This window comes from Lepisosteus oculatus, chromosome 2, assembly GCF_040954835.1.
Source record: "Lepisosteus oculatus isolate fLepOcu1 chromosome 2, fLepOcu1.hap2, whole genome shotgun sequence".
Classification (NCBI taxonomy): domain Eukaryota; kingdom Metazoa; phylum Chordata; class Actinopteri; order Semionotiformes; family Lepisosteidae; genus Lepisosteus; species Lepisosteus oculatus.
The window spans coordinates 16,552,042-16,696,220 of record NC_090697.1 but is presented as its reverse complement, the minus strand read 5'-3'; the positions used below and the strand labels follow the sequence as shown (position 1 = coordinate 16,696,220).

The following is a 144,179-nucleotide window of genomic DNA, read 5'->3' as shown; positions in this document are numbered from 1 at the left end:
ATTTTCATTGAAGTGAAAAATGCTGTCAAATGGTACATACATCGGCATGCTTTTAATACCTGGCTAGGGTTAGGGTTAAAAGAACCATAGAATTGTGCCCAAAGTTACGCTTCTCGCTGCACATTAAAGGACAGAATGAAAAGAGTTCACCCCTTAGAACAGGTATTCTTCACACTTTTCATCTGGCTCACTTTTGGGATCAAATCAATGAATGGGGCAATATACTGAAAGGTGGCCAAAAGTGTCCGAAAACTAAAAGTGCAGATAGGAGTAAATTATCACTCATCCTAAAGATAACTGGGGGCCCCGAATGCAGCACTGACAGTAAAAAACTTCTACGTAGTGTGGGATCGCTAACCCTAACCCTAGCTAGGGTTGAAAAGTGTACGTTCCTGCAGGGTGTCTCAGAAGCCGTCCAAACATGAGATTTGAATTTTTTCCTCAAACCCAACAATTTAAGTCACAAACTGCCCAAACGCTTTTCCAAACCTCTTGGAAATGTATCTTCTTTAATAATCTGTCTTCTTTAGGCACATTTTCATTGAGGTGAAAAATGCTGTCAAATGGTACATACATCGGCATGCTTTTAATGCCTGGCTAGGGTTAGGGTTAAAAGAACCATAGAATTTTGCCCGAAGTTACGCTTCTCGCCGCACTTTAAAGGACAAAATGAAGAGAGTTTACCCCTTAGAACAGGTATTCTTCACACTTTTCATCTGGCTCACTTTTGGGATCAAATCAATGAATGGGGCAATATACTGAAAGGTGGCCAAAAGTGTCCAAAATCTAAAAGTGCAGACAGGAGCAAATTATCACTCATCCTAAAGATAACTGGGGGCCCCGAATGCAGCACTGACAGTAAAAAACTTCTACGTAGTGTGGGATCGCTAACCCTAACCCTAGCTAGGGTTGAAAAGTGTACATTCCTGCAGGGTGTCTCAGAAGCCGTCTAAACATGAGATTTGAATTTTTTCCTCAAACCCAAAAATATAAGCCTCAAACAGCCCAAACGCTTTTCCAAACCTCTTGGAAATGTATCTTCTTTAATAATCTGTCTTCTTTAGGCACATTTTCATTGAAGTGAAAAATGCTGTCAAATGGTACATACATCGGCAGGCTTTTAATGCCTGGATAGGGTTAGGGTTAAAAGAACCATAGAATTTTGCCCGAAGTTACGCTTCTCGCCGAGCATTAAAGGACAAAATGAAGAGAGTTTACCCCTTAGAACAGGTATTCTTCACACTTTTCATCTGGCTCACTTTTGGGACCAAATCAATGAATGGGGCAATATACTGAAAGGTGGCCAAAAGTGTCCGAAAAACAAAAGTGCAGATAGGAGTAAATTATCACTCATCCTAAAGATAACTGGGGGCCCCAAATGCAGCACTGACAGTAAAAAACTTCTACGTAGTGTGGGATCGCTAACCCTAACCCTAGCTCGGGTTGAAAAGTGTACATTCCTGCAGGGTGTCTCAGAAGCCCTCCAATCATGAGATTTGAATTTTTTCCTCAAACCCAAAAATATAAGCCTCAAACAGCCCAAACGCTTTTCCAAACCTCTTGGAAATGTATCTTCTTTAATAATCTGTCTTCATTAGGCACATTTTCATTGAAGTGAAAAATGCTGTCAAATGGTACATACATCGGCATGCTTTTAATGCCTGGCTAGGGTTAGGGTTAAAAGAACCAGAGAATTTTGCCCGAAGTTACGCTTCTCGCTGCACTTTAAAGGACAAAATGAAGAGAGTTTACCCCTTAGAACAGGTATTCTTCACACTTTTCATCCGGCTCACTTTTGGGATCAAATCACTGAATGGGGCAATATACTGAACGGTGGCCAAAAGTGTCCGAAAACGAAAAGTGCAGATAGGAGCAAATTATCACTCATCCTAAAGATAACTGGGGGCCTAAAATGCAGCACTAACAGTAAAAAACTTCTACGTAGTGTGGGATCGCTAACCCTAACCCTAGCTAGGGTTGAAAAGTGGACAGTCCTGCAGGGTGTCTCAGAAGCCCTCCAATCATGAGATTTGAAATTTTTCCTCAAACCCAAAAATATAAGTCTCAAACAGCCCAAACGCTTTTCAAAACCTCTTGGAAATGTATCTTCTTTAATAGTCTGTCTTCTTTGGGCACATTTTCATTGAGGTGAAAAATGCTGTCAAATGGTACATACATCGGCATGCTTTTGATGCCTGGCTAGGGTTAGGCTTGAAAGAACCATAGAATTTTGCCCGAAGTCCCGCTTCTCGCTGCACTTTAAAGGACAAAATAAAGAGAGTTTACCCCTTAGAACAGGTATTCTTCACACTTTTCATCCGGCTCACTTTTGGGATCAAATCACTGAATGGGGCAATATACTGAACGGTGGCCAAAAGTGTCCGAAAACTAAAAGTGCAGATAGGAGTAAATTATCACTCATCTTAAGGATAACTGGGGACAACGAATGCAGCACTGACAGTAAAAAACTTCTACGTAGTGTGGGATCGCTAACCCTAACCCTAGCTAGGGTTGAAAAGTGGACATTCCTGCAGGGTGTCTCAGAAGCCCTCCAATCATGAGATTTGAAATTTTTCCTCAAACCAAAAAATATAAGTCTCAAAAAGCCCAAACGCTTTTCCAAACCTCTTGGAAATGTATCTTCTTTAATAATCTGTCTTCTTTAGGCACATTTTCATTGAGGTGAAAAATGCTGTCAAATGGTACATACATCGGCATGCTTTTGATGCCTGGCTAGGGTTAGGGTTGAAAGAACCATAGAATTTTGCACGAAGTTACGCTTCTCGCTGCACTTTAAAGGACAAAATGAGGAGAGTTCACCCCTTAGAACAGGTATTCTTCACACTTTTCATCCGGCTCACTTTTGGGATCAAATCACTGAATGGGGCAATATACTGAACGGTGACCAAAAGTATCCGAAAACTAAAAGTGCAGATAGGAGTAAATTATCACTCATCCTAAAGATAACTGGGGGCCCCGAATGCAGCACTGACAGTAAAAAACTTCTACGTAGTGTGGGATCGCTAACCCTAACCCTAGCTCGGGTTTAAAAGTGTACGTTCCTGCAGGGTGTCTCAGAAGCCCTCAAATCATGAGATTTGAATTTTTTCCTCAAACCCAAAAATATAAGTCACAAACTGCCCAAACACTTTTCCAAACCTCTTGGAAATGTATCTTCTTTAATAATCTGTCTTCTTTAGGCACATTTTCATTGAGGTGAAAAATGCTGTCAAATGGTACATACATCGGCATGCTTTTAATGCCTGGCTAGGGTTAGGGTTAAAAGAACCATAGAATTTTGCCTTAAGTTATGCTTCTCGCTGTACTTTAAAGGACAAAATGAACAGAGTTTACCCCTTAGATAAGGCATTCTTCACACTTTTCATCTGGCTCACTTTTGGGATCAAATCAATGAATGGGGCAATATACGGAAAGGTGGCCAAAAGGGTCCGAAACCTAAAAGTGCAGATAGGAGCAAATTATCACTCATCCTAAAGATAACTGGGGGCCCCGAATGCAGCACTGACAGTAAAAAACTTCTACGTAGTGTGGGATCGCTAACCCTAACCCTAGCTAGGGTTGAAAAGTGTACATTCCTGCAAGGTGTCTCAGACGCCCTCCAATCATGAGATTTGAATTTTTTCCTCAAACCCAAAAATACAAGCCTCAAACAGCCCAAACGCTTTTCCAAACCTCTTGGAAATGTATCTTCTTTAATAATCTGTCTTCTTTAGGCACATTTTCCTTGAAGTGAAAAATGCTGTCAAATGGTACATACGTCGGCATGCTTTTAATGCCTGGCTAGGGTTAGGGTTAAAAGAACCATATAATTTTGCCCAAAGTTACGCTTCTCGCTGCACTTTAAAGGACAAAATGAACAGAGTTTACCCCTTAGAACATTTATTCTTCACACTTTTCATCTGGCTCACTTTTGGGATCAAATCAATGAATGGGGCAATATACTGAAAGGTGGCCAAAAGTGTCCGAAAAACAAAAGTGCAGATAGGAGTAAATTATCACTCATCCTAAAGATAACTGGGGGCCCCAAATGCAGCACTGACAGTAAAAAACTTCTACGTAGTGTGGGATCGCTAACCCTAACCCTAGCTCGGGTTGAAAAGTGTACATTCCTGCAGGGTGTCTCAGAAGCCCTCCAATCATGAGATTTGAATTTTTTCCTCAAACCCAAAAACATAAGCCTCAAACAGCCCAAGCGCTTTTCCAAACCTCTTGGAAATGTATCTTCTTTAATAATCTGTCTTCATTAGGCACATTTTCATTGAAGTGAAAAATGCTGTCAAATGGTACATACATCGGCATGCTTTTAATGCCTGGCTAGGGTTAGGGTTAAAAGAACCATAGAATTGTGCCCAAAGTTACGCTTCTCGCTGCACTTTAAAGGACAAAATGAAGAGAGTTTACCCCTTAGAACATTTATTCTTCACACTTTTCATCTGGCTCACTTTTGGGATCAAATCAATGAATGGGGCAATATACGGAAAGGTGGCCAAAAGTGTCCGAAAACTAAAAGTGCAGATAGGAGCAAATTATCACTCATCCTAAAGATAACTGGGGGCCCCGAATGCAGCACTGACAGTAAAAAACTTCTACGTAGTGTGGGATCGCTAACCCTAACCCTAGCTAGGGTTGAAAAGTGTACATTCCTGCAGGGTGTCTCAGGAGCCCTCCAATCATGAGATTTGAATTTTTTCCTCAAACCCAAAAATATAAGTCTCAAACAGTCCAAACGCTTTTCCAAACCTCTTGGAAATGTATCTTCTTTATTAATCTGTCTTCTTTAGGCACATTTTCATTGAGGTGAAAAATGCTGTCAAATGGTACATACATCGGCATGCTTTTAATGCCTGGCTAGGGTTAGGGTTAAAAGAACCATAGAATTGTGCCCAAAGTTACGCTTCTCGCTGCACATTAAAGGACAAAATGAAGAGAGTTCACCCCTTAGAAAAGGTATTCTTCACACTTTTCATCTGGCTCACTTTTGGGATCAAATCAATGAATGGGGCAATATACTGAAAGGTGGCCAAAAGTGTCCGAAAACTAAAAGTGCAGATAGGAGTAAATTATCACTCATCCTAAAGATAACTGGGGGCCCCGAATGCAGCACTGACAGTAAAAAACTTCTACGTAGTGTGGGATCGCTAACCCTAACCCTAGCTAGGGTTGAAAAGTGTACATTCCTGCAGGGTGTCTCAGAAGCCCTCCAATTATGAGATTTGAATTTTTTCCTCAAACCCAAAAATAAAAGTCTCAATCAACCGAAAGGCTTTTCCAAACCTCTTGGAAATGTATCTACTTTAATAATCTGTCTTCTTTAGGCACATTTTCATTGAAGTGAAAAATGCTGTCAAATGGTACATACATCGGCATGCTTTTAATGCCTGGCTAGGGTTAGGGTTAAAAGAACCATAGAATTGTGCCCAAAGTTACGCTTCTCGCTGCACATTAAAGGACAAAATGAAGAGAGTTCACCCCTTAGAACAGGTATTCTTCACACTTTTCATCTGGCTGACTTTTGGGATCAAATCAATGAATGGGGCAATATACTGAAAGGTGGCCAAAAGTGTCCGAAAACTAAAAGTGCAGATAGGAATCAATTATCACTCTTCCTAAAGATAAATGGGGGCCCCGAATGCAGCACTGACAGTAAAAAACGTCTACGTAGTGTGGGATCGCTAACCCTAACCCTAGCTAGGGTTGAAAAGTGTACATTCCTGCAGGGTGTCTCAGAAGCCCTCCAATCATGAGATTTGAATTTTTTCCTCAAACCCAAAAATATAAGCCTCAAACAGCCCAAACGCTTTTCCAAACCTCTTGGAAATGTATCTTATTTAATAATCTGTCTTCTTTAGGCACATTTTCATTGAAGTGAAAAATGCTGTCAAATGGTACATACATCGGCAGGCTTTTAATGCCTGGATAGGGTTAGGGTTAAAAGAACCATAGAATTTTGCCCGAAGTTACGCTTCTCGCCGCACATTAAAGGACAAAATGAAGAGAGTTTACCCCTTAGAACAGGTATTCTTCACACTTTCCATCTGGCTCACTTTTGGGATCAAATCAATGAATGGGGCAATATACTGAAAGGTGGCCAAAAGTGTCCGAAAACTAAAAGTGCAGATAGGAGTAAATTATCACTCATCCTAAAGATAACTGGGGGCCCCGAATGCAGCACTGACAGTAAAAAACTTCTACGTAGTGTGGGATCGCTAACCCTAACCCTAGATAGGGTTGAAAAGTGTACGTTCCTGCAGGGTGTCTCAGAAGCCCTCCAATTATGAGATTTGAATTTTTTCCTCAAACCCAAAAATAAAAGTCTCAATCAACCGAAGGGCTTTTCCAAACCTCTTGGAAATGTATCTACTTTAATAATCTGTCTTCTTTAGGCACATTTTCATTGAAGTGAAAAATGCTGTCAAATGGTACATACATCGGCATGCTTTTAATGCCTGGCTAGGGTTAGGGTTAAAAGAACCATAGAATTTTGCCTTAAGTTATGCTTCTCGCTGCACCTTAAAGGACAAAATGAAGAGAGTTTACCCCTTAGAACAGGTATTCTTCACACTTTTCATCCGGCTCACTTTTCAGATCAAATCAATGAATGGGGCAATAAATATACTGAAAGGTAGCCAAAAGTGTCCGAAAACTAAAAGTGCAGATAGGAGTAAGTTATCACTCATCCTAAAGATAACTGGGGGCCCCGAATGCAGCACTGACAGTAAAAAACTTCTACGTAGTGTGGGATCGCTAACCCTAACCCTAGCTAGGGTTGAAAAGTGTACATTCCTGCAGGGTGTCTCAGAAGCCCTCCAATCATGAGATTTGAATTTTTTCCTCAAACCCAAAAATATAAGCCTCAAACAGCCCAAACGCTTTTCCAAACCTCTTGGAAATGTATCTTCTTTAATAATCTGTCTTCTTTAGGCACATTTTCATTGAAGTGAAAAATGCTGTCAAATGGTACATACATCGGAAGGCTTTTAATGCCTGGCTAGGGTTAGGGTTAAAAGAACCATAGAATTTTGCCTTAAGTTATGCTTCTCGCTGCACTTTAAAGGACAAAATGAACAGAGTTTACCCCTTAGATAAGGCATTCTTCACACTTTTCATCTGGCTCACTTTTGGGATCAAATCAATGAATGGGGCAATATACGGAAAGGTGGCCAAAAGGGTCCGAAACCTAAAAGTGCAGATAGGAGCAAATTATCACTCATCCTAAAGATAACTGGGGGCCCCGAATGCAGCACTGACAGTAAAAAACTTCTACGTAGTGTGGGATCGCTAACCCTAACCCTAGCTAGGGTTGAAAAGTGTACATTCCTGCAGGGTGTCTCAGGAGCCCTCCAATCATGAGATTTGAATTTTTTCCTCAAACCCAAAAATATAAGTCTCAAACAGTCCAAACGCTTTTCCAAACCTCTTGGAAATGTATCTTCTTTATTAATCTGTCTACTTTAGATACATTTTCATTGAGGTGAAAAATGCTGTCAAATGGTACATACATCGGCATGCTTTTAATGCCTGGCTAGGGTTAGGGTTAAAAGAACCATAGAATTGTGCCCAAAGTTACGCTTCTCGCTGCACATTAAAGGACAAAATGAAGAGAGTTCACCCCTTAGAAAAGGTATTCTTCACACTTTTCATCTGGCTCACTTTTGGGATCAAATCAATGAATGGGGCAATATACTGAAAGGTGGCCAAAAGTGTCCGAAAACTAAAAGTGCAGATAGGAGTAAATTATCACTCATCCTAAAGATAACTGGGGGCCCCGAATGCAGCACTGACAGTAAAAAACTTCTACGTAGTGTGGGATCGCTAACCCTAACCTTAGCTAGGGTTTAAAAGTGTACGTTCCTGCAGGGTGTCTCAGAAGCCCTCAAATCATGAGATTTGAATTTTTTCCTCAAACCCAAAAATATAAGCCTCAAACAGCCCAAACGCTTTTCCAAACCTCTTGGAAATGTATCTTCTTTAATAATCTGTCTTCTTTAGGCACATTTTCATTGAAGTGAAAAATGCTGTCAAATGGTACATACATCGGAAGGCTTTTAATGCCTGGCTAGGGTTAGGGTTAAAAGAACCATAGAATTTTGCCTTAAGTTATGCTTCTCGCTGCACTTTAAAGGACAAAATGAACAGAGTTTACCCCTTAGATAAGGCATTCTTCACACTTTTCATCTGGCTCACTTTTGGGATCAAATCAATGAAAGGGGGAATATACGGAAAGGTGGCCAAAAGGGTCCGAAACCTTAAAGTGCAGATAGGAGCAAATTATCACTCATCCTAAAGATAACTGGGGGCCCCAAATGCAGCACTGACAGTAAAAAACTTCTACGTAGTGTGGGATCGCTAACCCTAACCCTAGCGAGGGTTGAAAAGTGTACATTCCTGCAGGGTGTCTCAGAAGCCCTCCAATCATGAGATTTGAATTTTTTCCTCAAACCCAAAAATATAAGTCTCAAACAGCCCAAACGCTTTTCCAAACCTCTTGGAAATGTACCTACTTTAATAATCTGTCTTCTTTAGGCACATTTTCATTGAAGTGAAAAATGCTGTCAAATGGTACATACATCGGCAGGCTTTTAATGCCTGGCTAGGGTTAGGGTTAAAAGAACCATAGAATTTTGCCTTAAGTTATGCTTCTCGCTGTACTTTAAAGGACAAAATGAACAGAGTTTACCCCTTAGATAAGGCATTCTTCACACTTTTCATCTGGCTCACTTTTGGGATCAAATCAATGAATGGGGCAATATACGGAAAGGTGGCCAAAAGGGTCCGAAACCTAAAAGTGCAGATAGGAGCAAATTATCACTCATCCTAAAGATAACTGGGGGCCCCGAATGCAGCACTGACAGTAAAAAACTTCTACGTAGTGTGGGATCGCTAACCCTAACCCTAGCTAGGGTTGAAAAGTGTACATTCCTGCAAGGTGTCTCAGACGCCCTCCAATCATGAGATTTGAATTTTTTCCTCAAACCCAAAAATACAAGCCTCAAACAGCCCAAACGCTTTTCCAAACCTCTTGGAAATGTATCTTCTTTAATAATCTGTCTTCTTTAGGCACATTTTCCTTGAAGTGAAAAATGCTGTCAAATGGTACATACATCGGCATGCTTTTAATGCCTGGCTAGGGTTAGGGTTAAAAGAACCATATAATTTTGCCCGAAGTTACGCTTCTCGCAGCACATTAAAGGACAAAATGAAGAGAGTTTACCCCTTAGAACAGGAATTCTTCACACTTTTCATCTGGCTCACTTTTGGGATCAAATCAATGAATGGGGCAATATACTGAAAGGTGGCCAAAAGTGTCCGAAAACTAAAAGTGCAGATAGGAGTAAATTATCACTCATCCTAAGGATAACTGGGGGCCCCGAATGCAGCACTGACAGTAAAAAACTTATACGTAGTGTGGGATCGCTAACCCTAACCCTAGCTAGGGTTGAAAAGTGTACATTCCTGCAGGGTGTCTCAGAAGCCCTCCAATCATGAGATTTGAATTTTTTCCTCAAACCCAAAAATATAAGCCTCAAACAGCCCAAACGCTTTTCCAAACCTCTTGGAAATGTATCTTCTTTAATAATCTGTCTTCATTAGGCACATTCTCATTGAAGTGAAAAATGCTGTCAAATGGTACATACATCGGCATGCTTTTAATGCCTGGCTAGGGTTAGGGTTAAAAGAACCATAGAATTTTGCCCGAAGTTACGCTTCTCGCCGCACATTAAAGGACAAAATGAAGAGAGTTTACCCCTTAGAACAGGTATTCTTCACACTTTTCATCTGGCTCACTTTTGGGATCAAATCAATGAATGGGGCAATATACTGAAAGGTGGCCAAAAGTGTCCGAAAACTAAAAGTGCAGATAGGAATCAATTATCACTCTTCCTAAAGATAACTGGGGGCCCCGAATGCAGCACTGACAGTAAAAAACGTCTACGTAGTGTGGGATCGCTAACCCTAACCCTAGCTAGGGTTGAAAAGTGTACATTCCTGCAGGGTGTCTCAGAAGCCCTCCAATCATGAGATTTGAATTTTTTCCTCAAACCCAAAAATATAAGCCTCAAACAGCCCAAACGCTTTTCCAAACCTCTTGGAAATGTATCTTCTTTATTAATCTGTCTTCTTTAGGCACATTTTCATTGAAGTGAAAAATGCTGTCAAATGGTACATACATCGGAAGGCTTTTAATGCCTGGCTAGGGTTAGGGTTAAAAGAACCATAGAATTTTGCCCGAAGTTACGCTTCTCGCTGCACTTTAAAGGACAAAATGAAGAGAGTTTACCCCTTAGATAAGGCATTCTTCACACTTTTCATCTGGCTCACTTTTGGGATCAAATCAATGAATGGGGCAATATTCTGAAAGGTGGCCAAAAGTGTCCGAAAACTAAAAGTGCAGATAGGAGTAAATTATCACTCATCCTAAAGATAACTGGGGGCCCGGAATGCAGCACTGACAGTAAAAAACTTCTACGTAGTGTGGGATCGCTAATCCTAACCCTAGCTAGGGTTGAAAAGTGTACATTCCTGCAGGGTGTCTCAGAAGCCGTCCAAACATGAGATTTGAATTTTTTCCTCAAACCCAAAAATAAAAGTCTCAATCAACCGAAGGGCTTTTCCAAACCTCTTGGAAATGTATCTACTTTAATAATCTGTCTTCTTTAGGCACATTTTCCTTGAAGTGAAAAATGCTGTCAAATGGTACATACATCGGCATGCTTTTAATGCCTGGCTAGGGTTAGGGTTAAAAGAACCATATAATTTTGCCCGAAGTTACGCTTCTCGCAGCACATTAAAGGACAAAATGAAGAGAGTTTACCCCTTAGAACAGGAATTCTTCACACTTTTCATCTGGCTCACTTTTGGGATCAAATCAATGAATGGGGCAATATACTGAAAGGTGGCCAAAAGTGTCCGAAAACTAAAAGTGCAGATAGGAGTAAATTATCACTCATCCTAAGGATAACTGGGGGCCCCGAATGCAGCACTGACAGTAAAAAACTTATACGTAGTGTGGGATCGCTAACCCTAACCCTAGCTAGGGTTGAAAAGTGTACATTCCTGCAGGGTGTCTCAGAAGCCCTCCAATCATGAGATTTGAATTTTTTCCTCAAACCCAAAAATATAAGCCTCAAATAGCCCAAACGCTTTTCCAAACCTCTTGGAAATGTATCTTCTTTAATAATCTGTCTTCATTAGGCACATTCTCATTGAAGTGAAAAATGCTGTCAAATGGTACATACATCGGCATGCTTTTAATGCCTGGCTAGGGTTAGGGTTAAAAGAACCATAGAATTTTGCCCGAAGTTACGCTTCTCGCCGCACATTAAAGGACAAAATGAAGAGAGTTTACCCCTTAGAACAGGTATTCTTCACACTTTTCATCTGGCTCACTTTTGGGATCAAATCAATGAATGGGGCAATATACTGAAAGGTGGCCAAAAGTGTCCGAAAACTAAAAGTGCAGATAGGAATCAATTATCACTCTTCCTAAAGATAACTGGGGGCCCCGAATGCAGCACTGACAGTAAAAAACGTCTACGTAGTGTGGGATCGCTAACCCTAACCCTAGCTAGGGTTGAAAAGTGTACATTCCTGCAGGGTGTCTCAGAAGCCCTCCAATCATGAGATTTGAATTTTTTCCTCAAACCCAAAAATATAAGCCTCAAACAGCCCAAACGCTTTTCCAAACCTCTTGGAAATGTATCTTCTTTATTAATCTGTCTTCTTTAGGCACATTTTCATTGAAGTGAAAAATGCTGTCAAATGGTACATACATCGGAAGGCTTTTAATGCCTGGCTAGGGTTAGGGTTAAAAGAACCATAGAATTTTGCCCGAAGTTACGCTTCTCGCTGCACTTTAAAGGACAAAATGAAGAGAGTTTACCCCTTAGATAAGGCATTCTTCACACTTTTCATCTGGCTCACTTTTGGGATCAAATCAATGAATGGGGCAATATTCTGAAAGGTGGCCAAAAGTGTCCGAAAACTAAAAGTGCAGATAGGAGTAAATTATCACTCATCCTAAAGATAACTGGGGGCCCGGAATGCAGCACTGACAGTAAAAAACTTCTACGTAGTGTGGGATCGCTAATCCTAACCCTAGCTAGGGTTGAAAAGTGTACATTCCTGCAGGGTGTCTCAGAAGCCCTCCAATTATGAGATTTGAATTTTTTCCTCAAACCCAAAAATAAAAGTCTCAATCAACCGAAGGGCTTTTCCAAACCTCTTGGAAATGTATCTACTTTAATAATCTGTCTTCTTTAGGCACATTTTCATTGAAGTGAAAAATGCTGTCAAATGGTACATACATCGGCATGCTTTTAATGCCTGGCTAGGGTTAGGGTTAAAAGAACCATAGAATTTTGCCTTAAGTTATGCTTCTCGCTGCACCTTAAAGGACAAAATGAAGAGAGTTTACCCCTTAGAACAGGTATTCTTCACACTTTTCATCCGGCTCACTTTTCAGATCAAATCAATGAATGGGGCAATAAATATACTGAAAGGTAGCCAAAAGTGTCCGAAAACTAAAAGTGCAGATAGGAGTAAGTTATCACTCATCCTAAGGATAACTGGGGGCCCCGAATGCAGCACTGACAGTAAAAAACTTCTACGTAGTGTGGGATCGCTAACCCTAACCCTAGCTAGGGTTGAAAAGTGTACATTCCTGCAGGGTGTCTCAGAAGCCCTCCAATCATGAGATTTGAATTTTTTCCTCAAACCCAAAAATATAAGCCTCAAACAGCCCAAACGCTTTTCCAAACCTCTTGGAAATGTATCTTCTTTAATAATCTGTCTTCTTTAGGCACATTTTCATTGAAGTGAAAAATGCTGTCAAATGGTACATACATCGGAAGGCTTTTAATGCCTGGCTAGGGTTAGGGTTAAAAGAACCATAGAATTTTGCCTTAAGTTATGCTTCTCGCTGCACTTTAAAGGACAAAATGAACAGAGTTTACCCCTTAGATAAGGCATTCTTCACACTTTTCATCTGGCTCACTTTTGGGATCAAATCAATGAATGGGGCAATATACGGAAAGGTGGCCAAAAGGGTCCGAAACCTAAAAGTGCAGATAGGAGCAAATTATCACTCATCCTAAAGATAACTGGGGGCCCCGAATGCAGCACTGACAGTAAAAAACTTCTACGTAGTGTGGGATCGCTAACCCTAACCCTAGCTAGGGTTGAAAAGTGTACATTCCTGCAGGGTGTCTCAGGAGCCCTCCAATCATGAGATTTGAATTTTTTCCTCAAACCCAAAAATATAAGTCTCAAACAGTCCAAACGCTTTTCCAAACCTCTTGGAAATGTATCTTCTTTATTAATCTGTCTACTTTAGATACATTTTCATTGAGGTGAAAAATGCTGTCAAATGGTACATACATCGGCATGCTTTTAATGCCTGGCTAGGGTTAGGGTTAAAAGAACCATAGAATTGTGCCCAAAGTTACGCTTCTCGCTGCACATTAAAGGACAAAATGAAGAGAGTTCACCCCTTAGAAAAGGTATTCTTCACACTTTTCATCTGGCTCACTTTTGGGATCAAATCAATGAATGGGGCAATATACTGAAAGGTGGCCAAAAGTGTCCGAAAACTAAAAGTGCAGATAGGAGTAAATTATCACTCATCCTAAAGATAACTGGGGGCCCCGAATGCAGCACTGACAGTAAAAAACTTCTACGTAGTGTGGGATCGCTAACCCTAACCTTAGCTAGGGTTTAAAAGTGTACGTTCCTGCAGGGTGTCTCAGAAGCCCTCAAATCATGAGATTTGAATTTTTTCCTCAAACCCAAAAATATAAGCCTCAAACAGCCCAAACGCTTTTCCAAACCTCTTGGAAATGTATCTTCTTTAATAATCTGTCTTCTTTAGGCACATTTTCATTGAAGTGAAAAATGCTGTCAAATGGTACATACATCGGAAGGCTTTTAATGCCTGGCTAGGGTTAGGGTTAAAAGAACCATAGAATTTTGCCTTAAGTTATGCTTCTCGCTGCACTTTAAAGGACAAAATGAACAGAGTTTACCCCTTAGATAAGGCATTCTTCACACTTTTCATCTGGCTCACTTTTGGGATCAAATCAATGAAAGGGGGAATATACGGAAAGGTGGCCAAAAGGGTCCGAAACCTTAAAGTGCAGATAGGAGCAAATTATCACTCATCCTAAAGATAACTGGGGGCCCCAAATGCAGCACTGACAGTAAAAAACTTCTACGTAGTGTGGGATCGCTAACCCTAACCCTAGCGAGGGTTGAAAAGTGTACATTCCTGCAGGGTGTCTCAGAAGCCCTCCAATCATGAGATTTGAATTTTTTCCTCAAACCCAAAAATATAAGTCTCAAACAGCCCAAACGCTTTTCCAAACCTCTTGGAAATGTACCTACTTTAATAATCTGTCTTCTTTAGGCACATTTTCATTGAAGTGAAAAATGCTGTCAAATGGTACATACATCGGCAGGCTTTTAATGCCTGGCTAGGGTTAGGGTTAAAAGAACCATAGAATTTTGCCTTAAGTTATGCTTCTCGCTGTACTTTAAAGGACAAAATGAACAGAGTTTACCCCTTAGATAAGGCATTCTTCACACTTTTCATCTGGCTCACTTTTGGGATCAAATCAATGAATGGGGCAATATACGGAAAGGTGGCCAAAAGGGTCCGAAACCTAAAAGTGCAGATAGGAGCAAATTATCACTCATCCTAAAGATAACTGGGGGCCCCGAATGCAGCACTGACAGTAAAAAACTTCTACGTAGTGTGGGATCGCTAACCCTAACCCTAGCTAGGGTTGAAAAGTGTACATTCCTGCAAGGTGTCTCAGACGCCCTCCAATCATGAGATTTGAATTTTTTCCTCAAACCCAAAAATACAAGCCTCAAACAGCCCAAACGCTTTTCCAAACCTCTTGGAAATGTATCTTCTTTAATAATCTGTCTTCTTTAGGCACATTTTCCTTGAAGTGAAAAATGCTGTCAAATGGTACATACATCGGCATGCTTTTAATGCCTGGCTAGGGTTAGGGTTAAAAGAACCATATAATTTTGCCCGAAGTTACGCTTCTCGCAGCACATTAAAGGACAAAATGAAGAGAGTTTACCCCTTAGAACAGGAATTCTTCACACTTTTCATCTGGCTCACTTTTGGGATCAAATCAATGAATGGGGCAATATACTGAAAGGTGGCCAAAAGTGTCCGAAAACTAAAAGTGCAGATAGGAGTAAATTATCACTCATCCTAAGGATAACTGGGGGCCCCGAATGCAGCACTGACAGTAAAAAACTTATACGTAGTGTGGGATCGCTAACCCTAACCCTAGCTAGGGTTGAAAAGTGTACATTCCTGCAGGGTGTCTCAGAAGCCCTCCAATCATGAGATTTGAATTTTTTCCTCAAACCCAAAAATATAAGCCTCAAACAGCCCAAACGCTTTTCCAAACCTCTTGGAAATGTATCTTCTTTAATAATCTGTCTTCATTAGGCACATTCTCATTGAAGTGAAAAATGCTGTCAAATGGTACATACATCGGCATGCTTTTAATGCCTGGCTAGGGTTAGGGTTAAAAGAACCATAGAATTTTGCCCGAAGTTACGCTTCTCGCCGCACATTAAAGGACAAAATGAAGAGAGTTTACCCCTTAGAACAGGTATTCTTCACACTTTTCATCTGGCTCACTTTTGGGATCAAATCAATGAATGGGGCAATATACTGAAAGGTGGCCAAAAGTGTCCGAAAACTAAAAGTGCAGATAGGAATCAATTATCACTCTTCCTAAAGATAACTGGGGGCCCCGAATGCAGCACTGACAGTAAAAAACGTCTACGTAGTGTGGGATCGCTAACCCTAACCCTAGCTAGGGTTGAAAAGTGTACATTCCTGCAGGGTGTCTCAGAAGCCCTCCAATCATGAGATTTGAATTTTTTCCTCAAACCCAAAAATATAAGCCTCAAACAGCCCAAACGCTTTTCCAAACCTCTTGGAAATGTATCTTCTTTATTAATCTGTCTTCTTTAGGCACATTTTCATTGAAGTGAAAAATGCTGTCAAATGGTACATACATCGGAAGGCTTTTAATGCCTGGCTAGGGTTAGGGTTAAAAGAACCATAGAATTTTGCCCGAAGTTACGCTTCTCGCTGCACTTTAAAGGACAAAATGAAGAGAGTTTACCCCTTAGATAAGGCATTCTTCACACTTTTCATCTGGCTCACTTTTGGGATCAAATCAATGAATGGGGCAATATTCTGAAAGGTGGCCAAAAGTGTCCGAAAACTAAAAGTGCAGATAGGAGTAAATTATCACTCATCCTAAAGATAACTGGGGGCCCGGAATGCAGCACTGACAGTAAAAAACTTCTACGTAGTGTGGGATCGCTAATCCTAACCCTAGCTAGGGTTGAAAAGTGTACATTCCTGCAGGGTGTCTCAGAAGCCGTCCAAACATGAGATTTGAATTTTTTCCTCAAACCCAAAAACAAAAGTCTCAATCAACCGAAGGGCTTTTCCAAACCTCTTGGAAATGTATCTACTTTAATAATCTGTCTTCTTTAGGCACATTTTCATTGAAGTGAAAAATGCTGTCAAATGGTACATACATCGGCATGCTTTTAATGCCTGGCTAGGGTTAGGGTTAAAAAAACCATAGAATTTTGCCTTAAGTTATGCTTCTCGCTGCACTTTAAAGGACAAAATGAAGAGAGTTTACCCCTTAGAACAGGTATTCTTCACACTTTTCATCCGGCTCACTGTTCGGATCAAATCAATGAATGGGGCAATATACTAAAAGGTAGCCAAAAGTGTCCGAAAACTAAAAGTGCAGATAGGAGTAAGTTATCACTCATCCTAAAGATAACTGAGGGCCCCGAATGCAGCACTGACAGTAACAAACTTCTACGTATTGTGGGATCGCTAACCCTAACCCTAGCTAGGGTTGAAAAGTGTACATTCCTGCAGGGTGTCTCAGAAGCCCTCCAATCATGAGATTTGAATTTTTTCCTCAAACCCAAAAATATAAGCCTCAAACAGCCCAAACGATTTTCCAAACCTCTTGGAAATGTATCTTCTTTAATAATCTGTTTTCTTTAGGCACATTTTCATTGAAGTGAAAAATGCTGTCAAATGGTACATACATCGGAAGGCTTTTAATGCCTGGCTAGGGTTAGGGTTAAAAGAACCATAGAATTTTGCCTTAAGTTATGCTTCTCGCTGCACTTTAAAGGACAAAATGAACAGAGTTTACCCCTTAGATAAGGCATTCTTCACACTTTTCATCTGGCTCACTTTTGGGATCAAATCAATGACTGGGGCAATATACGGAAAGGTGGCCAAAAGGGTCCGAAACCTAAAAGTGCAGATAGGAGCAAATTATCACTCATCCTAAAGATAACTGGGGGCCCCGAATGCAGCACTGACAGTAAAAAACTTCTACGTAGTGTGGGATCGCTAACCCTAACCCTAGCTAGGGTTGAAAAGTGTACATTCCTGCAAGGTGTCTCAGACGCCCTCCAATCATGAGATTTGAATTTTTTCCTCAAACCCAAAAATACAAGCCTCAAACAGCCCAAACGCTTTTCCAAACCTCTTGGAAATGTATCTTCTTTAATAATCTGTCTTCTTTAGGCACATTTTCCTTGAAGTGAAAAATGCTGTCAAATAGTACATACATCGGCATGCTTTTAATGCCTGGCTAGGGTTAGGGTTAAAAGAACCATATAATTTTGCCCGAAGTAACGCTTCTCGCAGCACATTAAAGGACAAAATGAAGAGAGTTTACCCCTTAGAACAGGAATTCTTCACACTTTTCATCTGGCTCACTTTTGGGATCAAATCAATGAATGGGGCAATATACTGAAAGGTGGCCAAAAGTGTCCGAAAACTAAAAGTGCAGATAGGAGTAAATTATCACTCATCCTAAGGATAACTGGGGGCCCCGAATGCAGCACTGACAGTAAAAAACTTCTACGTAGTGTGGGATCGCTAACCCTAACCCTAGCTAGGGTTGAAAAGTGTACATTCCTGCAGGGTGTCTCAGAAGCCCTCCAATCATGAGATTTGAATTTTTTCCTCAAACCCAAAAATATAAGCCTCAAACAGCCCAAACGCTTTTCCAAACCTCTTGGAAATGTATCTTCTTTAATAATCTGTCTTCATTAGGCACATTTTCATTGAAGTGAAAAATGCTGTCAAATGGTACATACATCGGCATGCTTTTAATGCCTGGCTAGGGTTAGGGTTAAAAGAACCATAGAATTTTGCCCGAAGTTACGCTTCTCGCCGCACATTAAAGGACAAAATGAAGAGAGTTTACCCCTTAGAACAGTTATTCTTCACACTTTTCATCTGGCTCACTTTTGGGATCAAATCAATGAATGGGGCAATATACTGAAAGGTGGCCAAAAGTGTCCGAAAACTAAAAGTGCAGATAGGAATCAATTATCACTCTTCCTAAAGATAACTGGGGGCCCCGAATGCAGCACTGACAGTAAAAAACGTCTACGTAGTGTGGGATCGCTAACCCTAACCCTAGCTAGGGTTGAAAAGTGTACATTCCTGCAGGGTGTCTCAGAAGCCCTCCAATCATGAGATTTGAATTTTTTCCTCAAACCCAAAAATATAAGCCTCAAACAGCCCAAACGCTTTTCCAAACCTCTTGGAAATGTATCTTCTTTATTAATCTGTCTTCTTTAGGCACATTTTCATTGAAGTGAAAAATGCTGTCAAATGGTACATACATCGGCAGGCTTTTAATGCCTGGCTAGGGTTAGGGTTAAAAGAACCATAGAATTTTGCCCGAAGTTACGCTTCTCGCTGCACTTTAAAGGACAAAATGAAGAGAGTTTACCCCTTAGATAAGGCATTCTTCACACTTTTCATCTGGCTCACTTTTGGGATCAAATCAATGAATGGGGCAATATTCTGAAAGGTGGCCAAAAGTGTCCGAAAACTAAAAGTGCAGATAGGAGTAAATTATCACTCATCCTAAAGATAACTGGGGGCCCGGAATGCAGCACTGACAGTAAAAAACTTCTACGTAGTGTGGGATCGCTAACCCTAACCCTAGCTAGGGTTGAAAAGTGTACATTCCTGCAGGGTGTCTCAGAAGCCGTCCAAACATGAGATTTGAATTTTTTCCTCAAACCCAAAAATAAAAGTCTCAATCAACTGAAGGGCTTTTCCAAACCTCTTGGAAATGTATCTACTTTAATAATCTGTCTTCTTTAGGCACATTTTCATTGAAGTGAAAAATGCTGTCAAATGGTACATACATCGGCATGCTTTTAATGCCTGGCTAGGGTTAGGGTTAAAAAAACCATAGAATTTTGCCTTAAGTTATGCTTCTCGCTGCACTTTAAAGGACAAAATGAAGAGAGTTTACCCCTTAGAACAGGTATTCTTCACACTTTTCATCCGGCTCACTTTTGGGATCAAATCACTGAATGGGGCAATATACTGAACTGTGGCCAAAAGTGTCCGAAAACTAAAAGTGCAGATAGGAGTAAGTTATCACTCATCCTAAAGATAACTGGGGGCCCCGAATGCAGCACTGACAGTAATAAACTTCTACGTAGTGTGGCATCGCTAACCCTAACCCTAGCTAGGGTTGAAAAGTGTACATTCCTGCAGGGTGTCTCAGAAGCCCTAAAATCATGAGATTTGAATTTTTTCCTCTAACCCTAAAATATAAGTCTCAAACAGCCCAAACACTTTTCCAAACCTCTTGGAAATGTATCTTCTTTAATAATCTGTCTTCTTTAGTCAAATTTTCATTGAGGTGAAAAATGCTGTCAAATGGTACATACATCGGCATGCTTTTGATGCCTGTCTAGGGTTAGGGTTGAAAGAACCATAGAATTTTGCCCGAAGTTACGCTTCTCGCTGCACTTTAAAGGACAAAATGAAGAGAGTTTACCCCTTAGAACAGGTATTCTTCACACTTTTCATCCGGCTCACTTTTGGGATCAAATCACTGAATGGGGCAATATACTGAACGGTGGCCAAAAGTGTCCGAAAACTAAAAGTGCAGATAGGAGGAAATTATCACTCATCCTAAAGATAACTGGGGGCCCCGAATGCAGCACTGACAGTAAAAAACGTCTACGTAGTGTGGGATCACTAACCCTAACCCTAGCTAGGGTTGAAAAGTGTACATTCCTGCAGGGTGTCTCAGAAGCCCTAAAATCATGAGATTTGAATTTTTTCCTCTAACCCTAAAATATAAGTCTCAAACAGCCCAAACACTTTTCCAAACCTCTTGGAAATGTATCTTCTTTAATAATCTGTCTTCTTTAGTCAAATTTTCATTGAGGTGAAAAATGCTGTCAAATGGTACATACATCGGCATGCTTTTGATGCCTGTCTAGGGTTAGGGTTGAAAGAACCATAGAATTTTGCCCGAAGTTACGCTTCTCGCTGCACTTTAAAGGACAAAATGAAGAGAGTTTACCCCTTAGAACAGGTATTCTTCACACTTTTCATCCGGCTCACTTTTGGGATCAAATCACTGAATGGGGCAATATACTGAACGGTGGCCAAAAGTGTCCGAAAACTAAAAGTGCAGATAGGAGGAAATTATCACTCATCCTAAAGATAACTGGGGGCCCCGAATGCAGCACTGACAGTAAAAAACGTCTACGTAGTGTGGGATCACTAACCCTAACCCTAGCTAGGGTTGAAAAGTGTACATTCCTGCAGGGTGTCTCAGAAGCCCTAAAATCATGAGATTTGAATTTTTTCCTCTAACCCTAAAATATAAGTCTCAAACAGCCCAAACACTTTTCCAAACCTCTTGGAAATGTATCTTCTTTAATAATCTGTCTTCTTTAGTCAAATTTTCATTGAGGTGAAAAATGCTGTCAAATGGTACATACATCGGCATGCTTTTGATGCCTGTCTAGGGTTAGGGTTGAAAGAACCATAGAATTTTGCCCGAAGTTACGCTTCTCGCTGCACTTTAAAGGACAAAATGAAGAGAGTTTACCCCTTAGAACAGGTATTCTTCACACTTTTCATCCGGCTCACTTTTGGGATCAAATCACTGTAAAGGGCAATATACTGAACGGTGGCCAAAAGTGTCCGAAAACTAAAAGTGCAGATAGGAATAAATTATCACTCATCCTAAAGATAACTGGGGGCCCCGAGTGCAGTACTGACAATAAAAACTTCTACGTAGTGTGGGAACGCTAACCCTAACCCTAGCTAGGGTTGAAAAGTGGACATTCCTGCAGGATGTCTCAGAAGCCCTCCAATCATGAGATTTGAAATTTTTCCTCAAACCCAAAAATATAAGTCTCAAACAGCCCAAACGCTTTTCCAAACCTCTTGGAAATGTATCTTCTTTAATAATCTGTCTTCTTTAGGCACATTTTCATTGAGGTGAAAAACGCTGTGAAATGGTACATACATCGGCATGCTTTTAATGCCTGGCTAGGGTTAGGGTTAAAAGAACCATAGAATTTTGCCCAAAGTTACGCTTCTCGCTGCACTTTAAAGGACAAAATGAAGAGAGTTTACCCCTTAGAACATTTATTCTTCACACTTTTCATCTGGTTCACTTTTGGGATCAAATCAATGAATGGGGCAAAATACTGAAAGGTGGCCAAAAGTGTCCGAAAAACAAAAGTGCAGATAGGAGTAAATTATCACTCATCCTAAAGATAACTGGGGGCCCCGAATGCAGCACTGACAGTAAAAAACTTCTACGTAGTGTGGGATCGCTAACCCTAACCCTAGCTCGGGTTTAAAAGTGTACGTTCCTGCAGGGTGTCTCAGAAGCCCTCAAATCATGAGATTTGAATTTTTTCCTCAAACCCAAAAATATAAGTCACAAACTGCCCAAACACTTTTCCAAACGTCTTGGAAATGTATCTTCTTTAATAATCTGTCTTCTTTAGGCACATTTTCATTGAGGTGAAAAATGCTGTGAAATGGTACATACATCGGCATGCTTTTAATGCCTGGCTAGGGTTAGGGTTAAAAGAACCATAGAATTTTGCCTTAAGTTATGCTTCTCGCTGCACTTTAAAGGACAAAATGAACAGAGTTTACCCCTTAGATAAGGCATTCTTCACACTTTTCATCTGGCTCACTTTTGGGATCAAATCAATGAATGGGGCAATATACGGAAAGGTGGCCAAAAGTGTCCGAAACTTAAAAGTGCAGATAGGAGCAAATTATCACTCATCCTAAAGATAACTGGGGGCCCCGAATGCAGCACTGACAGTAAAAAACTTCTACGTAGTGTGGGATCGCTAACCCTAACCCTAGCTAGGGTTGAAAAGTGTACATTCCTGCAGGGTGTCTCAGGAGCCCTCCAATCATGAGATTTGAATTTTTTCCTCAAACCCAAAAATATAAGTCACAAACTGCCCAAACACTTTTCCAAACCTCTTGGAAATGTATTTTCTTTAATAATCTGTCTTCTTTAGGCACATTTTCATTGAGGTGAAAAATGCTGTCAAATGGTACATACATCGGCATGCTTTTAATGCCTGGCTAGGGTTAGGGTTAAAAGAACCACAGAATTTTGCCTTAAGTTATGCTTCTCGCTGCACTTTAAAGGACAAAATGAACAGAGTTTACCCCTTAGATAAGGCATTCTTCACACTTTTCATCTGGCTCACTTTTGGGATCAAATCAATGAATGGGGCAATATACTGAAAGGTGGCCAAAAGTGTCCGAAAACTAAAAGTGCAGATAGGAGCAAATTATCACTCATCCTAAAGATAACTGGGGGCCCCGAATGCAGCACCTACAGTAAAAAACTTCTACGTAGTGTGGGATCGCTAACCCTAACCCTCGCTAGGATTGAAAAGTGTACATTCCTGCAGGGTGTCTCAGAAGCCCTCCAATTATGAGATTTGAATTTTTTCCTCAAACCCAAAAATAAAAGTCTCAATCAACCGAAAGGCTTTTCCAAACCTCTTGGAAATGTATCTACTTTAATAATCTGTCTTCTTTAGGCACATTTTCATTGAACTGAAAAATGCTGTCAAATGGTAAATACATCGGCATGCTTTTAATGCATGGCTAGGGTTAGGGTTAAAAGAACCATAGAATTTTGCCTTAAGTTATGCTTCTCGCTACACTTTAAATGACAAAATGAAGAGAGTTTACCCCTTAGAACAGGTATTCTTCACACTTTTCATCTGGCTCACTTTTGGGATCAAATCAATGAATGGGGCAATATACTGAAAGGTGGCCAAAAGTGTCCGAAAACTAAAAGTGCAGATAGGAATCAATTATCACTCTTCCTAAAGATAACTGGGGGCCCCGAATGCAGCACTGACAGTAAAAAACGTCTACGTAGTGTGGGATCGCTAACCCTAACCCTAGCTAGGGTTGAAAAGTGTACATTCCTGCAGGGTGTCTCAGAAGCCCTCCAATCATGAGATTTGAATTTTTTCCTCAAACCCAAAAATATAAGCCTCAAACAGCCCAAACGCTTTTCCAAACCTCTTGGAAATGTATCTTCCTTAATAATCTGTCTTCTTTAGGCACATTTTCATTGAAGTGAAAAATGCTGTCAAATGGTACATACATCGGAAGGCTTTTAATGCCTGGCTAGGGTTAGGGTTAAAAGAACCATAGAATTTTGCCTTAAATTATGCTTCTCGCTAAACTTTAAAGGACAAAATGAACAGAGTTTACCCCTTAGATAAGGCATTCTTCACACTTTTCATCTGGCTCACTTTTGGGATCAAATCAATGAATGGGGCAATATACGGAAAGGTGGCCAAAAGGGTCCGAAACTTAAAAGTGCAGATAGGAGCAAATTATCACTCATCCTAAAGATAACTGGGGGCCCCGAATGCAGCACTGACAGTAAAAAACTTCTACGTAGTGTGGGATCGCTAACCCTAACCCTAGCTAGGGTTGAAAAGTGTACATTCCTGCAGGGTGTCTCAGGAGCCCTGCAATCATGAGATTTGAATTTTTTCCTCAAACCCAAAAATATAAGTCTCAAACAGCCCAAACGCTTTTCCAAACCTCTTGGAAATGTATCTTCTTTATTAATCTGTCTTCTTTAGATACATTTTCATTGAGGTGAAAAATGCTGTCAAATGGTACATACATCGGCATGCTTTTAATGCCTGGCTAGGGTTAGGGTTAAAAGAACCATAGAATTGTACCCAAAGTTACGCTTCTCGCTGCACATTAAAGGACAAAATGAAGAGAGTTCACCCCTTAGAACAGGTATTCTTCACACTTTTCATCTGGCTCACTTTTGGGATCAAATCAATGAATGGGGCAATATGCTGAAAGGTGGCCAAAAGTGTCCGAAAACTAAAAGTGCAGATAGGAGTAAATTATCACTCATCCTAAAGATAACTGGGGGCCCCGAATGCAGCACTGACAGTAAAAAACTTCTACGTAGTGTGGGATCGCTAACCCTAACCCTAGCTAGGGTTGAAAAGTGTACATTCCTGCAGGGTGTCTCAGAAGCCCTCCAATTATGAGATTTGAATTTTTTCCTCAAACCCAAAAATACAAGCCTCAAACAGCCCAAACGCTTTTCCAAACCTCTTGGAAATGTATCTTCTTTAATAATCTGTCTTCTTTAGGCACATTTTCCTTGAAGTGAAAAATGCTGTCAAATGGTACATACATCGGCATGCTTTTAATGCCTGGCTAGGGTTAGGGTTAAAAGAACCATAGAATTTTGCCTTAAGTTATGCTTCTCGCTGCACTTTAAAGGACAAAATGAAGAGAGTTTACCCCTTAGAACAGGTATTCTTCACACTTTTCATCCGGCTCACTTTTCGGATCAAATCAATGAATGGGGCAATATACTGAAAGGTAGCCAACAGTGTCCGAAAACTAAAAGTGCAGATAGGAGTAAGTTATCACTCATCCTAAAGCTAACTGGGGGCCCCGAATGCAGCACTGACAGTAAAAAACTTCTACGTAGTGTGGGATCGCTAACCCTAACCCTAGCTAGGGTTGAAAAGTGTACATTCCTGCAGGGTGTCTCAGAAGCCCTCCAATCATGAGATTTGAATTTTTTCCTCAAACCCAAAAATATAAGCCTCAAACAGCCCAAACGATTTTCCAAACCTCTTGGAAATGTATCTTCTTTAATAATCTGTCTTCTTTAGGCACATTTTCATTGAAGTGAAAAATGCTGTCAAATGGTACATACATCGGCATGCTTTTAATGCCTGGCTAGGGTTAGGGTTAAAAGAACCATAGAATTTTGCCTTAAGTTATGCTTCTCGCTGCACTTTAAAGGACAAAATGAACAGAGTTTACCCCTTAGATAAGGCATTCTTCACACTTTTCATCTGGCTCACTTTTGGGATCAAATCAATGAATGGGGCAATATACGGAAAGGTGGCCAAAAGGGTCCGAAACCTAAAAGTGCAGATAGGAGCAAATTATCACTCATCCTAAAGATAACTGGGGGCCCCGAATGCAGCACTGACAGTAAAAAACTTCTACGTAGTGTGGGATCGCTAACCCTAACCCTAGCTAGGGTTGAAAAGTGTACATTCCTGCAGGGTGTCTCAGAAGCCCTCCAATCATGAGATTTGAATTTTTTCCTCAAACCCAAAAATATAAGTCTCAAACAGCCCAAACGCTTTTCCAAACCTCTTGGAAATGTATCTTCTTTATTAATCTGTCTTCTTTAGGCACATTTTCATTGAGGTGAAAAATGCTGTCAAATGGTACATACATCGGCATGCTTTTAATGCCTGGCTAGGGTTTGGGTTAAAAGAACTATAGAATTTTGCCCTAAGTTACGCTTCTCGCTGCACTTTAAAGGACTAAATGAAGAGAGTTTACCCCTTAGAACAGGTATTCTTCACACTTTTCATCCGGCTCACTTTTGGGATCAAATCAATGAATGGGGCAATATACTGAAAGGTGGCCAAAAGTGTCCGAAAACTAAAAGTGCAGATAGGAGTAAGTTATCACTCATCCTAAAGATAACTGGGGGCCCCGAATGCAGCACTGACAGTAATAAACTTCTACGTAGTGTGGGATCGCTAACCCTAACCCTAGCTAGGGTTGAAAAGTGTACGTTCCTGCAGGGTGTCTCAGAAGCCCTCCAATCATGAGATTTGAATTTTTTCCACAAACCCAAAAGCTTTTCTAAACCTCTTGGAAATGTATCTTCTTTAATAATTTGTCTTCTTTAGGCACATTTTCATTCAAGTGAAAAATGCTTTCAAATGGTACATACATCGGCATGCTTTTAATGCCTGGCTAGGGTTAGGGTTAAAAGAACCATAGAATTTTGCCCGAAGTTACGCTTCTCGCTGCACTTTAAAGGACAAAATGAAGAGAGTTTACCCCTTAGAACAGGTATTCTTCACACTTTTCATCCGGCTCACTTTTGGGATCAAATCACTGAATGGGGCAATATACTGAACGGTGGCCAAAAGTGTCCGAAAACTAAAAGTGCAGATAGGAGGAAATTATCACTCATCCTAAAGATAACTGGGGGCCCCGAATTCAGCACTGACAGTAAAAAACGTCTACGTAGTGTGGGATCGCTAACCCTAACCCTAGCTAGGGTTGAAAAGTGTACATTCCTGCAGGGTGTCTCAGAAGCCCTAAAATCATGAGATTTGAATTTTTTCCTCTAACCCTAAAATATAAGTCTCAAACAGCCCAAACACTTTTCCAAACCTCTTGGAAATGTATCTTCTTTAATAATCTGTCTTCTTTAGTCAAATTTTCATTGAGGTGAAAAATGCTGTCAAATGGTACATACATCGGCATGCTTTTGATGCCTGGCTAGGGTTAGGGTTGAAAGAACCATAGAATTTTGCCCGAAGTTACGCTTCTCGCTGCACTTTAAAGGACAAAATGAAGAGAGTTTACCCCTTAGAACAGGTATTCTTCACACTTTTCATCCGGCTCACTTTTGGGATCAAATCACTGTATGGGGCAATATACTGAACGGTGGCCAAAAGTGTCCGAAAACTAAAAGTGCAGATAGGAATAAATTATCACTCATCCTAAAGATAACTGGGGGCCCCGAGTGCAGTACTGACAATAAAATCTTCTACGTAGTGTGGGATCGCTAACCCTAACCCTAGCTAGGGTGGAAAAGTGTACGTTCCTACAGGGTGTCTCAGAAGCCCTCCAATCATGAGATTTGAATTTTTTAATCAAACCCAAAAATATAAGTCTCAAACAGCCCAAACGCTTTTCCAAACCTCTTAGAAATGTATCTTCTTTAATAATCTGTCTTCTTTAGGCACATTTTCATTCAAGTGAAAAATGCTGTCAAATGGTACATACATCGGCATGCTTTTAATGCCTGGCTAGGGTTAGGGTTAAAAGAACCATAGGATTTTGCCCGAAGTTACGCTTCTCGCTGCACTTTAAAGGACAAAATGAAGAGAGTTTACCCCTTAGAACAGGTATTCTTCACACTTTTCATCCGGCTCACTTTTGGGATCAAATCACTGAATTGGGCAATATACTGAACGGTGGCCAAAAGTGTCCGAAAACTAAAAGTGCAGATAGGAGGAAATTATCACTCATCCTAAAGATAACTGGGGGCCCCGAATGCAGCACTGACAGTAAAAAACGTCTACGTAGTGTGGGATCACTAACCCTAACCCTAGCTAGGGTTGAAAAGTGTACATTCCTGCAGGGTGTCTCAGAAGCCCTAAAATCATGAGATTTGAATTTTTTCCTCTAACCCTAAAATATAAGTCTCAAACAGCCCAAACACTTTTCCAAACCTCTTGGAAATGTATCTTCTTTAATAATCTGTCTTCTTTAGTCAAATTTTCATTGAGGTGAAAAATGCTGTCAAATGGTACATACATCGGCATGCTTTTGATGCCTGGCTAGGGTTAGGGTTGAAAGAACCATAGAATTTTGCCCGAAGTTACGCTTCTCGCTGCACTTTAAAGGACAAAATGAAGAGAGTTTACCCCTTAGAACAGGTTTTCTTCACACTTTTCATCCGGCTCACTTTTGGGATCAAATCACTGAATGGGGCAATATACTGAACGGTGGCCAAAAGTGTCCGAAAAACTAAAAGTGCAGATAGGAGTAAATTATCACTCATCCTAAAGATAACTGGGGGCCCCGAGTGCAGCACTGACAATAAAAAACTTCTACATAGTGTGGGATCGCTAACCCTAACCCTAGCTAGGGTTGAAAAGTGTACGTTCCTACAGGGTGTCTCAGAAGCCCTCCAATCATGAGATTTGAATTTTTTAATCAAACCCGAAAATATAAGTCTCAAACAGCCCAAACGCTTTTCCAAACCTCTTGGAAATGTATCTTCTTAAATAATCTGTCTTCTTTAGGCACATTTTCATTGAGGTGAAAAATGCTGTCAAATGGAACATACATCGGCATGCTTTTAATGCCTGGCTAGGGTTAGGGTTAAAAGAACAATAGAATTTTCCTCGAAGTTACGCTTCTCGCTGCACTTTAAAGGACAAAATGAAGAGAGTTTACCCCTTAGAACAGGTATTCTTCACACTTTTCATCCGGCTCACTTTTGGGATCAAATCACTGAATGGGGCAATATACTGAACGGTGGCCAAAAGTGTCCGAAAACTAAAAGTGCAGATAGGAGTAAATTATCACTCATCCTAAAGATAACTGGGGGCCCCGAATGCAGCACTGACAGTAAAAAACTTCTACGTAGTGTGGGATCGCTAACCCTAACCCTAGCTAGGGTTGAAAAGTGTACGTTCCTGCAGGGTGTCTCAGAAGCCCTCCAATCATGAGATTTGAATTTTTTCCTCAAACCCAAAAATATAATCTCAAACAACCCAAAGGCTTTTCCAAACCTCTTGAAAATGTATCTTCTTTAATAATCTGTCTTCTTCAGGCACATTTTCATTGAAGTGAAAAATGCTGTCAAATGGCACATACATCGGTATGCTTTTAATGCCTGGCTAGGGTTAGGGTTAAAAGAACGATAGAATTTTGCCAGAAGTTAAACTTCTCGCTGCACTTTAAAGGACAAAATGAAGAGAGTTTACCTCTTCGAACAGGTATTCTTCTCACTTTTCATCCGGCTCACTTTTGGGATCAAATCAATGAATGGGGCAATATACTGAAAGGTGGCCAAAAGTGTCCGAAAACTAAAAGTGCAGATAGGAGTAAATTATCACTCATCCTAAAGATAACTGGGGGCCCCGAATGCAGCACTGACAGTAAAAAACTTCTACGTAGTGTGGGATCGCTAACCCTAACCCTAGCTAGGGTTGAAAAGTGTACTATCCTGCAGGGTGTCACAGAAGCCCTTAAATCATGAGATTTGAATTTTTTCCTCAAACCCTAAAATATAAGTCTCAAACAGCCCAAACGCTTTTCCAAACTTCTTGGAAATGTATCTTCTTTAATAATCTGTCTTCTTTAGTCAAATTTTCATTGAAGTGAAAAATGCTGTCAAATGGTACATACATCGGCATGCTTTTAATGCCTGACTTATGGTGCTGTATATACTGTACAGTATGTTCTATTTTATGTTTCACTAATTTAGTTCAAATACTGATTTTGATTCAATTATTTCAATTCTTTCAAAAAATAAAATTGTACATATTTTTATAAAGTGATGTCAATATCCATATGAAAAGCTGTTCTGAAAAGACTATTTGGAGCTTTTCACTCCAATGCACAGTCACAGATGATCATTTTCATCATCTTGCAAGACTGTGGAATGCATGCCTCCTAATTAAAGCATTATTTTTAGAGCTGGATTTTGCAAATCCAATTTTCTCTATTTTGAAGTTGTTTAATTCCATAATTAGGCTTTATCTACCAAGAATGTGTTTATTCCTGTGTATCATATTGTGGAAATGATTTTAAATTATCATTTAAACTGAAACTATTTATTTTTCTACCAAACAGATTGTGTCTCTGGAAAAATGTGACTGAGAATTTTAGACATGTTTCTTTTTTAACAGAATTTATTTAGTATTTAGTACACTGTTGTCTTTATTAATAACATGCAACAGAATTATTCAGAATGCAGGTGGTTTAAAATACATTCTATCATACAGGCTGTGTGAAAACTATGAATTAATGACTCAGTGATTAGCAATTTCATTTCATTCCATGATATCTCCATGATTCAATTCAACCAATATTTTGCTGACAATGGGCACAGAGATAGCCCTTTGATAAGTCAGTGAGACTTTACTTAGAAATCAATTTAAAAGGAGAACATGAAAATTTCCAGGAACCTTTTGCATAAGAAAAAACGGAAGTTGTAACTGCGAGATCACTGTTTCCCGCTGTGCTTGTTTGCAGCCTGTACTGATTATTTGAAGATCATTTTAATTTGTTCAGATTCTTCAACTAATGTGTACAGTGAATTGTTCAGTGCATCTCCTGCCTTCTGCCATCTGTACTGAGACTGTCAAATTTCCACATATCCTCTGAGGTCATTCTCTGTGTTGACCTTAAACTGCAATGGTTAAATTGACCTTCCAGACCTTCCAATAATTTCAAAACGCAGGTAATGAGTCAAATTAAAGAGCTGGTTGTACACAAACCCAGTACTTCCCAGAGTCACAAATCCATTTTCAAGAGGATCTGGTCTCTTCTGGAGAACCTTATCTTTTCAATAGGCAAATAATTACTCTACTGTATTTATTTTCTGAGTTACACATACAGTATACTGGATTTTTATCAAGGTCTTCTACAGTCAATTGTTTAAAACATTCATTTCATTCCAGGTACTGTAGAGTTCCATTTAAAACATCTGGTTAGAACCATTATTGCACAATTTAACAATTAGACCGATGGAACTAAAAGCTTAGGTAAAACAACAACCAGAAAACACTAGATCTTTCAGGACATAAGTTTGAACATTCTGTGTTAAGCGTTATTATGAATAATTTAAATTTAAATGATCAAAATCTTGGATAGTTAGATTAAAGAGGCTTCCCCGTGTTTCTTTGTGTTTTGGGACCATTCTGGGGCACTTTACAATGTTATAACCATGTCAAATACAGTTCATTAAAGGTGGCTGAACTAAGCAGCGTAAAACAGTCACGGTTAAAAAGCCTTACTTTTCAGTGTGGAATGCTGCATGGTGACACAGCTCTGTCGTCAAAGAGTTTCAGTATTACCTAATAATTTTGATTTCAGTATTTTTTATTCTTTGTTTGACATTTGTTTAATACAGATGTCCTGTGAAACCATTGAGATAGAGATAGGGTTGGTGGGTTTAGGTGAGAAATGAAACATTTATTAACCCAATGTAGGAGACAACTGAGGTTGAGTCTTGCCAAATGTCCCTTGAGATATTAATTGTCCACAGTGTGTCAATTGAAAAACAGCTTGTTCTGCATCCCAGAGATACCATACAGCCTGGCCTGTACTCCTGTTAATATTGTAAATATTTTTAGCAGAAATAATTTCTTTACAAACACCATGTTTCTCGTAATGGTCTCCCTGAGGCTTTTTCCTTCTCCCAGAATAAAACTATTATTAAAATTTCATAAACAAAAGGTAATGAAGTGATTCCAAAATGTAATTTGAGAATCGTTGAACTTACATAAACAGTACATCTTAAAATAGCAGATTTAATGATTGCTTAACTCAGTTGTTAGAAGTGCATTACATATACTATATCTACCTTGAGGATCAATATATTTTGAAAAGTATCACAGAACATTTAATTCTGAAATGTACAAAGTAAATGAAACACTGAACTTATATAATTTATAGAATTTGATTTCCACACATTTTCCACATTTTGTAACTCAGTTGGAATATTTATAACAACACTCTAACATTGTATGGACTCAGTATTGACAATACAAATATCATAAGCTCTTTTAGTGTCTTTTAAATAAAATTAACTTGTCATACAGTTTGTGGTTACCATGTGAGAATTTGTTTCACATCTGGCAAGAATTTAAAATATGCATACAACATCTAGATGAAAATGACAATATTTCTCACACTTTCAAAGACCTTCAAAGACCTCTTTGCATTAAAATAATATTTTGATTTAATATTTAATAGAATATCCAAACTATTCTGTGCAGTATAAAGGTAATATTCCTAAAAAAGAATAACCCTGAGAAAATGTACACTACATGTACAGTACTTTCTAAGTTCTAAAAGTTCTCTAATATTGGAGCTTTCCAAGAAATCTCAACTAATTCAAAGTTAAAAAATCTTTCTTAACTCTTGTGCCCTCTAGCTGCTTAGAGCAACAAATACTGGATGCATATTTTAATACTATTTTTCAACTATTTATTTTTATGAATTCACACTGTTGTCTAAAGTTTGGGTAATTAAATAAGGGAGCATTTCCTTTGCATTACCTTAACATCATTTACTGTATACATCCAATAAAATAGGAACTGCAACACAAGAGACTATAAAGGGTATTTCTACTACTTAAATACGCAGAATTACTGATTTCTAAATACTGTATGGGCTTGTGACAGACCTGAGATCATACAGATTTGGAGATTTAAAGACACACTATTGCCGTTTATTGTTTGTTTAATATTGTCGTGGGTTTGTTTTGTTTTCAGAAAAAACTTAGATATTGCAGTGCTTATTTTTTAGGAAGAGTATTTGGTATGTCAATTTATCATCATGGCTCCTCAAACTTTATTCGAAAACAGTAATGAGGCAGCATGACAACTGTATAAGCAAGTGACTTATTCTGTTGATAATACTGTAATCAAAGTAAGGCAAATCAGAGACTCCTCCCAGCAGAGACTTCCAAAAATCTTACCAACTTTTTTCTACCATATTAACTCGTGTTCGTGACATGGCCAGTTTAGGTACGTCATTCATGCATGTTACTCACAACAACCACTTTTGCTACTGCCTTATCTGACCTATATAAGGTCATAAAAGGATCCTTTATGGTAGCAGTTACAGGGTAATCATTGATGATTCATGATCAGAGCGTACTGAAGCACAGCCCAAAATAAACTCCAATCTTTTGTTAAAAATGTCTAATACTCATATTTTTATGAAACATTAACACTGAATTTAAGCTCTCTCTTTCCACCTCAGAAACCATCCACTAAAACACAAACACCAGCAGCTCTTGCAAACACAGTATCTTATTCAAACTAAAATTTATCATATTCTATTTACTATTACATGAAATTTAATTTTTTGTCTTATTAGTAAAATGGCGGAATAAGATAAGATAAAGATTTGTATTGTCCCCTGAGGGATTTTATTTTATGGACACCCAGCACTCATGTACATTTAAACTGATTAAAAAAGAGAAGAAAAGAAAAACATTGCACATTATTCTATTGCACATGCACAGCATAACACATAACATCATGTAACATTTATAACATAAGACAAAACATACAGTATTGCACTCAAGTGGGTTGTAAGAGTCAAAACTGTGTTCATTCTTGACATTTGCGTTGACAGCTTTAATGGATAGTGGAACAGAGGAGCGTTTGTATCTGTTTGACTTACATTTGGGAACCCTAAAACGTTTGCCAGAAGTTGATATTCAGAGTTAAGGATGTGAGAAGGATCTGACAGAATTTTTCCTGCCTGTTTGATTGTTAATTTTTCCATGTTTGTCTGCAGGGAGAGGTGCTGTTTCACTCCCATGACCTTCAAAACTGTCTGGATGAAGCAGGTAACTTGCGATTCAAAAAGAACTGATAGATTACCAAACCACACTGAAATACCATATCTGACAATGCTCTCGATTACAGCACGGTAAAAGAGTAGCATTACTTCCTGTCGAACCCCAAACACTCTTAGTCTTAAATATACTTGCTGAACTTTAGAGCAAACACTCTCAACATGAGTAGACCAGCACAGGTTACAGTCTATGTGTACACCTAAGTACTTACACATGTATGAATCAACCTGAGTATTAAGTTCGTTGTGCATTACTACCTGTGAGTGATCACCAACTGCTCTGGGATCTAAAATTTCTTTTGTTTTTTTTGCATACAAAATTAGGCTATTGTTGTCACACCATTGCACAAACCTTTGGATTTCTGACATGTATACAGATGAGCTGCTACCTCTATGCATTAAGCCAAGAACAGCTGTATAATCTGAGAATTTGAAAATGAAGTTGCTTTGATCATTGCTATCCCTCAGGGGCACCTGTGCTAATGGATCGTGACTCAGAAAGAGTCCCTGACATACTGTGTGCGATTTGATAAAAATTAATAGTACCATCTTATAATGTTATGGTAGCGTTTATGGTACTGTATATAGAACTTGAATAATTCAAGCAAACCAAACTGATAATGCATGTGTATGTTTATAGGCATGTGTATGTTGAATGTAGAGAAAGTAAGCATTTTTATGAAAAAATGTGTATCAACATTTACTGTATCTGAAGGCGCTGGAATATCAGGTAACTTTAAAAATCACACAATAATAAACAGGTCTTTCAGCAACAATGACACAATAATATGATTTTTGTGAGAAGGTAACTTTGATACAATTACCTATTTTGGTGTTTACGTTGCAAACTTGGTTAAATGCATTTCCATTGCTACAAATGTAAACAACATGTTTTTAGCTATTATAAACTGCAATTACTGTATGACAGGCCAAAAATTATACATGCATTCTGTTACAAAGTCTTTTACGTATCAGGAGTGAAGAAATTCTATTCTCCTGGAAGTGTTGCTGTTCCAAAGGTTTCACAAAGCTCTACTTTGCTTTTATGACTCACACTCTTTCAACTTAAGGCCTAAACCAAAGCTATACTGTGCGTGTATAAGTACCACTACTACTCAAAACTTACTACTACGATTTAACATGAGTACAACAACACTTTTTTTTGTTTCTCTTTCAAGTCTGATACGTGAAACAATATTTTGCTTGACTTGCGAAGCTTATTTCACTGTCAATTTGTCTTTAAAAAGAGTGTGGCACTCCATCTAGCGGCCATGCGCTGGTGATTTATTCAAAAATTTCAGAATGTATGCGTCTTTTAAGAGTTATGTAAAAGATGTAACCGATTAAAAAATCGGTTTTTAGAAAATATGTTCTTTTGTATTTCTTCTCAGCACTGTTTACATTATGACTATTGTGGGAAAATAACATATTCTCTGCCAAATTCAATATTTACAAACAATTATTGGCATTCAATTGGTTTTAACACGTTCAATTTTGGAAGAAATTTTACTTTGGCTCTAATGCAAACAAAATATGCCGAAGGGCTAAATACACTATATTTATTACAATCACGAAATGTGTTTGTGTATTTGAACGGCGCAGCCGGGGAGGTTAGGGGTAGAGTCGGTGTTCGGTTCCTCCTGTTTCTGACATCACGTGTCTAGTGAATATCCACGAGTTAAAGGCAGCCCATGATAGTGAATGAAGCACTGTCAGTATGTTGTACTGGGAGCGCTTCAACTGATGTAGGAGTATTTGAATCAACTCCCAGAAAGACCGCACAAAACTTCAACCTTCAACAAATTCACCTTGTTAAAGAAAATAAACAAAAACTTTAGCCTATACCCATTACTCTTTCAGCTTTACCTTCTTTGTGGACTGTTTCGTACTAGATTGAGAAAATAAATTGCTACAGTACATCGTTTGAACTACACCGATCCGTTAAGTACTGACTGTATAGGAGGGAGCAATTTCGCATACGTGGATTTTAAACGGTCTTTTGAACATGTACTGTAGATGAATGACTGGTTTAATCCAGTAGAGGACTTTGAACATTAGACTATTGATGAACTGTAGCCTTATCACGGAAAATATTTAAATACTACATCGTTTCACACATAAGGTAAGATTAAACGTGAGTTTCCGCTTTCTAGCTATTTTTTAGTTTGAGAAAATGTCATTTAAGTTTAGAGCATGGCCATTTAGAAGCACAGTGTTTAATCTGATATCTTCAAGTAGACGGTTTTATATTTTTCTACTTTTTAATTTCACTGTGAAGGCGATTTACCTTTTAATACCTAGAACGGTATCTCAAATATTTACTATTAAGACGTTCGATTATTATATTTTCCCATAATACATTGGAAGTACAGTGTTAACACAATTTTCACATATGTAATGCTTTTAAATGTAATTAAATACAAATATGTCGCGACTTCCAAGACGATTCATGAATGTGAAGTAACCACTCCAACTCTTTGTGGTCCGTGTACATTAATTTGTAGAAATACTGTATATACAGTAAAAACCCTGCTTGATGTGATTTCAGAGGTACTGCAGCTAGCCAACGTGCTCACATAGCATTTTTTTTCTTGTCCATGGTAGCAATGAGCTGTTCCTGGACAAGGAGTAAACCTTGACTTCGGAAATAACATTTCCAATGTTACAGATATCCAATTTAACTGACCATAGTGATGACTATGCAATGCAAAGCCTCAACGTAAAAACGTATTATTAAAATACCATTTTAATACATATTGTAATTACCAGATATTGTGAAATGTTCATATGTATACAGTATTTATTTATTTTTATTTAAAAGAACTACAGTAGTTCTGCTACTTCTCCAAATTGTGAAATCGAAAAATAAATATTTATTTTGGGGTTTTATGAAGACCTTTCGCTTAATATTGCGTTTATGTGCAAGGGCAAAATGTTTCAGCTAACTAAAATCTTGGATATTTTATTTCTTCCCTAAGGAGAGTCTTCTGTTACTGGAGGTTTCTGATTATAATGTTTTTATAAAACTCTTAAAGATAGAGACCCTTTCCTGTCCTTAAATGCCTTTCATCCCCAGCAAATTCAGGACAACAATTTGAATATGAAGTCATGTGATGTGCAATTCACTCTAACATTATCGGCGCGAACTTCTTAGTAATATTATTCACATACCTGTAGGCTGTTTAGCTTCTCCGTCACAAGCCTTCTTTGAAATGCAATTTTAGAGACACAGTACAATTGTATAATTGCACTTGTCCTGAAGGGATGTTCCCTGTAGAATTTCGAAACGTGCTGACTGGCCCTGGTAATGTCGTGTAAATAAGTACAGTTTTACATTTTTTTATTCATGCCAGAACTGATGGATTGATTCCCCCCTTGAAATAATGGGACCTGAGACTACCCGAGAGATCGATCTGGCTAAACTGGCTAGTGTTCTGCTGATTTGCTAACAGCTACAGACTTCGAACAACTTTTCCAAACAACATCTCGGGTGTTTAGTTTAATACGCCAGGAAGCCTTATCTCCGCGCTGTCTGCATCACCAGCCTTATGTCAGAGAGGATCAGCACCTCGGAATGAACAGTTCTTTTTTGCTGGGAATTAGTCGTTCGCGCAAGGTTTTAAAAACTAAAACTCTCACGGTTTAAGTTGAGTGTTATACCACCACTAGTTCCTAAAACTGAAAGATTTATGTCTCTTGATTATTCTGGCAGATCTTAATGTCGCCGGATCATAACCTGTAATAGAGAAAAGGGTAAACTGAAATTGGATTGGTGTCAAATCGTTCTCGCAATGAGTAGGAAAGAAGAGGTTCACTCTTGCACCGAGGTCCAGAAGAATGATTTTCCAGAAAACACGATTTCCAGATAACCGTACCACAGCAGATATGGCATAACTTTAGAAAAAATACCTTCGATTTTCAACTGAGGAAGACGCTGAAATTTCTTTGCATTCGGGAAAAATGGAAAGCAATTTCAAGAAAATGTTCTCCGTGAGGACCACGCTGTTCTGTTGTTTCATCTTATGTAAGTCATGTAAGTGAATATTTCTAATCACTAACATCTTCATTTTTCTGCATGTTCGATGCACAATGATACATTATGACTGGTTACTTGGCTGCAAACAATCACATACTGTATACAGTAGAATGGAAAGTTGTGTTTTTAATTCCTGCCGTTTAAGTCGCCATATTCTGTTTAGTCCTCAAATTCCTATCAGCGTTGTACTGAAAGAGTTTAAAGATTAACAACTGTTGCTTTTTGTTTTAATGTTTTGGCACATCTGTAAAGTTAACAGTAATTTAATTTCTACTGCGATTTTTTAACAATAGTTTACATATAATTAGAAAGAACCCAATTGCAGTGTCTAGTTTGGGGTACAGGGTAGCAAAGCTAGCAGTGCTTCCCAGGACTTTAGCTGAAGTATAACCCAGAGAGAAAATAAATAATTCAGGTAGCAGTCACGGCATTTGAACACAGGAGCACAGATTCAGAATCCTACTCCCACAAGAGAGCTCATGCAGGAGATCTCCATTTTAAAACCTCCCTAGTGCTGGAAGAAGATGATGGAGTTTTTTCTTGTGGGAGCCACTTGCCAAAACCCAAACCACAAGAGATTTTGCCTTTACGTTCATAAGGATGTACTCTCACACCATCAAGTGCAGTTTGTGACCCACACGCTGTAACACCCCTAGACCTAGAATTTCAGTGCCTCAAATGTGCAGACCTGAGTACATGATTACTACAAACTGTTAAAGCCACAGCACTGTAGGTGTATTAATTTCTACAAAACTAAAAAATAACAAAGAAAACTCTACGTCAGCATAAGTCATATTTATCTTCTAACAAAAGTATTTTAAATAATCCTTAATAATTGAACACTACTTGCAAGGTTGAATTTGGTGCTGCTCTTACATACTGTATGGAAGAATAGAAAAATTGAAATAAACTAAACTTTCTCAGTAATTCAGATAACTGAACAGTAAACCTAAAAATGTAGGATCCTGGTAATTAGTGGACGAACTTGGGTTGATTCATTTTGAGTACCGTGCTCAGAAATGTTGCTCAGCTACTTTTGCATAACCAGTAAGTTAGGTCACATTGGTTCATTTTCATACAACATGCTGACAGAGTTTCCTTTTTAGTCAGAAATTGTAATGCAAAGATCAGTCCCAAAATACCTCACAAGCGCAAGAAAGCTTTTAGCTGAAGTACGATCCAGAGCTTTCACCTGTCCAGAAACACAACAGATTTATGCTGCACTGTATTTAATTCCTGAGCCACACATATGCTAAGAATCAATAAAGAGACTTTGGATCTAAGGGTTTCAGACATCCTTGCTTCATTAGCTATCAAAAATAAAATACTAATGCTCCTTTATAAGTATCTAAATCACTGTGGGTTTTAATTTTAATCCTTATTTTTTTATAATATGGCAATATTTTTATACAATATTTGATATAATTATAAATTGTATATACAGTCATTTTTATAAAAATGGTGTTTTGCATATGCAGTACATTCAGTAATACTATATTTATGAAGCTAGCAGTTTACTAGATTGTGCCTCTCTAGCTTTAAACAAGTAATATTTTTGTAGAGTAGATGTACTGTAGAGTGAACCGAGTGTGGCAGAAATTGCACCCCCTGCCTTCTGCAGTGGGGTAGATTACTAGGCTCATTTTGGCTGCAATGGGAGGTAATCCTACATCCTAATTCTGTGGGAATATACTGTAGGAGCAAAAGCGCACAGTACATTACTACCATTGCCTCTATCAGTGGCTGGTGCTTATGCTGCTCACATATTTTCATGGATGGCTTCTGAATGGTGTTAAAACCCAATGCAGCCTCTAAGACGTTTTCATTTTCTGTTTCATCGTGTTTGTGTCCAAGATGGACAGGTTTAAATTCTTTTTAAATTTAGGTTTAAATTCAGTTCTTTTTCAATTCAGGTTTAAATGCGCAAGTTTAAATTCTTCTAAGGGTCACATCAGCAGCAGCAGTAGTAACCTCCTGTCTTTGTTCGTTGATTGAAATGCGCCGTCCATTGAGATGGCAGTTTATCTCACTCTGCATTTTCATTAGTGGCCGAGAAGTCCTGTTTTTTTGAGTGATAGAGCCCATTGCGCATGCTGCATACATAAACTGATACTGTATGTTTGCTCTGCTAATGCACACCAACCCAGAGGATTGGGAGTCCTGCTAGTCTCTTGAATTCAGTTGCTTCCCCATATACTGTAGCATGTCATTGGAGAAAAATCCATTCTGTACATTATGCACATACTCTAACTTGTGGATTAGAGAATCACAGAGAATCAATTAGATTCTAGGTAATCGACAACATGGGTTTAGAAAAGGTGGGTCTTTTCTAATTAGCTTTGTGCTTTGAACAAGAAATAACAGTAATAGATATAGATAGAGCATATGATATGATGTATTTTGATTTTCAGATGGCTTTTGATTTGATTACTCAAAATACAGGGGGTAAGCGTTCAGGGAACTGTACAGTATGTGTTTGGATTGGGAATTGGATAATGAATAGAAAAGGGTACAAATAAGCAAATAATGCTCAAAATGGGGGGATACCTTTATTGGAGTACCACAGGGATCTGCATTAGGACCATTAGTCTTCCTTATTAATATCAATGATTTAGATTTTGTTATGCTTCGTTAACTAGTTAGAGTTGCTGATGAAATAAAAAAAAAGAAGCAGCAAATAACATTTTAAAAGATTTAGATAAAATTAAAAGCTAAGTAAACACCAAACAGAATACATTTAATGTGCTTTAGAGAAGTGCAGGGTTATACATGCACACAGCTAACAATATCAACTTTAAACACAAATGGAAACTAGAAGACACTACTTATAAAAAGTCTTGGACATTTATGTTGACTCATAATTTTTTTAACAAGAAAAGGATTAAGAAATATATTTTTTATTACAAAGAATTATAATGTAATAAAAAATCACAAAAGTCAAGTGTTGATTGCCCCATTGGGTTTGCTGGAGGAGTACTTATGCTTATTGATGCATAATACAGGAACTGTAGTGGTAAATTGTATTAACTAGAAATCAGCAGTTGGTTGTGCATAAAATAAAAACTAAACATTTCTAAAAGACAACATTCTTCATTGGGGTGTCAAGAATTATGTATATACTGTATGAAAAAAATGTGAAGTATTTATTTCGTATTTACTGTATATTACATAGTATTTTGAGAAAGAATTCAGTATTTTGTACGGAACATGTGATGAATCTCCTGGCTAGTAATAATAATGTGAGCTTTATTATTATATAAAAAATACTAATTGTCTTCAACCAATGTGAATACTATACTTTTACATGCATTTTATATCAAGGTGGTGTGGTTATAATGCAATCAGTCTTTTTAATTTTATCCTGGCCGTATATCCCACATGTATTTGTACTTGTAGGCAATCATGGGCAAACTTTGGGGTCCTTTAAGAATGCATTTATATGGGGGATGTTTGTTTGGAAAAACTTTTTAAAAAGCAGATTTACCAAAGAGAATGTTTATTATTTTCTAAAATAAACACATAAAAGCATGTACAAAAATGATATAGTAATCAGGTTAAAGGCTTCAAGTCTCACTCACCTTTTTCCATTAACTATGCTAAACTAGACATCATTAAAGAGGTTTTTCATTGATTTTCTTTCACCATCTTCTCAGGGTCTCAGAACCACTTAAACTGAAAATTCTGTTTTGCTGAGTGTGCCTGTGTGCCACTCTTTTTCTGTGCTCATAATATACCTTTGATTAAATACTTGTGTTCTTATCATGCCTATTGTGTCAGTTACCATCTGTTAATTCTATCCCAATACATTCCATCCTCATAAGGAAATGCATAACTATGACATGTACAGAGAAATTGGAGTGATGCATTTTTTTTCCATTCCGTCTGCAGTGTTCTGCCATGAGAATACTCACTCCCATGCTGAAGAAGATCTCTTCAAAAAACTGTTTATTGGCTACAACAGGTGGTCTAGGCCAGTGCCAAATATTTCTGACGTTGTCATTGTCAAGTTCGGTCTCTCCATTGCACAGCTGATTGATGTGGTGAGTGTATCCAGAATAGATCTACTGTTCTAATGCCAGCATGTTTTACAAGGCAACATGAAGGTCTGTGTAATAAATGAATAAATGTCACCCTTCAGAGTCAAGTCAACTATACAAGTTTGAGTTTCTAAAACCTGGCTCCAAACTACAATCGTTTTTTACAATCATTCTAAAAAGTTTTTAAAAAAAAGGTTGATCTAGAGGCTTGCTCTAAAATGAAGAAGTGATGACTCATGCAGAATTAGCTTGCTGCTTCTTAACAACCTACGACATAACAAGAACTGATATTACAAAAATACAGGGAAAAGGGATGACACAAATTACCAAAAAATACTGAGACAATTTTCAATACATTATCCACGATCAATCATTTCCTACAGCATGTTTCTGATTTGGTTACATAAAGTTTGCAGTAAAGAAAAATAATATATTTAGTTAATAAAGAACTTTTCCTAAGATATTGTGTGGTTCTGAGAGAAACTAAACACCCTGCCACAAGAAGCTACAGTATGCTGTGTTTTTGATGTGCTGACAAGCACCATAATTTACAGTAATGTCTAAAACATCTCATATACTGTAATCTTAATCTAACACAGCATTCAATACAAGCAGAGAATATGCAAGGAAGAATCCTGGAAAACAAAACATAGTCCTGGCAGGCAAACTCAAACCTGGACCGATACAGAATTTTGTAATTAACCCCATGGCCTGGCAATTGGGAAATTAGAGTTTAGATTTTCCTGGCTGCTTTGTATAGCTGACATACAGTTGGTCTTTTCCATCTACAGTACATTATGTCCACAATTGGTCTAATTAGCCAAACAAAAACAGCAGCTCAAGTCTCTTCCCATTTTTCAACAGGACGAGAAGAATCAGATGATGACAACAAATGTTTGGCTCAAACAGGTAACGTGTCAGGATTTTTCTCGTTCATTTTACTTCTCGGTAACAAAAGGCTTGAGGTGCTTTTAAAAGTCATCTCTCAAAATGATTTGGAGCTAGTCAGCATTGATGTACAGTACAACGGACATATTTCATAACCTTCCGTACAAAAACCTGTTATTTACCCACAAGGTAATATTTAATGTATAATTAATATGTCTATTAACTCAAACATGGAGCATTTCCTATGCTTACATTTGCAAAAGGTGAAGTACAGTATATATTACAACAGCTACTGTACTGCTGTAAGGACCTGACTATTACAGTATGTTAAACGTATAATGGCTTTATACTTTATATTCTCCCATTTCACTAAAAACCCTGCAAGCAGATACTGTGGACACTGGTTCTGTAAAGGGAACTATTAAAACTCACAAGTCTAGCAAGGAGAAAGTATAGACTTTGAGACAGTTATTGAAACAAAATAGTGTGATAAATGTAGTAAAGGTAACGCAACAAATTAGTTAATAAAAATAAAACATAAAGCAAATGAAGATACTTAAAATTACTGTAATTCCCAGGCTGTGACATATACCATTCTTTCATATCCGATGGTTTTGAGTCTATGTTTTTTTTAACTAAATGCAGATTTAACGATTTAGATTGTTTTATGTGATCATTATTGGGTGGCACTGTTGAAAATTGGTTAGCATTGCTGCCTTGCAGTGCTGAAGCCCTGAGTTTAATTTGGGACCTGCGCTGCTATCTGCATGGAGTTTGTATGATCATATGAGTTTCCTTTGGTTTCCACCCGGAGTCCAAAGACATACTCTGTTACGCTTTTCTCAAGAATTCCCAGTAAAGTGGGCAGAAACGCTTTGTGATTATTACACTTTTTCTCTTGACGTGAAATGTTGAAATGTTGTGGCAAAAAGTCTTACCTCTCAGTCTCATGTTGTAATCACTCCTAGGAGTGGAATGACTACAAGCTACGATGGAAACCTTCTGATTACGACAACGTCACATCAATTCGAGTCCCATCTGAAATGATCTGGGTTCCGGACATCGTGCTGTATAACAAGTAAGTGGCAGGTGTTCCTGAAATAAATGGATCTGATAAGTGTCTAAGGGTTGTAAAATCTGGAATAGGAAGAACACATAGATAACAGGTGTTCCGTGGAGACAGTACCAAAGTAAGCAGTCACTGTCTACACTTCTTCAAGTATATCATTACTGTTTGTAAACTGAAATGCAGTGCATACTGGTTGAGAAACATGAAACTTCAGAGCTAGATACAGTAGTTTGCTCCACAGTGCTGAGTAAAGGTTAACTGTATAAATGTACTTTGCTCCATATTCTTGTATATTTTAGACCTAAAATATGTTTAGATCTTAATAAAAGATTAAGATTCCCTGATTAAATGTATAATGCCGAGGATAAGTTGGGTTATTTAACAAAGTAATCCATCACTTCATATCCTTGTGTGAATAGGTTAACCCTTAGCTTCAGTACCTCCTTGAAAAGCAATTACTTTAATTAGATGCTTCTTATAACATCAGTATTTGTCAATCTTGACACATTTTTCCTTACTGAACCGCTTCTTGTCTGTGATTTTTGATGACTTACAGTACTTGTATGAACAGCTCGCTTTAGGTCATACCTTAACATTTCAGTTAGGTTTAGACCTTGAGTTTAATTTGGGCAATCCAGAAGGTTCAGTTTCTTCTTCAGCCATTCCTTTGTAGATCTGCTTGTATGTTTAGCATCATTGTTTTTCTGCATAATCCACCTTTAGCTCAACTCCAGCCGATAAATGCATGGCCTGATGCAATGCCAAATTCATGGTTCTGCCAGAGGTGACAAGCCACCCAGGCTCTGAGGCAGCAAAACAGTCCCTAGCTGGCATGAAGGTCTTCTGTTGGAAGCTGGTGTTTGGAATTTGCTACGCTAATTATTTCTCATTGTGGCTGAAAATGTCAGCTTTTGACTTACCTGTCCAAAGAACATTCTTTTAGTGGTTTAGAGGATTGTACAAGTGCTCCTTTGTGAACTTGAGGCGGGAGGCAATGTTCCTTTTAGAGAGCGGTGATTACATCATGGCTGTTCTCCAGGAAAACCATTCTAATTGGGTCTTTTCCTGATGACTTAGGCATAATCCCTGACATTAGCCACAGTGAGAAAGACCTGCAGATCCTTCAGTGTTACTCAGAGTGTTCCTGGATGGTTTTCTGATTTGTACTTCAGGAGATATTGGCAGGATGACTGATCCTGGGTGAAGTCACAAAAGTCCTGAATAGTTTTTATTAGTAGCCCACAATATTTAGAAATGGTTTTGAATCCCTCTCCATACTAATAAGCATCAAATAGTATTTCACTGAGGTCCTCTGAAATCTCCTTTGCTCATGGGATGACGTGTTTCCCCCAAACCAAAGTTTTTGACCTTTATATAGGTCATTGTTTATCCAGTTGTTTAATCACTAGATTCGGATCCAACCATGGAATTGTTCTAAGAAAGAAGTAAAGTAAGAGCGCACTTATTATTTTACATACTGATTCTTATTCATTTTTGTCTACTTCATATACCATTGTATCTCAAAACAAATTACATTTTGGCAAATATAAATAATTTTGGTTATATAAGAAAAGAACTGATTCAATTAGGGTATCAAGGTAAGAAATTTAATATTTCCCATATTATATTTGGGGTTTGCTAACCTTCTGTGATGTATATTATAGCACTCTCAGCTTTTTGAAAAGCAGCTTTTGAATGATTATTCTACTGTTGAAAATCTTATGGCAATAATGTTCACATTTTGTTGAAAGAAAATAGTCATAGAGAAGTAATTTAATGGCTAGTTTTTATACAAGTAAAGAAAATCTGTTTAAACTCAATTTCAAAGAATCCTTTCTTTCCTGTGGCACAGCAACTTGCTTGTTTCATTTTGTCCCATTTACATGGCAGTGACATGATCAGCTGATATCCCCATTTCCTCAGAACTCGGAAGCAAAGGTTCTGTTCAATACTGGGATGGAAAACATGCAGGTTCCAGCTGTGAAAGATATTGCTTGGCCACTAGGAGGCAGTCCACCCCTGGACCACATTTACATAAACTGGGGATAATGTACTGTAAGAGTAACACTCCATTGGAGAATTAACATTAAACTCATACCTTGGCTACTAGCTCATTAAAGATTCCACGGTACTTCTTTACAAAGAAAATGGAGACTAACTCCACTGTACTTACTAAATTCCACTTTTAGCTTGCAGTATTTGGCCCATCTAAGTTTCCTCTTAACTCAACTCTCCACCTGAACTCCTGATTAATGTAGCACCTTCAGCCAAGTGGATATTGTATTCTGGGATACTGGTAAAGAATAATTATTGCCTTCACCATCTACAAAGAGTTTAGAAGTTTGCATATTCAATTTATGGCTATGTTATATTGTGGTTACAATATTAGAATTTGCAAAACAGTATAGCACTTATGAAAAAAACTATAAGAGCTGCATATGTGATGAAGGCATCTTCATCACAATATCACTGTCTGAGTCAGATGCATTGTCATACTAACATTTCTTTGCATTGTTTTTAAAGTATGGTATTCTTTTGTCTCTCTGAATATTACAGTATATCAGTGTGCCACCTAGTGCTCCTGGATTGGAGTGCAACACTGTGTTAAATTGGTATTACTGTGTGATGAATGCAAATGCAGCTGTTGAGTATTAAAATATATTTATTTAGGACTATTTTGTCTTTTTAATTGGACATTGATTTTGAGGGTTACATACAAAAAAGAACATTTTAAATTGCTGGATTAAGGGGATTGATTCAACTGTCTCAGGCACATTTATTTTATATGTTATATGCTCTATCTCCATAAGAAAATATATCACACCATTTCAAGTGTGAATTAAATTGCAAATTCACTTTCTACAATCATCTAGCTTGTTTGGTTACTCTCCTGTGTTGTCCAGATTTCAAACAGTAACCTTCAAAACAAGTAAATACTGTTCAGGGACTATTTGTTTCATCTAATTACTGAGCTGTTTTCAAATTTCAGATTTCTAGTACCACTAATTAACAGTCAGGTATCTAAACTAAAGTGCAATTGAATGATAAAGGCTTAATAAAAGCCTCACCTGTACAACACAATATTTTCTTCAAATCTTTTCTTGCTTCCATTCTGTTTTCAAACGACTGCACATTATCGATAAATATGTCGTATTCTGAAGTAGAACAAATTTAATGTTGCTCCTTATGGAAAGGAGATATAAATCACAATTGTTGCTTGATCTGGGTCATGACAGTAGTGTTTTGGTAATCGTTTTTTAAATAAAAATTCTGAATGTTAGATTTTGTTGGTGCTGTTGTCTAACACTGCTGCTATCTCTCCGGGTCTGCACAGTGCGGACGGGGAATTTGCAGTGACCCATATGACCAAGGCCCACCTGTTCTACAATGGCATGGTGCAGTGGGTGCCCCCAGCCATCTACAAGAGCTCCTGCAGCATTGACGTCACCTTCTTCCCATTTGACCAGCAAAACTGCAAGATGAAGTTTGGTTCATGGACATACGACAAGGCCAAGATTGACCTGGAGCGCATCGAAAACACTGTAGACCTCAAGGACTACTGGGAGAGTGGGGAATGGGCCATCATCAATGCAGTGGGCACATACAACACGAAAAAGTATGACTGTTGCCATGAGATCTATCCTGATATCACCTACTTCTTCATCATCCGCAGGCTGCCCCTCTTTTATACCATCAACCTTATCATCCCCTGCCTGCTCATTTCCTGCCTGACAGTGTTGGTCTTCTATCTGCCTTCGGACTGCGGTGAAAAGATCACCTTGTGCATTTCTGTGCTGCTCTCCCTCACTGTCTTCCTGCTGCTGATCACTGAGATCATCCCCTCCACCTCCCTAGTCATACCCCTCATCGGAGAGTACCTCCTCTTCACCATGATCTTTGTCACCCTCTCCATCGTCATCACCGTCTTCGTGCTCAATGTCCACCACCGCTCACCCAGCACCCACAAGATGCCGCGCTGGGTGAGAACTGTCTTCCTGGAGTTCATCCCCCGCTGGCTGTTCATGAAGCGCCCCACCCTAGACGAGAAACGCCAACGTCTCCTGCAGCAGCAGAACCATAGTGAGGCCAAGCTCAGCACTTCCAGGTACTGGCTTGAGACTGATGTGGACCTCAAGTGTGACGACGCCGAGCTGGGCCTTCCCTCTTTCTCCTTCTCCTCTGCTAGTGCTGCTTCCCCTCGCCTCATACCCGCCCACACCCCACTCCCTCAAAAACACAACCTCCACCACCGCCTAGAGGGCATGGCCCGCCAGCTTGGCGGCCGGGTCAATCCCACCCACCGCCCTGCTAAAATAGACAACCTGGTGTCCGACTCGAACTTCCCCTTTTCCCCCAGCATCCTGCGTGCCCTGGAAGGTGTACACTACATCGCAGACCACCTCCGGGCCGAAGATGCAGACTTCTCTGTAAGTGGTGTCTTTGTATTAATAAAGTTAGTCTGCAGTAGGAAGCGACAGCTTTGTTTGCAGCAAACGTGGTATTAGAATCTGTGAGTTTCTTCTCTTATCTGCGCTTATCTGGGAAAAACAGTTTCTATTTGTTGCACTAAGAAAAGGGACAAAAGGGAGTTGTCAGTTGCCCTTCTACCAACTAAGATTTTATTAAATTTCTCTCATAATCAAGTGCTTTCAGAAACGACAGTATACCATTAATAATCAGACCATAAACCACTGAGAAACACATGGTCAGATAATTCAAAGGCAAAATATTTTTCAATCAACGGCTTTAAATGTGATAGATGCAGATTTTGTCTGTATGTGGAATTGACTTTTCATCTAAAGGGGTCATGAGGCCAAACCTTTGTTGGGTCATTAATTACAGTACCAATTTGATTCTTTTATTTAGTAAACCATTTTCAAATTGTTTTTATAAACTTTAATGATCTTCCATTAACAGTGTATTTAAAATTCAAATGACATCTGACTAGTAGCATTCTGGGATAGTGGCGAGTGCCGTTTCTTCACAGATCTCGGTTCCCGGGGAGATGTGTGTGCAGAGTTTGCATGTTCACTCCCTATTCACATGGGTTTACACTGGGTGCTGTGATTTTCATCCCCAGTCCAAAGACACGCTGTCTAGATTAGTTTGCATGTCGAAATAGCCACCTGTCCTGTGTATGCGTGCCCTGTGATGGACTGGTGTCCTGTCCAAACGATTTTGCACCCTTGTATCCATTGACTGCTGGCTGGGGCTCCGGTTCACCCAGACCCTGCATTGGATTCATAAATATTGAAGGTGTTTAGACAGATTTAGAGAGTTATTTCCCTTTTCTTATTTTTTCAGGTGAAAGAGGACTGGAAATACGTTGCCATGGTAATTGATCGCATCTTCCTCTGGATGTTCATCATTGTGTGTTTACTGGGCACGATTGGGCTGTTCCTTCCACCCTGGCTTTCTGGGATGATTTAGGCCTCACTATTTACAGGATGATGGTTGGTTGATCTGCTGTTAAAGACTTGAACACCGAAGGGGCATGCGTGACTGACCAAAGCCTGTGCTACCTGGACGCACTGGAGAAAAGGTCCAATGATGTCTCTTTATTATCAGGCAGAGACCAGAAACAGTGGAGTGCAGAGCTGTTTTCTCAGGGTGAAAAAGGCATGTCTCTTACAGTCTTTTTTTTTTAACAAAAGCACCCTAGCTCCTTCAAGAAACAAAAACCACAGAGACCCCTTGTTTCTCTGGATGAGTTCACTCCCTGCTACTGCTGCCACTGAAATAGTTTTATTATATTTTTAAATGCAACATTGTACCATAAAATAAAAAAGTACGGTTGCCCAGTTGACTGCTAACTTTCATGTAGTCATGTAGAAATATTTCTTTTGGATGCAGAGAACTATATTGGACCCTATTAAAATATACCTTGTACCTGAATGGTAAAATGGATGGAGGCTCATTATTGATTATTAAGAATATATCATACTACTGTATGCAGAGAATCTGGTAACCACTGAAATAACTTGTACAATTTGCAAGACATAGACAAAGCATAATTCAGTCTTGTTTTATTTGTACATGAAATGTACATGTCATATCTAGTACACTGGAATCTGTTCATACATGTACAGTTAAACTTTCCTTTTTCCACAGTCACTGCTTGTTTCAATATTTATGTAGGATGTACCATATATATAACAGGCAGTGAATTTCTAAAATCTAACATATACAGTACAAGAGACAATTCCAATAGAAGCAAAAATTATACTTTTATATAATCACCCAACACAAGTTTAATAGTTCTTGCCCAGCATAGATTATAAATGAACAATATACTTTGTTATGTTCTGCACAAACACAATTTTGTCATTGTATACATCATCTATAAATGATGCAAATATTATTGCTAGTGGCAGGTATAAATTATTGAGTTAATTTGTAATACTATGTATGTTCATTGTAAATGATTAGATGGAGCTAATTATTTTACAAAATTCAAAGTGCTGTTCCTCAGTTACTTTCATATCTCATATTTCACTATATCAAACAAATGAATTAACACATACTGCACCAGTAGGCATTTGAGCAGACACTTTTGTTGTGTTGCAGTGCTTTTTTAGACTGCTTAAATGAAAACATCTATTGTTGTGGCAACAGGCTGATACTATAAACTGTAATTTTTCAAACAAACTCTTCAGGGACTAGCTCCTGGTCTTATTGGGAAAATCAAAACTGAACATCTTTCTGAAAAGAAAACTACAGCTATCATATTTGTGTTTGAATACATACAGTATCCAGTTTGCATGTATATCCCAGAAAAAAGGAGTGATCTAGCTACAACATCTGTAAATGAGATGTAAGCAACAGGTACTGTATACAAATATCAGACTATTTAACTGTAGCCACTAATTGCAGGATGCTACAGGTTTCCACGCTAGGAGCATATAATTATAAGGGTCAGTAATCCCATCAGTGGTATGCAAAACTCCACATGGCTCTTCTCAACACATGTGGGTATTTATAGTCCATTGTTTAACACATCCATTTGCATTAAAATCTGCCTTCTGGACCCAGAGGAAACAATGGCAGATCATTGTTATCTTCACCCAGGAAAAATGCCAAACAGATATGCAAATCTAGAATTACCTTGTGAAAAGCTCAAACAGACTTCAACATAAAGGGCTCTGCTGGTTCACTAAACCCATTGTCCATGTTTTAAGACACTTTTATTTTATGCACAACTCATGGTCTTTAGATTTAAATTATGGAACATTTTATCTGAAATCGGAAACTGTTAAAATAAAGCCTATTGTGCGGCCCATCAATGATGGAAAGCATTGCTCTTAAGAATGAAAGTGAAATGAGCACATTTTAATCAAAACCAAAGGACAAAACAACAGGAAAAAGGTCTGTTTGTAACTTTTATATGTCTATCATAATCAAAATATGCCTCTTTTTCGTTTTCACATGAATGAGATCATGAAAAATATACAGTTGCTGAAATCCATGTAAGATTCCCAATGTTAGGAACTCTCATCCCTCTTCAAATGTTTTTGGGAACACTAATCTCCCCACAAAAGTATCTCCTTCTAAATAAACTTTAGGCTGCGAATTGTGGAAGGTCATTATAAACAGAACTGACAAAGCTAGAGTAGCTTTGGCTATACCAAACATGAGAAAAATGGTCCATTATCATCTGGGGTTTTCTCACATCCATGTTTCTATTTTTTAAATATCTATAAGCGCACAACAAATATCACAGACATTTTCTGCACAGCCCATAGGCTTTCACTTGAGCTGCAACTTAGTCTGCACTCCTAATCTCCAAAACTGTTGTCCAGTGATGTTTTACTATTTGCATTGCACACTAGTGTCTATGTGGCTGTAATGGGGCTTGTTTCACAGACTATCAGTGCTACCTTGTCAGCAAATGAGCGTTCTTAATTTGTGTGCTATTTGGCCTTGGCCAAGTGTCATGGGGTCTTAATTTAATAGTAAATTTCCATTATGGATTTCATGTGCCACTTAATGCAGAAGATTGTAAAGAACATAAAGAGAGGTTACAAACAAGAGAAGGCCATTCTGCCCATCTGGTCTTTTTGGTTGTTGGTACTGATCAAAGGATCGCAACCTGCAATTTCTTGAAGGAAACCAGGAGATCAGCTTCAACAACATGACTGGGTAGCTTGTTCCATACTCCAACAACACTTTGAGTAGAGTTCCCCTATTATTACTTTTAAATGCACATCCAAGTAGTTTCCGCTTATGTAATTTGGTTTGTGTTTCACCATTCATTTTGAAGAAGTCCACTAGGCTCAATACCTTTGAGGGTTTTGAATACGTGGATGAAGTCACCTCAGACTTCATTAAAAGGGGCATTTACCAACTACAGCAAGCAGTCTTAGATATTCATAAATCTGACATATGAGGTCAAGGATAATTCCTGAAACATGAACTAAGTACAAACATCAATACAGCTTTCTTTGCAGAACTATTAGCAACAGGCAAAGTGAAATTCCATATTTAATGTTATGTTTGTATTAGAAATGTCTATGTACAGTATTACAATGAAGACCTGTAAAAACACATTCTATCACTTCCCATTAATAGTTTCCATTTGTTCATTTTTAACTTTTCATTTATTTTGTTAGTGAAAATGTCTCAATTACTATTATGGCATTACCAGACATGAAGTGTTAGAGAAACAAATGCTGTGTGCTTGAGTACCTTCGATATAATGGTTTCAGTATTATTAATCAGGAAAATACCTTCGATATAATGGTTTCAATATTATTAATCAGGAAAATGCCAGAATAAATTATTCCTGCACAGCATTCATTGGTTATTGATTATTCATAAGATGGTGGCAAGAAATAATTTCACATTTGTGTTTAATATTAAAGTTCTACCCTTTCGAACAAAGAAAAAATACTTTAAATGAAAGATTTACAGAGCAAAGAATCAAAGATAGACATTAAAAACAAAGCAAAATGTTTTTTAACATCTCTATATAGTTATAGATTTATGTTGGATAATGGTACTGTCAAATTTGGCTGGACAATGAACAATTACTATTACTGTATTGCATATTTTACACAACATCTAAAGTTTTTAGATACAGTATTCACAATATAATTAATAAAATAGGCTTGCTAACCTAAGAACAACAACATAAATTAATTAGGTAGAGAGATATTGTATCAGTCTCTAAATACTGATGCTGTTTTGTAGTACTCTTAGTACTGGGAAAAGCAGAAATGTGAAACAGTATGAATTTCAGTGCAATTATTAGTTGTCAATAGTTTCCATACAATCTCATTTTTTCCAACCTGGCAAACCACGGGCAAGTGTGATTTCGCAGTCAAGTATTCTTATTTTCTTCATGACACAAATCTTTTCATTCATGTCTGTGTGCAGGTGCAACAGCAGGGTGTCTGTAACGCACTGTATCACTCTGAGTGTTTTGAATAATTCCACGACTTAGTGAAGGCAAGTATGGTTTCCATAGAAACCCAATAAAAATGAACTGCCAATGTCTTCTCATATGATATTTCCAATGCAGTCAACATATTGTGAGTTGCATGTGCAGTAGAGTCCAGTAGCTACATACTGTACAGTATGTGGCAAGATCAAAACATGCACGAAGTTCAGGATAACTCTGCACTCTCTGCGACTGTGAAACAGCAGTTTGCTGCTGACCTGCTCCTTTCACAGGCAGGATGCCCTTCTCCAATAGTGAGTGACAGAAGGAGAATTCCACTTTTAATTACCAGAAAACCCCAGAGCAAGTGTTCCACCTGAACATCCTGATAAGTTAAGGATATAATTTAAAATAAAAACTTTGTCATGACAAACAGAATATGCACCTTGATGAGTACTGTACGTAGTCACAGTCTGTGATTTTTATAATTTACGATTCATGAGCTTTCCAATGGCCTGCAAAGGGTAACCAAAGGCTTTTAATTTTGCATCACGAAATGATTCCCCAGCATAGCATAACGGTGATGTGATGGCACCCCTAGACCTACCTCTGTTGCTGTGGTCACCTAACATTTACAGAAAAATACACTTGTTTTATCATGTGTACTAGAAAAAAAAATAAACCATTTATTTTTTTCCTTTTTAATTCAAATAGTAATACATAATAAATCCCTTCCAATCTACAAAACATGCACAGTTCTCATGTGCCACTTTTTAAAAAAAATATTCTGCTTCTGGAATAAAATTACCACAAGTACTGTACCTTATCACAAGTCTTTACATGCCAGCATTGTATGTCTTACTTCTCACAGTCACGTTGAATTATTACGATTCAACACTGGCTTTTCCACAATTAAATCAGATGGGAGGTATTGTATTAAGCCAGGAATTCAGTCAAGCCACACAGGGTAAAAACACCTAAAGCAACAGAACTATGAGTTGCAGCTTGTAAAATTATACACGATAAAATAGTTACAGTCGTGTTATTTGGGGATGCAGGTAACATGCCTAACCAAACAAAGGTCTTGTTTTTTGCCAAAGTACCATATACTTCCACTGTAATATTTATCTGCCAGCACTGTAAGATGAAATTACTTATTATTGCACACATAACTTCTGCAACTCTCCAGGGTTGCCCCCAGTTCCTCACAAGCTGTCAGCAAAGCCCGTGCTCTGGTTAGGAGGCTGATGGCTTGGCTGTGTTGGCACGGACACGGGCTTGGTCTACTGCATCCAGGAGGTTTTTGGAGTCCATGGCCAGCGTGTGAGCAGCTGCCAGCATTTGCCTCTTGCACTCTTCGCTGAGGGAGGTGATCGCATTCTGCTGCGCCAGCTTCATCTTGCTGATCAGTTCCGCCATGTCCTTGTTCAGCAACTTCTGAGTGCCTTCGATCTGCAGGGACAAACTCGGCAGCTGATTCATGCCCGCAACCGGCATGCCATACTGCAACTCCACGTGAAGAAGACGACAAGGATGATGGTGGAGCCCTTGCCAACAACCGACATTCAGGTTTATGATTTAGCAGGTGGTGGTTACCTACTGTAATGATGTAACCACATAAATTGGGAGCAGAAGAAGAGCAACTTGAATTTGAAACCATATTTCAGAGAACCCAAAGACAAAAAACTCCTATATCTTCCATTTCAGCACCAAACAGGTTTTAAATTATAGATGGAAGAGTGGGGTGCAGTTTTGGCAGGAATCATACTACTGCTACTACATGCTACTGATGGTAGTGCAGACAGGGAAATTGCCACAATTGTAACACAGTCATTTTAAATAATGGAACAAGTAATAGGTTTATTCCATGCTGAAAAAAAGAAGAAAGAGAACACAACGTTTCGGCTGTGGAGCCTTCTTCAGGTGTCCTGAAGACACCTGACACCTGAAGAAGGCTCCACGGCCGAAACGTTGTGTTCTCTTTCTCTTTTTTTCAGCATGGAATAAACCTTTTACTTGTTCCTTTGCAGCCTACGCATGCTGACGCAGCTACCCACCTGAACTACATTTTAAATAATTCTGGGTTGATTAACGCACACAGGAGCACTCATCTGTTTTGCATACAAATCATTAAGGGCAGGGCAGTCTACATAGACCCTGAAGAACTCTTACCTCTGTCCGTTTGGATGCGTGCAATGTGGGCAGAACTTCATCCACGCTGCGGATCAGATCGCGCAGAGTCAACCCCACTGACTGCAAGACGAGAGAGGGAGAAGTCACTGGTGCTGCAACGAATGATTCCACTGATAATGCACACTGTAGGAGCAAGACCTGAATTTCTGAGGTACCAGCCTAGGTAGGCTTGAGAGACAAACTAGAAAAGTCTTGTAAAGTGACAGCTGCAGCTGTATCATTAGGTTGTGAAATGCAAGCACATGGATAGAGGCCCAATAGAGGCTGTCACACTGACAAAGACATGGTGATCTAAGGTACGGTAGCATCTAGTAGCAAAAGACAAAATTAATGGAAAGTGACAACCTAGAATGGTTATACCTGCCCAATAGTAAAAGGTCAGTCTGTCTGTCAGTCTTTCAGACTGTTTTTTTATTGGCCAGGGAAGTTATTTCTTCCTTAAATCAGTCTTTCAGAAAGCACTCAAACCTCAGCCACCTTAATTTTAACAAAGATGCTGAATTCCTATTCTAAATTCCTATTTATGCTTATTGTGCTGTTCTGAAAAAAAAACATATAGTCTCTAAACACCTTGTATTACAGATCAAGGCAATTCCCATTACCTGTTTCCAAAATTAAGTGCAAAACCAGATTTCCTACAGTAAAGTGAGAGTTACATCTGCATCAATACTGTAAGGGGTCTTGAAAATGAAAACTTGAAATGCCTATCATATTCATTTAGACAACATGCCTGAGAAAATGCAATGATACCTTTCAGTACAGAAATCAAGCACAACCATTCTTGCCACTGGAGGAAATGGGCTCAATAAGATGAGAACGTTGCCAAGGCAGTTTCCAAAACTATTGGAAGTGACTGCAAATTATTTGCAAGAGACAGCAGCAATAATGGTCACATTCGACTTAGTTGTTACATGAAATGACTCAGAAAAAAACACTATCAGTAGTTATTAATTTTGTGCCCATTTCAGACAACAGGTACTTGAATGGGTGAAAGGAAGTCTCTGAAGCCTACAGTGAAAGCCTTCTCCATTTCTCTGCTGAATAATCCCTCCTATTCATTCTGCAACACTGCTGGGATAAGCTGTAATCACTGCCCTTTGCAGACCTAACCTGAATTTAACTCAAGAGTGACATTCTTCTCCAGCTTCCAGCATACAGTACATTAAGTACTGTATTAATATTTAGTACAGTACATTGGTGTTTTTCAAACTACATATACTGTATGTGCCACTGAAAGAAATCAGAGTAATTGCTAACCTAAGTCTTAAATGCAAAAAATAGAAAGGTATACAAGTTGACACAAGAATCCACAATCAGGAAATGTATAATGTCAATCCAATTATGACATCTTCAGCAATGAAACAAGGATCCAAAGGCACTAGTGAAAATAAAAGAACAGAAAAAAGCCATGGGTGTCTCTTTATTCACATAACTAAACTTAATTCACTTTGGAACATTCCAAGAAAATATTCAAACAAGAAAACTAGCCTTTGAAACACTAACACTGAACTTCAATTTCATTCCCTCCTCCCTCACCCCATAATCGTACTACTATATTGCCAGCAGAACTACCACCAACCAACCCAAAATTGTTTCAGAAAGGATTCACTTATTCCATAAGCCAACCTGAGCATTCTCCTGCTGCTCTCGTATGCCGTTATTATCTCCACAGAAAGCAACCTACCTTAACAACATTGACGTACTCAGAAGCCGGCAGCACATTGACATCATTCTTCAGCTGGACCACCACCTTCACCAGCTCCATGACGAAGTGGTAAACCTTGTCCTCAGAGCGGTCCATCTCCGCAGTTGGGGCAGGCTGCTCAACAAAGATCAAGAGATCACCGCATACAGTATATCACAGAGCTCTTCAACCCCTCCCACTTCTAAAGTAATTAATTGCTTAAGCTTATATAGTGCTTTTCTGGACACTCCACTCAAAGCGCTTTACAGGTAATGGGGACTCCCCTCCACCACCACCAATGTGCAGCCCCACCTGGATGATGCGACGGCGGCCATAGTGCGCCAGAACGCTCACCACACATCAGCTATCAGTGGGGAGGAGAACATAGTGATGAAGCCAGTTCAGAGATGGGGATTATTAGGAGGCCATGATACGTAAAGGCCAATGGGAAATTTGACCAGGACGCTGGAGTTACACCCCTACTCTTTTAAAAAAATGCCCTGGGATTTCTTAATGACACAGAGAGTCAGGACCTCGGTTTTACATCTCATCCTAAGGAAGGCGCCCCTTTACAGTATAATGTCCCCATCACAATACTGGGGCATTAGGACCCACACAGTCCACAGGGTGAGTGTCCCCACTGTCCCCAGTAACAACAGGTCCAGCAGCAACCTTCGTTTTTCCCAGGAGGTCTCCAATCCAGGAACTGACCAGGCTCACACCTGCTGAGCTTCAGTAGGTAGCCAGTTTTGAGTTGCAGGGTGATATGGCTGCTGGCAAAAGTACTTGATCTGACCACCCCAGTGTGTGTGTCCATTTTGTGTTTTTTACATAAAAACATTTCCTTGAATACACTGATCATTAGCTGTCTGGAGCCCATACAAACAGCATAACAAACATTGTTTTCATAAAATGAAAACAAGTTCTGAATACAAATCTTAGAACTCTATTGAAGCAAAGTTCTACAGTTTACATAATCAAGGGGATTCTCCTAAATCTTAATATTGAATTAAACAAAGGTATAAAAAAGCATATGGTATTTTTTGCCCTTAAGTCCCAAGTTCTGTGTACTTCAAATCAAAGATTCATTATTTTGTGTAATTATTTTGATTAAGATGAAATAAATACAGTTTGTATAGAATATGATTAATGTAATGCCCTCTAAAGTGCTGGCAAAATGAAAACTTCTTGCTGTCAAGACATTACTATTAAATGAATATGATATATTTAACAATTTTGAAAATCAAATATTTAATTTTTTATTCTCTAAGAATGCAAGAGGTGTGCATTTGGGATTATTTGAAGATGTATCCATTAAGGAATGATTTAATTTAAAAAATATAGATTTTACATTTCAAAGACATTTGTTCATTCAGGTTGATGTATTGCCAAGTTACAGACTGGCAAAACTTTGCCGAAACTGACTCATTGTTGATATTGCCAGCTGGTAAGCAAGACTTTTTAAGGAAATTACTTTTTGGACAATTGTCTTAAATGGCAGAAATGCATACCTAGCAATCTCCACTAGAATTTCAATTTCCAGGAAGATTTTGCTTTAATTAAGTAATATGTGTAAATGTACTGTAATCACTGATGCAGACTTGGCTGATTACCTGAGCCGTCAGTCTTGGAGGTTTTTCTGGGGGACCTGTGAATTGAGCTTGAAGAAAAGCAAGCAGCAGAAGTACAGAAGAAAAAGGAAGGCAGTTCAAGAAAATGGTGAAGTGAAACCGTACACACCACAATGATTGTATACGCACAAGAAACTTGGTTCACAAGTGGATCTGAGCTTAAAAAAAGATACAGGACAGAGTGATGTCATGATGAGATTTTCAAATGTAAAAACAATTATAAGCAGAGCCCCTTATTTCACCATGGGAAAATCAGTGAGGCAAAAAGATTGTCAATCTTAAAAAACACAGTACCCATAGAAAGTCTCCACCCCCCTTGGACTTTGTCACGGTCTCGTGTTATAGCACTGAATCAAGATGCGTTTAACTGAGAATTTTTGCCACTCATCAACACCAAGTACTCTATAATGTCAAAGTGAAAAAAAAAATCCAGACATTTTACTAAATTAATTAAAAATAAAAAACAGAAAATAATTGGATACAGAAGTATTCATATCCTCTCCCCCCAGAGTTAATACTTGTTAAGACGACCTTTGGCAGCAATTACAGCTGTGAGTCTCTTTGGGTAAGTCTCTATCAGCGTTGCACATCTTGACACTGGAATTTTTGCCCATTCCTGTTAGCAAAATTGCTCAAGCTCCATCAAGATGGATGGGGACTGTTTGTGATCAGCAATTTTTAAATCACTCTACAGATGTTCAATTGGATTGGGTTCTGGGCTTCAACTGGGCCGCTCCAGGACATTAACCTTTTTGGTTTTAAGCCACTCCAGTGTGGCTTTTTTTGTACAGTATGTTTCGGGTCATTGTCCTGTTGGAAGATGAATCGTCTTCCAAGTCACAGTGCTCTTACGGATTGCGGCCCGTTTTCCTCCAGGATTTTTCTGTAATTAGCTCCATCCAATTTTCCTTCTATCATTATGGGCTTTCCATAATGCGGCTTTCCCTGCTGCAGAGAAGCATCCCCAAAGCATGATGCTTCCACCACCATGCTTCACTGTAGGGATGGTGTTCTCAGTGTGATTTGCTGTGTTAGGTTTGTGCCAAACATAAAGTTCAAATTTGTTCTCATCAGACCATAGAATCTTCCTCCTTATTGTTGAGTCTCTCACATGCCTTTGGGCAAACTCCAGCCAAGATGTGATATGAGTTTTTTTTCAACAAAGGCTTTCTTCTTGCTACCCTTCCGTACAAGCCAGAAACCAAAAAGAAAACACGGGGAAAAAAGACTAGGATAGGGGCTGGAAGAAGAACAGGGGGTGTGTCCAAGGTGCGCTGGTGTTCGGGGGGGAGTTTTCCAAGGCAAATTAGTCCAAGGGAGTCCACGAGAATATCCAGAGCAAGCCAAAGTCCAAAGCCAGGTGATCCATCCTGACAGACAAGACAAGAGTTAAAGGCCAGAGCGGGATCCGGCGAAAGGTCGGGGGAATAAAAGAGAGTAACGGGGCCAGGCGTTCCCAGTCCCGGACCCAGATGGTCAGGACGCCCTTGTGAAGCCTATGCCGTCAAGCTGCTCCTGGACTCGCGGGTAGGCGGGCTTCCGGGCGTCCATGTTCCAAAGCTGAGCCCAGATTGGCAGGAACATCTGGCTTTTATAGGACCGGGGCAGGAACCAGAGGAAGGTGCAGGAGATAGAGAATAAACGAGGAAAGGCTGGAGGGTCCTTAAGGGGAGGGGTTTACAATCGAGACAGGAGGACTGTAACTCAGTTTTGGAGGATGGCCAGTTCTGGTCAGATTCACAGTTGTTCCATATTTTCTCACCTTTTTAATGATGGACTTTACTGTGCTTCGAGGTATATTCAATGCCTTGGAAATTTTCTTGTACCCTTGCCGCGACTGGTATTTTTCAAGAACCCTGTCTCTGACCTGTGGGAATGTCCCTTGGTCTTTGTGGTGTAGTGTTTCTTTGGAAATGCACTAAGTGGGGAAGAAATCATGTGAAACACCTCAACTGCACACAGGTGGACTCCAGTCGAGTAATTATGTGACTTGGAGAAGAGAGTTGGTTACGTCAGAGGTAATTTAAGTGCGTCAAAGCAAGAGGGTGAATACTTATTATTCAATAATTTTCAGGTGTTTATTTTTAATTAATTTAGTAAAAGGTCTGGATTTTTGTTTTTACTTTGACATTATAGAGTAATTTGTGTTGATGAGTGGCAAAAATTCTCAGTTAAATACAATAACAGTTACACAATAAAATGTGAAAAAGTCCAAGGGTGGTGTAGACATTCCATAGGCAATGTATGTATTTTACAGCTAATAGAATGTCTGTATTTTTATGGAAAATCTAATAAAACCACTGTATGCTGTATATAGCGCTAACATTCTTCCTTAAATACCATACAGAGATTATTTCAGATATATATAATATACACTAGGTATATTCTCTGTACTTACACTTACTCTTACTTACTCTGCAGTCTTTTCAATGATACAAAAAACATCACTGCATGTTTAAGCCTTGGGCCCCTGAGGGCCAAACCATAAGAATAGATTTCAGAACCTCCAGAATCTGGGAACAGTGAGCCAATGACTTTTGATTGCTACTCTAGGATGAGACAACAGTACAGCAGAGACACTAAATGACTAAGCGCCAGTCATGGTCCAAAGCAATGCTCATACCAGCAAGTAGTGACTGTGAATATTATACACAAATGTTTCTTCTTCCATGCTCAGTTTGATTAATCTGTGATCTTTTTAAAGACCTATGGTCAAACTTTCAAAGCAGGCCGTCTTAGCTGGTACTCTAAAACAATCCAAGAAACCTCTCCCTAAATTCTCTCTAGTCTTAGAGAAGGAACCCCATCATTTCCTACTTTTTTACATTCTAATTCCTCTATCCCTCTTTAGCAATGGCTAAGGAGATGTAAAAGGCCAAATGTTGCATATGAAAATTCTCCTGGTTCATGTTTGAATGAATCCCCATGACCTAATGGAGTTTAAATAAGACAAATTAACAAAACAGCTTTAATCTTCTCTAATTGCTTTACGGTTTGGATGCAGATGTTACTGCAACAATTTTAATAGTTTCTGTTCAACAAGAATGAATCTTGTAAGATGCAATCTGAATAACATTACTGTCCCAGGGTGTTCTAAAAGGGTTTTTATTTTATTTTACACTGTTTATAGTGTCAGAGTAAAAATAAAAACCTTTTGTAAATGAAATTCTGCCAAGCAGTACTCACCATATCCAGATTCCTTTTCAGGCACCTTTAATGTAAAGGAAATAGCTTAAATCACCAAATTTAGTTTTGCTTCAATTAAACTGAAAAGATTACCAAGTTTCAGATTTAATTTGGATTTGAAATGTCCTGAACACACAAGAAATTGAAATCTTCTGAAACCAGCTCCATTATATACAAGTATTATAAGCAATATTTATATATGCATTACTTTTTTGAACAACATATAGCAAATGGTATAAGCTAAAGACACTTATATTTAAAATAATAATTTACTGTAAGTACTGTATGGTCTATGCACTATATACAGTACTTTACATACAGTATAGTATATCTATGAAGTATGTGGAAAGACTACCAAAACCGTAGACTGTTTCAAACAGTCTAAAAAAATTAGGTTTTCGAAGTACAGTATATTGGATTCATTATTTCTGTTATAGTAGACAGAGAACAAACCTCTGATGTTTTACTGCCTTCTTGTATCATAGGATCCTGCAGAAAACAAAACAGAAAAAACAGAAGAATGAAACAATATTACAGGTTACTAACGAAAAATCAATATCACAAAATAAGAAAACAATTTTAGCATTCTATGATTTCCAAACTGTACTTTGATAAAAGATATTGTATGACAGCAACCTACTACCAATACAACCTACATTTTTAAGAATATTCAGTAATTGCAGAATGAATGACAAACTATTCCAAAATGTCCTGAGAGGTGATCAGACAAGCTCTGTGTCTTACTAGCAGTTTCTCTTCCTTCTCCAGCCATTTGTTGTCTTCTATCATCTCCTGCTTCTGTCTCTTCAGGGTCTCCTGCATGCGAGCCTTTTCAATTTCCCACAGCCGCTGAGCATCCTCCTTGCTGACAGGTTCCACGATGAAGTCACCCTCCTTTCCAACAGACATGGGGATAACTTAAAGATCACTTTATTGGCCGTATACAATTTCTTGCAATAGGAATTTGTCTTTTCGCATACCCTAGCTTGCTCTCCATGAGACACACAGACAGGGAGAGAAGCTTGGGGTCAGAGTGCAGGGTCAGCCATTTATACAGCACCCCTGGAGCAGTTGGGGTTAAGGGCCTTGCTCAAGAGCCCAACGGAGTAGGATTCCTCTGCCGGCCGCGGGATTTGAACCGACAACCTTCCAGCCACAGGCGCAAATGGTAATCAGTGGTAATCAAGCCTGACATTTACATTCCACTGCAAATATTTTCTCCAGATAATCCTTAATTACAGAAAATTATCTTCAGCACCTGGGTTGTTGAAGCTATTCGGAAACTATTTCATTTTGAACCAATGTTCAGAGGCATTTAAATGCATGGAATGGAAAAGCCAATGTTGACTACTACTCGGCTAGATTCTTTATTAATGTTTCCTCTCCTTTGTGGCTGGTTCTTTCTATGCTAGTGAAAAATGCCAAATAGAACTGATAACTAAAACAAAACCTATAAGATGGAAATTAATGTGGAACACATCTCTTAATGACTTTAGGGGCAACAGTGAAAAACTCTGCAGTGTCCCAAAATATTGTAAATATTGTAAACATTTTAAAAGCCAGATCTTGAATTGTCTGCATAGTCATACACACTGATTGGATGTTTAAACATCATGTAGATATTTCTTTTTTTTTCAAAGCAAACTTTAAGAAAGTTATCTCATAATTACGAGATAAGTAATAATTGTGTACTTTATGTGATCATGAGATAGCACAATTGTCAAGTAGGTAGCTACGTCAGCATGCACAGCCAAAACATTGTGTTCCTTTTCTTCTCTTTTCAGCATGGAACGAACCTTTAACTTATTCCTTTAATATATATATTGTTATATATCGCGATATATATCGCTATGTGTGGAATTACAGTTTTAAGCAGCGCAAGTGATTGCATGTAAAACTGTTCCTAACGGAACCATCATTGCTTTGATCTCTAAATCCCACAAAACTGGTCCTCATGCTTGTAACGATTCTGTTCATATTTGCTCCAAATTGCAAGATTTCATTATGACTAAACCCCAGTTGAAAGTAAATCTGTACAAATTCTGCAGAGCTGGGCATTGACACAATCATTAAACTGAAAGTGCCAGCAAAGTTCACAGTAGTTACTATATGTGTTCAGTGCACGACATAACAGATTGTACAGTACATACACTTACGTAAGCATTGCTATCTCGTAATTACGAGATAAGGGGGCGAATATTTTTTTTCCCTTGGTGGCAGCAATGCGCTTCCGTAATTTTGACTATTAGTTCATGTTAAATTGAATTTATGTTTATGGAAATGTATTGCTATGTCCTTAAGACTACAGACAAAAGAAAGAGTGATTTATCCCAAAGGCTCCAGTATTTCACTTGAGCTAATTTTTACCAAGTTACACCATTCACACATAACAGTCGTTGTCGTGTAACTATACTAAACCCTCTCTAACAATGTGCCAAGGCAATAAGTACTGTAGACTTGTTTGAGGGAGACAATTTGTTAAGCATTGCTGTACCTAAAGACTTAGTATGTTATAAGAGTTATAATGAAGGATATGAACAGTATTGGTCCTTTTTAATTTTTAGGTTTTTTAATTTCCTGCATATAAATGTAAAATGCCACAGTAAAACTGTCCAAAACATGAGAGCGATGAGCAATAATTTCTTTAGATTTTTAAACTAATAACCACATTGCATCACGACTTGTAAAAGTTAAGATTTTCAGAGAATGTACGGTATGTACCCCACCCCTCTTTATTTTTCAAAGATGTCACTGTGAGTAAATCGATGCTGACATTTTAGGATAAACAAAACAATAAAGAGCTAATTAACTGACTTTTATCTCTTTAGATTGAAAAACTGCCCAAGCTTTTATCGGACCAAGAAATCAATTAGCAGGTGGCAGTGCTGGCTGGCAAAGTTTTTCAATTAGTTTTTTTTCATGTTCAGAGTTTAATTACAGTATGCCATGCATTGCAAAAACATAAATGAAAAGGGCCTAAAGAACATGAATTAAATGAAAACCTTACTTTGCATTATTGTTGTTTTTCCATTATTTTCTATTATTATTTCCATTATTCCATAATAAATGTAAATACTGTATGTTGAAAACAAGAAAAAGTATATAATTTTCATATTTGTTCCCCAATTGCAAAAACAGTTACTAAATGTTACTAAAAATGGTATAGAAATGTCTGTGGATTATGTGTTAACAAGAGTTCACGTTTATAATAAAGAGACAATTCAAATAAATGAATGCAGAGCTGTACAAATTAAGCTCTAACTTAAATAAATAAAATCTGTCTACTCATGTATATTTAAATTTTATTTGTCATGTCTCCCGAGCTACTTTCTACTCAGAATTTGTACAAATTTCAAATTATTTCAGGAAAAAAATGAAAGTACGTGTTATAAAGTACATACTGTAGATAATGTTAATACTCATTCTGGACCCGAAGAACTGTATTATAATGGCTCTGCACTGTAATTTACAGGTAATGAGAAAATGATAAGTAAACAGACAACAGGAGAAATTCAACCTAATTTCAAGATAGATGGACAAATGGATGGATAGTAAAATCATCACACAGACAGGCATGCAAGCAGGCCGGCAGACCATCCTTCCTTGGTGGTAGATTCATCTTTTCGATGGGGTTCTCGCCACCTCTCTTCAAGAGGGGGAGACTGCCCCTTTGCCCTTGCTCGTGCGCCCATCTCCGCACGACAGGCAGCGCCAGAGAGCCACTCTTACCCCCATACTCCGGCGTCTGGGGACCTGGCGCGGCAGGAGCAGCCTGTTGTTGGAGTCAACGGGTGTCTGGTAGTCAGGCGGGCTAGCAATGGCAGGCGAGCTGGCGCACAGAGACTCTGGCAGCTGGGAAGCAGGTGGCAAAAGTTGGGGCAGAAGGCAAATGGGACAGAACACACACACAGAGGCGGTCAGCATGAACGCGACGCGAAAGCACGGGAATGCCAACACACTGAAAGCCATAGAAGAAACACAGGATTTCGTTTATCTTCATGGGCTATTTGCTCAACCAAGAAAGGGCTATACTCGAAACAACTACAGTATATACAAGAGGAATGTGGACTTCCCACAGCACTGTTGTTTCATCTAGCACTGACTTGCAACAGCGCATCCTCTTCCTTACAATATACGAGTAGATAAGTAGACTGGGAATCTAAAAAATCATTAAATGTTGTGTCTTGCTTATTGTCAGTTTCATGAACTATACAATATATTAAAACCACATCAGTTTTTGCACTGGATTATATTCTATGCTCTACAACATGCAAAGAATTTGCATATGTTGACATTTCTTGTTTATCATTCAGAGATTCTCCCTTACAATAAGAGTTTGCCTAAGCCTTCAATACTCAATACTGTTACTTACCAAAATATAATCAGAAAATCACCATACTTCATAAGAATAACTCCAATTAATATTGCCAAAGGCCGTACAAATTTCACGTGTACATTTTTATTTAAATTTTTATCAGCAACTTCAAGACCCCACTGAAATTGATCTGAACACTAACTTAAAAATAACATACTATACTTGTTTTAGTTTTTGGCCGCTAGTTTAAACCCTAATATACTGATGCCATAAGCATGGATATCCAGCACACTGATTTTATAAATCAATGCCTATGATGTTGTAGACATTCATAAAAAACTTTTGATGAAGTTATTCTATAGATTTCACAAAAGTACTGTTATAAAATTAACAATACACTGTGTAGAACTGTGTAGGATTTGTGCTAAGCCACTCTTAGTTTTAATTTTTTAGTTGTATATTATTATATTTCCACTGCCTAGAAACACAGATAAATTTTAAAAAATAAAACAAGCAAATAAAAATAATAAAAACAATCCCAGTGCCATTATTAAAATCCATTTCAAAATTACTGAAATATTCTGCTCAAGTTATGCTGAGGACGTTCGCACAGGATGTGCTGAAGAGATCCATAGCCCCCTACCACACCCTATTAACAGTAAGGGGTTTTTGGGAGGTTTTGTTTCCCTGTTCACTATTTTACAAAGCAAATTAGCAAACACAGCAATATCTCTCAAGTCCAGAACTTTTTCAAGCTCCTTTCTTTCTTTCCTACTTCTATTAATAAGAAGTATTAGGCCACTCATATTAAATTTGGGGTTGTCATATTAGGCTAAAAACTAGACAATTGGCATTAACATTTACAGAACCTTAACATCTGAAATGACTACAACTGTTCTCCTTCATCAGGTGATGTATAAGTAAACAGTAGGTGGTGCATTAGTAACTTTTATTGTTCATATCAGTTTCATTGCTTAGGCCTGGTTGAGATCCAGAGACTATCAAACAAACATCAGAGTAGCTGGGCATTCAGGTTTGCACAATGGTCATTGCTGAAACCTAAGAGAAACCTAAGAGACGAGTTGTTTTTTCCTGGCAATGCAAACAGTAAAAGAACACGACAGAGGACAGAAAACGTACAGTACCTGAATTTGTAAACCAACATTGAGGGTACTTCCAAAACGAGAGGATTTCATTCTCGACGGCTGCAAAAAAAGAGAAAGTTACAAGCTGTTTATACTGTAATGCATTTCTCTTAGTTAAGTGTCAATGACTCCCAGGTGAGACTCAAACCAAAAAACCCACACACTGTTCTAGGAAAAGACATGCTGTGATTCTTCTAGAAACATGCCAAACGAGTGGACCCACAATCCAAATCCACATCCAAAGCATCATTAGCCCACACATATGCCAACAGAGTTAACCAACTATTAATAATACATTTAATTTACATAGCACATTTCATTAAAATGAATATCACATAAAATAAAAGGCTAAAAAAGAAGGTCAAGGAATTTAACAATAAGAAGGAAAAAGACAGGTACTAGAAGTTGATAGGCTTGTTGATAGGCCTTGTAGAGAAAGGTTTTAAGATCTCTTTTAAAGGGCTCAGTTGAAACTGCTTGTCTGAGATGATCAGGGAGGCTGTTCCACAAGTGAGGAGCAGAGATAGAGAAGCACAGTCACCCAGAGTATGGCATTTGGTTAGGGGACCTATAGCACATTAAATTGACCTGATCATAAAGACTGGAGTGAAGTTTGAAAAATAAGGTCTGTGAGTTAGGCGGGATCTTTGCCTTACAGAAACCAGGAGCAACCACAACACACTAGGACGGGTTCAATGAGATGGTACTACCTTTGGTGGAGGCTCACTGACAGTGATAATAGGATCAAAGAATTTTGTGGCACGGGATCGATTCTTTGACTGCTGTAGCGTCTCCTGTTCCTTCTCCATCTTGAACATGTCACTAGAGGGATGCAGACACAGCACACACAAAAAAATATCTGTAGTGCACTTTACGTGACCAAATGGCATATGTTTTCTGGATACCTTGTTTTTGGAATTGTAGTGAAACAAAAGAAAAATAAAAAAAAGAAATTATAAATGGAAAAACCCCATTACAAATAATATATACAGTATATAATCTACTTTACTGTATATAGAATATAGACCTACGACTGTACATATATACAGTAGTTATTAAAAATGTGAATACGGCAAAAGACAGCTGTCCATATTCTGTCCATATTCTTCTAGATTTTTTATCACAAAACAAAGTGGGTATTCTTCCATATTTGGGTGTCTATCCAGTTATGTAAAAACCAACATGCACCGGTCTGCTATTTTACATAATAAAAGATCTGACGAAGAGCTAACAGGTCAAAATGTCATGTCTTGACTTCTTTCATGGAAACAATCAACATGTTTCCACAGTTGGAGAGAACGCAGTCAACAGCTTGGCGGGAGGGTACCTGAGCTTGCAGACCAGCTCTGTAAACTTCGGCCTTTCCTGAGGGTCGTATGTCCAGCAGCGCGTCATCAGGGTGTATAGGGTGGGAGGGCAGATATCCGGTTTGGGCAGTCGAACCCCTTGCTCCAGCTGGTTGATCACATCTTTGTTCTCCAGCCAGAAGAAGGGCTGCTGGCCCATGCTCATTATCTCCCACATGCAAACCGCTGTAGCACACAAAAAACACACGACAGTCATGCCCGGGACACCTCCTCGAACAACGCACACACGTCAGAACTCAAAACCCTACTGGAAAACTGGAAATAATACGGAAACAATGGACTGTCTTGAAAACTGTAGAACAGCCTATTTGAAGTGTTTTTTAACAATATTTTCTTACACTTATACAGTGCTTTTCTGGACACTCCATTCAAAGGGCTTTACAGGTAGTGTGGACTCCCCTCCACCACCCCCAATGTGCAGAATCCACCACTGCTCAATGAAAGAGTGGGAATGTGCTCTAGGAATGCTAAACTGTAATGGTACAATTGTTGCATTGTAAATTTGCTACACACAGTAGGGCAATTAAGTTTCATCCACCCAAGATCTCTAAATGGGGACGACCTTAGTGACTGCTTCTGCACAGCAACAACATCAACTGTTTACCGTAAACAGGGTTGCTGCTACAATAAGACTCGGCACGTGACAATTTGTACGTACATAAAACCTCCCATAGGAGCCATAATACAAATGTCCAGTTAAGGAAACTTTATACTAGATATGTAAAGGACTAGTAGTGTGGTGCATTCTTTCTGAGGATGAATAACACGGAGATAGAGTACTGCGGTCAGGATCAGGGCTCCATTTTATATAATCTCTCCCAATTCCCTCTTTCGCAAGTTTTGCCGATTATTACTGATTGTATAAATGTTAAATGTATACAGTATGCCGTTTTGTTAAATGTATATGGTATTACGTTATTCTAATTATAGGGCTTCAAATGTTTTTCTCCATTAAACACAATGCTATTTATAACTATCATAAATGGTCATTCTCTATACAGTACAGTATGTACTCAAGTAATGGCCAAGAAAGGATCATTTCTGATTTATCTGAAGCTTGGATTTCATAAAGAATTGCCAAATGGGACCTTTATGAACCCTAGGGAGTGGTTATAATACTGTACACAAGCCTGCAGATTTGTTGGCGAAAAAAAGCATAGAATTCAGTCAAGTCTGCAGAATATGTAAACATAGGAAGATTTATTCAATCTATTTTACACAATGTGCAAAATACAATATTGGACAGGGTCATACTACACCATTATAAAACCATTAACATTGACAAAACATCAACCAAAATCAGTGAAGCTCCATGTACCTATAGGCAAAACAATATGGGTATGCATGGATCTACGTAATCGCACTGTATTTCTCACTGGTTGTATCTTCAGTTAGGCCCCACAAGGTGTAACTAAACTGAGGACCAATTTACAATCAGGAGTACACTAAATTCCACTTCTGTCTGCTATTAGTCCTGTGGTCCTTTTTCCCCTTGAAAACCAGCCCAACGTGATACTGATCATTTTGAATAGAGAGCAGATGCAGTGAATGGTAACAAAAACAGGCTGAACTACTGAAATCAAACAAAATGTCAGGCACAGGCAGGACACACTTTTATTGTTCTTGTTACTGCTTCCATTATACACTGCATATGTACTATATATATCTGTCTACAGCCATGGTAAATTATACTACCTTGAGAAAGAATCAATCGTCCATTATTTGGTGTATAACTGTCTCCAATTATTAAAGGATGTTGAGAATTGAAAGTATTGTGTACATGGGATAAATGCTCAAATTACAATAGTAATCTACTTTTTAAAAAGAATGGAATGTACAGAATGGGTTCTCTTGTAGAAACAAAATACCAGTCACTATATTATTTATCTTCAGACAGCATTCAAGAACTATCTAATATGTTTCTTAGTGCTGGTATTTTATTTATAAATACATTTCCTTCTACAATTTCTAAATGAATACTGAATGATTTTAATGAGTTTAAGGAAATTAATAAGAAAGTTACTATTGTTAATATTTCTTCAAAATAACTGAGGAGAGAAATTAAGATCTTTCAATGTTTCAATTCTTCAATATATAGTTTGTTACAGGGAGTTCAGTAAATGGCAAAATGTGTAGTTCAAGTTTTAAACTATTTTTATTAAAAATATGTTAGTTTCCGCATGCATTATTTTTCTAGAAAATATGTTCTATAAAACATTCTGTTACATTATAGTTAGGGATGGACCCTTTGCGGATCCAGGGAACGCAAAAAGAGTGCCAACAGCATCAAACGGGAATCGAAGTCCAAAAACACTACATCAAAAAACCAGAAGGTTCTAAAGCAAAGGGAACCGAGGGAGAATCCAAAAAAGTCATGGTCGCAGAACAGGGCTGAAGTCTATAGGCCATAAAGGGGGATGCAGACTGATTCGTGGCAAGTGGAGGAAGTGGAGCTCTCTGATGAAAACCTAATACTGAGCAGAGATGAACCAGAGAGCTGGGGAAGGGGGGTGTGGTGATGAAGAAGTGCTGGGATTGGTTAAGGAGGTCTAGGTAGTATAAGTCTTCCCTGAGTAGTTCAGGTGGGTAGCTGCGTCAAGCATGTGTAGGCTGCAAAGGAACAAGTAACAGGTTTATTCCATGCTGAAAAGAGAAGAAAGAAAACACAACATTTCGGCCATGGAGCCTTCTTCAGGGGACGACAAAGTTTTGCCGAAACGTTGTGTTTTCCTTATTCTCTTTTCAGCATGGAATAAACATATTACTTGTTCCTTTAAGTCTTCCCTGAGTAGCTTAGGTAGATGCCTGTGTGGTAGGAGCCCCCAGGTGGTGGGATGGTGGTACCATAACATGTTACACAGAATTTGGGCCTTTATCCCTCAACCAAGAACATTTTGACAGGTAGAAAGTTTTAATTTTACCAACATTATGAGACTTGTTGTTCCCCAACTATTGTTTGTAGTAATAGTAACTATAGTAACTATATAGATAGGTGTACCCAGTCCATAACATGTCATACACAGGGGCTATTAATGGACACTAATTAATCTAGCCAGCATGAGAGGAAATCAGAGCACCTGCAGAAAAACCTATGCAGATGTGAAACTCCACACAGATGTCTGTCAGGTTGTGCTCCAGCTCATCACAACCCTGTAGTAATACTAAGTGGTTCTTGAAGATGAATAGATACACTGTATACCCTTATACAGAACATTATATAAATATTTTAAAATAAACATTTAAAAATGTAATAAAGTCATCCTAAAGTTACTTAACTTAAAACATAGCAGCAAAAGCCTGAGTGCTATTTCAGAGGAGAAAACAAAAGACAGGGGCAGACTTCTTCAATAGGCACCCTGCTGCCAGAGGACATATAAACATGTCATTGGAGGAAATTGGATTTATAAGTAATAAAAATAAATTAGGTACTCTAGAAACTATTCCCACTGCCATTTTGTACATTTTATTATTTCATAAATTTTGCATTGAACATTTTAATAATCCATTGCAATTTTATTAACTTTAAATATTTGTGTCCATCGATTTATTGTTCAATATGTGAGCCCTAAACACAATCTCAAGGTGAAAGGGGTAAATAGTGATCTTGTGACAATGTTCTGCAAGGCAAAATCTGGCACAAAGCATATTTTGTAGCTTTCTTATAAACAGAAAGAAATGTTATTTATAGTTGTACACCATATGGGGACAAATAAGGGTTTTATGGACTCAAGCAGGTTGTGGGTTCAAGACCCCACTGGAGACACTACTTCTGTACCCCTGAGTGAGATATTTTAGTCCTGGTTTCTCCACTCCACCCAGCTGCATAAGAGGGGACTAGCATTCTTGGGGGGGGGTAATCCTTGTAATCAGACTGGTGTCCCACCTGGAGGGGAGGAGAGAGGAATCATAGCCCTAGAAACTAGGGCCCTGGTGAGCTGCAGGGGGATGTATGAACAACCAGGTAGTGGACTCCTAGCAAGTCCAATACAAGCTGGAAGAGCAATCCAAGCACTGCACCAGGCAATATGAAATTGCAAATCTAAGACAGTTTACAGACAGGCACTCCACATCTGCAGTGAGCATGCCAGCCTCAGAATCAAGGATGCTCTGAGGAATGCAACTGAGAGAAAATAGCTGCCATCTACACTTGAGGAGAGGCAGAAAAGTGATCAGGATTAAGCAATCCTGACTCCTGAGGAAAGCTGCTTGCACCGCAGAGGAGCAAGGGTACAGAGTGCCTGGGCTCTGGAAGAGGGGGAAAGCAGAGTGAGAGGAGGAACACAGAGAGAGGGGATATAGGGGAAGATATGTGTCTGAGCATGTAGGAAGAGTGGTCAAGGAGCAGCAGGCAAGGACTAGGACAGGGGTTGGCAATTATGGCACGCATACCATTACTGGCATATAAAGGATGAATGAAGTGAAACTGGTACAGGAAGCCATGAAGAAACTAAGTTTAAAAAGTATAAAAACTATGCTTGGCTGTTCTGTAATTCTCTACAACATGCTTCCCATGCCCTTTAGTGTAGCAAGAAGTTGGTTTACTTTACTTTATTTACTGCATTATGTTCAGCAGGGCTAGCCTATTGTTTTCGCAATATAGCTTACAAGCTGTGCCATTTTGCACAATGGATTGTAGAATAAATGTGTTCAACATAAAGACTGTGCTGTTTGTCCTCTGTGCGGGACCTTGAACTGCATGATGAAAAATGGGTTGTAAAACGAATGCTTTTAGCCGCCATCACCGTGCAGATGATTGAACTCAACCTCCATTTGCAGGGTGCAGATCAAACTGTTATGGGGCTTCTCGAAACATGGAAGGCATTTCAGCATCTTTAAGAACTGTCAAATAATTGCACAATCCCTTTTGCAGAGTTTGGGGTGGACATGCAAGAACTGGCATAGGAATGTTCTATCAGATTTCAGGATTTTCAGGTTTTGGCCCAATGTTCTCTTTTCAGATTAAAACCAGCAATATGGATTTTTCAGAAAAGATCACACTAATGGTAAGACATGCATATTAATTACATTTTAGGTATTATTATATTTTAATATTTCATTTTTATTAATGAAAATGTAAGATAGGGCTTATTATTAGTGTTACAAAATGGCATGCAAAACCAAGTGTTTGAGTTAACTCTTGACACAGCCCTTCTGGAAGGTTGCTGACCCCTGAACTAGGACTTTGAATCAGGCCTGTGCAGTGCCAGTGGAGCGACATCTAAAGTTACACTTGATAGACGTGTTTGCACATCTGCTGGTTTCATTACTCCATTACTCCTATTGAGAAGTGTAAGCCATGTTAACACGTTATTGTGATATTCTGTCCAGAACTAAAACTAGCTGTTCAGGCATCAAAAGTTACAGATTCTTCTCAGCAAGACAACCAGCCCCTGAGTCATTAAAATGCAAATGGATTCCTCGAGCTTCTCTAAGTGTAAAGGCTGCATTTATTACAAGAAGCAGCAGTCATACAAGCTATTCCAAGAAAGGCTAGAAGAAGAACCACAGTAAGGCTTACAGAGAGAAAATCTATCAAAACAGGCTGACAGGTATGTGTTCAGCAGAAGATGAAATAATAAGACATTTCTCTCTCCGTAGGCAAGACAACTCAGATTTACAGTACACAAAGTGCAAAGCACTTTCTATGAATTTAGCGATGGGATTATTTTTTCAAAATGCTACCCATGCTATCTGCAGTCAATTCAATTAACAATGTATTACTTGTACGCAGTGTCTATGAAATTATAATTTCACTCAGATAAAGCTTCAGACTGTATAATTTACAGGCAAACTCCGAAGTGACATGTCATGTCGTCGCTCGCCACAGGAAGCTGTCCAATAGCCGTTTTATTTCAACTGTTTTTATTATTATCACTCACGCGTGCTGAAAATAAGAACTTGTATATAAATAGACTTTAAATCTTTTAAAACACTTCAAATATCCACAGAAGTTTTCTAGAAGCCCCCCCAAAAAGAAAACATATAAAAGAAAACGGCCACGGAAAACTTAACTGAAAGAAGTCATGATAAGGACAAGAAAGGCTGCAGAAGTTTGATGAAGGAAAACATGAGTGCAAATATTTTCTTGTGTATCAACATCAAAGAGCCAGTGATACCAAACAGTGATGCATGACACAGCACAGGCTTAACTTGAATAATGGAAAACAAGGCCACCACTTAAAGCTAACGCCAGCATTTCAATAACCTGTACTGAAATGCGTAGGAATATAAGAAAAGCTAATGACAAGAACAAGCAATTCAGCCCACTTGTGCTCATCATTTTTCTGAATGCTCAGTAATCCTATTACAGCATCAAACCCGGATTTCAAAGTTTCCTGTGTCTCTGTCTAAACAACACGCCCTAGTAATTCTTTCTAAACACTGATAACAATGTAGAAAAGTTATTTCTATTATTCCTGTGAAATTGTCTTCTAAGACTTGTCCAGTTATGTCCTAAAGTTCTGTGCACCACTATTTTAAATGAGTAAACATTTTATATCAAGGTTCTTGGCTGCTCTTAGAGGAAGACCTCAGGTACTGTAAATCTCATCTAAATTTTTTTTTACTGGGATAGCCTCATAAATACAGTTTATGACTGTTTAGAATTACAAAAAATATCCTATTAGTTTAGCTTTATTTAAAAACACATAAAAAGGAATTTATGTAAGACACTTTAATTAACATCAATGAATCTCAAATTGCATACAGTACATTCAAATATTATCACAGGAATCTGTATTAGGACCACTTTTCTTCTTAACGTATATTCATGATCTATATTCTAGTATAGTCAGAAAATTAGTCAAGTTCACAGATAGTGTCAAACTAGGACAACTAGAATACACGGTAGAAGTTGCAAAAGAAATCCAAAACAACAGAGACAAAATACAGGACTGTGCTAACACTTAGTTGATGCTATTTGATTCAGAACAGGACAGGCAGTTATACAGGTAGCACAGATCAGCTATAAATGTAAAATTGGAAACACTGATTTTGAGGAGGCCACTTGGAACAGAGATCTACTGAAGGTGGTGTTTATGTACAGCAGACACATCAAATCCATATTCTATGCACCACGGGGAAGCAATAAAAATGATACAATAACAGTAACAGTACAATAACAGGATGTATACTTAAAAGCATTAAAATGTTTTGTAGAACTGTACGTTGCATTAGCAAGACCTCAACCTGATCTTAACTACTGTTTTTTTTTTCACTTTACTCACAAGAATACAAAAAGGCTTTCTTTGCTACTATAGAGTCGGTTTAAAGAAGAGACACCATATAAACTCCAGGACTTAAGACAATGTCCTACACTGACAACCTGAAAGAACTTAACCTTTTTACTGTTGAACCCAAGAAGATGAAGGGACCTGATCCAAGGATTCATAGTCTTCAAACACATTAACAAACTCAAACAGTGGTCTTTTACAGAAACATCAGTGAGACACAATGTGAAAGTGCATTTATATTACCTGTATTATCCTGGTATTACCCTAGCTACTGAAATCCCAACTGAGTTAGATTAAGCTAAATAACCTTTTTTGTTTTGCAACAGTTTTTATCTCCTTAAGGAAGAAAGAGAAAATCTGTCGTACTCTAAACAAAATTATACATTGAGAATGGAACCTTCATGCAAGGTGGCAGCTCAGGCCTGAACTACATTCCACAAAAATCTGTTTCATTTTAAAAGTTTGTTTTGAAGCATCATAGCTGCCTGATAATTATAGAGAGGGTTAGAAAAACTATTTAGCACTCTAAGAATAGTTTGGTTATGTGTTTTTTGTGTTTCTGTGCACAAGAAATACAAGAGCACTAATTTCTCTTCCTTACAGCTCTATTTGTGTCTGTTTTCTGGGGCTCACCTATTAAAGACTGCTTGCTATGACACCCCTAGCCGCAGGTGCATAACAATATAAATAAAGTATCATTGCAGTGTACAAGCCTTAATTGGTGCTCTGTACCAGTATCTGAACATAGAAATCTGCATCATGCCTATTTATTGACATAGTATATATTTGTCTAGATGGAGTGTGGACTGAAGTCTATCTATATTAAAATCCCATTAGCATTGTGGCACTTAAATTATAATTAAAATTTGCTCAAGTTAAATTTGTTACAATTTAACTTGAGCTGCTGTTGGTGTGTTGCTAATTTTACTAGGCTTATCTGAGCCTTTTTTCATGTTCTACACACTTAGGGGAAAGCCACCTTAGAACAGCACTTACCAAACATCCAGACATCACTAGAACAGGTAAAACGTCTGAAGTTGATGGACTCTGGAGCCATCCACTTGATTGGGAGTCTGGTTACAGAGGCTGCACAGGAACCAAACAAGAGACTTACAAATCACGGAGTTCTCGCAATTAAGCAATGGCAGCAAATATTTTCTTACTTCGCCAGTAACTTCCGAAAAGCAGCTATGTCGCACTATGGTCTCACCATTAAGATTACATACAACTAATTAGCCCAGCATTCCACAAACTGTTCGGTGGAACACTGGTCTTCCCTGAAGAGAAAATAGGGGTTCTGTGAAACAAATCAATGATAGCATTATATTTTCTTCTAAAATATAAAATATGAAATTGCATGTAAAAAATACTAAGATGCTTGAATAGCATTTAGATCCCAGGTATATTAGTATTTATAACCCATTCATTATAACATAGTTACCAGGTGACTTGTGACAAAACAATCAGTCCTACAGTACGTGTCTGAGTGTAAGTGGCACTTCCCTTTACTACCACATACATTTTATATTACATTGCAGTGAAAACTAAATGTAGGAAAAGACCTGATCCTGCATCTAATATGAAGATCCAACTCTCTAGCATCATTCCTAATATTTAGCAGATTTGTGATAAAAAAACACATTTGTGTTTTTTTTAAACACAACTGTTCTATTTTTGTACAGTACCAAGGACACTAACCATCTGTATTTTGACTTATATTAATCTTCTGTATTTGTACTTATTTGTGCTTAACAGTACTTAATTTATATGCTTAATTATAGGTTTACTACCCATCCACCTACAGTATCAAATGACAGTTGTTCATTCACCTTATTTTCACCTTATTTTCTTAAATTCTTCCCTCCTTATTATTTAAATAAAATTTAAATAAAAAAATATTTTATTAAATAAAACAAATAGGAAAATAACGGCAATAATAAAAACAGCAGTAGTTATGGATATCTACTTTTAGCTGCTTATTTTTTCATTTAAGCCCTGAGTTACTTTATACAAGACATATAAACTGGAAAGCGTTTACAATATTATCAAACCTTTACTGTTTACAAATGAGAAAAACGACCCATTTTGTTGCCTGTTCCTGTATTCAACTTATTTGACCTCAAACAGACTAACCTTTATAATACTCCTCGTCCTCAATGTATCGGGACAAGCCAAAATCTCCCAGCTTCACACACTCGGGAGCAGCTACGAGCACATTCCTCACAGCAATGTCCCTTCATAAAAGACAGAAAGGGAAACGATTATTTCTGTGCAGTTTATATGAGGTCTTTAAGCCATTTATTGGAGTCTGTGATTACAGATCTCCACTAAAAAAAGTCTTAAGCACTTAATCTAGATGGATTTCACAATGGGGCTTTTCAGAAAAGAAGGAAATGCATGTAAAATCCATTAGTAAAATGAAACATTAGCAATAATACAATGTATGCAATATCAGTCAGTTGGGGTTCAGTATAACTGTATACATACTGTACATTAAAAGCAAGAAGCAGAAAAGGAACCCACTGAACTGTTTGTTTAAAATCTGTAAAATGTAAAGAAAAGTATCTAAAAAGACCAATATGAAAATAATTTGTGAGGCATCAGTCTAATACAGTGAGGATTTTCAAATAAGACTCAGTGAATCCTGGGGGTGTCTCAGACATACTGTACAGTAGCCATGCCCAGGTCTAACAGAATTAACAGTGGATCAGGTAACCAGTTACACTTTCATTCAGGTTTGCAAATTGTGTTTTTAAAACATCTGAGTAAATCCATAAGGTACAAAATGTGGCACAAATGTGATATTAACTAACTTCTAAAGTAAATTAACTGGATGTTAGTGATAAAAATCTATCATAACTGTTTCTTTCATCATTATTAACATAGGCAGACATACTGTACATGTTAACAGTATATATTTATGTATAAGTTAACTTTTTAACTACGAAAGAAATTGACAGGTGCTTATCTTGACAGATGCTTTACATCTTTTAGACAGTGAGTGGAAGCAATTAAAAAGGCAAAGCAAATGTTAGGATACGTAGTTAAAAGAAAATAATTTAAATCAAGGGAAGTTATGTTATGATTGTATAACACAATGTTATGGCCATTTAGAATACTGTGCAAAGTTTTGGTCACCACATTATAGAAAAGATACAGTATAGCTTTCTGGAAGAGAACAGCAACCAAATATATTCCAGGGCTTGAGGGAATGCCCTGGACTGGCAGGCTGAAGGAAGTCAACCATTGTCTCAAACAGGGAAGACTATGAGGGGACCTGACACAAGTACTCAAAAGACACTGCCAAATTTAAAACCAAGACCAGCAAGGCATTCCCTTACCCCAAAGTTTTGTGGGATGGATCAATCTACCCAATCAGTTGTTGAAGCTGATACCCTGACTTTGATCAAGAAACAGCTGGATGAGATACTTGGATCAGTTAACTTCTATCAGATGGCCCTATGGACCCCTCTCATGTGTAATATTTTTATGTCCCTGTGTTCTTCTATAAATAGATCCAAACAGATCCGACTTTGTGTCCAGATTGAATGCCTATTGCCATGAGCACAGAGACTTATGAATGCCTAATATTCTGAGGAGGGAATAGTGATGCAGAAACTAATTGTCTGGGTCTCCTTGTGGTAGACGTTCCCTAAATTTTAACAAAACTAGTTTAATGGAGATGTAATGAAATGTTACCTTCACGTGTGTAAGAAACGGAACGTGTATATTAATGTATATTCTGGAACATGCTCTTCCATTCACGTTAATGTACAGGAGAGCATTTGTCAAACCGAATGTCCAGCCTTCCTCACCTTTAAGAAAGGATTGAGGAAGTGAGGATTTCAAAAAAAAAACAAGATCCAGTATCCTCTACAGCCGTTTCCTGAGAGTAAAACCTGTTTCTCCTTTCTGTGATCAAATTAGAAATGTTCTCTCCATCTTCTTCCTCACAGCTGGTCTGACTCCTACTCATCAAGATCCGCTTACAGTACAATTACTGTACATACGTAGCAGATTACCTGCATTTTAACATTGAAAATACTGCAGATTATTACACCCTGTCCTCTAATAAAGTGTGTCTACATACCATCTTTGAAGCTATAACCCTTTACAATTTGCAATTTATACAATATATATTTAAATAATGGTTAATGTACAGTATGTACTGTACAGTTTTTGTTAAAGAAATTTCAGGAATTGGACCATACTTAAATACATTAAAAATGTTTTATTAATCTTCTCCCTTTTCATTTTTGAATGTTTGTCTTTATTACTTTACTTATAGGTTAAAAACAGGATTCTGGACATACTGTACAGATGTTTGTTAGATACCCCAGTGAACACCACATTACAAGAATCACTTCTAGAAATGACACATAACCTTAAAAATTTCTAAGATTATTTAACTTACTTAAAAAGACAGTAATTATAAACATTATTCACACATTTTCATTGTATTTCCTATTGCAAGACGTTAAGTTCAAAGAAGAAAAAAAATTAGGTTATATGAAAGCATACAGTATGTGGTCTTTACACATCATCTACCTGTGCACCATGTTAACTCCCTCCAGGTAAGCCAGAGCTTTGCAGATTTGTAAAGAGTAGAGGATCAATGTGGCGGTTGTCAGGTTGTGCTTGTTGTCTGTAAGGTAGTTTCCAAGCTGAGAGACAGAAAGAGAGAATCAAAGTAGGCATTTCATGTACTGCATTATCTTAATTATGGTATACATTGGTGAAGTAGTAGGTTTTCTAAGCAACTAACATAACGCTCAGTTTCTCAATGCTTCAGGCAGCTGAGCTTCTCCATACACAGTGATCTATTCTTCCTCATACTTACTCCATGTCATAGTCAATGAGACATTTTGCCAAAATGTATTGGTTAATACCTCAAATATAATATTTCAGACTTCAAAGAGGTTTTAACCTGAAGTAACGAATAAACCATAAACAGTTCATGGCTTTTGATATCTATTTAATATAGCAGACATTCAAAGTAATGCATGCACTGTGTGTGCGTTAATTAAGAGAAAGCGGAGAACAGAAAAAGGGTGTAAACAGACTTGACTTAATTAATGGGGAGCCACAGGGACCTGTATTAGGACCACTGCTGTTCTTCCTCTTTATCAATGATCTACTGTAAGTTCTGGCATAAATAATAAACTTTTTTTTGTTTGCAGATGATAACAAAATAGGTGAATTAAGAAAGACTGAAGAAACACTTTCATATTCAGTATTCACAAACTTCAAGATTAGACAGATCCCATAAGTTTTACTTACACGTAACAGAAATACAAAATCTAAATAGAAGATGGCATCAACTGAGGCTGTAAAATCTGCTTATGATACTTTGGTATTTATTCTGCTAAATCACATTTTCTAATGAAATAATGACACTAAAAGTAATGTTAACATTGTACAAAGACATTGACATTTTCAATTTAACGTTTTTAGAATCACTGGAACATAATCTGGAGGTCATAAATGTAAACTAAGAGGAAGTGCATTTAAACTGAACAGGAGGCACTTTTTAACAAAGTGGATTGTGTAATTGTGTTGAGTTTTCCCACATGGGACAAGCTACACAGGCATGACGTTGACAATATCAACCCAAGAGGACTTAAGAATAAATAGTGAAACACGAACCAGAGGAAACAAGTTCAAATCTTGTGGAAGTGCATTTAAAAGCAAGAGCAGGAGGCATTCCTTTAAATAAATGGGTGCGTGTGGGTGCCGTGTTTTTGAAGTTGAGACCCTGGAATACTACTCGAAATGGCTGAATGAAACCTTAGGATCAATAAGTTACTAGCACCTACATGAGCTAGATGGGCCAAATGATGGTCTCCTCTCACTTGTAACCTTTCTATGTTCTTTTCAACACTCTCATGCATATTCAGGTTTCTGATTATATTTGCTTACACTTTTCATTTTCCAGAGTTTACATTCTGAAGTACAAGTGTTAGATACCATCTACATACCTAACCCTGTCTACAGTACAACAGAACCGATCCGGAACACGTTATATTAAATCCAGCTTCAGGCATCCACGGTGATTGCACACCATTGCACATCTAGGCATTATTGAAATATACTGCTCAGAACAACTGAAGGAGAAAACGTCAATGTCAGAATATGAGGATTTCAAAACCTAATATAAATGCTAAACAGTTTTCTTGCAAAGCATATCCAGAGAGTAATTCTCCAAACTGGCTGGCTGTAAATTTTGAAGCCATTACAGTAACAGGTAGAAAAGCAAACTTGGGATTTGTGTGACAAAAAGAGTTTTTAAATAAACAACATACAACAGTCTCTAATATATTTTGTGTAGCATTAACATGCTCTTGACAACAACAGGGTTTATGTTAAATCTTCACCTAATGGCATCATGAAGAATGGACTGCTGCTCTCAGTCCAGAGCTTGCCTTAGCTTATGAAATATACTGACCACTATATAGTGCGTGCATGTTTACCCTATTATGCTATACCACATATAAAAAGAACCACAAATGGCACGAATAGTACAGTATGCAGATGGACATTTTATGAAGAATTTCAGATGAAGTGCATCTATACAGTATTGTACAAATGTCGGGGTTCAGATGTTTTATTTTCAGGTGATACATATAATAATTATATGAAATATACTTATTACAGTATATTAACATTGTGACAACATGGGGAAAACATTGTTTTCATTATAGTCAAATTTGACACAAAAGTCAATACATTTCAAAGGAAAATTAGGTTTATCTGTTCACAATGTTAGTTATAGAAACCAAAAATAGGGTTTATAAAACATCTGCATGTAACCCCAAGTCATAGTCAATATTATAAACCATAACAGGTTTATAAAAATTAAAACTGAAATTGTCTTCACCTAGTGTTATCTACAGCAAAAGCACACCATAACTATTTGGAATGGTGCTGAGGACATAATGTTTTAGTATTTAGGCACTTACAGTAGATAAGTCTAAAAGAGTTTGGTAGTAGTAGTGCTGGTAGAACAGCAGATGGCACTCTTTCCTCTGGATCTAAATGTCTAATCCAATGCCCTGCAAAGGTGACGAGAGATGCTGCGCTGTAGGATGTGCATTCTTTAGATGAGGTACTAATTAGAGGTTCCGACTCTGTGGGCCATTAAAAGTTATAATTAAAAATGCCAAGGGATCATTAATGGATCATTAAAGATTGGGCTTCAATTTGACTGGGAAGCCTTTTCCGAATACCTATTTCTCTTTGAGTAAAGAATTCTTTCCTACTCGACTCTTTTTCCTAAACAAATCTCCTTTAGGTTTCCAATGGTGACACCATGCTCTTGTTTCACTCCTGATTTTGAAACTATAAGTTGAACATACAGGTATACTATATACAGTATACAATCTTAGGATTTTATAAGCTTACTATAGATCAAATCTCCTCTTATTCTCCTCTTTTTAAGCCTGAGGAAATGTATCTCCCTCAACCAGTCTGTACGACATTCCTCTGAGACCATGAACACATTTGTGTTACTCTTTTTTGGACTCTTTCTAAGGCAACACATTTTTTCTGTAGTTTGGTGACCAAAACTGAATATAGTATTCCAAATCAGGTCTTGCTAGTGCATTAAAGAAATTTAGTTCCCTGGATTTAAAATCCACATTTTTGTTACAGTATAAACCCAAGCATTCTGTGTGCTTTTTATGATTGCTTACCCACGTTGTCTTGATAAGTAAATAAAACAATCAACATAAACACCCTGATAGCTTTCATGTGCAGCTTCCTACAGCTCAGAACCAACTACGTGATGTACAGTACGTAGTAAGCTATGTGCTCCTGTTACTAGTAGATCGCCTTGCATTTATCAATATTGAATTTAATCTGCCAAGTGTCAGCTCAATCCATGATTCTGCCCAATTGTCCCGTCTCTTTGTAACTCCCTTGCTGATATTTCTGTTTGCCTCTCCATCTCCACCTTTGTATCATTACCGAATTAAGTGCATTTCTTTGTCATGATGTCTTAATCTTTAAATAAACCAGAATCTAAATTGTTCATATAAATCAGGTAGAGAAACAGGCCCAAAACAGATCCCCTGCACACACCCTCGCTCATCTGCCCAGATAGAGTTTATGCCTATTAAGTTAACTGACTGTTAATCAGTTCTCAACTCACATACATACAGATGCCGCCCGTCTAGAATGCACAAGGTGTCATTCGGTATACCGTTGTATACCACAGAGTCCCGGACAATATAACAGTGCATCATGGCATTTTTTTTTTAAATATGATGCAGGACCGCACTGCAATACTCTGTAAAATGTCACTCGCCACTGAAGGTCTGATTTATTGTGCCACCTGTTAAATTACCACAGCTGTGTGTTTGTCAGAAATATTTAAACATTATTAAATGTTTATTAACTCATTAATGCTTTCTTGCATCTTAGTCATATTGTATGTATACTGTACTGGTGGCAAAAAATTCACTAAATACAGTGATTACTTTATTGAGACAGGATGCTGTTACCACATTGCTACCACAACCCTACAATTAAATATTATTATTATTTATTATTATGATCAATATCAAAGAAGCAAATTTCCTACAGTACAGAAACGTACAGTAGATAACACAGTGCTTAAAAAAAAACACATCAAACAAATGAAGCAAAAAGTCCATACAAAACCACTCTCAGACAAAAATAGCATTTAATCTTTCTGAGTTATGTAACAGATGACGGTCAAGATTGCAATTGCCATCTGAGGCGCTAACAATTGTGAAATTCAAGCTCTGTTAGAAGAAAACCTGTCACAAAATATGAAATGTTCTACATTCGTTTTGATGATATGTATACATCTCAGTTACCATATAATAATTCATTCAGCACTATATAAGAACTTTAGGTTTCTACAAAAAATGGTTTACACATAAAATTGTATGTCAGTCTGCTAAAGACATAAATGTAAGAAAAAAATTGCGTTTCAGCAAGAGAATGATCAGGCATGAATCCCATTGAGAATCTGTGGAAGGACTTGAAAACTGTTGTCTATAAGCAACCCCCAAGCAATTTGAGAGCCCTTGCACAAGAAGAATGTGCAAAACTTGCACAAAGCCAGTGTTACAAATTTGATAGAAACTAGAATAATGTCTTATCTGCAGACAAGCAGATATAAAAGGTATCTGTATATTTTTACTTAATATTGTCTATGTCGTATCTGTACTAATAAATAGAACAAGTTCAATTAGTACTATTTACTCTATTCTTATATTGATTCTATTATGTATTATTTATTTCATTCAAGTAGTAGCATTTATTCTATTCTAATAAATAGAATTTAAGTTGATTATGATCACACGTTAAACAGAAATTCATATTTCAAACAGTAATGCAGCAAACAGTGCTAAACAATTGCCTTACATCCAAACTTTCTTTAACAGGATTCATTGTTCATCATCATAAAACAAATCCTCAAAAAATGTTCTGGCACAAAACTGCAGATTACACAACCCCAGACTCAAACATCTGAACACCCCAGGAAATCTTAAGAAAACATCAATTTTACTACTCAATAAGACTGGTTTACGACACAGTGATAAATATTTTGCTTAAAAAATCATGTCATGCTGTGGGTCCTGTTATACTCTCCCACTTTGCAATTGACCAACAACAGTCTAATTGATGTAAGTCTGATGGCTACTGTTAAATTGCAGTTTTCTGCACCATCTATAATTCCAAGGTCCTGAGCCACACGGCACCCAAAAAACAAACAAAAAAATCACATAAGTCTTACATGATGCTACACCAGAATAAGCACCAACCTCTCCATACTGGTAGAGTTCCATGACGATCCACACAGGATCCTCCTCAATGATTCCTATCAGCCTCACAATGTGTGGATGGTCAAGTTTTTTCATGATCACTGAAACAGCAATCATACAGAAATTCATGGATTCCAAATACTGTAACAAACAGCTGAATGCATGGAAATCTTAAACACACTCTCACAAAATAAAAACTGAGTTGCAATGGGCATAAACAACACAACAAGTGAAGAAAATAATAATTTGAAGTGATCATAATTTGCAAATGATCATACTGTACTTTGCTAAAGAACAGAAGAACCCTGTAAATGATTCCCATTTTGACTAATGAGTGTCACACACTGATGAAATGGAAACATTTGACTCAAAATATTGAATTCAAAGATTTTAAATTTAAAAATCTTGATTCAGATCTTGAAGTTGTGGACTCAAGAAGTGAAGATCTGAAACCCACTTTAACATTCTAACACGATCAAAGTGAGGAAACGTTAAAATTGAAAACCTGAAAAAAACTGTAAAACATCAGTTCGAATCAGGTAAACCAAGATTAATAAACTTTGCGTATTGCGTATTTTGTGACAGGCAAGTTAAGACCCTGGCCTACTTACCAGCTTCACTCATGAATTTCTCCTTCACATCAGGAGAACAGTCCTTGCAGGTTTTCACAGCAACACTTATCCTCTCTCCCTTCTGAAAAAAATAAAAAAAGAGGTTGACTCATGTAAAAATATGCCCTGCTAAATAAAATTAACACAAAGGACCATTAGTCCATCCACCCAATTTCAATAACAGGGTTGCAGTAATGGAGCCTAACTGGACAGGCAATGAGCACAAGGTAGGACACACTCTAGAAAGGATGACAGACACACATAAGGGGGACAATTTGAAGGCACCAGTTAGCCTACATAGCACGTCTTTTGACTGTAGGACGAAACCATCCCAGTGTGAACCTATGGAGAGACAGGAAGAACAACTCCACAAGGAAGGCACTCAAGGCTAGAACTGAACCCAGAACTCGATTGTAAGCAACAACAACCACCATGCCCCCTAACCACCCTACCTAAAGACCACAGAGTATATCTGCATTTACTGATATGTTTGTTTTAAAAAATGACGCAATCATTCTTATTTTATACAGATGGAGTCAATAAATGATTAGAAATCTATCAAGCTCCTTAAAGAAAGAAAAGGAGAGACAGAACTTCAGCTTCTGATCGACTGGGAGAGTCACAGCTGCCCGCAGCTCCTGTCTACCAGTAGCCGTTCCTCTCCCTGTAAATACACTAACACCGACTCTCCAGTAGTGTGGAAGCTGAGCTGGAGATTAGCTGCTCACCGGTGCTCTCTGGCTGAGCCACAAGTCCTGCATAACAGCTGAAATCCTGTCGACTGCAGGAAGAAAAGTGGAATGACAAGCTACAGATAAAGCAGCTTGCGTCATGACAGCTGTGGACTTGATTTTTTTTTTAATGTGGATGTAGATTTCTGTTGTTATTGCTCATTCATAAGGATTAACCTTTAGTGTTTTTTTTTCCTTTATTTTTTCAAATTCAACATACAGAGCACTAAAGGTCTAGGACAGCTTCAGAAGCTTTCTCTCTGTCATCGTATGTTTTGCCCATTACAGATACAAATATCGTATTACATAATAAGAATTCAATCGTAATACCATTAAAACGAAAGTGTGTAACTTGCCTTGTCCTTATAAACTCCTTCATGCACCTCCCCAAAAAAGCCTTCCCCCAGAATCCTCCCCAGGACAATATCATCTCGGGAGATTCCAAATTTTATAACTAGAAGAGAAGAATAACATTTATTTTTTTATTTCTCCTAAAATGTTTTTAATTCTCTACTTTTTGAAGTCTCAGATATTTTTTACACTTAGAAATAGGAAATCTAACACCGACTCTTCAGTAATGGAGGTGAAGCGGCTTCACTGGATATTTGCTTCTTTCATTATATTACTGTGATTTCATACATATATTCTTACATATTAAAAGGGATGTAAAGAATATTTAACTTTTTTATTTCTTACCCGACTTTGGCCGTTCATCTGGTATCTCCGCATAGATGTCAGACCCTGCCACATGGAAAATAAATTGTAATTGGTTTGGCCTTATTTCTAGTTGTTTTCCACATCCAGTATAGTATGTGCTGAACCTTACTGCAAACATCAAAGAAGTTCATCAATTTAAACATTCAAATCCCTATACTGAGCAAATGGCAAATTATAATAGAACAGTCAACTTTATTCTGAACTGCCTGGCTTACCATTTTAAAGAATAGAGGAATCTTAAATAATTATGGAAGAAAAAACATTTTCAGCAAAAAGGTCTTCTTTTGAACATTTTTTAATAGAAGCTGTCTGACACATACCTACGCTCTCCCTCACAGTAGTGTTGGATCCCATGTTCTTGTGATCACTGGTAACAGAAAGGCAACATTACCAGCTACACCAAATATACCACCCAGAAATCCCCAATAATACTGGGTCAATCTACATTCATTTTTAATTTTCAAACTATTACCATGTGGTATCTCAAGGAAGAGCACTTTCTTTCTCATAACGGCTCAAGTGAGATTTCACCAGATGCAAGAAGAAAGAGCACAAACGCAAGCCATTTCTGAGGTTCCTCTTCTTCACAGGCTAAAGTAAAGCTCAAAGTCTGCTGTACAGAGCCCGGCCTTGAGGACTGCTAGCTACTACTCTGAATTTGAATGTGATGTCACATTCATCGAGACAACACAAATTCAGTCTTGTATTATCTTTCTATATCTCCTGTGGTTATCTCAGCAGCATTCTCAGATCCTTCTATTTCCCGACAAAAAGGATGACTGCATTGGCAGACAATTTTTCAGATGGGTTAAAATACCAGCTTTACCAATGGGAAGAGATCCCTTAAAAGAGGGGTGTGTCCCATGCATTTATAAATTAAATCTTCAAAACAATAAGGTTCAGATTTCAACCTGCAGCTGGTCATGACAGATATGCCTTTCAGGGATCTCAAGTAATAGTTATAAATGAACTTTCCTTCTATCTAGAGAGCACAGGAAAAAAAAAAATTGAAACATTATCAGTGCCCTTGAAATATTCATCCCTGGAAATAAATATAGTGTAGTACAAGACCACAGCTAAACAGCAGCAATCTACTGTAGGTGGTACATGGAATAATAATGGGAAGTGTGTGCTTCCCCATGGCTCCTTCTCTAATGTACACAAATTGTCATGCCAGAAAGAAATCAAAACAAAACTGAATTGGTCATCTACCAGTGTGTCTGCAAGAGTCCTGTACAATTAATCCAAATGTAAGTCACGCCCATTTACCACATGGTTTTAATGACCTTTATAAGGGTCCCCATATTAGAATTTCATCATCATACCTTCAACAATTTTCTTTTTACATTACACTTCAAACATACATCAAAGTTTACCTTATCCAGTTTAGCTGTTATCCATATACAGTACAGTACATTTTCAACATGGTCAAAGGGTTTATAGTATTAATATGAAAATGCTTTATTCCACTAAAATTATCTTTTGTAAGCCAAAATAACCCTTTTGTAAGCCTACGTTTAAATTTATTTTAACTGTACATGATTTTATATTATGGATAGGTGTTGGGGCACTATCAAAACAACTAATATTGATGAATGTAGGCTTATTGGCATATTGAGGGTGCAAGAAGGTTAAAGATTGCACTAAGCAAAAAGCAGACTATGAACCAGAATTTTTTTCTCCTACTGCTCCAGCTACACCTATATCCTCACATGACTGATTTATACGGCACTTATATGATATATTTGTATCAGTCATCATTCTAAAAAAGTGGTAAAAAAATTAAACTTACGCTGTAGGAACAGCTGGAAGAGAATTTCGGAAATCCTTGTCTGCAAAAAAACAAAATAAAGAATATGATAAAGGAGTCCTATCTGTCTTGAATATAGATAATATGTTGTACATGTTCTTTTCAAACTAACGCAGATCCTCTGTATTTACATTTTTTTGGCATTACATAGCAAAGATCAAAAGGCATTAATCTGTGCTAAATGCATCTAACCTGGTAAATATACAGCTAACGACAGATGTTTGCAAGGTTTAACAACTGAAAATAATTGACTACTGTTCCATAAAAAACTAAGAGAACATACATGAAAATTAACAGTATTAAGGCACAGCATAGTAGCACGATGAATTGCTTGATTCTTGAAAAGGAGAAGAGGGAAAGGATTTTGCTGTTGTATTTTGTAATTCTGCTATGTTGATATATTTGAGAAAGAGGGTAAAAAAGTCATTACTATTACAGGTGTCTTTCAAAGATCGATTCTAAGCACACTATCCAAGTTACTGTAGCTTACTAAAGATGTTAAATCACCTGACTTGCAGCATCCTGAAAAGGATGAAACATCTTAGTGGCTTTTCAGATAGTTGTTTTTTTACATCTGCAACCCATGCTAAATATATAAGGCTGAAACTAAATCTTGTTCTCTAGGAGCCTGCTGTGGTTTCAGACTGCAGTGAAACCAATGTACGCTAGCATTCTTCTGAGTCAGACAAAAAGCTCATTTGCTCTGAAAAAAGTACTGCAGCATGATTTGTAAACTTTCTTCCTGTGTCGCACTCCACAACAGCCTAAAAACGTACTACAATTCTTCTGTTAAATGAGACTCCAAAAAACACTATGTTGGTCATTAGTTAAGAACTAAGAAAAATTATTGAATTTCTCAAGAATAAAAAAAGCTAAGATAGAGGAGAAAAATAATAATTGAGGACACGGTGTGCTTAGGAAGACATCAGCTGCCTTGACCACTGGAAAGTGATGGATTACAATTAAATGACCAGTTAGTCTAGGCTAAGCATCTACAAAGAAAATTAAAATGGAAGGGGGAGAATTCAAACAAACTCTGCAAGGGAGGTACAGCTAAATTATGGTCAAAGCGAAAACTCCAGAGAAACCTAAAACATCTAGACTAAAGACTGGATAAATACTTGTAAAATAATGCAGGAAATATCGAGTGGCAGGAGTGGGATTCGTGAGTGGCATCACTTCATTAAACTACAATTCAATGTTTAATGGAAAACACTAAACTTGAAGAAGCTGCTTGTGAAAAAGACCTACAGTAGGTGATTCATACATTAATGGGGCACACTCTATTAGGAATCTTTTCTCAATGACATAGCTCCCCCCCATATTCACCTTTATAGTGTAAAAAGTGTTTCTCCCTGTGATTGACTACCATCCTATCTATGTTGTACTCTTGTGCTGTGTTCTTCTTGCATGAGCTCTGGGGTGGTGTGACCCTCATCAGGAATAAGTGGTATATAACTGGTAACCATCATGGTCCGGGGGTTGATGCAGGAATATGTTTTGCTTTTCAGCCTCAACCAACATTTTTGTGGAGATGGGGTACATGTAGTGGAATATTAAAGCAAATAAATTATAGATTTGACAAAAAAGGCATCTCAGAATTTTCTTTGTAACAAATTTGTGAGCACTCAACAATGTAGAATTGTACGAGTTATTGTGACATTATTTCTGATCCTTGCATTAAATATTTAGAATTAATCTTTTTTACTTTTCAGTTGGTAATTGCCAATTGATAATCAATCTCACAATGTATGTGCTCTTTGTCTTATAATACCAGTCTCCTGACAAAACTTTAAATTTTAAGTTCAACTACAGGACAAGTCAAACTTAAGCCTTCAAGATGTTAATCAACTGATCAAGTATTTTAAAGTATTTTCATCCAAAATGCAATTTAAAGACGTTTGAATGTAGCTGCCTCAACCTGAAGGCTTCAAAAAGAAAAATAAGTTAATTCCAAGCTGAAAAGCAGAAAGACAAAATGCAACATTTTGATTTTCCTTCTACTATTCAATATGGAGTTGACCTCTGATTTCTCCAAATGTAATTTACACCAGTTAAACATATTTCTAAACAAATCATTCTTTCTTTTATTAGAAATTACTTGTTAGTGGGCAGTGTTACATAACTCCTGTTTTGTTCTCCATGAACATGTGGCATCAATTCAACTTTAGATAATTAAATGTGAGCCTGTAAATGGAACTTTAACTTGCAAATTTGCCAGCAGCCATATCACCCAGCAACTCACCACTGGCAACCCACTGAAGCTAAGCAGTTGTGAGTACCTGGATGGGAGACCTCCTGGAAAAACTAAGGTTGCTGCTGGAAGTCGTGTTAGAGGGGCCAGTAGGAGGCGCTCACCCTGAGGTCTGTATGGGTCCTAATGCCTCAGTATGGTGACAGGGAGATTATACTGTAAAAAGGCGCCGTCCTTCAGACAAGACGGAAAACCGAGGTCCTGACTCTCTGTGGTTATTAAAAATCCCAGGGTGTTTCTTGAAACAAAAGGGGTGTTACCCCTGGCATCCTGGACAAATTTTTAATAATCCCCATCTATGAACTGGCTTCATTACTCTGTTCTCCCCCCCACTGATAGCTGATATGTGGTGAGCTGGTGCTGGTGCAATATGGGTACTGTTGCATCATCCAGGTGGGGCTACACATGGTGGTGGTGGAGGGGAGTCCCCATTTCAATATTAATTTTGTGTGTAGGCACTGAATGGTTTGGGGCACATGTAACCGCCATGTAAATTTCTGCTGATATCACTGTGAACTGCTAACTTACTTGAGACTCTTACATATCTAAGTAATCAATAAAAAGCATAGAGTAAAATGCATCCTTTTGCTGTTTCTCTTACCTCCAAGAACAGCCTTCACTTTACAAAAAAGTCAGCTATAACTTTAACCAGTAGACATACTGTGTGAAGATTTTTAAACAGGATCAGTTAGAATTTATGCATTTGGTTACCCTAGACCCTTCAAATGAATAAACCTCTTGTAGTATTAAACAATTATGACAATAGGATTAACTTCATTTTCAGAAACTAAGGGTGAGGGCTTTTAAATCACAGACACTATACAACAAAATGGAGACAAATTTCACAATATCTCTCAAATTGCTAAGGCTGCACAGACTGGTGTGAGAGCATGATCCCTTAATTGTCAGTTAGGAGTCTTATAAACTTACAGTAACAAGAACCGCTTGACAGGCATGTAATTAAAGTCTAATTTTGGGTTCTTTGTATTAGGAACAGGGTGCGAAAACAGAATGCTTTCCAGTATACAAGCACAAACTCCAAATATTTTCTTGATGTTATAACCATTGCTTTTATAGTAACATGGGATTTTTCCATTTATGTAAATTCCACGTACATTTTATCCTTATATTCATATTATTTTGTAGCTTTACCTAGTACATTAGAAAAGGCTGATTAGTATTTAGTCAAGAATAGATCAAATGCACTCTACACTATTACAGGAAGAGTCCTTTAGCATGAATATTAACATTATTAACATGTTTGAGTATTTCAAAAATAAGGACTCTCAGATTGCCATCCGATGAAACAATCCTAGGGATTCTTTCTGTCTAAGAATCCCTAGGATCAACATGCATCTGAAACTGTTTAAATTTTGTAATTTATTACCATCTCAGGGATTTTTAGTTGTCTGCAGAAATGTTAGCTATATTGACCAAGTTGGCTGTCATATGTCTGAAATTCAAAGGCCCAGAAAGTCAAGTAAGTAACAGGAGAGTGAAGGAAAAATGTCAATGGCTGTCTTACCTTTTCTTGGCCTTACAATCACCGACGTGTTAGCTCCATTCTCTAACCGACAGTAACCATCTATAAGGTCGGCCATGTTCTCTGCCATCGCTAGGTTAGAGGTATTGATGGACAAAAGCTAAAAAAACACACATTTTGCGCATGTAAAGCAACCAGCACATAGTGTGAACTCAGTATATACATAGAGAACTCAGTTAAACAATTTCCGCAATGCACAATCATAACACACATAGCATGAGAAATGTTCAGTTAAAAAACAAGCCTTGTGGCCCATCTAGCTCCTTTCATAGTTAGTAGCTAATCATTCCGATCTCATCCAGGCGTTTCTCAAACAGACAGGTTATCGGCTTCAACAATGTGGCTGGGCAGTGTGTTCCATAATGCGGCAAAAGAGTACCTTCTAGGCACTGTAGGGAAGCAATGAGAAAGGCAAATGGCATGCCGGTTGAATGTATGGAATTAAAATCAAGGAATTTTGCAAAGAAGTGTGACCAGATACAGTCATGGGATTAAAGGAATATCCTGCACAGACAGGCTGGTAGAAATTAAACTTGTTAGTCTCCAACAGAGAAGACTACCAGGGGACCTGATTCAAGTATTCCAAATCCTGAAAGACACTGACAAAGTGAATCCAATGGACTTCTTAAAAACCAATACTGAAACACAAACAGGACAACCTCTGTGGAAACTAAGGGAAAGGGCATTTAAAACCAAGAACAGGAAGCGCTTCTTCAGCCACAGGCTTGCGGGAGTGTGGAACAAGTTACCCAGTCATGTTGTTGAAACTGTTACTGTGGCTTCTTTCATGAAATGGCTGGATGGATCAATTGAATCAATTAGTTACTAAAAAACAAACCATACGAGTAAAATGACCCACTCTTTTTTCTAAACATTCTTTAGTTCTGAAGACAATGTGGAAGTATAAGTCTGAGAGGCGCATACTCTTAATTTGTATTCAATAATATTATCAATGTCTGTGAAATAGCTGGTTTACTACCTGCTTGGCTCCAGTTATCTCCAGGTGTAACTGCCCTCTGTCATTGTCCTGTAAGGAACACTTAATGCTTCTAATCTGTTTGAACTCTGCTAAACAGATGGCCTGGAAAACAAACAAATAATTGTTTTTCATTATTATTACAAGCCATAGAAGGTCAGTGCATTGAACACTTGACATTTACAGTATATACAGAACATACTGTATGGAGAAGAATGGCTTCACACCATCAGTTATACATGAAGCTGGCAGAAAATAAACAGTACACTTTTATGTAAACGGAGCATTAATGGTTTGGCATTACCATTGAAGTCCCTGTTAAAACATAATAACAATTCATATACAGCAATGTTTCAATCCTATAGGTTTATTACACTTACAGTGCCTTGTAAACGTTTGCAAACAACATTTTGGGACACAAAAGACTTTGTGGTCAGACAAAACAAACACTGAACTTTCTGGTTTAAAGTGCAAAGCCCTGCATCCCTCGCAAACCAATCATTGTGCCTCACTCAGTCAATAACATGCCTAATGTCAAGTGTTATGGTGGCAACGTTGGGTTCAGTAGTTCTGCTTCTCTTTAGAATGTACGGAGAAGCTAGTCAGGACTGATAGGAACATACTGTAGATGGAGTAAAGTACTCCAAAATCCTAGAGAAACACCTGCTTCAGGCATAAAACTGGGACAAGAATTGACCTTTCAGCATGACAATGATCCAAAGCAAAAGAACAAAGCTACATTGGAGTGGCTTAGAATAAGTAAATTAATTCTTGAATGGCACAGTTAAACTCCTGCCTGAATTTTACTGTCAATCTGTACAGACTGTCCATAAACAAAGCAACTTGGGAAAGCCTGAGCAGCTCTACCAGGTAAATGAGCACATATTGCATGAAGCCGGTGTGCAAAGTTGATAGAGACGCACCCAAAAAGACTTGTAACTGTAAAAGGTGGCAAAGGTTCTTCCACCAAATACTGAGTTTGTGGGTCTGAATACTTATTCAATCAACATATTTCTTATATATTATTTATATTGATATATATATATTGATATTTATTTTGTTGACATTTACTGTAATTTATCTTACCCATAGAAGACTTCAGCTTGAGCATTCAGGTATTGAATGAACGTCAAAAAATGTTCATACAACCACAGGCAGGGTTTGAATATGTTTGCAAGGCAATGTACTGTACATCTGTGTTTTAAAACGCCTAGGCAACAAAGTGGAGAGGGGAGGAACATGCTAATAACAGTTAAATCACCAAAGTTTGCCTAAAGCAACACTGATTGTGTTAAACACTTAAGGGTGTGCATACTGTAAGTTTTATATCTCATCACTATCAGTTCAAAGGCATTCCACGTTTTACTGGCCTATGTGCAGACACTGTTCCTTTAGCCATCACTGTCGTATACAGCTTGAACAAACCCCAAATCCATCTGCAACTGATTTTCAAGCTGAATGAATTGCTCACCACTGCCTCTTTATTTGAGCGCTGGCGAATTCCTTTTGGTCCAATAACCAGGTCAACTGCAATACTCCAGCCTTGCTGTGAAGGGGAAAAGCAAAATGGCACTTTTACTATCTTGTCATAGTTTACTTCAAATGGAAGTTTACCTTCAGAGCAACAGCTGTCCGGAAACAGTGTCAGATCTTTTGCAATTCAATCAAAGATGCTATGAAAGCTGGCTCTAGAACCAATGCAGTCTGATGAAGACACTGAAAAAAAAATCTTCGGTTCTTCTTCTTTGTTGAAAAGGTGAAGTAACATTTGGCAGCGTTCAAGTTAGATCTGGAGAAAATGACTGACAAGGAAAAACAAAAAAGCAAATAAGACAGAGACTCACCACCAGCTCACAGGGGTAAACCTCCTCCTCAAAGCTGGAGACACTGCTCAAGGTTTCAAAGAACTTTGCAATGCACTCATCCTCCTTCAGTGTGGCATACTGCTGGAATGTCTGCTGGATCATCTTCCGCAGATGTTTGGGCTGTTACAACAAAACAACACCCAGAGTTAAAGTAAATAACTACATTACACAGAGGCATACGCTCCTTACTTTTCCTAAACCTTCAGAACAGGGTTCTCTATAATTGTGTGTCTTTTCTTTTCTTTGACAAGTAACACATTGCAATAATAATTGTTTTTAGTAGCAAAGCATTTAAGAAAACACCTAAGATGATGCCCATCTTAGAACTGCTTCAAGGATAGATACGATTTTTTTTCGTAGTTTTCAGGCATGCCATTAATGACTTTGCTGACCCTTTCAAGTACTCAAAGCAAATAATTCCAAGACATACAGGTGAAGTTATTTACTACAAGTGCACAAATCATTATCATGCTAGAATTCTCTCCTTTCAAATGCTAGTTTCAACACCAATCCTTATAACATATTTTCACGAGAAAATAACATGACATCACTCAATGATCTTTTGGTTGATTAAGTCTATGAATCTACTACTAAAAAATTTGCTTTGAAGCTCTGAAGGGACACACGGAGCATACTGTAGACGGTGTTGATTAATTAAATTTACTGTGCTGCATACTGTATCTAAATAAAACACTGAATTCGTTAAAGAAGTTGATTCTCTGAAACCACAATAAGTCAAAAGAATGCAAAGAATAAGAGAATAAGAGAAACAATTTATTAAGCAACAATATTTTAATAATTTTGTAAGAAGCACATGACATTTAGTGTAATTCTAAGTACATAAAGCCATGCTGACATCAGTCCAAGTGCTACATGTTAGAGCTTCATTGCAATTTTTAAAATTAACATTGACATTTCCTCTTATTTATAAAAAATCTAACACAAACAGGACCAATTCCAAATATAAAATGCATTTCAAACCACTTCTATTAAAATTCCCCTTGTAATACTTTTAAACGTTCATATTTTTTGTGTTTTTATTAATCTTGAGACATGAGATATAAAGTATTTTTTTGCATTTTTGTCCCAAAAACTATTAGATTTTAAAGCCCACTCATATTTTGTTCCAATATAATGAAAAAAACTAACAGCTAGCTGTACTGTCTTTGGCTGAAGTTTGTCTAGAATTAGAAATGTAGGTTTGATTACCAAATCACATTTCTTTTTTTACATTTAACTTTCTATTATCACTTTCTGCTTCCATTTCTCAACTGTAGCCTTACTATGTTCACCGACAGCAGTAAGTATGCAATACTACAGTACTTTTCCCTCTGCCAGTGGGATTTTAAACTCATTTTTAATTGCTAATGGAGCCTAAAATTAACATGAAAAGGATCAAGCCAAGGAATACTGTTCTTATTTTGTAATTAAATAATCACGTCATTTTATACAGACTAGAAGGTAACATGGACCCAGGTTTTAAGTTTCTTCCAAGAAAGGACTATAGGTAGTTTGAGCAGCTTGTTCAGAGTAAGACCTTTAGCACAGCCTGAAGTCGTATGTTTAAAAAAATAAACTCTACATTTACTAATACTTGCATATTACAAAAAACTTCTTTATGCTGTGCTAGAGTTACAATCCAATCATAAATATTTCTTCCCAAATATTTATTTCACATTACCTTCATACTGTCCATCAGTTCTTTTGGAAAGAAGAGATCTAGACCTACATCCTTCCTAGAAAATGAAAAAAATGAAGATTTGACATTTTAAAGAGATTATAAAATGTACTTTTTCTCATAATATTACATTGATCTGCATTCAGAGTTCAGTATTAAAATGGTATTAAAGGGATGTATAACTGCATATTTCAGTCACAAGGATGTGGTGATGTTGCAAAAACGAGGTTAAAGTACATCGTCATTTCTTATTCCCAGTATATTGTTGATTTACTGTATTCATTTATATTTTTCTATTAATCTTGTATACACATTGTATATAGTTTCATGCACATCCAGTTTCACCACATTGATTGTTACTCATGATATAATTCATAGGTTTCTGCATAACCTATTTACAGGGTACAGTACGTTTCCATAATTATATGGGACATTATTTAATGTTTACATGTAGATTAAGGTATGATTTTCAGTTGCATTCTAACCCAAATGAGAGTTTCAGAAAAAAATGAAAAAAATATCTTTGAATATTGTATAAAAAAACGAATAATTTGTGCTTTACCTTAGGATACAGTCAGTAATGCAGACTACTAGAGGATGCTCACCTGGATATCACACATTCTTTCAGAGTGTGAAAGGACTAAATGGGCTGATTTTTCACAGTGGGTGAGCTGTCAATTTAACAAATTTGCTATGGACATTAAGATAAAACAGTTCTTGTGGTTTAATTAGATTTTAGGCCTGCAATAACAAAGACCAGATGAGAGCGGTTTTCATGTGTTTATGTGCACTGTTGCTATTATGGAAACTTGAAGAGCTCCCCCAAACCACAGATTCCATTTACCACCACAAACAATACACCATTCCCCAGCACACATGAACATAAGCACATACAAACACATACAGTATACGTGCTACAGCTCCAGATAACTGCATTGTACTTACTCCAGCAATTCAAAATTTGATTTCTTTTCCAGACCTTTAGCATTCATATCTTTATAAAATCTCCTGTTGGTGGAAAAAAGAGACAAAAGTACAGCAATTTAAATCACTAACGCGATCATTCTCAATCTCTGAGAATATTTACCTTGATTCATCCTGATATTGCTTTATACAATGTCTCTCCTGCATACATCATTGCTTTTCTGATACAGTCCCTAGAAGAATATAATGAATTGCATAACATACACAGCTGAAAAGGTGTTAAAAGAAATTAAACACCCACCACACAAAGGTATATTTATTTATTACTTACATAATAAAAGCCATATCCAAAGATGTACAAGGTTAATTACCTTTAGCCAAAACACTTACGGATGGAAGATTTCTGACAAAGTTTATCACTGGTTTAAACTTCATCAACACACTTCACTGACATTGAGTGACTATGAATATACAGAGGATAGAGTTACAGAGTTTAGGAGCTCAAATGCTAATACTCGGCACATGGTAATATCAATCACAGTATTTATAGATAATTGGATGTGCTGGAGCACTTTGAACTCAAAGGTTTTGCTCAAATGCACTTGAAATGCAAGGCATGAATAAAGGGAGCTAAAACAATAAACTTCAGGGGATTCTAACGTGTTGATCAGTCTTTCCGTGCCTTTCAAACATCCTTTTCTTTGCTGGAGCATAACCATGCTAATATATTTCCTTTCAAAAGCATTTAAGCAAAAATAGATAATACAGAAGAAGAACTGAAAAAGATTACAAGAAAACAAAGTAAATAGATTTGTGAAGCAAGAAAACATCTCTTTTTTTTTACTTTGAAATCCATCAGAATGTTTTTCATACTGTCCTTTGCAATATTGATACTGTAGTAAGAACCCTTTGAAAGAAAGGGCCTGAAAGGCAAACTCACTGTTACCTGATTTCCAGACACCCCAGCTGCAAAGCCATCCCATCACTCACTTTGTTTGCACAGCGCTGCATGTAGTCACAGCGAACCTGCACAGGGAGAGCAGCAACCACAGCTCAGCATTTTCAACAACCAGCCCGAAGGCTCTCAACAAATGTTACATCCACGCCGGACTGCACTTGACACTTGAGACAAAAGTCCAAGTTCTTTACAAGGCCAGTTAAAAAAGTCTCTTCAGCTGCTTTTCTGTAAGTGCATAAATGAATGACTTCCTTTCTCCTCGTGTAAGATACTGTACTGCGTTTATCTAGCTGGTTCAACGGTTCCAACTCTGTGTGTCATGTAATCAAAACGGAAACATACAAATCATGGTGTGTACTTTGTGCCATAAAAATAAAGAGTATAAATAATTCATCAGCAAAAAAACTAACATTTTACAAAGATAAAGAGCTTGCTTTTCTCCTATATTGTAACACTGGAGTTGTCATTTCAGCTGAGAAACTCAAGGGCCATTTAGATTGTAGTGCACTTGCTGGAGTAATTTGAGTGAAGTAATTTAATGGTATAACAGCTACAGTATGTTTCACCTAACCCTAACTATAACCCATCCCCCTCTCTGGTCAGAAGTCCAGAACCTAAACACATGGATACTGCCTTTTTTCATAATGTGACATAAGCCCACATTATTTTACAAAATGTCCAGAAATATGTTACTGTTTTTTCACACTTGCTTTCACACATTTTCCAAAAAAAAACATAATCTCCCATCAGACGTCTTTGAATACTTAATGCAAAACCCTGAATCACCATCTCTTTAAATACTATTTTTTTCCTATTCGAAGATATTTAAACTGCTGATTGCTTGTCATTCAAAAACGATTGTATCATGTGCTCAAGGTGTGCTCAACAAAACTAGAGCAACAGTAACACGTCACAGAGATAATGCAAGCAGCTGGTTGTGTTTTCTAGTTTAAAGTTGTACCAAAGAGGTAAACTGCAGCATCAAATGCCAGAATATTTCAGGCTCTGAAATTTAAACCCAGTGCACCATACTGGAGTTGTAAGGTCAGTTTTACAGAAATTGCTGATTTCTCACAATACTGTGACTTTGTGTTTGCATTGAATTGAATTGACAGGAAACCCAGCAGTGGTGGTGTGACAGGGCTTCCACTGCAGAGCATGAGTTGGTCCTAGCGAGGAAGTAAAGGTTTATTCCATGCTGAAAAGAGAAGGAAACACAACATTTCGTCTGTGGAGCCTTCTTCGCATGTCAGGGCTCCACAGCCAAAAACGCTGTATTTCCTTTCTTCTCGTGTCAGCATGGAATAAACCTTTACTTGTACCTTTGCAGCCTACGCATACTGATGCAGCTCCCTACTTGAACTACTCTAGCGAAGAAGTGCCAACCTAATAACCGAACTCTCTTCAACAAACAGCTGGATGAGATTACTGGATCAATTAACAACTAATTACCAAAGCGCTAGGTACAGTAGGTCGAATGGCCTCCATTCCCTTTCAACCATAACTGGCCAGCTTTTGAAAAACCTCCAAGTAACCATGAAGCAGATATATCTGGTGCCTTCTCAAAGAAAAACAAATGCAACAGGAATACTTTCAGGTAAGTGTAATTTTAGTACTGTACTGCAGTACAGGTATGAAGAGCAAGAATTTGTACAGTATGTGAGCATGGGTCTGTGTGCATATGTTTTTGCTATGCAAGACATTTCCTATAATACGATAGGAGGGCCACTGATCACTGATTGTGACCACTGATCTTTAAAACCCAGCAACTCACATTAGTTCTTTTTCAGAGAATATCTGTAGGTGAAAGGGGACTGTATATGACTGCCAACCTTATGACCTCGTCACCCTCATCCAGTTATAGATAAAGCATACAAAAACATCACAGTGCAGTTGCAAGGGTGGATAAGGCACTTCAAGGGATTTTCCCATGGTGCCTTGCTACTGATGTCATCAAATGCAATGTGAATGCAAATCTGTGACCTCATGCTGACTTGATCAAAGATGATTAATAGTGCTTAACATTATGCATATGCATAATTTGTTATCATTATTTTATTCATAGTAATTTAAACCCCATTATTTAAAAATTATGTATCTTTAGTTAATAGTACAATTTGTGTGAAATAATAAATATGTTAAGTATTGTTTAATGTTATTTTGGTTCAATGACTAAAATGAAAATTCAAAGGTTTTGACTGTGTGGTGCTATTTACGTCCTTTAAAATGCTGTGTTTATATAATTATATATAATGCTTGCCTGGTTACTAGTGTTTGACGCTCGAACAAGCAGTTTAGGTTTATGTACTCAGAAGTTTACACTTTAGCCCATTGACACGCTGTAAAATGTGTCAAAGCACGTCTAAAAAAAGTAATGCTAAATGCAACCAGAGCGCTTTACAAGTAAATGGAACAGTTTAGTTAGAATAAAAAGAGCAGCCATACAAAAATCTATCAAAAGAAAACCAGCTTACAAGTTAAAAAACGGATAACAGCAACTACAGCAATCCCCATGGTATTATTTGCAAGCAGTATAGTAAACTAATGTTAACAATGCACTGAGAGAAATGCTCTCTTGAATTAAAATTATACTATACAGGCATTTAGATTTTTAACTGAAGTTGTAAAAGAACTGAATAGAACTGAAAGAACTGAAGATAATACAGTGTCTTACTCATTAAAGCCACTACACAACTGTGGCACAAACAACATGCTGAAGACTAAAAGATTCACCACATTTCCAGTTTTAAGTTCAGCATAGAAAAATCTGTTTTTTTAAATGTATACCTTAAAATCCATGTTTGGCAACAAACAACTGAGGTAAATGTCATGAAAATGACCTATAGGAAATCCAAGGAAATTTCTATTTAGATTACATTTGTAAGGGAAAAAGAATCAATATTTGTTACACTAATAAACACGTGATGTTTTGTAAAGAGAAAAGCAAATTTATAAAGAGATTTTTGCTCAAGCAAACCCTTCTCTGAGGTGTAGTGTAAACATGATTCTTTAGCCATTATTGCAAATTGCAACATTTCAAAATGAACAATTACATTTAAAAATTGTTCATAAGTGTATTTCATGTGTATACCTGCCAAGAATTGCTCAATACAACAGTTCTGCTATGATTCTATTTTGAAATGAATGTTAAGAATGTTAAGAATTATTCTAATTACATTTTCATTCATTTTTTAAAAAAGGTAATACATTTATTATGAAAAAATGTAAATTGCAGTACATCATCACTTTTTCTTCTCTGAAGAAGAAAGCAAATCATGCACTTTTTATAATATTATATTATTAAGAATGTTTTCCAAAATACTGCCTCAGAGTGTCATTTTTTAAATTTCAAACATGTATTAGAAATTAAAATACATTCCTGCAAACTGTAAGTAATCCGTATTGAGTCTTTCAGTCTAGAAAATAACAAATACACAATGCACAAGTGGCTTCAGTACAAATATTACATACAAATAACTTTATATTTATTACATAAAATGGAAACTGAAAATTAAGCTGAAAAATGTACAGGAATTTTTTTTCCACAACAAACAGATTTCAGGTTTTTTTTTTATGAACTTTAGCAACAATATTACACACACACTCACTTCATAGCTAAGGATGAGATTTTGCTTCTAAAAATCTGCCTTTTATTACTTGTGTTGTCATATAAAAAGGGCCAAGTAATAAAAAGAAACATTACCAATAAGTTATTTTATTTCAACTGAGACTTTAAAATGTGAAAAGAAGTTCTAATATTAGGTCTTTACTACCAGAACAGACTGCTTTTCCTGCTTTTCATAAAAAGCTTTCTATTGAAAAAATTATATTCAAAATACTGTATACTGCACCCACAATAATCAAGCAAAATGTATTCTACCTTTAAAATATTTTGGTGCTACAGAGTGTGTTCACACCTCCCCATCTCTTGTCTTTTAACACAATTGATAACACTTTAGAAATCTTAAAGCCAGATGAAACACAATTTAGTCATTTTGTAACAGGAACTGGTGAGATGATTTAGTGAGTCGATCGTGACTGAACTACAGATTATGCAATACATCAGTCACACACCGGATCAAGCCTGATCAAACCAAAAATATGTTTAAGTTTTTAAAAATTAATTTTGTTTATGACAGTGCAATACTGCCTATAGACTAGTAGATTGATGTAGCAAACTGTTGCAAAGGGTACTACACAGACTGACTAACAAGTTCCATGATAGAAGTCAGACGTTTCAGTCTCAGTTATGCAGTGACTTATCTATACCAGAAGCTCCCCTTTAATGTAAACCACAAAGCAACAATACATCTGATATTGATACTATATCAGGATGGCAGGTTAAAAAAATTAATTAAGAGACATCCGGAAGAACATCATGTTTAATCCAAGTTTATGGATTGACAATGATAAGGATGGCATTGTACAGTAGTTGGTGGGTTATTTTCTGTAACCTAACAACATCCCCCACTGTTATGAAAGACATTTATGATTTAAAGAGAAAACAAAAGCCTAGGTTGGACTTCTGGCCTTTTCAGTATGAGTGTCTTTATAAAGCAGAACTGCTTATGACTCGGTATTTGAAAATCCAAAATATACAATGAAGAAATGCACCCACCTGTTGATAGAAGTACAGCAAAGTGGTTCTGTCCTCCTTAAATTTCTCAATAAAATTATTTGGTATGTAACGGATTCTCAGGTCATATCTGGAACATTGGTAAAAAGAAAACAAAATAACCAAATGATAGACAAGCATGTCAGTAAACTCAACTACTTTCATTGTGATCTGCTAAGAATGGCTTGATGAAGTTCACCAAAGTCTTCCTTTGATTAAGATTTAACTTTGTTCACTCTTCTGGTGTGAGGTACCACTAAAGCCTAACACAGAAAACAGAACATTACCTCCATTCTGCCTCACAGTGGCGCTGTTCATATTTCTGCACTACATCCCCTACTGTCAGATCCGGGTGCAGCCAGTAGATTTCATCCGATTTCAAGTGCTTCAGCAGGAGCCCATAGCAACCCGAAAACGTGATGTTGGGGCCCAACCTCCCACTGCTTAGGATGGAGTTGATGATCTCCTGCAGAAAAACACATTCCATTTCCTAAGGGAATCATTTCAGGTTGACATGTTCAAGAATAACCATCCTGAGTTTCCTGCACAAAAGCACCATAGACAATACTCAATGTTCTTCAGTCTCACGTGCATGCCAAAGTAAATTAGGACAGATAAATTAGGCCTCAGTTTTAATGGGCCACTCTAACAAACCAATTAAGAAAGTGGTACATCCCTGAAAGAAAACACCATAACGAAAAGATAAAAAGAAACTCGTAGACAACCAATTAAGTTGATCATCAGGAAAAAGTATGAAATGGGCTAAAAGAATCATTTTGTTTTGTTTGAAGAGATGAATGTTAATATCAGAAAATGAGTGTATTATCAAATATAAAAGCAGCATCAAGTAAAAAAAAATAAGGAAAAGCAGTGTGCAAAGCAATTTCACTCAAAGCTCAGAGAAAGAAAGCATCAAATGTGTTATATTTTGCTATAACATTAATCACAGTCAGTTTATTTATTCTATTTTTCATGGATTCACATCCCTGTGTGAAAACCTGTCCATACAAAGAAATACTTTTTAGTATCCACTGAATTCATCACAACTGCCAAGCCCCACTTAGTCTTGTTTGTTAAGTGGGGGACTAATTTATCTACAGTACGTCATTCCTAAATTAATGCAAACATATTGTACATCAGTATTCTTTTGCATTTCTTGTTTGTATTTGTTCACGTCTGGGTTTACAATCATCATCAAAGCCTGAAATTCATCTAACATCAACACCCAGACTGCACACTTATTCTGGCTCTAAAATCCTGACTGACTTAATAAACACATGAGCCCGCTTGAGTGAAACATCTCCTCTGTTTTAATTGATAAAGGATAAAATATGCAGTCAGTTATCAGCAACATCACTGATGGTTTTAACACGCACCAAATTCAGTTCTCCATGGGAATATTAGTGCACACCGATCAGATAAATCATTAAGAGCAACATGCTGACATGGCAAGCTTTCTAATCCACCCATCAATTTTATCACAATGTCATCTAGTTCAGGGTTGTGGGAGAGCTGGAGGCACCTTGCCAAGCAACAGCAGACACAGTAGACACAGACATGAACACACTCACACCAGGGCCAATAATTCTTAGACAAAATTTCAGCGACACAGGGAGGTCATACTAACTCCATGCAGATAGCACACCAGATACAGAATCGAACCCAGAGCCCCAGCACTGCGAGACAGCGATGCTAACCACTACACTACCATCTCACCCTCTGTCTCTTGTTACTGTTACAGAAGACTTCCTCTCACCAGTGTCAATCGTAGCCTCTCGTACTGTGAGTCTTTGTCATTTTAAAAATTGGTTCATCGATAATTTCTGAATGCGATCTAATGATAAATTGCAGGTTGTGCAAAAATAATAATATATACAATCTATAAAAACAGTGTAATGTCAACATGAGCTATCAATCATGTTCCTTTTGTAAAAAAAAAAGCAATTGCTTATATTTTAATTAACGTCTCTGAACAATTGCCTATTTAAATTCTGAGAGGAATACATTTGGATGTTTGAGGTATTCAGCCAGGAACACCATTTAAAATAATTATAAAATGTTAATCAAGAGAAAAACAACACAAATTCTAAACGATATTATTGAGAAAGTTCTAAAAAGGAGAATCTTTCCTTTTGTTGCCTTTGTTGTACGTTTTGGTCTTACAGGCACCAGAATTATTATATATTTTTTACTTTACAATACAAAAACGTTATTAAATGAAATTTTATAAAAGCAGAAATACAGTAACATTCACAAAAACACATTCTTTATACAGTACTGAAGAAGTGTATAAGTGTACAAAATGGTGGCTCCTTATCGGAAAATGTACTGTAGCTGCTAAAAATAAGAATCCCTAGAGGTTCATGTTGAAAAGCCATATAGTACACTGTTGATTGTATACTACCATGTCCTGGTTATATGCCATATCATATATATCTGAAATACACACAAGAGGGGATTAAAGTACACCTGTGCTATCAGATGAATTGTAAAATTGTAAAAGAATTGTAAAAACTGAAATAAACACCAGAAAAATGTGAGCTAACAGAAACAGTTAACTGTAAATTATAGAGCACCCACGGTATCAATGCTCTCCTGTGTGTCTGCCAAGTTGAAGCGGAGGCTGATGTGTTTGCTTTGTGGGTTCTATCTTGTGTTTTTTAATAGAACAGCTTTTCAGATCTTTGTATCATAGCAGCACACAATCAACCAAAGACAACTATTAAAAATTTCCACTCTCAAAATATTCAAGTGCTTTTAGATAATGTATAGCACATAAAATGCCAAAAAAACATTCTATGCCACTTATTTCACATCCTGTGGTTTTTTGGTCTTCACAAATGCATTGGTTTATAACCCAATTAATGAATTATTATGTTTATTATGACTTATCCTATAAAAGCAAACAATAATTTATGATTGATTACCCCATTAACCGATCACAAAATTCACCTTATTTACACAGTACAAATATATAGACTATTTACTAAGTCCTTATAAATTAATCCATGATTATCTGATGGGGAGTCTAGAATAAGCTGCAGTCATGTCGTGCATTGGACAGTGGCATTTCTTCTTTAAAGAAGTGACTGGATGAGATCCTTAGATTAGAATTAGAATTCTTTATTTTGCCACACAATAGTTGGTGGAATTTGCTTTTGGCACAGAAAGAGAACACAGATGAAACAGACATCCTCCACAGCACATACAATATTAAAACAATGAATATGGATTTGAAATGAACAGATAATCACAATCACAATCACATGCATACATTATATTTGGCAAACAGAATAATTAAAGAGATGCTCCCAGGAAGCTACAGAGCTGAAGGATAAGAATTTACAGTTCAGATTACATTGGGAAAGAAGCTAAGGATGAAGCAGGCAGTTCTTGAAAGGAGCAAGACTGCAGGTTCAGCTTGTGTAAAGGGATGAAATGGAAGGGAGTTCACAGCCTATTATTTCTAAGGTTTTGGACATGATCCTTTCCAGTTTTCCTTTTGGATAGCTGTCCAAATACCCGTACAAAACTGTGATGGAACCTGTCAAAATATTTTGAATTATGGCTGTGTAAAACTGACAAAGATGTTGTTGATTCACTTTGTGTTTATTAAGTAGCCTGAGAACATAGATCCTCTGCTGCATTTCCTTAATTATACAATCTGTGTTGGTGCCCCATTAGTTCAATTAAATTAGTACATTAGATCAATTAGTTACTAAAAATCCAATCACCTAAATGAGCCATATGGCCTCCTCTCAATTGTAACCTCATGTTCTAGGAGTTAAGTAGATTCTGATGATGAAGTTTTAATGAGAAAGCGTCTATCTTGTATTAATACAGAAATCTTGATATTACCGACATATATCCTGCCACTTCTTAAGTGAAAGAGGATATCCCAGATATCTTTGCCATTTGTTTCTCAGATGGTATTCAAAAGCAAATTTTGCGAGAAGATATGATACTTACTCTAAGTCAGTTAGACTCACCTTCGAAGCGTGAGTTTTTAGCAATGAATAATGAGGCTTTAAACGAGGTCCATCTTCCTCTGACTAAACATTATGTCTGAGCTAAAAATATTCAAAAAAGGTGTGTTGCAGATTTGACAGTTATGTCTTGATTAATAAAAAGATATCAAGGTGCTGCACCAAAACAAATCTCCTATTTGCTGAAAACCACAGCTTCCCTTAAGCATTGAGCCACATTAGGCTTTTGAGAGACTGTCATTTGGGGTTCCAGGACATGAACCAGAGACTGAAGCAAAATAGGTCTGTCTGCACATTCTACAGTTCTAGAATTAAAAGGTAGGAAATGTTTGATACATCTGTGTCTATGCAGAGCAGTTACGACCACTTAACCAACGATACACAGACCTAAACTGATCTTCCTCGAAATAGAACTGTTCATTTGGAAGACTCCCACCCACACCTAATTTACCTTGAATCCAGAGAATCTGCTGAAGTTCATTTTGCTGAAAACAGTAAAAGGACATTCCCATAAAAAGAAATTGAGAACTTTTGTTCCCTAGTTCAAAATCGTTATTTAAAGATAACATAAAATATATTAAACCTGTTGCTGGTCATTCTGTGCTTAATAAAATGTGTCAAATCTGCATTAATTTAGAAGGGAATTTTCATATCTAAGAGCAAGTGCTTTTAGCTATGATCTATGATCAGGGCAGTAATGTTATATATAATACATGTAGTAGGGCCTTTTTTGGATTACAAATTATAGAAACAAATGATTTTTGGAGAGGTTAAACATTCATTTTTGAAACATTTTCAATACATTCCATATAATGTATCTCATGGCCTAATTCTTTTTGGATTTGGGTTTACAAATTTGCTTGTCAAATGCTGGACAAATGATTTACCAATCCAGAAGGTCATCAGAGCAGTCAACACCTCTCCTTTGTCAAACATCTTTGCCAAATCCTCTCTATTCATGTCTGAAGGTTTAAGCACATTAAATGTAAAAATGAAGTTTGGGCATTTTGCCATAAAACTCTCCGCTTGCTGTTGAGAGTAAAATGTATGACATAAAATTGCAATAAAACATTACTGATTTTTTACTAGCTCTAAATTAGTACATTTGTATTCTGGGCTGTCAAAGCAGGAGTATACTGTATGTGCTTTATCTCCAAGTTCAGAATATTGTTGCCAAATTGAGTTCTAAGCATTAATATCTCAATTTTATGTGTATTTAAAATACTATTTTCCTTCCTTTACCTATTCTGATGTTTTATATACCCTGAATCAGATTAAATCTTTTTCTGTTAAAAGCAATTCGGTTTCCATTTCCAATTGATTTGGAAGGTTGGGAGTTACACTCTTTCTCCTTAGTGCGCTGATACAATAGTCACACTGACTCATCAGTGAACGGGTGACTGAAAAAAAAGAGAATGTGCAAATGGGTGCAGGAGATGAGGGAAAGAGCCCAAAAAACAGAAAGCTGAGAGACAAATTCCAGGGGAAGTGAGAAAGGCTGAAAACTGTAAATTAATGGAGAGATTTGGGGAAAATAATCAAACTGTGAGAGCTCCACAGCTTAAATGTTGCTTTTATTTCATCTTCAGCATGGAATGAACCTCCTTCCCTTGTGGCCCACACGCCACTGCAGCTCCCCACTCAAACCTCCAAGTACATGAATATTTCTTCCTGCCTTAGTCTGTTTTCTTATTAGGATCTATATATCACTAAAAGATTTAGGCGGAGCAGGTGCTAAGCCACACTGCAGTATCTTATAGCAGAGCTGCAAAATGTGTCATTGTAAAAAATGAAATGAAGTCAATGCAATTTCAATTTGAAGAGGGAACCTACTGCTCATCAGGTTTTGAAAATTCAGTGTGCATCCCAACTGTATTTTTAATACCACCTTTCCTATTGGGTCACATACTAGGTACCTACTGCTTGATTCAGCTCAGGGGCACTCACCTTGACTTCCCAGGAACTGTCACATTTAACCAGTTTGAAGTTCTTGCCCAGGTTGAAACTGTTGCTGGTGAAGCAGACCTTGATGATTTTGTCTCCCACACTCAGGGTGTCGTTGGTTCGTTCAGACAGGCCCGAGGGCTCCCCCTTTCCTGTGCTTCCCAATGTCCAGGACAGGGTTCTGCTGTCGCCTGACATTTCCACACCCTGTTCACTTCAGCAGCACCACCATCACAGCATCCACTGAGATCATAGAGAGAAGCACATGGTCAGGTTACTGTATACGACTGGCTGATCTGTGGCCACAGAAGACCAGAGCTCAGGAATGCTACAACAGCTCCATCAGAATATTCCACAACGGATTCATCTGAACGAAAGTCTCATGGGGGAGTCTGGTCTATTTTTGAGTTCATGGAGGTTTCACCTCCCTCTGCTCTATAGTAGAAATTGATCAATCACAGTATTAAAACACCAATACATTGGAAAGCATATGCATTAGAAAACCAAAGTGAAATATGCCTTTTTTTGCTGTGGACGAATGACATATGCATTTCAGATCAAAGATTGCAATTTTAGAGCAGTGTCATTTTTTGTATTCATTCCTCTCATTTCCGGTGAGCATTAGTATTGGGACAAATGGTTGACAGATGTTTCTAATTGCTCAGGTGTTCCATGCTGCATCAATCGTAAAAACATTTTAAAAAGCTGTGAATATAGCTGCAGTCTTTGGGGTTTACTTTTTAGGTCTACCTAAGATGGACAAGCAGGCAATTGTGAAGATGTGGGATGTAATGTATTTAGGAGATAATAAGTCAGGAGCTAGAAACTCAACTGCCTCCTGGTAAACATACAGTAGCGGTGGAGCCAACAAAGAGAGGCACCAACAGCATAGCATACTCAAAGCAATGGTTTATGTGGGTCAACAGAATGTTGTGATAGACAGTATCACAAGATTCACTTACAGTCAATCCAAAAGGTAAAGAATATTAAGTGACTAGAAGTCAAAGGCTATCATTAAGTCTTTGATTCCTTTAATAGTGGCTGTTTAAGCACAGTACCTCTGTCGCAATTCCAAGTGAAAAGGTTCAAAGAGCTCAATATATATATAAAATGAAATTGTGACTAAGCGTTCTAAGGTTTTTTCAACAGCAGCATCAACAAGATGAGCCACACGTGTGTGGAAGCCCTTGTTTTCAATAAACTTGGGAGTCCCTCATTTACCAAGATGTTTCCATCTTTTTTTGTCCGCTACTTTGAGAAATGCTGTCCCTTTCTCTGGAGGAACAAGACATTTTCTTAGCCCCAGGGAAAGCATTTTTTTCTTTTATCCTGCTACGGTTGTATGCCTGGAATTCACTCTCTGGGTGTGGCCACTCTGCACTACGTCCGTAAGGGAGGCAGAACAGAAGAACAGGTACAGGATCTTATCTTGAAAATTGTTTCCTAGGGACATTACTTGGAGGGTGCCTTACTGTTGTCCTCTGAAAGTAGAGGCTGAGAGATTTAAAAAAAAAAACGTTTTTAGCCAAGTCAAATTTCAGATCTTACAGGAAAGACAGAGGGTCATGTCTAAGAAAATGCCTACACACATACTGTATCTGGAAATAAAAAAACCTCCTACACCTTAGTTCCTGTAAAAAATACAGGTTTATTTGTAGGTTGCTGCTTTTTGTGTTGTTCAAAATGTGTCATTTTCTGATTGGAACAAGGTTTCTAGAGTCAAACAAAAAACGTTTCAAATAATCTTCTTAGTGTTAAGGTGAGGATGCATTAAAAGTAATAATGTTCTGTAAAAAAGATATCTGTATTTTTTTTTAAATAACAGAAGATTTTGACATTTTCAATCATTGATAACGACTGACTGGTTGGCTTGGCAGAGGAGTTGCATAATACAATTTCTTTTTCAGAGTTGGTACTGATGATAATATAATTGTACTGTTAGTGCACATTAATAGCTTAAGCCAGCAGCCATTTCACCCTGCAACTTACAATTGGCAGCCCACTGAAGCTAAGCAGGTGTGAGCCTGGTCAGTACCTGGATGGGAGACCTCCTGGGAAAAACTAAGGTCGCTGCTGGAAGAGGTGTTAGTGGGGCCAGCAGGGGGTCGCAGTTAATGGCAATGTCAGCTCAAAGATTTGGCTCAAATGGAGATGGGCGTGCCAACAAGCGGATCCTGCTGATGTGGGATTAACACTAGGATGAGAGAGTGCACAATAATAGCTTATCTTAAAATAGTCTAATATCTGATAATTCATTGATTTTCATTTTATTCAGGAAACAATATATCAGGATATATCAGACTGACAGATTAAAACAGATTAAAAAGTATAATTAAGAAAATCAACGGCACGGTTCAGCCTCATTTATATTACCTAAGAAAATAAACAAGTATTCTTACCTCGGCTTTAGTTTTGCTAATAGTTTTTGTTTTCTTGTGCCACTGAAATCAAACAACAAACCTTTATAAAGGAAGTTGCTTCATTGCAACATAGGTTGTTATACAACATTTTTTGTCCTACTGTTGTCTTCCTGAGTGACCCAGTAAGATTACAAAATAGTTCACATCAGTTATACCGACACCTTACTTTACAAATACTTCACTTTATAGTATACAGTTCAAGATTTCTCCTTCTGGAGTGTGATCTTACATCAAAGGCAAGAAGTAGCTCTTTCAGAATATAAGAGAGGTTACAGAGAGTTCCATTTAGTAATTGTTTTTTTTAAGTGGGAGGTGAGGCGATTTATGTAAACACCTCTTAAATATTTACATTTTTTTGTATGTACTTCTGTTCCATTTACTAGGTTAAAATAAAAAGTGCCCATGACATTCAGACATTTTATAATACCTGCAAGCATAATTGCTTCTTGGTCTATACATTATCCGCCAGTTTAAAAAATAAGATAATGTTAACTATACTTGTCAAATTTAAAATTCTTCTTTGTATGGAAAAATTCCAACTGGTTTGAAGTGAAAAGTCAAACTTATACTGTAGATTACAGAATGCACATGACCAGAATCAAGGTCTGTATTCCCTGCTGCTCACAATAAGAGCAGCAGAGAAGGCAACTTCTTACTAGTTAAAAGGCAGTTTCTTTTGTGGTGCCTCATAGGTATCCAGCTACAGTATAACAATGCTAGGTAACCTGATCAAGTGTTTACAGCAGAGCAAGACTGAACCAGGCAGATAGGAGTCATGATATATACAGATGCTTTAAATACAGGATCTGCCCTGAGGTGATAAATGTCTTTGTTCAAAGCAAAGCCAGGACAAACAGCAGGATTTTAAAGCTTCTCATTGCACAACCATTATCCAGTTACTGAATCACTAACCTTATCAGATACTGTAGTTTAAGAGGAGACTTATAGTTTTTTTTTTAATTTCTACAAATGCCAAGCACATCAAAGCATTTTCCTTTTCAAATTTTTGGAGGATGCTCATTTTTTCAAGTCTCAAAATAGTAAAATGTTGTTATGTTGCTCATCATTATTCAGCTGCTTCTTTCATCCATAAACCTTTTTCCGGTGAATTTGTATTTCACTGTGATGATAACGTACTGTGGAAATATATCAACACAAGGAATGAAGGACAAATGTATATGTAAACCATGTAATAAGCAATGGTTAATTTAACATTTGTATTAAAGTGGAGAATTACAATTATTTCCCACATGAACAAAATTAACTCTAAATAAAAAAGATCATCATTGTTCAGGAAAGACGTCCCTGATTTGAAATACTTCTTCTGAATAACTATGAGATTTGACAGCATGGATTTTCCTAGTGCTTCTGATTCCCCCACAAACACTGTTTCTGCAATGCATGCATGTTAGCACATGTGTTACTATAGTAGCCTTGTTCTGCACTCTGAGCACCTATAGCTGCCAAACAGGACAGGCAGGAGATAAAAAAGAACTGTGGAGAGCTTCAAACTGAATTTTATGCCACAGAATATTTTTTTATAATACTAAGCAACAAGCGATAGGGCAATATTTCAATAAAGAATTAGTACTTGGAAGAATAAGTTAATGAACATGGAGACATACTGTATATGAAGAACAAAACCTTTACTCTGATTACAATGTAAATAACTAAGTCGAGCATGGTACTGTATGTTATGGAAGACAAAATGACGTACTGTACAATTAAAATTAGCCTGGAACTGTTAGAAATATTTTAGTAAAAAGCCTTTTGTTTGATGATATAAATCCTGAATGCGTTATTTAAATACAAAAATGCAAGCCAAACACAGGGGTGTGATACATTTCTTGCTGTGACTGCACTTCTTCACCTGCTGTTTATGAAGAGATGGCAAAAGATGAACATAGTTAATCCAATTTAGCAGAGAAAAAGCCTTTCACTTAATATTGATGTAACAAATGTCCAGTATGACACTTCATGTGTTTGATATTACAGTTACTGATAAAGCATCTCTAAAGAGTCCAAAAACACACTAACTTTTGCTCCATTTTCTATAAACATCTAAGCATCTGATGTTTGGAATGGGCAGTCAATACACAGTTTCTACAATTTAAAGAAATAATTAGCATTCCTTTAGTTTTCTATAACACCCAATTTTTACATACCTTAAAAGTATTTTGTATTGCCATCCCTACCCTACCATACTTTATTACTTTTTATTGCAAAAATAATAAAATAAAATGCACAGTCCATCAATCCATCTTTTATAGTTACTCAATAAATAAAATTCTATATTTAAGTAAGAACATTTGAATAATTTTCAAAAATTCCTTCAACTTATACTGTTCTTATCAGGTGACCAGTAATGCACCTGAGATATCAACAAGAAAATGTACAGAAAAAGTGTGTTGTATCAAATTCCTAAACCCTATGTGACTGAAAAAAAAAAATCAAACTCCTATTTGAACAATTATTTAATTAGACAAAGCCAGTGAGTATACGGCACCCAATATCTCAGCTGAACAATCCTGAAACTGACGAACGAGTAAGGCCACAGTTTACAATGCTAAAAAGAGCTTTAAAAATAAATCTAAGCCATAATGTAAGACATGACAACCTAAAACTGTACATGAAAACAAAACTACAATACATACGCAGTCTCACACTAAATATATACTGTACCTCACACCGTAAATAAATAATTGTACGATTTTAAGACCTGTAAGGTTAGACAACAGACAACCTCAAAGCAATAGATTCTTTGAGAAATTAAAAGATTTCATGGTGAACATACACAATTCTAATTTTCACTCTTAACAAGATCTCTAATAAGAATTTCCTGGGCTTTTGTTGTAGTTGTTCTACCTAAATAAATATTTTTTGTACTTTTTTAAATATGCAGCAGTTCTGTCATATGCAGTATAACTACAGAAAAAAAAACTTTCTCTCAGCTCTCTCCAGAGTTTGCTACAGTGCTTGTAATATTGAATCTTAATGTTAGAATCTATTAAACATACAATATACAGTATGTCAAGTGTTAAACAAGCAGGCTGTGCAGAAGGTAGGGGAAAGCCTACTTAGACTGAACCACATGATGCAGGGGTATCAAGATCAGTGTATTTGTATGCAAGATTACACCACTTAATGCTAGTGGTTCAGTGCTCGCCTTCTTTCTCATTTCTGGAATGATTATTTTACTGTTCTCCTTCGATACCCAGTTCCCCAAAATGCCCCTTGTGAAAAAAAGCAGTCTTTCCCCATTGCTTTCTTTCAGTTTCACTGTTCTTCCTGTTTCTACAGGAGATACGTAATCCTCTAGCTACTCTTTTTAGCTCAGAAACGTGTCGAGAACTACACATCGTGAAACACAAATTGCGTACCACTTCTAAAAAATGCCATTTACTAAAAAAAGTGTCCCTCAGAATAAATGCTGCTTGAATCCCAGGGAGAAACCTGAAATTCTACACTGGAATTGAGAAAGGATATGAAAAACTGGAATCACTGAAACAGATCTGGCAAAAAAGATTCCCATTAATATATAGGATTCTTGTCAAGTTCTATAAAATGCTATGGCTGGAATGGATATCAATGCACATGTACAAATCAGTATACTATGTTTTTAGGTGTGAAAGAGTATCAATTTCCAGTCCTCTGATCAGAAACTGCTTCTGATTCAGATGAACAAATGACATTAAGTTTTTCAAAGGGATAAACTGGGGTTATTAAAGTACAGAAAAGAAGCACTCAGACCATGTAGGGAACCCAAGTGGTCCTAATGGGTTTGGCTGGCCCTGGGGCATGAAAACAAACACCCCGACTCGCTGAGAGGCGTTTGAGAGGCCTTGCCTCAGGACTGCGAGCGGGGCCATCAGGCATAGAGAAAGAATGAGAAAGACTCCTCTGACTCCCCGAGAGTCGCTTTGAGAGGCGCTGCCTGATGACTCGGCAACATACAGTACAGTGTTTTTACAAAGTTCCTGATTTTGTGCTTAACTCAAGATTCGAAAAAATGTTTCTATAATGTCAATGAATTTATTTTGTTACCAAGATTTAATAACCGGTCTGAGAAATTGAGACTGCAGGTCCCCTTTAATTATCTTATTCTTACTCAGTGTTCCATCCATGGTGAGGTCTTGTGTCATCTACCCACCCGAATGCTGTGGAAACCAGGATCTGATGCCATGAGACACTGTGGCTCTGGTCTGGCATTTATCTCAAATTCTTACTGGGATCACACATTTTGCACCATTTCTGAAAGCATGGCTATTAGATGTATTTATTTCAAAACCAGTATGAACTACCAATTGGTCAGAGTGATGGAATTGATGGATTGATGGATGATTATTCTTTTTGTCAATGTGTACACACATATTTGGAATGTACACCCAAAGAAGGCTCCACGGCCGAAACGTTTTCTTTGTTTCTTTCTGCGTTTTTTCTTTCTGCTTTTTTTCAGCATGGAATAAACCTATTACTTCTCTATTTGGAATGTAGCTGTGCATCGTATTTCCAGGCTGATCTGTCAGATATTATTCAACCAAGGAAAATTGCTTGTCTGTAAGAATAAAGAAGGCATCTGATTTTTTTTTAAATCAAAGTACAGTCTAGCACCTCACAGCACCTAGCCAAACAACCTAGATACATTAAAGCACCACCCACTCTCCTCTCAATGCTTAGGAACATTTTCCTTTCCTCCCCAGTTTTAAATCTGCATAACACCTTAGCAACAAAATAAATTACATATCGCTATGTCTCTTTATGATAAGCAAAAGTAAGCCATCTGAAGTTCACAGCTTAGTACTTCAAACTACTTAGGTTTCCATCCTGCCACATTTCCCAATGCATTAACAACAGAACACAGGCTATAGGGTTCTTTTTTTTCTCTACTCCTTTGTGGCATTAAAAAAAAGATTACAAGCGGATAAATTATAAAATAAATATATTTGGCATTTCCTGGAAAGCCAGTATATGAGTTAACAGGCACAGCAGCAATCGTCATGCCCTCTCATATACAGTATAAGCTCTAGAAGAAAATGACAAAGAGATGACATTCAGAGATCTATTTTTTTAAAGTGTGTGATAGTCTGTTTTGTTGTAGATGAGTGGCCAATCCAGTCCTTCACCAGGATGTCAGTGAACCCTAAGTAAGAACTGTGGGGGAAACTTTCAAAAACTGCTGCTATAGCCACAAGACACAAGTTAACAAGCTTACAGCAGCATTAGTAGCAAGAGATCTTCTAAAACAATTTTTTTCTCAATATAATTTGATTAATCTTTGGAAATAAATGAAGGCATGACTAGTACTGATCATTGCAGATCACTTAATATTGAATATTCTTTGATGATAATTGTATAATAGAAATCCATTAGCAGAGAATAAAATAAAATCCTCCGATGCATCCTTTTGCATTTTGCACTTAGCAGAAATAGACTGCTGTGACAAACTAAAAACTATTAGACATATCTACTAAATATGAGATTAGGTTTGCACATTCAGACTTGTGCAAGTAAATTTTGCAATCACAAGTAAATACATTTAGTTCTTAATAATTTATTTGCACAACAGACACTTATCAAGGGTGACTCCCAATGCTTAATAAGTATAAAGTAGAAGACAATACATTAAGTCAGAATTCAATACCAAGTAAATTCTATAATAGTATTTGAACTGTGATCTTTTACCAATAGAAGCCCTGCATTGTTTTAGCAATACATTCCTTGAGCTTGAAAATTCATTCATAGCAAAAACATTGAACAAATTATTTCTTCTACAAAAAAATTCAATGTAGTGAAATTAGTACCTGATTTGCTAAGTAGGATAACAATATAACGAAGCTTAACTGTTTTATCAATGCAAGACACTAAATGGATGTGAGGTTTTAACAAGATATTTAATACTGATTTTAAACTACCATGCAAATATCACCAATCATTATAACATTGAACAAAAAACAAATTTATGAGTCAGCTTACTAACCCCACCGGGTACTGTAAGTACTGTGTGAGTTCTTGCAAGATCATGTGATGAAAACAAATAAAACAAAACAGGACTGCATCATAAAATAAGAGTTACACCCCCCCACACAACAACAAAAAGTAACAGTAAGTTAAGATTCTGAGCTTTAAACGTTTCTTTACACAGCCGGAACAGAATTCTAACCCTAACTTAACTTTCTCGTTTAACACTTTTTAAACTTCAGTGCACAATAACATCTTAAATAACTATTCAACTGCTAAACAGGATACTGATGTCTGGAGATATCATTTAAATTGCTTTGTCAGCTTTACTAAAAACGATTAAAGATACGTGCTGTTAAAATCTCCATTCCTATGATGGTCAGCTGAAAAGAAAAAAAAAACATCCCTATCTTAGGTCTTAATAAATGGTTTGCTGGAGTTATAAAACAGCAGGTAGAGTAGGTCGGGGAGGGCAACGGTAGCATATACACTTAATGTCCTTTCAAGTACTATACAGATGGTAAGCATATGAGAATATACAAACTGTGTTCAAGCACTCCAGAGTGCAGTCTTCTGTTTGAGGGCACAGGATACCAGTTTCACAGCTATTACTGATGAACAAAGATCAGCTTGCAAGTTTTGAGTCTTTGTTTACTACTTTAGCATAAACATTAAATTGAGAAAACTCTCATTTACAAGCAACATTTGTGCTATACCAATATACTGTATACTGTACCATAAAAACACCAGAATTTAATTTTAATCAATTTGTTAGGTCTTTGACATACAACTATATTACTTAGCACTAAACTTGACTCAATACAAAACTACGTTGGAGAATGACAGCCTGCTTCTGCCTCTATTTCTGTTACAGTATAAACCATATCTCTCTCCTCATATTTCTGTTATATAGAAATCCATAGAGGAAGATCCACAGCTAAAATCATCAAAATCATCACATCAAAAGGGCTAACGAATGCCCAACAGACTGGCACTCAATAAAGCAACTATAAAAGCTATCAAACATTTTATGGTCCATACCGAGAAGGCCCTGAGACACAGATCTGCCATTGAATGTCTCTTCAGGGCCGAATGCCACTGTCTGGAGAAGGTGCCATAGATAAATGTCCTGGGACTTAAATACACCCATGTCAAAAGCAAAGAACAAGCCTCCTGCTACAATATAGACTAATTTGGCCATCAACATCCACAATGCAAAATACACTCTAGAAGTATCTGAGATATCTAACTATACTAAAGTTCTGTCCACTGAATACCAAAGTACTGGCATGACGCCCATCAAGCTTGGCAAACACATGTTTACAAGCCACATCATAAAAAAATGACCCTATCAGATTTTACCACCTTCTGAACAACTAATTATATATGTTAGAAACTTCAACAAAACACACGCTCACTAACGAAAGGTCGGTGTGAAGCTAGCCATGAAAATAAGGAAGCCCTTACAAACTGATCATCATCTGAGCTTCCACCTTGTGCAAAAAGCTGAAAAGAGTAATTTTCTGCCTGCAAGGTCGGGACAGATCTATAATCTGGATTTAGGTTTTGATTTAATCAACATGCCTGAATGGAACCTTGGCTTCTTACCACTTAGGTTGGAAAAAAAACATTCTCCAAATTCTCACAAGACCAAAGGAGTAAATTCTGTACTATAAATTACCACAGCCACAAAAAAAACGCATGGACACAGAGTGAAATAAATTTGTTGGTGTAAATCTCAGTGCAAGAATCTTCTAGAGAACAATGTGCGAGAACAATCCCAACAGTCAGGGGACCGGCAATGGTAAGTGCCTTACTGGGGTCCCTGAGTGCTGCCAGATTCAGAGAGGAACAGAACGTGCAGAATCGCAGGACTTCGGGATTTCTCAGGAACCTCTAACCCACCATAAGAATCCACAGGTCAAATGCTGCCACTGCCATATAAATAGCAAACCTGAAAAAAACACTTGATATTTTTTCAAATGTGGGCAGAGTGTGAAGAAGTCATTAACCAGCTGCCCAGGTTCCTGTATCTCACCAACAGCTTCTCTACCAAGGAACTCAGCGGAGCTTGCATGATCACAACCAGAAAAGGGAAGTCTGGAGGAAAACTGAAGGTAGCATTTACTTTGTGTATTTTGTGCATTTCAGTGCCAACCGAGAACAGGAGACAGTTTATTTACATTAAGGGTGGTGGGAGTTTGGCACAAGCTCCTCAACCATATTGTCAGGTTGACATCATGGGTTATTTTAAGAAATGGACAAACGAGACAAGTAAGGAACCAAATGATCTAAATATGGCGGGGAGTTTTTTTCAAATGTGATGGAATGTAACCAAATTCTAATCTGGAGTGAAGAAAGAGTCATGATGCTGCCAAAATTAGGAAAACCAGTTAGTAGTTCTGGGACCTAAAGATTGATATCATTGTTAAGGAAATCTTAAAAACTACTGGAGCAGTTTCAGAGGATTAGCCCAATTACCAAAGCACCCACCTCCTCTCAGAACAAACTCTCTTCAGGCTACACCGAAGCTGCTACGATCAAGTAACTAAGACCTTCATCACAAACATCAACACTGGCTTTCAATATAACTGGCACTGCTTTCACTGACATTGTTGGCCTGTTGCTAAAACTATCCCACATTCTCTAATATGCCAAGCTGATCTGCTATCTGTAGATACTTCTTGACAATCAAGAGATGGGCATCCATCTCGGAGACTGAGTGATCAGGCCAAAGATCCTAAATAACGGCTTGCTGAAGACTGGTGTTCTTGATCCACTGATCCAATGCTAAACATCGATGCAACTAACAAGCCTGTGATCTCTGGGGAATTTTGCACAAGGCCACAAATCCAAGTGAATCCATCATTTCAGTGTTTCACCTCCACACCCACAAAGCACATGTTCACCTGAATGTCAGCTTTCACGGGGAAAGAACACATGATCCAAACCCAATTCATCTAGTTGTGGCACTTGTCTGCACGCTGCCCTGACATTACAGCTGTCAAAAACAACAGAGAACATCAAGAGATGAGTGAACATAGTGAGCAAATCAAAGCCGAAACTAGCCGGGTGTAACAACATGGAAATACTCTCCATCTTGGCTATGCTGTCAGGTTTTTCAGATGGCAAGTACTGTGCATCCGTCTGGGCTTCTAGCACTCAATCCTTGTGCATGGAAATCCAATTAAACCATATAATGTGTATTATCACAAAACCCTAAGATCTACAGCAATTCATTAGCTACCAGTGCGGGATAGTATTTTTACCACCACCAAAAGATATAGTCTTTACTGATAAAGCTCTGAGCTGCTGTGCTGCAGCTGCAGAGACACAGCACATAAGCATCCCCTTACTGAGAGCTCCCCGTATAATTTTAGACTCTTCAATGGAAGACCCAGGATCTGTTTGGCTATTAGAAAACCTAACCACAAGCTACCTCTAGCATTATGACTCATGCTTTTTTAAAGTTCTATATTTTCTTTTTAAAATAATACATATATGTGCAGTATGTATAGTTTTAAAGTTGTTTGGATTACAATATGCCCAAATGTGTCAAATTAAGTTAAAATACAAAAGTAAATAGTCCTATTTTCTCACCCACTTTCTAAACATTTTATCCAATACAGGGTTCTAAGGGAGCTGGAGATTATCCCAGCAAGCAACAGGCACAAGGCAGGATGCACCCTGGGCAGGATGGCAGTCCATCACAGTGCACACAAAGAAACAAACACACAAACTTTCACACCAGAGACAAGTTTCCCATAAGCCTATTAACCTACCAGTACGTCTTCAGACTGTGGGAGGAAACCCGCATGAACACATACAAATACAAACACGCAGATAACACCACTGGAACTGAACCCAGCAGGCCAGAGGTGTGAGGCAGCAATGCTGACCACTGTCCAAATGTGCCGCTTATAAGCAATCACTTTAGAAACTAAATAAACTAATCCAGTAGCTGGTAATTTATAGTACAAGTATAAAAGTATATGGTATATGCAGGGGTAAAACTATTCCTAATATTGCGTTTTACCCATGTTTCAAGAAAAATCAAATGCATCATAGCTCTCAGGTTTCATTCTGTTTACTGAGCACAGAAACCGAAAAAGTAATGTTGACTTCGGTTTTAAAAGGAACATGAAATTGTTGCTCAGAAGCAAAACCACAGTACACCCTCTGAAGGCCATTTTTTAGAACGCAAAATGGTATCTAAGGCAACCTAATGCCAACATTTTAATCATTTAAAGCTTCCACTTTTACAATCTTCTCATCTTTACAAAGCAATGAGTAATGCAGCATTTATCCTAAACACATTCTTTAAGAGTGTGGGTGATGCAATACAAACTCATTCATAACTTCTGACTTAGAAACAAAAACTGCCTGATGTCGTTTGGATTTTTGCATTTGATTTTCTGCAGAGCAGCTTGCATGAAGCCTCAGTTATCTCATTTACTTAAAAGATCCCATCATTAAGTTCTTAAAATGTAAGGCAACTAAACATAATTCAAGATACAGAATCAACACGGGTGAATCAACTTATATAAGCAGTTACCACCTAATATGAAAAGCACATACACTATGCCCAGTACATCAAGACATTCCAGTCAGGTTTTAATTAGGGGACTTAATTCATACCATTGGGGTATATATACCAATCTGTGCTTTGTGTGAGAAGAGAATAGAGAAGGAGATAGAAAAAGTAGAAAGACAAGACAACAACCAGAGTACCAACTGCAGACCTTTGTGAGACAGTCCATGAACACCTCTACTGTTCTATGGGGAAAAGAGGTTAAAACCTCACAGCCTTAGGACCCTGGCAGTAAATTCTATTCTTTTTTACATTGTGTGTATAGTATTAATTTTCAATAGTTTGTAGTAATGATTTTTTTTTCTGGCTTGGGGCTCTGTTCTCTCTTTTGGGAAAAGAAAATAATCTTAAAAAAGGGATGGTGTACTGAAGAGTATTTCACGCATAATTTCTCTTACACTACATATACAGGATGTTATTATTTTCCACTACAAAAGCATCAAACGTGACGAGATAAGCAAAGATCACTCCTTTTCAGTATTACAAGGGTTGAAGATTTTTGCTTGACTTTAAACCAAACACCAAAGGTGAGCTGCAGGACAGAAACATACTGAAGCTGTTAAAACCACCAAAGTCAAACCCATTAAACAAAAGGAATAAAAAAACTGGACACGTCTACATTTTGCGAGTACGGACTCAGCATCTTCATCTATTTGAGTGACTCTGGAGGTCAAGGAAGTGCAATGGTGTAATATATAATATATATATATAATAGTGTAATAATATATGTAATATATTTCCAATTAACATTGTGTCTTAACCTGTAAGGAAGAGTTTTTAGTTTTCAGCACTACTGATAAATGGAAAATACAATTGCACTGCTGTGGATATCTGAACCTATTTAATTTATCGTCGCATATTGAAGAAAAGTTGGCAGTTCAGTATGAAAGTAGTAGTTCATGAACTTTTTTTCTCTATTGAGAGCTTTAAAACATCTTTTTGCAATCTGTTATGGGTTCCCCATTCCACAGGGTAAGAAGTCGTGTTTTAGAGAGGACAATTTATATGATGGACATACTGAGTAAGAGTAAGAGAGCTAATGACAGTACCACAGACAAATCTAATGCAGGTCAGTAAAATCTATAGTCTGAGTCTATTTCATCATGGGTTATGGTGCTTAACACACTGTCAGAAGCATTTATGAAAACACTAAGATACAACACTATTGTGACTGCTTAGTCAATGTGGTCTTGGAAAACACGCGCCGGAGTCCCAGGGATCAAACCGAAAGGTCCCGACCAGCTGGGAAAATGTCAGCATGATTCGAATAGTCGAGGAACCATCACCATTCTCCAAATTCCCAAATCACTCAAATATACAGTATATACCCAAAAATTAAAACGATAAAAAAAGGTTACAAAGACAGAAGGAGATTTATCCCATCTGGCCCATTTAGAAGATAGCAGCTAAATAATCCAAGGATCTCAACCAGCCATTTCTTGAAGGAAGCGAGGGTATTGGATTTTGCTTTCACCACTTTGGTGAAGATGTACCAGCTGTTCTTGGTTTTAAATGCACTTTCATACTTCCATACAGTTTCTACTCGTGTCTCACTGCTCACTCTGAAGCCTTTGAGAATTCTGAATATGTACGAGTCCACCTGAGTGTTCTCTGTTCAAGTTGGTTCAGTCTGACAGCGTAAGACATTCTTTTCATGTCCAGAATGCATCTGGTTGCTCTTTTCTAGACCGATTCCAGAGCAGCAATACCTTTTTTGTAACGTGGGGATTCGAATATTTCAGGTGCTTCCTGTGACAGATCTCCAGAGGTTGCTTGTTTTATAATAGAGCTCTCCTTTCCAAATCTGCTTTTGATTTTAGTTATAAAAGATGATCTGACAACTCAACACGACAATCCAATTAACCACATCCTGCTGCTAAATTTCTGCTGATACTTTGAATTAAGGTAGCCTGGCCTACATACAAATTAACTGAGCTGCTACTAGAATCTTTCAATACCATACAGTAGTGAACATCCTTATACCATATAATGCAGTTGACGGATCCATTTACCAGACCAACTCTAAACAACAAACCTTTAAAAACTGTAAATAGGATATATTTTTAAGGTTGCCTATCTTCCTTCAGATTTTCCATCTTCAAGTCCTTCAAAATCGAATATAATCAAGGCTTAAAGCTGGGCCACTCATCACATTTTATGCAAAATGCCATCAGGACTGCAGATCTCTGATAGTGTCTTTTTCAAGTGCTCATCTGGGTATCTTAAGGCTTTTCAATTTTGTTTCCTTTCTTTACCTTTCAGCATGGAATTTGTTTCTTTGCAGCCTATACATGCTGACACAGTTCCTGCTTGAACATCCTCAGTCTAGGCATCTATGTTAGTTACTCTCAGAATCTTAATGTAATTTTTTTCCACTTCTCACAGATTGTATATGCAGTAATTTTATTAAGAACTCAGTTGACATTTATTTGTGTTGTGTATATCAAAATAAAATATCAAGAAACAAAATGCTTCTGTGAGCAGAAACTGCAGGTAGTTTTTGCATATTCTTTTTCTTTTTTGTTTTTTCTGTAGCCGAGTTGTACTTACTTCCTTGTGGTAAATTTACTGTTTCTGGCTGTGATATCCTGTTGCTAGCTAGCTTTTACCCTTTCACAACAGATCTGAAATGTGACGCCTCTGAGAATCTGATTAAATACCAAACCATTTTGGGGAAAAAAAGCATCTCTCCATTAAACTATATTACCAAGAATGCTTCAAAAAATAATCAGCTCATTGTCCAGTCAGACAAAGGTAAATTAAGTCATCTGTATTGGTGACTTCATTGGGCACTTTCAATACACTGTTTGTTTCTTTTTGTAAGAATAAAATCAAACACTCAAAAGAGAAATGAAGGTAATTTAAATTAAATAAAGAAAATTTATTAAACTATTAAGCAAAAATAAAATAACTAGATTTACAAAAATGGTTCCAAACCATGTCCTAGAGAACCACAGTCTAGTCACGGCTTAACCATTCCTAAAGAGCTACTGGTCTATGAGTGCTAAAGATCCCACATGATCTCCAAATTACTTAAAAATGAATTACCCATTTAACTTCTCAAAACTAAAATTAAAATTCAACACTGAGATGCACAATACTAGATATCAGGACATCAACTTTGGCCAAGATTACAACAGTAGCCTCACGCTCTGGATTTGAACACGCAACTACTACTCTACAGTAAAATATCGCCGTTTTATACTCCTGAGAAACTGTGTAAACTGCTCAAAAAGAGACCTGCATTTGTGTACACTCTGATAGCGTGTTCTAATGTGTTTGTGTCACCACTGACTGTTGGGACTTTTCTTTAAAACTGCATTTTAGTTCCCCCACAAAATCAGGTGTCACGGAATTTAAAATTAAAAATAAAAAAAACACAACTCAAAGTACAAACTGTAAAAAGTGTGCAGCATCTAATCATTTACAGTATATTTACAAATTACGATCTGTGTAGACACAGACCTGTGTATATGTTGGTGTTGTTGTTTTTTTCCTTTTTTGTGAAATACATTCTGAGTGACCTGTTGTTATCTGTCTATATTGGTTTTTTTTAATAAGCTAGTTAGACCGGCTTACATTTGCAAGAAAAGACAACTTAGATTTGGGCCAAACATTATTCATATTTTTCTAAGCCACGAGACGTTTTGCAGGCACCAGCAAGAATTCAGCAGGTTTAAAAGTCATTAACGTGCTACAGCTCACAGAGTCATTTATTATGTTAAATACCAAGGGGGCAAAGGGCAAAGAATCAGGAGGGAAATAAAACAAAGAGAAGGACTTCCAACAAACAGGAGGTGGGATCCACATGCGATACCCATCGAGTGAGACGTGCAGTAGATACAGCAGCTGCCAAAATTGAGAAAGAGAAGAACTAGTAATGTCACGAAGAGGCCGTGGTACAGAGGCATGTGAGGAGGTGAGAATCACCTCTGATGCTGGGTTTTTTTTAAGCTTAGTTGTAGGAAATTCTAAAAAGGTTTCACATAAACAGGATGAGGCAAAAAAAAATTAATTTTGGAAAAAAAAGGTAACGAAGATTGCCTGAAACACAAACCCATCCTGCTGTAATAACATATACTGTACTACACTGCTTCCCAATATCACTAGAAAAGCAAAATCGCAGATGGAGCACAAACAACTCATCAAGAAACCTAACTATTATTTTATTACTACTATACTACCACTACTATTTGGGGCCTGGTAGTTTTTTACTGTAAGTGATAAGCAAGTTTACTCATGTTTTAGCCTTTATCTTCCATGTCCCATTATTAATGCATCATCTCATGTTAAAATGTGTATTACCTGACTAATTGAACCCAATGTTTTACAGCATTACAGGTGTAAAGACTATTTGAAGTCACATTGTTCTACACTGTAGTGGCTTTTTACACAGAAAAAAAGCTTGTGTGATACAATACATAAAAATAACAAAGCTTAACAGAAACAACACATAAATACCTGAGGTATGGCATGTACTGTAAGTGACATGAGGCTATATCCCTAATGTTCTGATCGACTGATGTAGAAGATTCACCAAATTTAATGCTCTAATGTTGAAACAGCACTCCGCCCTGAAAATTGCAGGTATTTCACTTTACTAAACACAAACCCACATACTGTAGTTGTTGGGAAGGAATCATGCTAATTGTTTCAAGGATACACAATGTATGATGCATTGATTAATGGATATTTAGCCAGGGGATCATTGTACATCTTGTTAATGAACTGCAGTATAAGTCCCCAAATATTTAATGAGAAATAAAATACATAACTAATAGAGCAAACAGATATACAGTAGCATTCATGTAGAATGGCTTTCTTAACATAGTGTATAACATACAGTAACTGGAATTTTGCAACCTTGAAAACCATAGTTTAAAAAAATGTAACAACATGGCATGCTACTAAATTACATTAAAACAAATCAATTAATGCAACACAAGCTTTTCACATGTTTCCAGTCATACCCTGGCATGAAAGCATCAATTTGCCTCATGAGAGGTGAGTTACTATCGTAACAATTCCAAACATGATGACCATACAATCAAAACAATACTTGTTACGATTTTTTTTAATTTAAAGATAATAGCAACAAAAGCTTTAGGAGTGAAAGGAATAGACATAGGATTAAACTGGGCTCATTCTGACAATGTCTGCTGAACCTTTTCTTTTTAATTAGAATTTACACATATTATAGTATTCATTGTTTCTATGCATGACTGTCAATTACTGACCCAGTGATAGCACACATTGTGCTCTGTACTCCTCTCATTCTTCCTAGCATCTACTGTATATTGCTATTTAGGAACACCAAAAACAAGAGAGTCGACAAGCACTCTGTATGCTGTTTAAGTATAATTATTCATTAACAGCTAGTATTACTACTGTATACATAATAGTTGTCTATGTACAGACAAATATCCTTGAAATCCAGGTGGATGCTACACATTGGTGGTGGTGGAGGGGAGTCCCCATTACCTGTAAAGTGCTTTGAGTGGAGTGTCCAGAAAAGCGCTATATAAGTGTAAGCAATTATTATTATAAATGAGATTCTTGGCGTAAACAAAGGGTATTACTGGATTGGAAATATCTAGTGGAATTTGATTCATATCTGTTGTCTTAGAATTTCATGGATACCACTCACTCCTCTTAGAACCAATCAGATGACACAGTAGGCTGTATCTTAAAATAATAATATCCCTTAACATCCAAGATCCGGGTAAGATGCAAATCTACAAGAAGTTTAAATGAGTACTTTGTCATGGAATAAAATAGCAGTACAAAAGAGTAAAGAGGAGTTGCAAATGACTGTTTAATAAGCTCAATACAAAAAAAAACTACTTTACTAACTTGGCAGAAGTCGTGTGAAATAGTGGTTTGGTGCTACACCCATTACCGACACTAAATGATGGGTTCAAGTTTCTATTCAGGCAAAACTACCGCATTCTTAATCAAGGTACTTCAGGCAATTAGGCAGTATTAGCGGACGCAATAGTGTCCGCTAAGCATTTTCCAACCCATGTTTCAACCCACCTGAAGCCTCCTACTGTACTGTACTGTACATACAGTACATATATAATGGAGCGTCCGTTGTGAACTTTTAGCATTTAAATAAAACTACTTCACAACACACTGACACCATCGCTGGGCATTTTAGGCCAATACGTGCGCAGACAACGAATAAAAAAATATTGAAATTTTAACAGACTGCAGTCACTGTCAGTTTGATTTGATACGAATACCAATAAACTATTGAAGAGTTTGGATTGCTTTGCCTCAGGCGCTGGAATGCATACCCATCTCACCTGTATAAACTTGCAGTGATGACAAATGCTCACAAAACAGAATTTCAAGAGAGCACACCTAAACTCCAAATTACGTTCCATCTTCTATTTGTGTACAAATCCGCAAGCTCTCTTTTTATAATGGTTAAATCACGTTTTTAAAACTTGTTTGTTGTACCGACAACACCTAATTCCATTTTGTAGTGGACCGAATTAAAAAAATCCTTAAACTGTAATACAATGTAAAATATTATTTCTTTAGCTTCATACTAACAGATGAATAACATTTATTTGTGCCAATAATACACGGACGCTAAAAATACAGTTAGGCTATTTAAGAAATAAAATAATATAACAAAAAAACATTTCCAATCCACGATCGATCTAAACGAACTTCTATGCCCCTAAATTCACTTCAGTTTTATTCCTGAGGGTATTTTTCTAAATGCACAGAGACCATCTATTTAGAGGCGTTACAACTACTGGTACTGACTGCCGTTATCAGAGCGTTTGTCCTTGAGATTAAATATTGAATTATTTTTTAGTTGAATAAAATATGTAAAAGGTCAGCAGAACGTGAAAGAGAATGAGTGTAACTTTACACAGTTTAAACAGTATATCCATATTTACTGCTAAAAAAAACCCTCGCCGATTTTTTATCTTCTTGAAACACGCGAAATAAGCCTACTGCCGACTTCCTTCTTTTTATGTGTAGGCACTTCACACTCAGGTAGCCTTAACTCCGTCTGAGAATAAGCCAGGTCAAGGGTGCCCGGGCACCTGACTGTATCAGTCAACAACCAACCTGATCACAAGTCGAGTTAGTCTCTCCTCTTGCTCCAATGCCGAGTGAAAAGTGAATTAATTCTTCCACATCTCTTCTGTTTGCACCCCGAAAAGGTGGCTGTCAGTTGTAAGCCACACCCCTGCTTTTTTTTTCTCGCCACTTCCTTATTTCTTACAATTCTTTAAAGTTTACCGTAACTGTTATAGTATGACTGCTTGCTCGCCAAAGAATTTAAAACTACCTGCGCAGCCCGGGCGTTTAAAAAAAAAACTGTGAGACATATCTCATTTTAACCTGCAGAGAATTCTGCTTGCGATCAATTCAATATGATTCCCTGTCATTTAATGGACAGTGATTTTGTAAACAAAACTTCACCCTGAAGAAATTTCCTTGAGGGGAATAGCTTGAACAGACAAGTTCTCTTGTATCGAGACTTTGCGCCGCGCCCTGTGTCACCTCTACAGTGTAGATTTGTAAAAATAACACGACGTCAATCAAGCAGGTCGATGCTGTGCACTGTGGACATTAACTGTTTTTTAAGTGTTCATGTTTTAGATTTTAACTGGAATTTCGCGACATATTTATTTAGCCGTTAATTCGGTTTATGTAACGCTTTTGAATGGACTATTCCGTTGATCAGCTTCGACGCAACATATAACTTCACGTGTACCTATGTTGACGTACTGTACGTTTTGATATCTGACGTGCTTCATAAAAGAATAAGGCCGTAACAATCCTGAGAATTAGGATTAGCAAGGATGATAATGTTATCAGTGATCAGTTATTATTCAATAACTACAGAAATCCTGTCTTTCTCCGGATTAGTGAGCAGCGACGAAACAATATAAAATTTCGGCGAGATCTGTGTCCAGTACAAAAGACTGCTAACTGACATATTTCCTTAATGAAGTGAACTGTTTTAAGTTTGTTTGAAGCGACACGTAAGAATGTGTATTCAAGCAGAACAAGGCACACTGTTCATTGATTTAAATAAAATAAAAAACATTAACAGAAAATACATCACATATTATAGAACACTCCAAAAGCGTGCTTTTTTTATTGAGACAAATTTCTTTGGAGATGTTATTATGATGGCCTTTGACTCATTAAAAAAACAATTGATAGAGAACCATTATTTTATAATGGGGTTTGGTTAGTGATGTGGCAGTGAAAAGAAATAGCCACAATGTTTTATATTTCGAGAGAACTGCTGTGGACCTAACACATTTCACACCTGTACGGATTGTATGCATCTGTATCAATATTATTTCTAACTTCAGTCTATGTTCATTGTCACAGTTCGAGTTATCAGTTTTTCGTACGACTATAACGGATATACAGAGAGGAATGTTTATTGATTTGTTTTTAAATTGAATCAGTTCCAAAATATCTTTAATCAACCTTTGTATTTTAACGTGGTGCAGAGTCAAGAATGTGCAGTACAAACAAACCTGCCTGGTTTCCTGTTTTCTTTTTGATGGTATTTTAATCTTCGGGTTTCACTTTCTGCTGTTCAGGTGGGACTCGACTCCAGACCTCATCATGAGGAATAAGCAGTGGAATAGTCTTTTAAAGATGTTAACTTGTCGCGTTCAATCGCTGGGGAATAATGAAACAAGGAACTTGTTCTTGCGTAGTGATGAATAAATGACGTGGAGCTGCTTCCACCTAGGGGCAAATATATATATATTACAGGATTCAACTCGGTTTTTTTTTCTTTCCAATGTTTTGCCAAGCTGATGCACATTACCCATATAATAATTGTATTAAAGGTATGACGATTCTACATGAGTCCCTGTAGAGACATATTACTAGGACAAGAACTGAAGAATCATCCCTTTCTTGATCAAGAAAATATTGTGTGCACGCATTTATGTCGGGATGTACTGTATATAGATACTGTATATATATTCTTAACTTCCGTATCTCAACCAAGAAAAGCCTTTCTTTAAATCATGTCAGGCATATCGCCGGTCTAAACCACGTCGTTTCTAGCCCTGGTCCTGGAATACCAATGTATGTGCTTAGTTTTGTTCCACCTGCGCTCGTGATCACGAGGTATTACTGGTAAACGGTAACTCATCTGCTTGTTGGTTTAGACTTGGTTTAGTCTGTAATCATTCCCTTGGTTTAAAAAATATCCCGAAGAAAGTGCATTGTTCCCAACGATTTCATCATACAGAACTTAATGCAATATCTCCTCGACGTGACACTTGAACAAACACAGGTGATAATTACAATGCACAGTGCCAGACACTCCCACAGTGAGTCAGTGTTCTTCCTTTGCTCAAGTCCTGTAGGTTACAGTATATTTCAACTATAACACCTGAAGTAGTTAGTTCTGAAACTCACTAATTAGCAGAGGGTTTATACCAGTGGCTTCAACCAGTGGTGTAGTCCAAATCTCCTTCAGCACTACCATCCATCCATTTTCTAAAATCTTCATCCAATTCAGGATCACAGGGTAGCCTATCTCAGCAAGCAACAGGCACAAGTCCAGTCCAGTCCTTCACTGGTCTTACACAGACACACTCACACCAGGGCCAGTTTTCCCAGAAGCCAATTAGAATCAGAATCTACTTAATTGTCCACATAGAGTGGAACTTTTTTTTTAAAACCTTTGGCCTCACTTAGACAATAATTAAAACAATGTATTTATAGAGTACATAAAACATTCAGAGGAATTAAGATATATAAAATCAATGTAATACTGTATACAGTAATTAACAATACCATAGAATACAATACAGTATACGAACATAAGATTCAAGTGTGAGCTGCACACATACTGTATATAGTTCTCAGTGAAATGCTGTGAAGGGGCCGGTACATCAGAGCACTCGGAATGAATGACCTCTTAAAATGTTTTTTATAACTGTTGATACTCTGAAAAGTCCCCCGGCTTGTAATTCTTCAAACTGGGGGTGTAGTGGAGGTGAGGCATCATTTACTATTAAATACTCCTTTACTGTAAACAGTCCTAGATGTAGTTCAGCTGGTTCTGTTTCTGACCAATAATTTCTCTGCCTATGTTTATAATCCCTCAGAGCTTGGCTTTATCCCTCACATCCAAATTCCCATACCAAGCAGAGATGTTAGAAGAGAGCACACTCTCTACCAGACTCATGTAAGCCAGCTCTAGGATGTGTTTGCTTTCATGAAAGTTTCTCAGTCTTCTCAAGAGAAATATATATTTTTAAAAACATTCTGTGTTGTCTGAGACATTAAATTTATTATCAATATACTGTACAGTATGTACCAAGATATTTAAAACAAGGTACATTTTCAGGATCTCTACAAGCTGACCATTGACTGTAAATTTAGAGGTTAAAGTGTGGCTGGCTCAAGTCCACCTGAGTGTGGCACTAATTCTTTTTTTTAACCTTCCAGTATATCTTTAGCCTGTGGGAGGAAACTGGAGCACCCAGAGGAAACATGGGGAGAACATAGAAACTCCATGCAGATAGCACCCCAGGTCTGTAATTAAACCCAGATCCCCAGCACTACAAAGCAGTAATAAAAACCACTGCATCACTGTGCTGTTCTCCATAAGCTTAGTAAGAGATTCAATCAAATTTTAAAAAGGGCTTCAAAGACCCAACACACCCCAGCTACAGACTGTTTGACCCTCTACCATCTGGAAAACTGTACCGGAGTTAACTCCCCATAATTTTCTATCCTTTATTTAATTCTGTTGATGTATGATTTTCCACAACTGATGATGGTTTGCACATTACCTGTTACCTGTTGTTGTTGTTGTTGTTGTTGTTGTTGTTGTTATTGTTGTTGTTGTTGTTGTTGTTGTTGTTTTGCACATTGCCTGTTGTCCCTGTCTTTCTTTTCTTATACTGTACAATTGTATTGTTGTTGTTTTTTACTACTTTCCATCTGAGAGCTAGCTTAATAGCATTTCGTTATACCATAAACCTGTGTATGAGTATAATGACAATAAACTTGAACTTGAAATAGCTCTTGAAATCAATTAGCCCATCATGACATACTGGGCTGGAAATAAAAGCAGCAGATGCAGAGCCTACCTACTGTATGACCAGGCCTGACAAACACAGGTCATTTTTTACTGATTGTTTTAGAACAGGGTTTCCCAAATCCTACTAGTTGTCATTGTTGCTGAGCTCTTAAAGATAATTTTAAAACAATCAGAAAGCTTGGTTAAACGCTTTGCATTTTTTTTCTACTCAAAGGTTTGATATTTTCAGTTACTTAAGAAAGGCAGTAGTTAAAAAGCAACCCTCTGTACTGTATGTTTAGGAACTGAAAATAACTAAAGAGTTCTAATTAAATTTATTGTTCTCTGGTGAAACAAAACCAGTAGCCACAAAATCCCCTGTTTTAGACAACAGTATCTGTAACTTCAGTATCTGTATGGTTAGTGGTAATATTGCAAATCTGACATATGTACAAATATTTTAAAATATGTAATAATATCCCATTGGACATAACCACAGTATATGTAAATATATTTGTGTATGATACTAGGACATTAGAACATATTAACTGTCTTGATTTTTATTGTTAGAACACAAATAATAGCAATGGATTAAAACATGCCTTGGCCTGCTTTCATTAATTAATGACAGATTTATTTAATCTAACAATTTATCATGTAAAAGACATTATTGACCCAAAGAAGGCTCCATAGCCAAAACGTTGTGTTTCTTTTCTTATCTTCTCAGCATGGAATAAACCTTTACCTGTTCCTTTGCAGCATACGCATGCTGACGCAACTACCTATTTGAACTACTAATGTAAAAGATGTACATTTACAAGACTGTTATAAAAAAATGACTAAAAAGATCATTTTCATTTGCCATATACTTTATATAGAACCCCTGCATTGTAATGTGTCACAAATAGGGTTTACGAATTGTATCCATGCCTAAATAAAAATACAATTGTAAATTTCATAGAGGTATAGATTAAATATTTTTGTGCCTTAAAGATGGGTTAAACTACGGATCAGATCCAAAGCTCACTGACCTACTGTATATCTATATAGGATTTCTCATTGTCAGCTTCAATGAAATACAGTAGCTACAGTATTTGAGTTTACTCCAGATTCCCATGTCTCTCAGTAAAGAAGTACAATATACTCTCTAAAGAAGGGTCATTGTATTGTTTTGTATCTTGAAGATGTTACCTAAAATAACATGGCGAATGCCATTCAGGATGTTAAACAGCTGAATCAGGCTCTTTATTATCTTCTTGTTTCTATTCTAAAAAAAGATCCAGTTCCTTTAATCTGTCTCAGTATTACAGTTATTTCAGACCTTTCAGACCAGGAATAAGTGTTTTTTTCTTTTCTTATATAACATGGATACTAAAAGCAAACATGCTGGTTCTACATTTCAGGTGGACTGTGGAAATTGGACAGTTTTTCAATTTTTTTTGGTAAAAAATGTTTTTTAAAACCATTTGTTTAATTCTATATTCTTAATTACTTCTTGAAAGTGTTGGATTTTTTTTCTTATTTCTCCATACTACTGTATATAGATGAGGGAAGTTATAAATGAACTGACTTTTCTAGATGTTCATTCTTTGATTATTATTCTGCATTAGATTAAGTTATCTTAGACTTAGACTTAGATCTATACAACTTCAAGTTTGGACCTGGGGTGCTGTCTGTGTGGACTTTGTAAGTTCTCCCCATGTTCACCTGGGTTTCCTCTTGGTGCTCCAGTTTCCTCCCACAGTCTAAAGACAAAGTGGTACGTTAATTGGTTTCTGGGAAAATTGCCCCTGGTGTGAGTGTTTTTGTCTCTGTGTGTGCCCTGCAATGGACTGGTATCCCATCTGGTGAGTACCCTGGCTTGCTCCTGTTGTGTGCAGGGAAAGAATCCATTAAAAATGAATGGATAGATAATAATAATTGCTTACACTTATATAACGCTTTTCTGGACACTCCACTCAAAGCGCTTTACAGGTAATGGGGACTCCCCTCCACCACCACCAATGTGCAGCATCCACCTGGATGATGCGACGGCAGCCATAGTGCGCCAGAACGCTCACCACACATCAGCTATCAGTGGGGAGGAGAGCAGAGTAATGTAGCCAATTCATAGATGGGGATTATTAGGAGGCCATGATTGGTAAGGGCCAATGGAAAATTTGGCCAGGACGCCAGGGTTACACCCCTACTCTTTTCAAGAAATGCCCTGGGATTGTTAATGATCACAGAGAGTCAGGACTTCGGTTTTATGTCTCAGGTTACACTGTGGTCTGTCCAGATCCAAACAGTGTCTAATTCCTCCCGTATCTCTAATACTGGTAAAATGTTATGCAGTTCTATAGCCTTCTATTTTTGAATATAGACACCTACTTCTAACATCTGTTTGCCAATATAATTACAATAAGCAGCACAAAACATGAAGGAGCAAGAAGGAGGATCATGTCAGTCTGAACAAAGTTCTGGCTCCAGCTGCAGTAGGAACATTATGCTCCACAAGCTAAAAAAAATAAACAAAAACCACACATTAGTCTTTATTATAAGCATAACTATTATTTTAATCATAGGGTTATGGAGTTATTTAAAATTAGTAGTGGTATTCTTTGAGTATTGTAACTCCAACTTTGTAAATTTTAAAAATATCGGGTTAACCATAAAATTGATTGTATTGTGATCTTAAGCAAAACAGTCCAAAATTAAAAGTTCATTTCTAACCAATAACAGGAGACTCTTCTTTATCCAAAGAGTATGGAACAAGCTACCCAGCAATGTGGTTGAAGCCAATTACCTAGGCCGTTTTCAAGAAGCAGCTAGATGAGACCCTTTGATGAATTAATTACTAACTACCAAATGGGTAAGATGGACCTCTTGTGCACAGCCTTTCTTATAATCAATCACGATTCCACTTGGCAGCATACTGCTAGGGCATTGTCTCTCATGTACAGGTGATTAACACTGAAATAAACTGGACAGGGTCAGACTCTAAAGTGCAAGAACAGGTCAAGTCTAATTCCATGTTGAAAAATGCTGAGGAATATAACAGTTTGGCTAAAGTGGCTGAAGACCTCTCTATAGCTAAATGTCGAGTTTGTGCTATTTTTGGGATGGAATAAAACTTTCCTTGTTCCTTTGCCACCAATTCAGTCTGGTACAGCTCCCCACTCAAACATCTAAAATAAAACAGTCAAGGTGCAGACAAACCGTGAGGTTTATTTTTATGAAACAGTTACTTCCACTCTCGAGTTTTTGAAGCCAAATAGGAAATGAAGAAATAATTTTCACTGGATTTGTATCAAAATTGTATTGAATGTGTACTTCACTATTGACACACCAGAGGTCAGCATACACCTGGTATGCAGCAAGGATTGTCCACCATTCATAGCAATGGCGAACTAAAACAACCTCACCATAATAATCGCAACAGCTTTCTTAAGTACACTCCATTGTTTCACAGAAAAGGCCAAGATTCCTCTGGAACTATTGACATATATCACCAACAGTTTTTGCAGTAAATTAAGTGTATTTTTTCACATGGTGGCACAAAACCACAACAGCAAAACTACCTTTGGGATCAGGTCATCTGTTGCCATGGACAGAGGTAAAGGAGTTCAATTGAAAAATCCATGGATTCATCCAATTAAGCTTATGCGGTGGCAGGACTGAACATGGGAGACCCAAGGTCAACTACCTGGACAGACTGTGTGCAGAGTGTGCTTCCGTGACAGAGCCTTGTTAACATCCCAGATGTGAGCTCTGTGCATTATGCAGGCTAGCTTTTGTAACTAACCAACAAAATGTTTAACTGCTATATGGACCCAACACACCCATCAGGAGCCAATCTCCTACAATAATACAAAGCATTTGGCATTCGTCTCAAGCAGCAGTTCATACCACTTCAGAGTTTAGTATACAATTCACAACTGTCCAAGCCTTGTGGAACAATCCTTCCTTAAAAAATAAAACCTATTACTAAGATCGACTAGATGGAAGTTGTTCTGTCCTGAAAACAACTAATTATTTTGCTTTAAATGTATTTTTCACATAAATATGGGAATTATTAGGAGGCCATGATTGGTAAAGGCCAGGATGCTGGAATTACATCCCTACTCTTTTCAAGAAATACCCTGGGATTTTTAATGACCACAGAGAGGAAGGACTTTGATTTTACATCTCATCTGAAGGATAGCACTTTCAGCTCTATAGTGTCCCCGTCACTATACTGGTGTATTAGGATCCACATAGACCACAGGGTGAGCGCCCCCTGCTGGCCCCACTAACACCTCTTCCTGCAGGAACCTTAATATTTCCCAGGAGGTCTCCCATCCAGGTACTGACAAGACTAACACCTGCTTAGCTTCAGTGGACAGCCAGTTGTGAGTTGCAGGGTGATATGGCTGCTGGTGTCCTGTCCAGGGTGTACCCTGCCTTGTGTCTGTTGCCTGCCAGGATAGGTTCTGGCTCCCCAGCAGCCCTGAATTGGAAGAAGTGCTTAGAATATGGATGGATGGATAGATCTATCATATGAGCCTGTGTTCTGAATAGAGTTACAAACAATATTTTGTTACTCTTCATAGGAATAGATGTACTGGTAGATGCAATTCTTCTTTACGATATTGGCTATGAAAACTGTTTTTGTGTTCCCGTTTTCACGAAACAGTTTCGGAAATGGAACAAATGACGGCTACAGCCCTGGTCAAGGGCAGTCATCTTTCTCTTGACTAATGGCCTGTCTTGAACAAAGCCTGTTTCTCGATTTTTCTGAACAAGTCTAACAACTGTTAATGCAGATTATCTAACAAGTTATTTGTCTCACAGATAACTGTGAGGCAACATTCTTTCCTGCTGACAGACATTACTCCATATTTTATTGATTGTGCTGTGCCTTAGGAAAGCAGACTTTACCAAAGTACCAAAAATATCTTAACAATTTTGTCTACCTAACATTGCAGCAGATCATTAAACTGATTTCACTAGAGATACTCAAATGTTGATGGAGATGACGAATCAATCACCCAAGAGACATTGAGATGAGATGGGAGTAGAGGTTTGATAGATTCTTGAGGCCTGAATTGCATTTCCTGTGAATATTTGTTTTAATCTGCCAACCACTGTACTGTACGTAAATGCTTGGGTTTGTCTGGTCAAGTTGACACATTAGCCATGACTGCTATTGCATCCTACCATGTACCAGAAGTACAGGAAAAACCAATCCTCTTGTGAGGTCACTTACATCAGCCTTTTTTTTGTCATATCCCAGCACATTGACCCACCATTCCCAGTACTCTGGCCAGGATACCAATGGTACATGTCAAAGGCCTTGCATTTTGTTATTTCATTTGTCGATAGTCCCTTCCTTCAAGGTTACCCAGTCCTTGATCCAGGTAATTGACACCTGTCGTGTCTGACTAGAGTCAGTCCCTGACATAGTGATAGAGGGATGCAGTGGGTGTTACTCCCCCTTCTCAGGCAGCCAAGAAAGCAGGTGGAGGCTGGGGAGGAGGATGGGGAGATTTCAAACCCCAATAGTTTTTCTAGATGCATCTTTAAAAATCACTTCCATTCATTAATCAGAAAGTAAGTGGTAGTTACACAAGAAGTGATTTAAAGACATACTGTAGGTAGTAAGGCAGACTTGCTTTTGTTTTCTGTGTCACAGTTTTTCTTGACAGGACTAGGTTTATACACGTTTTCTTCAATATCGGACATAGAAGATATATTAAAAACACCGCAAATATTATTGTGTTCACCACTCATTTGTTGCATTTTTAAAGCCTTTTAGTCTATATTTCAAGTTGCAAACAATTTGACTCCGTCTAATTCCTTTTCACCTCAACCTCTCTTGTCAGTTGCCCTAACTGGGTCTCACATGCTGCCAAGGCTGAACCTGAACTGAACACAGTATCTTGCAGTGAACACCTTGTGGTTCTTGCATTACATAAAGTATCGTATGGGTCCTTCACTCATTATTTGTAGCTCATTGTTACTGTATTTTCATTCCTGGATTCTGATAAATCCTTAAGCTTTCAGTGTCCATTTGAGTATTGCGAGTCCATTGTGTTCTGTCTTATTTTTAAGAAACTGTATTTTTAAATATTTTATTGTATCTTTAAATTACTTCTGCACATATTCCATGCCTTCTAACACTGTGTATTCAAAGACATAGAAATTGTATTTAAATGAGCATTTTATGGAACATCCTTCATACTCATACAGGCAAACTGCAGGGGTCTCTAACCTCGTTGCTGGACAGCCCCAGTCCAGTTAGTCTTATAGGTTGTCCTATGTCTAATATTTAAAGATCAGGAACAATTGTTTAAGTCATTGATATTTTAAGCAAGTAATGTTTCAGTGAAGGAAACACTGCCCCTTGAGGGCAGAAGAATATTCTCGTGTTTCTTTCAAATCCATCCATCCATTTTCTAACCACTCTATCCATTTCAGGGTTGTGGTGGAGCTGGAGAAATACGGGTTTTTATTTTCATTGTTTTGTATTGGTAATTGATTGGATTGTTGATTGATTGATGTAATTAATGCCACACAGTAGGTGTAGAAAACGGGGGTTTTCAGGATGACTGTGCTGTATGTAGTTAGGTGTCACTATTACCATTATTAATAATGGAGGCTTCTTTTAGAGTCTTGTAGATCCTGCTAAATAATGTTTCCTGGACCTTAGGACAACGGTTCTTGAGTTTGTAAGAGCTCAACTCTATGAAGCCACTTTATCATAAGATCTGTGTCTGTCACAGTCATACATTTTAAATATGATAAATATTAATAATAGGATAAAAATGATAAATATGAGCATCAAACATCAATTTTGGGATGAACTCAGACTCATTGTGTTATTAACCATTTATAATTAACTTAATTGTTATGAATTCTATTATTAACCATGACTAAACCAAGCTTCAATCTTGATTATGATTTCATCATAATATATACAGAGCTTATCTACAGTATGTATAAATGATAAGATAAACCTCAAATGAGCTGTTTTTTTGCTGCTGCTGTTTTAAAACAGAGAGTTTGCAATAAGGCAAATTTTACATTTAAAAAAGGAAAGGAAGAAAAAAACCTTTTATCCAAATATCAACTGTTTGAAGTAGTTGCATGACACTAAAACATAAAATATTTGTTCCTTTTACAACTGTGCTTTGTGTTTTCATTGTAGTTTTCCTATTCTGCCCTGTGAAAACAGAAAGTAAACAGTATTATTCTTCTATATTACTCTACCTGCTAATATTTTCTAAACTGATACCCAATAAGGGTGTTTGTGTTAGTTTCTTCATCTTGTCTTGACTTTTCCTTTGGTATGGTAAGATGTGATATAGACTTGACATTGGCATCAAAACAAGTCTACCTGTATCTCTTTTTGCTGTTCCTCTCTTGGTTTTGACATACTTACAGTTTTTCTATCCACAATTCAAGAAAGACATTTCTTGTAATTCCATAAAACCTTTCTTGCAAAGCATAATTATTTAAATCTTATGTTTCCTCAGAGTCATTGATAAAGTCAGTTTGGTGGACATCTTCAGAATGAACAGTGAAACATGAAACAGAGGACACAAGTGAAAACTACATGGAAGTACATTTAAAACTGAGAACACAAGGCATTTTTTTGTATAAAGGATTGTGTAAGTCTGGACCAAGTTACCCAACCATGTTGTTGAAGCTGATACCCATCTGGATACGATCCTTAGATCAATTAGCTATTAAGTATGAAATTGTATATGGTAGTCCTTTCATTCATAACCTTTCTTAAATTTTATTTTATTGCTTTGACCCACATATACACATTCTTTGGTTCTCCATTTAAAATACACAGGTTGACAACTGTTCGTTTTATTCTTTTAGTTCAGGTTCTGAGAGCTGTCTGCAGTCCTCAGACAGGAAGTGTAGCAAAACATTCTCATTTCATTGAGGTAACAGGAGTAAAATGTATATCCAGTAAAACATAAATATAACATTTCTGCATTTTGTATGTAATATTATATAGTACATATATTATCGTTTTGTAGTATTTGCCAAGAAAGACCTAAAAAAAATTAAACACTAAGATTTAATTTCGGGAAGTGCCTTGCATGAACAGCTTTTTTCAGGACATTTTGATGGGGTTTAGTTCTGAGCTTTGACAAGGTCATTGTAAAATGTGGAATTTCTTCTCCTGCAGCCATTCTTTTGTATATCTGCTTGTATGTTTATGATTGTTGTCTTGCTGCAAGATCCACTTTAGGTTCTGCTGCATGGCCTGACATTCACCTCCAGAGTCTTCGATGATGGCAGGACTTTCAGGTTCTGGGGCAGCAACGCTGTTCTAAACCATCACACTTCCAGCACCATAATTGACCACTGGAGTGAAGTTCTTCTGTTCAAAAGCCGGGTTTGGTTTTTGACAGCTAAGGTTTCTCAGAGGCCCCAGAGTTCTACCTTTGACTCATTGGGAGAATATTGTTCCAGAAAACTTGTGGATTATCTATGTGCTCTTTGGCCTAACAAGAGCACCATTGTTGTTCAGTTGTTTTTTGAACAATGACTCACAGTAGCCAAGGTGAGAGCGGCCTGCAGTTCCTTGGACTTACTCTGGGGTTCTTTATCACTTCCGTGAAGTTTTGTGTGGTTTGTTCTCTTGAGTTATTTTGGGAGGATGGCTGTTCCTGGATGGAGTGATTGTAGTCTTGAAATTTCTACATTTGTAGACGATCCATCTGACAGTGGATGGACAGAACCCCATATAATTAGAAATGGTATTTTAACCCTTTCAGGACTAATGGGGATTACTACTATTTTTTTATCTTTATATACAGTAGGGTGGGGACTTCCAAACTCAGCCACCAAGATCTACCCAATTATTTAAACACCTGATTCAAATTATTCTCTAGGGTTTGGCTTACTTTTCCATGTCCCCTGTACCTTAATTAATCATTTTTTAACTCATACATCATTTTGTTTGGGTGTTTATTGGGAGTTGGGTGGGGGGAGTCGGTGTTTGTGTCTACTATGTCCTGTCCAGGGTGTACCCTGCCTTACCTCTATTGTTTGCGAGGCTAGGCTCCGGCTCCCCACGACCGTGAATTGGAAGAAGCAGTTAGAAAACTGATGGATGGGTGGTTGGATTAAAACTGGTTTTGATTCAAGCAGCTGTCTTGGTAAAAATATTAAATTTGTGATTCAAACTTTTTCTCGGCACTGTAGGTGTTCTGCTGCGGAAGATATTCTGCTACGTATTCATGGAAAACAGTGATATTTAAATTCCAGTGGATTTTTCTGCCTCTGCACATATTAACTGGACAGATAGAACAACCACTGAACATTACTCTCATGTAGACATGGTGTTAGGCATTGCCAAATGCATGGGGCTGAGTTTTCCCAAGTTACCCGGTCCTTGATCCCAGCCCTGAGCTTTTTGAAAAGACCTTTCTACAATAAAATGGTGTTAAAATGCCAACAATGAATCTCATTATTTTATGAGACGTCCTTGAAAAAAAATCATTTAAGTCAATGTTTTAAACTGCTTGTTTCTTTTTTCTAACAATGTTTTATTATATTACAGACTACAGTAAAACCACAATGAGGGGTTCAGCGATTTTAGAGGGAATCAGGGTGGAGTGTCTCCAGTGGTAATAAATACTGGACACGCTGCAGTAAAACCCTCCCAGGTTTGCCTTTCTAAACTAGCACTACGGACAGTTCAGGGTATGCAAAAATCTAAAGAACGATATCTTGCATTTTAACAGAAGCATGCAAATGAAGCTGGATCAATGCAGTATTAAAAATGCGGGGTGTAATTTGCATAATTATATTAGGAAAGGTTCCTTACTTTACACTGCGCGCCACCATATTAACTGCATGTTCACATTATATTTCAACTTAAAAGACAAGCATTTGAAATCAGATTGTTGTGACTTCTTTAAAGTTTCCCAAGATTCCCATTGGGCACAGTTATTTTTTAAAATAGAGCGCACTGAATACTTAATTGTAAAGAAAACGAAGACTTAATTTGCAAGGCAGAAGCATCAAACTG

At 37.5% G+C, this 144,179-nt stretch overlaps 2 protein-coding genes across 7 annotated transcripts; one reads left to right on the top strand and one right to left on the bottom strand.

The window, feature by feature from the left end:
* The first annotated feature begins 35,308 nt into the window (after positions 1-35,308).
* LOC102695638 (neuronal acetylcholine receptor subunit alpha-2) lies at positions 35,309-49,502 on the top strand. 4 transcript variants are annotated; one of them, XM_069197624.1, is made up of 8 exons: positions 35,309-35,705; positions 37,296-37,616; positions 41,508-41,659; positions 42,521-42,565; positions 43,513-43,622; positions 46,948-47,718; positions 47,971-48,040; positions 48,918-49,502. In XM_069197624.1, exons 2-8 carry the CDS (start codon positions 37,544-37,546, stop codon positions 49,041-49,043), a joined length of 1,347 nt encoding a protein of 448 aa, XP_069053725.1. In that variant the 5' UTR covers positions 35,309-35,705; positions 37,296-37,543; the 3' UTR covers positions 49,044-49,502. The 4 variants fall into 4 exon arrangements, with proteins under 4 accessions (XP_069053725.1, XP_069053723.1, XP_015213552.2 ...); XM_069197622.1 differs by having other exon boundaries at positions 37,296-37,607; positions 46,948-48,040; XM_015358066.2 differs by having other exon boundaries at positions 46,948-48,040.
* Positions 49,503-49,617: 115 nt separating this feature from the next.
* Positions 49,618-130,368, bottom strand: ptk2ba (protein tyrosine kinase 2 beta, a). 3 transcript variants are annotated; one of them, XM_015358033.2, is made up of 31 exons: positions 130,213-130,368; positions 110,155-110,394; positions 104,509-104,687; positions 104,225-104,312; positions 99,595-99,674; positions 98,670-98,732; positions 97,728-97,782; positions 96,026-96,166; positions 95,653-95,727; positions 94,185-94,286; positions 93,188-93,305; positions 89,391-89,430; positions 87,919-87,965; positions 87,578-87,622; positions 87,238-87,335; positions 86,151-86,232; positions 85,540-85,640; positions 80,294-80,409; positions 77,879-77,979; positions 76,742-76,831; positions 68,474-68,678; positions 67,857-67,968; positions 67,147-67,206; positions 65,416-65,538; positions 62,431-62,580; positions 62,140-62,175; positions 61,687-61,711; positions 58,483-58,517; positions 56,870-57,004; positions 55,165-55,245; positions 49,618-54,444 (listed from the first exon to the last, which is right to left on the bottom strand). In XM_015358033.2, the coding sequence occupies exons 2-31, from the start codon at positions 110,347-110,349 to the stop codon at positions 54,229-54,231; spliced, it is 2,994 nt and encodes a 997-aa protein (XP_015213519.1). In that variant the 5' UTR covers positions 110,350-110,394; positions 130,213-130,368; the 3' UTR covers positions 49,618-54,228. The 3 variants fall into 3 exon arrangements, with proteins under 3 accessions (XP_015213519.1, XP_015213508.1, XP_015213530.1); XM_015358022.2 differs by having other exon boundaries at positions 58,483-58,529; positions 130,213-130,367; XM_015358044.2 differs by lacking the exon at positions 65,416-65,538 and having other exon boundaries at positions 58,483-58,529; positions 130,213-130,367.
* Between the last annotated feature and the right edge of the window lie 13,811 nt (positions 130,369-144,179).

Bases quoted from the DNA above. Each gene is read 5' to 3' on its own strand.
- LOC102695638 (XM_015358066.2), top strand. From the start codon at position 37,544: ATGGAAAGCAATTTCAAGAAAATGTTCTCCGTGAGGACCACGCTGTTC. The intron at 37,617-41,507 runs GTAAGTGAATAT...TTCCGTCTGCAG, and splicing joins TTTCATCTTATGTAAGTCAT to TGTTCTGCCATGAGAATACT. The intron at 42,566-43,512 runs GTAACGTGTCAG...AATCACTCCTAG, and splicing joins CAAATGTTTGGCTCAAACAG to GAGTGGAATGACTACAAGCT.
- ptk2ba (XM_015358022.2), bottom strand. From the start codon at position 110,349: ATGTCAGGCGACAGCAGAACCCTGTCCTGGACATTGGGAAGCACAGGA. The intron at 87,966-89,390 runs GTAAGTTTAATT...TTCTGTTACCAG, and splicing joins CTTCCAGCTGTTCCTACAGC to TGATCACAAGAACATGGGAT. The intron at 55,246-56,869 runs GTAGGTTGCTTT...CTCGTCTTGCAG, and splicing joins AGTACGTCAATGTTGTTAAG to TCAGTGGGGTTGACTCTGCG.